General features: G+C 37.2%; 1 long non-coding RNA gene across 1 annotated transcript; it reads right to left on the bottom strand.

Annotated features, from left to right (window-relative positions):
- Positions 1 to 24391: 24391 nt before the first annotated feature.
- LOC115835110 lies at positions 24392 to 142119 on the bottom strand. Its single transcript, XR_004030030.1, has 6 exons — positions 142005 to 142119; positions 67320 to 67382; positions 55458 to 55576; positions 55109 to 55243; positions 54449 to 54514; positions 24392 to 25646 (listed from the first exon to the last, which is right to left on the bottom strand). It is a non-coding gene; the product is annotated as an uncharacterized LOC115835110 (long non-coding RNA).
- Between the last annotated feature and the right edge of the window lie 2060 nt (positions 142120 to 144179).

Below are 144179 nucleotides of genomic sequence, written 5' to 3'. Positions count from 1 at the left end.
TAACAAAACTCCAGTTTTATTCAGGATAGCACTGTGTCCAGTTAAAAGACTAGATTTCCCCGTTATTCTTTGCTGTTAGATGTGGCCATCTGACTAATTTCTGATCAATGGGAAAAGGAAGTGCTCTGTGGATTCTCTGGGATATTCCTTTAAAAGGCAAGTGCTTCATGCTCCACTCCTCTCTCTTTCTTTCCTTTATTTTACCCCAGTGACGTAGATGGAACCCCTGCCATGACCTTACATAGTGCAATTATCTTGCAGATGGAAGACAACTAATATGAGCAGAAAGAGAAAGCCCCTGGGTCTCTAACAATTTTATGCTTTTCTCCAGGCTCTCCTCTGAACTTTGCTGTTGTTGTTTACATGAAGAAATAAATCCTGAGTGTCTAAGTTACTTCAATAGTTCCTAGATGAGTACCCTAATTCTCACTGATACAGACAGGCTGCCCTCCAATTCGATATTTTTCACAAACTCTTCTTGACAAATGTATCAAGTGAATTGGAAATTTTCAGATTTTAAAAAAGAAAAAGAAATGGTGTGAGAGATAGAAGAAAAAAAATCTAGGCACTGAATTAGCAAACAGGATTAGGTTGTTTTCAAACAACAATTAAAAGGGATTCTGCATTATTCTGTACTATTGGGAAGCAATGGCTAAATATGTATAAAAAATTGTCTTTTCAATGCTTCCTTTCATTTCTACCCACATGAAAGGAACACTAAAGTGGCTTGAACTGAAGCCTGTCCCACCTTTTCTCAGCTGTGTGGTATGGGACAATTTCCTTCCCCTCTCGATGTTTCCATTTCTTCCTATGAAAACAGCCTTCTTCACAGGCTGTCGTGAAGATTACATGATTTAATACAGATACATGGCCATAGACAGTGACTGGCATATATTGTCACCTATAATTATTGTTGTTCATGTATCTTCTATACTTTTAAGTGTTTCTATAAAATTTAGCGGAGTGACGATCTCTGTTTTGTATCTAACAATGTGACTCTACTTTAGCAAAAAGAGAAAAATAGGGTGTTTTGTACATTGAAAGTGGGAGTGTGAAATTCAGAGGTAATCAGACTGTCAAGATCATAGAAAAACACTTTTCTCACTTTCTCTCCGAACATCTCCCTCATCTATCACCAACAGTGCCACAAAGTATGATAAAGCTGTTCAAGTATTGTAAGAAGTAGGCCTCCTTAAGATGCTCCTAAATTTTATCTCTCTCTCTCTTTTTTTTTTTTTTGCGTACAGATCTCAAAACAATAGAATTTGAGGTCCTACAGCAAGTGCAATCTCACTTATCTTCTGCTATTTTGCTTTGGTTTATGAGACACTCGAGATTTAAATCTGTCATCTAAATTCTTAAAGCTATATTCACATTATTCGATTTGTTTCAACATTTTCATTTTCTTTTAGAGAAAGTCTTATTCATTTCCAGTAGTCTGTAGTTCTATCACTTGTATCTTCAAAAAATGATTCATGTATTCATTATATTTTTGAATAATAAAAAAATTCTCCAGTATCTCTCAGTGTTCATGTTACCTTGGTTGCTGACCTTGTTCACATAGATTATACACAATAGGAACATATGACAGCTTTTGAGGGCTTTGTTTTTCTTCCCTTAGCTTCACCATCCCTCCCTCTCCCACGTTTATTATGTCACATTTCTAATTCTTTTCTATTAACTTTGATTCTTGATTACTTTGGTATTCCTTATTCATCTATATAGAGATGGTATGTTCTTAGAATTTATTACTGGAATTACCCACAGAAAGGAATGATCTCATGATCTTTTCTCATGATGCTCTTTTTTTATTAGTTCATAATTGAGTATTGCACAATAATTCCCCTGTGGTTCCCATTCTTACAATTAAGGAGCATGGCACTAATTATTTACTTTCCCTTATTTCTTAACAAGCTGGAAATATATTTTGTGTACTCTCAAAGAGCCATTTAGTGTATCAGTCAGAATCATATATTTTAATTAAATGACTTGTTATAAAAATGCTTTCTACATTCTCTATTTAATCTGCCTATCTGCAATGCATTCATAGTTTTCTTATTTCCAAACCATATCTATCAACACTTTTTGCCTCATCATGTCATTCTTTATCTTTAATCATGACTATTGATCGTATTGCTGGTGCATCCAAAGATTTCAACCCAAGTTTTTCAGTTTTAATAGACAACATTTTAGTAATGGGAAATGTTTTATCAGTCCTCAAAACCTAGGAAATTTAGAATCTAGCTCTTTATTCATTATTTCCCAAATTAAAGAAACTAGAATCACATTCACAAAGTAAAAATTAATCAGAGGATAAATTTTAAATGAATTTGAATAATAGCCATTTTTCAATATATTTGGTCACAACAGACTAAAACCTTTGAGTTTTAAAAATTCAAATGATTTTTAAACTTTTGGTTTCACTCAAATCCCTCCATAATACTCTTAACAGAATTTCTTATTAATGGAAGATCTGAATGTTTCAAGTTTTACTAAACTCTATTTTCCTTGCTTCTCTAACACTACATCTGCTACCCTAGTTCTTTTCATGACTTATTATAATTGCCTCTGTTTCTCTCTATAGAATCTTCTTGTATTCATTATTCTAACCACAGAATTGGCACATAATAATGTTTCAATAAATACTTGCTTAAGGAAAGAAATAAATGAATAAAGCAGAAACATAAAAGACTAGCAAATTTTCTACTAGATAGAAGAAGAGGAGGGGTTATGATCACAACAATGCTTGTGCATTTAAGGTTATTATATAGATACTGAATACTTTATTTTAAAATAAAAATTAAGCATTGGCATTTGTCTCTTGGTAACTTTAAAGACATTCTGCCATTCCCCGTTTTGAAATCTTTCTGTGTCTTTTCTTTTGCATTAACATGTTAATTTTTGTTCCTGCCAAAGAAGTCATTTGAGATAGGAACATTAGTTTATTGGAGCAGAATTATGTCAATATCACTGTAAAAGAGAAAAGGCTGCATTTCATACAGAACTCCACAAAAAGCCACAATTTACATCCTTTTGAAACTTCTTTTATTTGGAACATTTATTAGAATAACAGTAAGGCTGTCAAGATTTTTTAAGCCTTTTAGAAGTTCAGGAACATTCTAATATATATTATTAGATTTAATACTCACAACAACCAGGAAGCAGGAACTGGGGAGAAAGGTTAAGCATGACGTCAAAGCAAGCACAGCAATATCTCTATTAGAAAATATGCTTAATTAGGAATAGGTAGATCCGAGCTCTGGTTCCAGTTCTGCCACTAACTACCTTGAGGAATTAACTCAAGTGACTTGACTCCTCTGGGATTTTATTTTTTTTTTCATCTATAAAATAAAGGGCTTGGTTGTTAAGCTCTAGCTCTAAAATTCTGTGCATATTTTATCAAAGAAAATGCATTCCAACCCTTTATTTCAAAACCAGAATTCTTATTATCCAAGATAGAAATAACTTGGGAGGCTTAAGTGTCATTCCAAAGGATGAGCTAACTTCTTTGCACCCTTCGGAAGGGCATCCCACCTTTGCCCACCCCACATGCCCAAGAAAAAGTGTTGAGTTACCTGATCATATTTGGCATTGGAAATAGTCTCTTGCTGCCTTTCTTTGTCCTCTCTCCTGTTGTTAATGGTCAATGTGTGACTTCCAGAAAGACATTGGAAAGGGAACACCATGGGAAAAACCTACAAAATGTAAAATTCGGAGGAAAGTGGTAGGAAAATAAAACATCATTGGAAACTAGAAAGAATGCCATCTGTATACCAGAAAACTTGATATGTTTGGGACTGACTTAAAGGAAACTTTGTTAGCTGTCTAATATGCCTGGGAAATTAGCAGACCAGACGTGTCTTCACATCATCTAAATCAGTAGGATGAGGTCAGGTCATGGGCAGGTACAGAGGATATAGAAGCAGTAGAGGCTTCTTTTTGAGATGATGGCCAGACATGCTGATAGTATGGAAGGTTCCCTCCAGAAAGGAGTTCTACCCAGAGATAGAAGCACACCTAGCGTATTTAAAACTTGGAGCAGAGCACTTTTTAACACCCTCTTTTCTTTGCAACAAAATTATTTGCAGTAATAATCATGAAATAAAATAAATTACAATAATGTCCGGAAAAGAATCGCAGCTATTGAAAATTCCCTTTTATTAAACTTTGTCATATAATTATGCCAGTAAAAAAAAAATGTATTAATTAACAACAAATAAATACTGCAATGCCGAAAGAAAAAATAAGTAATGAAGTACTACATATAAATGCAAATAAAACATAGACCTACATATCAGTCTATTACAGTAACGAATGAAAACAAAGTTTTTGTTTTTAGGCCTTAACTTTTGCAAATTAGTAAATAACATCTTCAAAACTGTTTTTCTTTACATAATTTACATTCATAGGCAGTGCAGCCTTGTTAATCTGTCATTGTTCATAGTTGGCCACTATTAAACCTTATATTCATTTTAAGTTCAAAAAGGTATTTCAAATGAAGCAACAGACACACAACTCTTAAACATACAGGTAAGTGTTGCAGATATTTATAAAAATATCATTTTACAATACATTCCAAAGCTTGCAATACCACCCATGTCTTTGTTTCTTCAGGATTAATTCTGGTAAATCTCAAATCTCTCTTGCAGCCAAAACATTTCCTCGAAAATGGCTTCACCGGAAAATTCATCACGTTCTGTTTCTTCCAATGTACAAGCACTGTGCTGTCTTGTTCATTTTATATATACCATTTGAATGCAGGAATACCTAGTTCCTCTGGAGTTGGAAAACCACTCCCCAAGCGAGCTCAAATATAGTTAATCTTCATGTGTTAGAAACTGTATAATTTGGAGTTCTTTGAATTATCTTTCATAGAGAACATAACATTTATCCAGTGATAAGCAATTTTAAAATGTATGAATTTAAAGCCATGCATCTATTATTAGAACTCAATAGCTATGGCAGTTGTTTAGAATTAGACCAATAAAAGTTTTTTTAAGAGAGTATTGTATCATTAGCATTGTTTAAACTTCTTGGTACATGATGATAATGAAAAGCAAATCAATGTTTGCCAGGTTTTTCTGTTGCTGTTTGTAAATTTTCTACAGTCAATGCACACTCGTATTGCTTGCACCCAGGCTGACCAGAATGACCACCACGCCATGTGTGGTCTGGAAGTCACACACAGTCTCAACCTTTGTAGCTACTCACACAAGCTCAAAGGCAGCCCAGCATCAGGGCTTCTCTAGGGATAAGCAAACACCAACTCTCCGAGACAAGGAAGGAAAATACTGGAGAACTCAGCGTAAGAAGTAAATCTTTTTAATCAAGTTTGTTGTAGGAAACAGGAAATGATTTTTTTCCAAAGATCTTGCTTTCGAGAAAATTTAAAAAGGATACTACAGCTACATTAAGATGTAAAAATGATGACCACAAAGATGAGAGTCCTTGAAGATCACTTCATGAAAGGGAATGCAGAACCCAAAATCCAACTCTAGTAGATTGAGAATTTGGTATATGACAAAAATGGCATTTCAGATCACTGAGAGAAGGGTTATACAATATGCACTTTAGATATATTCTATCTGAAATCTTAATGTAAAAGAAATAAATGTAATCACATTTTTATTCCACACACAAAAATAAATTCTAGACAGCCTAAAAAGTTAAATGTGTAAGAATTAAAACACACACACACACACACACACTAAGAAAAATATATAAATAAATTTTTATCAGCTTTTAGGTTGAGATAACAATTTCAAGGCATAAAATCAAAGATAGAAACTATAAAAGAAAGAGCTGACAAAGCCAAGAGCATTAAGTTTCTATACTTTAAAACAAATCATAAATGGAATGAAAAAGTAAATGACATCCTGGAAAAAAAACATACATTGGGTTGTATACGAGTGATAAAGAGCTTTCAAAAGTCAGTAAGAAAAACATAATAATAAAAATGCTGAATGTAAAACAAACAGAACATGAAAGGCGATTCGCAAAAACAGAAATGTAAATTTTCAAAAAAAAGTTCAACATTATTATAAAAAGGAAAACAAGTAATTAGAACAACAACAAAATGTTTTACTCCTCAATTTGGAATTTATGTTTATCTAATCTTGACAAGGGATTGGGAAAATACATATTATTTGACAGAGTGCAACACATAAATCACTCTTTTGGGAAGTTATAATTGCAGTACAATTTAAAAGCTTTAGATATGAAACTTGCGACTTCACTTCTAGGAATGTACATATCAAAATAATTAGATATGTATACAAGATTTACGTACAAAAATCTTCATTGCTGTGTTATTTTTAATATAAATATAGAAATAATAATAAAATAAACTTAGAAATAATAATCTCAAGAAAAAAATCTTGAGAGAAGAAATAATTAAATAGATTACACTCTATTTCGTAATAAAATCCCATAGAGTCATTAGGAAAAGAAACAAAAAACACAGTATTGAAGCATATTATTATATTTTAAAATGTTTATAATAGTAGTAAGTGGATAAGGCAGGATACAAAACTTTATCCAAGATTATTTCAATTTTTAATAAACTACATGATTCCTTTTTAAATACTGGTCATTTTAGGTATTAGGATTATGCCTCTTTTTCCTCCTCTGCAATTACTTATATTTTGTTCATGCTCTCCAACAATTGTGTAGTATTTTCATAAACCAAAATAAAACAACCAGGTAATTAGAAGGAAAAATTATTAGTTAGGCATTATGGCACACACCTATAGTCCCAGCTACTTGGGAGGCTGAGGTGAGAGGATTGCTTGAGCCCAGGAGTTTGAGGGGGCAGTGAGCTATGATGGGTGCCACTGCACTCCAGCTTGAGCAACAGAGCCAAACCCTGTCTTAAAAAATAAAATAAAATGAAACTTGGGATAATTAAATTGCCTATGGCCCCCACTTCTCCCTCCTTCTTACACACAACTACTTCTTTACTGAAATCTTTACAGAGGGGACAGGAGGCAGTTTTCCCTATGGTCTCCTTCCCTCCCAGGTCAAGTACACTCAAGGTTTTGTTCCTAGTGGTTTGTTAGTCAAGTCATGATGTAAGATGACACGATGTACACTATCTCATCAACTAGGTACTCCAATGAGATAAGACCCTGTTACGGGTTAAGCATGTCCCTGCAAAATTCATGTGTTGAAGTCCTCATCCCTAGTACCTAAGAATGCGACCTTATTTGGAAACAGGATAGTTCCAGATGTAATTAGTTAAGATGAGGTCATTCTGGGGTAGCGCAGGCCTGTAATCCATTTTGACTGATGTCCTTATTAAAGGGAAAATTTGGACACAGAGACATGCACAGAGTGAAGACAATGTGAAGCCCTACAGAGAAAACACCATGTGAAGATGAAGGCAGAGATTAAGATGATGCCTCTAGAAGCCAAGGAATGCTGAAGATTGCCACAAGCCAACAAAACCCAGGGAAGAGACATGAGGCCATTTTCCTTCTAGCAGTCAAATTAATTAACCTCTCAGCCCTCAGAAAGAACCAACGCTGCTGACATCTTGATCTCAGACTTCTAGAATTGTGTGGATCATCTCCAGAACTGTGAGACAATACGTTTCTGTTGTTGAAGTTACCCATTTTGTGGTACTTTGTTATAGCAGCCCTAGGAAACTAATACAAACCCAAGAATTTTTGACACTTTGATCAGGAACCTGTTTCTCTAAAGGTTGAAATCGCATGGGAGGGCAATTATTGTCTTGTGCAGGGGTAATCACTTTAAGTCCTTTTTGCCTTGACAAATGTAAAGCACAAATCCCACTCCATGATGAAGAGACCCAGGATCAAGAGGCTAAAACCCTCTGCAAAATAACAGTAAGATGGTCTTCACTAGGGATCAAGTTGTACACTTTGGATCTTTTTCTCCAAAAGACATGCATTTTTTTTCTTTGGTGGCTAGGGTGGGCTCCTGATAGGAGAGAAACAATTAGAGGAGAGTAACTTTGGGAACCAGAAGTCCTCTTCTGTATCTTCAGGTATCCAGGCTGCAGACCACAGGCTGGGGAGAAAAGGTGGTACTTGTTGCTGGGGCTTTCATTATGAACTGAGAATGACTATAGTTTCCAGTTTTATTCTCTCTGAGTTTCAAATCTCTTCTGTTATCCCCAAGCCTTCAGAAAAATCTTCTTAAGGATTATAGATTCACTTATCAGCATGGGGAATCTGAGGCCAGGCAATGTAATCTGCACTGGGGAAATGAGAAAGAAGTTCCAGACTGTTGAGAGATTCCAGTCTCAAGACAGCACAGGGTGACACGCACAACAGCCATGCTGTGGTCTAGAGACCCTTCGTTGACTAAAGTGGCAGGTGGCAACCAGGACGGATTTGGGAAGCACGTCAGCTTTCTCTGGGGTTACTCAGAAAACTACTGGGGAATAAAATTGTTAAAAAAAAACCAAAAAGCTGGACTTTCTGACCTCTGGCAGGAGGTCACATTGTTTTTTAGGTACTTGATGTGCAGCTTCAAAACTGAGCAAGTCTAGGACTCCCTTCTTTGGAATACTGTGCCAAATGCCTGGATTTTTGAAAAGCTCATTGTTTCAGCATTTCAACTTCTTTCCATAGATTTGGTATCAGATCTGCAAAGCTACAGAAACAGTAGTATTTCTCTAATATTTTGGATTGTGAGTTTATTCTAAAATATTGTTTCTTATTAACAAAAAAATAAAGTTGGCCAAAATGATAATTAGTATTTGTCCAGGCAGCGCTCATTTTTTTGGTGACATAGCTATGACTTGAATAGGTTTGTGTCTCTATCTCCCCAGCCAAAGCTCTAGTAAAAGCCACCCTAATCTTTGATATAGACTGTCTGAATCTTCCTTTATTCTCCTTCAATCCATTTTCCATCTAGCAGTAAATTAACTGAAAATGCTAATTTAACCTTGTAATCGCTCACTTAAAATTCTTCAATATTTTCCCCAGGAAAAAGAATCAAATTTGTCAGCCTGGCCTGTAAGACTCAACAACTTGGTGCAGCCTCTATCTTCAGCTGCGTCTGTCACTCCATCAGGGGAATTCTTTCCCCACCTGGCCTAATTCCTAATTTTCCTTCAGGTCTGAAATTTAATGTCACTTTTTCACTGATCCTGAATCTAAATCAGTTGCCTTAATCATCAAGCTCTTTAATTTCTTCAATTACATGTATACTTTCTAATTATATATTAATGTGATCATTTATTTGTATAATGCTGATCCCCCATTTTTAAGAATAATAGGGTTTAGATTGTTTTCTATTAGGCTATGTCCCATCCCCAGATCTAACAGAATTTCTAGTATCTTGTAGGTGCTCAATAAATACTTGATGAATGAGAAGGTAGATGCCCTTAAAATAGTGCTTGAATTGTGTCTTAAAGAAAACATTCAAAGACAATTCTTTTTTCAATGAAAGGTTTTTTTTTTCAGCAGGAGTAAAATCTGTCTACCTGGTTAAAGACGACGAATAGAGCAGATTTTTCAGCCTAAATTTTTTCACCTTCTCAGAAGCTAACCTGGTAAAGCTTCTTAACACAGCTACAATTTTGATAAGAATGCCTGGGAATCTATGATAATGATACACTTGACTGAAAGATGTCCAGAATAATTGTTTCTTCCACTTCTAGACCTTGCTTGGACCTGATTTGATAATTCATTCTTCAGCTTTAAATAAGCACCAGTCTCTCTTTTTTCCATTTCTTTTTTCCCTGAAAGAAAGCATAATCCCTTGGCCTGGCTCTGATGCCAACTAGGTATTTTGACTCTGGCCTCCAGTTTCCTCATCTGTCAAATGTGGATAATACCCCACTCCCTAACTGATAGAGCTGTTTTGAGAATCAAGTGATCAGTTATTGAAAGTATGTTAAAAAAAAACTCTTATAACACAGCAAAATGTTAAGTATAGAACTGTTCAGTAAACATTTACAACTGCTAATATGCATAGCCAAATGGTGTATTTCCCAAGAGTTTATGTAATTAAGTGTTACTAGTGTTTGTATTTGCATATATACACCTGTCACTAAGTGTCAACCTGTGGCCAATAAGATAGGAAGTCTAGGAAGAAAAGAAGAAAGAAAAGAGCAAAACAACCCCATAAACTAAGTTAGATTAATAAAATAGAAACAATGAATTTGTTGAGGTAGAAATAAATTGCCAACTCCAGTTTTATGTATATTATTTCTAAAGTTTATGCAAGTTCCCTTATATATAGCCTTAGTTTTCAATTTTGACAATTTTATTTTGACAAGCAATAAGTAATACTGAAACATTTTAAACTATCGTTACATTTAATCTTCTTCCTAAAGCTCCTTGTTTCTTTGGCAGTAAAGACATAAATTGTCATTGCCTATTCCTATTGACTTTGAAGTACAACATTCTTTATGCTTAGCTAATCTAAATCAACCATGTATTGTAGCCCCTTTGGGTAATAATTATACCTGAAATATGTACCTGAGTAAAAGAAAGGAAAACATCTCAATTCCAGCTTCTTTTCATTTAGTTTTATGATAACTGATTTATGTATTTCTTGGATCTTCTATTCAACAGGAATAAACCTCTCTACCTCCCAGGATATTTGCAAATATATGCCTATGAATTATCTGGTTCCCACTCCACACACCCATAATTTTTATTTTAATAAATTAGTATAAAGTACATGTTACGTATCATTATTTGTCACTATATTACCATAATAAATGGATTATTAAATCAACTTACAAATAACCAGATTAAATTTTAGTAAACAGCACTCTAAATGTGCTGCCAAGTATTCTGTAAAAGCAATTTCACTTCAGCACCTATGTCAAAAAATGTCCTATGTCCTCACAATATTTTTACTCATTGTAATAAGAAATTTTTCACATAATCATCAATAACCTGGAAAATTAATATTGATAAAGGCATTTTATGCTTATTGGGAAAACAGTTCTCCATTGGGCCATAAAATGAAATTCTAGGTCAGTTTCAAGGTTTTGTTCATTCTTTAATAAGAGTATTAAAGGTATAAATCTTCTGCAAAATGTTAAAATGAGATTTCAGTTTTGTTCATAGTTGTTTCTGGCACTAAGAAGCCAAGCAGTAGGATGATTCATCAGGACAATTTACTTCGTGTATGAGAATGTCCTTTATGACAGCAATGGGGCTCGGGGCAGGGGGTAATCTTGTGTGTTTACCTATCAAAACCATTGTGTTCCCAGCCACCGTTCTCTCTCTCTCTCTCTCTGTCTCTCTCACTCACACACACACACACACATACTCTCTCTCTCTCTTTCTCTCTCATTAATCAGCTTGGATGACCTAACAACAGTAATAACAAACACCCCTTTGTTATACCACCGTTTCTCCCCCTTTCCCACTGTCCTGCTTGACTGAAAGAGACACCTTCGTGTGTGTGCAGTGAAAGAGAGACACTGTCCCTTTTCCAGAATACGGTCACAATTGAGAGTCATGTTCTAAGTATAAAGACATGACTAAAATTCTCCTAGTACAATCAGTACACATTTTTTTTGGCTTTAAAGCCAATTCAACACTTCTGGAACCTATCAGTGCTCATATTTATTAAAATAAGATATATACATTGTAAAAATGTGTTATGTATAACACAATATATACAAAAAAGTAAATGGCATAATCTTACAACCTAAAGGAAAACAACTGAAAATTTTCTTGATCTATAAATGGTAAGCACAAATATTCAGAGTACAAAATATATGCTATATATTTTTAAAATATTATTTCTTATGTCAAAATAATCATTTTGTCTATACACAAGAACTTAATCTTATTCAATTCAATGTAAACTCATTCTAATCACAATTTATAGAGTCCCTGCAGTATTTTCTCAGATAAATTAAAATTTTGCAGTCAATTAGGTTCTCCCCCTCTAGAATTGTACCCAGGTTTTGGTTCAGCTCAAGTGGCACCACATTGGGGAGGATGTGGGTCCTCTCCCAGATCATCTGTTCACACTGCACTTTGTTTGCATTTACTCTTGTTAGTCTTTAATGAGACATTCTATATGCCATCTGGTCTCCCTTAGATCATGGCTTCTACACCCACCTCTTTCCAACAACAAGATTTTTGATTCTCTAGATCTCTTTTAGCTACATCCATACCCTGTAATTGAAGAACAGGAAAGACAAATGGCTACTCTCCTGAAATTGTAGAGCTGCCTTGAAATCCACCTGCCCAGGTAACTTCTGTGGTCATTGCTACTCAATATCATAGAAATTATACAGAACACAGGCTGGGTGCCATGGCTCATGCCTGTAATCCCAGCACTTTGGGAGGCCAAGGCAGGCAGACTGCTAGCCCAGGAGTTTGAGACCAGCCTGAGCAACATGATGAAACCCCATCTCTACAAAAAATACAAAAACAGCCAGGCGTGATGGCACGTGCCTGTAGGCCCAGCTATGTGGGAGGCTGAGGTGGGAGGATCGCTTGAGCCCAGTAGGTAGAGGCTTCAGTGAGCCGAGATCATTCCACTGTACTCCAGCCTGGGTGACAGAGGGAAACCATGGGAAGGAAGGAAGGAAGAAGGAAGGAAGGAAGGAAGGAAGGAAGGAAAGAAGGAAGGAAGGAAGAGAGGAAGGGAGGGAGGGAGGAAGGGAGGGAGGGAGGAAGGGAGGGAAAAAAGGAAGGAAAGGAAAGGAAAGGAAAGGAAAGGAAAGGAAAGGAAAGGAAAGGAAAGGAAAAGAAAGGAAAGGAAAGGAAAGGAATCAGAATATAGGACTTCTCTACAAAGCTTCCCAAATCTCCACTCACCATCCGAAACACAAGACACAGGTCCCTTCAGTATCCTGCACTTTCCTCCTCCAAATATAGTTGGAGGTTCTAGAACTCTATTCACTTATATCTCACTTCCAGGTTACGGAACTGAGCTTTGAACTTTCTTTGTTTTAGAAAATTGTATTGATACAGTGTTACTCTCTTGTGATATTGTGTTGATATGACATTACTCTCTTAGGAGACAGTAATTTTCTAAAACAAAGTCATATTCTCTCAAGTTTTCCTCCCCTAACTTGGACAATCCCTACCTAATCTCCAGGGATAGACTCCTATCATATTTCCAAACTATTAATTATAGCAGAAACTAGATGTCTTTTGGGATTAGCCTTTTAAAAATAGAGTATTCCGACCCTTACAGGTCAAAAGCCCTGATTTTCAAGAATCTGTCTCTGCCATGAGTCTCAAGAGCCTATTTTGTAACTTAGAAGCCAAGGTATTTATCCTCTACATTTGATATAATCTCTCCCCTGAGACAGTGCATATTAATGAATTAATAGGGGAAAGGTCACAGCAAAGAAAGAAATAGATTGGATTGTGGAGAGAAAAATTTCGGTTAAATTACAGATTTCTATCTATCTATGTAACCCATATATCTATCCGTCTATCTTACCTATGTATCTATCTATCTAATCTATCTATCTAGCTACCTATCTACCTACCTACTTATCTATCTTTCCAGTTAGCGCTTTTTTTTTTTGCTCTAGAAAGTTCAAGTATATCTGTTTCTTTTATTTCTTAGAATTCCATAATTTTCCCCACTTTTTTTGAAGCTCTCCTTCAGTAAACATTTGGAACACGTCTTCTACCCTCATTATTAGAATTATTCCATTTACCAGTTGACTGGGTACTTTGTTTGTTTCCAAAATCATAGAGTTTCCAAATCATATGGAAGGTGTACAATGTTTCAAAGGCAAAAATTTATTGTTTTCTAACAGATTTGAACATCAGAATAGGTTCTTTGTTCTTGCCACTAGTTTGGGAGTGCCTGTAGCTCACACTGACAAAATTATTCCAAACATCAAATGTAATATCTGAAGTGGATTTGGACATAAAATCTCTTACGCATTTGTCAAAAAATTACAATAAAATTCTTCAGTGCCCCTCATTAATACTTTTTTCAATCTTATTGCTAACCTCTTCCTCGATAATCATCAGGCAGACTGACTGGGTTCTGCAAACTTTTTCTGTGCAGAGCCAGATAATAATTATTTGGGGGCTTTGCATACTATATGATCTCTGTCACAACTAGTCAACTCTTCTTGGTATCACAAAAGTTGCCATAGAAAATACATAAATGAATGAATGTGACTATGTCCCAATTAAACTTTATTTACAAAAAAAAAGTGGGCCAAATCTGACTTACAATTCACAGTTTGCTGTGAATTGTTTTAGACTATCTAGTCCCCATCTTAATACGTCCTCCTTTTTCAATTAATTCTATATTATCTTCTTAATAATCTTCAGGGGTCACAACCTCCCCTGCTGACATAACACAATTTAACTAAAAACCTATTTCTCAATCTGGCATTTAAGATTCTTCACCATGTGACTATTAGAGAGGGAAAGGAAGCTGGGACCAAACAGAAGGGAATGTTGAGAAATCTAATCTAACCATGCATTCTGGCTCTGGTGAGGACAAGCAAACAGTCTGAGGAACATTTTCAAAAGATACAGACACTTTGAGCATAAAATGGAGCAGTATCAGTGTCCACTCACCTTTCTACTAATAGCAGACACCAGAAGGGCAGATCCAGAGGGTTGGGAAACACTAGCTGGCCAAACGACATTATTCACAGTTTGTTTCTATTAAAGGCCCTCAGCCAAGAGTATAAGGGGATAGGACAGGCTATTGCAGAATCCATGAGGCAGGCACCTGGCAGGTCTATTACCAGATTTGGTCAAACCAAAGCTTTGTTTCTGGACATCCAGATATCATCCAAGTAGCTAGAGGGATGGCAGAGTAAGGGATGGGATATGAGCTTAATAAGCCAAGGAACTATATCAACTGGGGAGCTGGGAGCAAAGAGAATCGCAGTTCTATCATAGAGCAGACAATGTAAAAATCTATTCAAGAGAATGAAATTGGTCATTGTGCCATAAAGGGAAGGTTTCCTCCTGCTCAGAATAGCCTCCCCAGAAAATGCCTCAATTAGGTAAGTCATTTCAGAGGCTCTGTACTCTATAATCAATATGCAATGCCCCTTTCTTGATAGTGCTCAGAGAAAAAAGTGGTGAGAGGCTGAATGACCCTAACTAAAATGTGCCCAAGACTAGAGTATACTTGTAACTCCTGACTTGAAAAATTCAATGAGTGTAAGTGCCATGCTGAGCAGAACCGTTGCATCAGCAAATATTAAACTGTGGTTGGACTTTAAAAGAAATCAAATAATATTCCATACCACTTTATTAAGTCATCTTGAAAAATTACTGTCATAGAACCAATGACCAATCATATTTACCATCTACATGAGTAGTAAATATTTGCCTGTAGAGAGAACTAAATGGAAAATCAAATCATAATTAGATGGTAACTAGGTAAGTGTGGAATTAGTAAAAAGATGATTTGATGTATAAACTGTTTAAGGGCATTGTGCTAAGATAACATGAAACATACCCACTTGTCCATAGAAATATTATTGTTGTGAATGGATACAGCGCATGCTGTTTTCATTGCCTACAATTAATTGCATTTCTCATCACAAAAGGGACACCTTTCTTGGTAAGGGGAGCATTTGAGTTTCAAAGGAATATTTAGCAGTATTCATTCCCTTGGCTATTCCTGAGTTGGCATTGCCAACATTTATTTCCCTGAAACTCTCCATTTTCTATATTTCCATTACTGGCTAACCCTTATTTACATAGATAACAGTCTTTATTTAAGTGAATTAATATGGACAATTGAGTTGCAATCAAATCCTTTCAACATGGGAACCATTCTTTACCTTTCCCAATACTTTCCTTATCTCTGCTCTGGTTTTTTACCCAAAGTTTAACTCTCAAGGAATATTCTATTTAATTTCCAAGATAGTAAAAGTCCTTACATGCTGCCAATAGGAAATGTATAAAACAGAAACTACAGAAGCACACAGAGGCATACACATAGACACATTGGATTCCTCATCTGGTTAATGGAATGGAGATTTGAAAGCCCAGCTGTTGGATGCCGATCAGTGGATCTTGTTAAAGTAATTTAATTCCCAGACTCACTACACCAGGGTCTATTTCCTGCCTCAATTAGTATTGGCTTAGGAACAGATGTGAGACTAAACCTGTAGGGGTAATTGGTGGCAGGAGGCTAGATGAGGGTATGGAGGTTGTACATCAGAAGATTCAGCTCCTTGCAGATGGTGAAAGTAGTGATACTATAGCACAGAAGGGCGGCTATGAAGCAGAACAGGAGCTCCCAATGGGAAGAGGAGAAGTAATTGTCTAAGTGAGGATGAAGGGAAACTAGATAAGCTCTGTTGAACAGTTTGGATTAGTAGAAAGACAGGGTGGCAAACCAGAAAAGGAAACTGGGAGACTATGGCACTAAGTGCCTATGAACAGACTATTTAGTATTCTGAGGTCTTCACCTGTGGGTTGCTTAACCATGCGCAAGTCCTGATGCTGATCAGCTCATTTGAAAAATGGGGTCAATAAAACGACCTCACAGGGTTGTCCTAAGGAGTAAATGAGAGAGTATGTATAAAGTGCTTAGTATAATATCTAACACATGGACTACATGATTACAGATAATTTCTTCTCCTCTAGCATAGGAGGTTCTTATCTTGGAGTCCATGGCCCCAGGGAGAATCACAATTGGGTGGGAAGACACGTGCAAACCCCTTTCAATTGTTTACAAAAATGTGTATGTACATGTAAGTGCATGTGTACCTTTCTAAGATTTATGTCTTCTATCCAATTTTCAAGAATGCTCATGATTGGAATAAAGGTTGAGAAGCACTGTCCTGGTACACAATGGCAAGAGATGATTTCCAAATCTCACTTACCAGTCAGGGAAAATGTGATCCTACTATGTGAACAGGACAGTTTCCTATTGATTCAAACTAGGCAGGGCTATATCTCAGGAAACTGTCTTTTAATTCTGACAGCTGGACATGACAATGGTGCTGGGATTGAGTAGTAATCACAGAGCAAAGAATTTTTTGGTTGACTCAATTCCATGCTTAGATCTGGACATGCATTGAAACTTTCCTCTCCTTTTTGCTTTCCTGCCATTATTAACTAAGTGGTCCTCATGATTGGTGCCTGTCTTTCTATTCCAGGACAACAAATGCTACCATAGTTATTCTGAGTCTACCTGGTCAGAAACCAAGAAGATAGTCATTGCAACAAAAATACACAGCTTTCAGACATTCTCTTCCTGCTACTCAGATTGTCATGGGATCCTTGGGGTGTTGCTTCACCAGCTGGAAACCTCTGTGGCTGGTGGTACCTTCTGCCTGAGTATTGCTCATGCCTGGTGGGCTCGTTTTGCCCACTCATCTTGAAAGGCTGCACTTGGCTCATGCTATCAGCCTGGATTCCATACCTGCCAAGGGCAAGCCAGGCTCGGATCAGTGAGGGGTGTGTGGGCAAGTGAGCATGGGGTTCAGCCATAGCGCACAGCCAGGCACACTGGCTGCTGTGGCAGGGCAGGCAGCTTCAGGCACAGCAGCTGAACCAGATGTACTACATGCAGCTTCTGTTGTGGGCACCCATGCCTGGACAAGGGGAATGCAGTGGTGCCTGGAAACTTGGAGATGCCAGGGACCACAGAGCCTCAAAGAGAGTATCATCATAGCCCTATCTTGGGGAGCCCCTAGGTCTGGGCTCCCCTAAGGGCGGCAACTCTTTTCTCCTTCTTGTCGCTCACAACATGGTGAGTGGCGAGGCATGTTTCAGCCCTGTTTGTGTTATAGCCCTTTCAGTCCTGCCATTCAGCAGGTCCTGAGTTCTTGTCCCACGTCCAGGAAGAATGAGGTACATGGACAACTGGAGGGTAAACAAGGCAGAGAGGAGCTTCATTGAGTGACAGAACAGCTCTCAATAGACCCAAAGTGGGTAGCTCCTTTCCGCAGGCAGGTTGCAGCCCTCCCATGCGGAGAGACCAGGCATGGGTAGCTGCCATCTGCAGGCAAGTTTTCCCAACATCTCTGTGAGTGTGGCCGAGTGGTGGATGGGGCGGAATGCAGAGAGAGTCCTTTATGGGCAGCCATAGGCAGGCCTGGAAAAAGCAACATAAGTTCTTACTCCAAGCCATGGACTCCACCCGGAACTGACAGCCCGGACCCCATACTTCAGGTCATCCCTGGCTTGAAAGTGGGGCTTCACTGTGCACCCACCCTTTTCTGTGAGGAAGTCTGTCTTCCTCCTGCTGCTATCATACTGTCCATAGTGCCCATGCTGCTCATGCTGAGAAGTGCCTGCAGGCCCCTGACAAGCTGCCCTCAGCCCTGCCTCAGCCTCCCTCCCATGTTGATCGGTGCTCAAAGTCCAAGGGGGCCAAGGGCCAGGGTTTGGCATGTCAGTGTCACCCCAAACATGCGCACCTACAGGCAGGTCAGAAGAGCACCTGGGCTTGCCCTCAACTTTGCTCTGAAATCAGAGTGGGCACCAGGCGCAGGGAGAAGCCAGGCAGTGGGAGCAGGCACTTCTGAGCCTGTGAGGCTGAGGGGGCTCACAGGTCCCCAGGAGCACAGGGTGCCCAGGTCCGCAGCTGTGGCTGGGTGGCTGCAGCAGTGCCTTAGAGGGCAGGGTTCCCACCCTGCCAATTCAGAAGGGGGCAGGGCTCCCCCTGTTCCCAGCCCTAGCTGTACCTCCCCAACTTCAGCCCGTGTCTTCACAGCAGCCACTCCTGATGGGCTGCCACTGCCAACAAGATGACCTATTTTGCCAATATTCATCAACTAGAACATATTTCACACCACAGTGTTGATAAAGGAATATGCCAATAAGATGGATGCTTTCATTTATGATGAAAATAATTATTACAGAGAATAGTCTGTATAATGGCAGCTATAACAACTGGATCTACTTGACAAGGTGGATGTAACATTTCAAACTATTGAAAAGGTTGCTTTGAATTAATATAAAATAAAGAATGGGGCTGGAAATAACCCATCTACCACTTTACTGAATGAAAAAATCATTACTATTCTGTATATACTGTGAAGCTAGTAAATTGAGACATAAAATATTTTTTGTGAATTAAAAAAATAAGTGAAATCAACGTAAGTTCTTTCTTTGTCAAAGTTAATATTTCAAGATAAATAGGAAAACATAGAATTAATAAATATGCAAAGAATAACTCTAGTCCCCTTAACATATTCATGAGCCAATTAAGAAAATATGGTTGGCATTCCATTATTGGTGTTGGGAGGTTTGATTCAAAGAATAATTGGTCTGCTCGTGCATGAGACTGTATGCTGAATCTTTTTTTCATATATAACCTGCAGATAATTCATGTCTATTATATATTATTAAAAAATAATTTGGAGCCTATCTACAAGGTAATGACAAAACATTTCTAAGGACAAAATACTATTTTTTGTAGATTGTCCTCAATACATGAGTGTTTAGTTAGTACTGTATTTACAGAGCCATCAATTCCTTTCTAAAGGGGCTGTCCTATTGTGGATTCAGGCATTTGCATTTACATTGCCTTACTTGTGAATCAGTTTTACTCACTCAGCTTTAATGAAGCAAGCCCAGGAACATGGACCGGAGGAAGAAAAATCGTAAACTTTCAGTGCATCTGTTTCTGCCTCAGAATCATGCATATTTACGTTGAAATGTTTTACATGTAACCTATACCACTGCTAGTTCAAATTTTTCACCTTTAAAATATTTCTTTTCAGATTTGATGAAAACATCATCAGTTTAGAGATCAGTTAACAAAATAAGGCCTCATTAGGCTGGCAGATAATAGTAGTATAAGGCTGATATATGAACAACTGATAACAAAAGATAGAAGTTAGGGAGAGTTAGAATTCAGCATAATATGAAAAAATAGCCTATAAATTCCACATTGCCAGGAATTTGATTCAGTGTGGTGTCTCAGTTTCTTAGGACTGTGTCATACACTGAGCCCTCAATCAAAATTCTTTTAAGTGAGTGGATTAGTTTGTTCTCACACTGCTGTAAGGATGTACCCAAGACTGGATAATTTATTAAGAAAAAGAGGTTTAATGGACTCAGTTCCACATGGCTGGGGAGGCCTCACAATCACAGTGGAAGGTGAAGGAAGAGCAAAGACATATCTTACATGGCAGCAGGCAAGGGAGCATGTGTAGGGGAACTGTCTATTATAAAACCATCTAATCTCATGAGACTTATTCACTATCATGAGAACAGCATGGGAAAAACCCGGCCCCATGATTCAATTACCCCCCACCGAGTCCCTCCCACAACACATGGGGATTATGGTGGCTACAATTCAAGATGAGATTTGAGTGGAGACAAAGCCAAACCATATCAGGGAGTAAACTTTGAATGATACAACCCTCTGAAGATGGATCAGATTAACATGCCACTGGAATATCCAGCAAAGACAAAATAACAACACTTTAGGAATGTTGTCGAGGGGGCTCAAGTTTCACTGAAGCATTTGGATTTTGATGACCTTATTTATGGTTCTCCCCAATTAACTTCCAAATCTTAACATAGGAGAAACATGGTGAATAACAGTATCCCTTCTGTCTCATTATAAAAAGCAAAAGTGACATGTTTGACTACAGAAGATAAATTACCACATTTCTTATTGAGACCTTCTGCAGAAGAGCCAGAATAAACTAGAAACACTTCCAAGGCCAACGAAGAAATTAGATGTTAAACATTTTTATGTGTGAAATTTAATCACTAAAGTTAATTTGGTTGAGAATTTAAATTAGCAAGAATCAAATTAAGAATAATATTTTCATCTTCCAGGTATGTTGGAGTACTTACCACAATCTAATTAAAAGAAGTCTAATCTAGTTGTTCTGGGTCACTCATTACTAGTAATCAGAAGCTCTTGAATATATTGTTGAATTTTTCTACTTCAGTATTGTGTGGGTTTTTTTCCTTTTTCTTAGAACTAAAAATCTATTTGTTTTTTGTTTGTTTGTTTGCAAAGCAAAGTTTTTAACACCTTTCTAATGAAATTATTCTCTTTTAGGTACTCAAATAATTTGTAATTTGTTGTCAGTTTCAGAGACTGGCTTAGAGCAAGACCATAAATATTCAGCTTGACATCACAAGACATCTGCTCTTTGATTGCAATATGCTACTTTTATGATTTTCTTTCAAGAACTCTGAATTTTATTTACATGTACCAGATTACATCCTATAAAACTTGAAGTGACTGCTTAGCATTAAGACTTGCAAATAACAATAAGATATATGCACACACACGTTAATAAATTGGCCTTTATATTTTCCCCTCATGGTGCAATAGCTCATAGTCCCTCAGTAATTCCAAAGAACAGAGGCGAGGATGCAGAGACTTAGAGTTTATTTCAGACCTGGCACTAATTTTACACATACATAGAATAAGTTAATTATAATAAAGTTCATTGCTAATGCTAAAAAGCAGCATGTATGTGTGAGGGTCATGGGGGTGGAGGGAGATATATCTCTTATGGATACTAAATTATTGAACTTAAGAAAGAAATATGACTTTTTTTTAAACTGACTTGAGTCCTCTTTATATTAAGGATTCCCTTGTTTTCTATTTGTGTCTCTTTCATATAGAGCTTACATTTTGTTGTTTGTTCCCTTGCTACAAACTGAGGCCAAGGTTTGACTTCTAAAGTATTCTTTTCAAAGCTTTCAATCACTTAAAAATCCCTGGATTATCTAAAACTTCCCACAGACTACATTTATTTTAAAAGAATTGTGTGTGCATACTTTTGTTCATTAACCATAGATTTAGAAGTGCAAGAAAATATGAACTATGAGGAAGAAAAAAGATGCTTCAAGAACTTTATGACTAAGTGTGTTGAATAATATATCTGAATAAGCTGATCAAATAATGAAAGAGATTAAGCATGGTCATTATTTTATATCTATCAATGATATTGGCCATTCTGCTTAGAAAATATTTCTTAAAAATCTTATTTTTTATGTAGGCTATTTAATGATGTTTCTAATTTGCGAGTATAAGAAAGCAAAATGATCATGTTTGAAAGCCTGTTGCAGGGTTGAACTAAAAGCAGTCAGTGATGCCAGCATCACTGTCATAAATTTGTTTAATATAGTTGCTGCCTCAGCATTCAGTTTTAGACCTGACATAAGTTGTTTGAAACCTAGTCCAACCCCATCACTTTGGTTAAATTAAAACTTCCCCTCCCCATAGTGGTTGTTTACAATATAGCCTGCTTGTTCCTCCTCTCACTGGCCCAAAATCCAACACACCCCACGTCTGCTAACTACAATAAAACACATGGTTAACACCAGAATTATGTAAATAAGTTCTCCCTTTGCTGTGTTTTCTTTAAACTAGCCAATCCACAACAGCCACGGGAAAGCCTAAGGAATAATGCCCGTGTACCTTAATAAACACATAATCTCACCGGTTCCTCTCTTTCTCTGTCTCTCTTCCCCACCATCCACGTATTGAGCTCCCTGCTGCCTCTGGGCTTCTTGCAGTCCTCCCATCAGCATCCCTTGCCTCTCTGGTCCTGTGAGTAATAAATTTCTTCTGTTTCATACATTTTGGTTTTACTTCCTCATTGTGTCTCACCTGACACACACACCCAAATTTAACTTTCCACTGGTCAGGGCTCTCCTGGAGAGTGGCTATCTTGGCTTATGGCCAGTCTCATGACAGACTTCAAGACCAAATTAAATTAAAAGGAAACCATAACAATAGAAATCACAACCATCAGACTCAACAGGTCACCCTGCCCAACACCAATACCTCCTGAATTAGCCATCAAATGCTGAGCTAGAAACGTATTACAAATGAGACTCAAAGCAAGGAGAGTTCTACAGATTTGTGTTCAGTTATTAACATTTTCCAAAATTATTGTTTACTTTTGTGAGAATTTTCTTTTAATCCCCTGGAGTTGCTGGAAAAGAGAATTGCATACAAAGAATACATAGGAAGGGTTTAAATAATGCAGGCTGACCTTTCTAATTAAGGCCTTAAAAGCAGTTCCCATGGTCAAGCTATAACTGTCAGGGAGCATTTCCCACAAATGTTTTGACTAATGTTAGAATTATAAATTACTTATAACTGAACTAGACAGTGAATCTCCAAGAAATCATTGAAATGTACAGAACTTTATAATACATAGTTAAAGCAGAATTTTCAACAGATACCCAGGCAACTAACCATCTCTACTCATTTCTAACATCATAAACATGAGACACAGAGTAATAATGAATAGCTACTCTATACTTTAGTAAAGTGTTTATTGGCTTGAAAATGTTAAGCAGAATAAAAAATAACTCGTTCATTTCTATTGTCTAACACTGTTTAGGCAAATAAAATTTTTATTCACTACATTTTATACTTACTTAGAATCTAATAACTACAAAATATTGAAGTATTTAAAATGGCACAGTGCTACTAGTGATTATTATGGTTTACATTAGCTGCTTTGAAAATGAATGCTTCGAAGCTTTTCCAACAATATTAGGTAATGTTTAACCTCTATGCTCAACTTTCTTCTGTCAGTTACATGAGATAGCAGGTACCTTAACTGGATGTCTTATTTCAGGATATCTGGGTGAATAATCCCTGCATAAGCATAAGAAAGGCCCTGGAGAAAAAGTAGAACTTCCATTTACTGTTCTCTATGTGATCAAATGAGGTTTCCAATATTTGTTTATCTTTAAATTATATCCAAAAACATAATCCTAGAGATATTTTAATAGTCCATTCTCACACTCCTATAAAGAGCTATCTGAGACTGGGTAATTTATGAAGAAATGAGGTTTAATTGACTCACAGTTCTGCAGCTTGAACAAGAAGCCCATGGCTAGGAGACCTCAGGAAACACGAGCATGGCAGAAGGTGAAGGGGAAGGAAGCACTTATTCTGATGGCCAGCAGGAGAGAGAAAGAGTAAAGGGGGAAATGCCACGCACTTTTAAACCATCAGATCTTGTGAGAACTCACTCACTATCATGAGGACAGCAAGGGGGAAATATTTCCCCCAATGATCCAGTCACCTCCCACTAGGTACCTCCTCCAATATTGGAAATTATAATTCAACATGAGATTTGGGAGGGGACACAGAGCCAAACCATATCAGATATAGTCCCATATTATGCAATTCAACTAGTAATTATTGAGTACTGAAAATATACCCACACTAGTAAGTACTATAAGCTACTGTATTTTCACTCCTTTTATATAAATTAAAAACAAAAAAACTTATTATTCCCATCCTTAAACCTCTACTTTTTTAATGCACTGGTAATCAGTCCAAAATATGTTCAACTATTTTTTGCCTACTCAATAATTTTTGTATTAAAACTCATGTTTCCCATGGATTAAATTATTTGCCAAATGACTGCAAGTATCCTAGGCTTAGAGGAACTAAGGCCAGGGAATATTCATACTAAATTCTCTGTGAGCACGTAGATGTGAAATGAAACACTTCAAAACTGGAGATTTGTTATCAAATCTTTATTATGATATTGTTATTGGGTATCTTTATTATGAGAGAAAATGAGTGATGCTGAAAAGAACACCAAAATGTGGAAGTTTCAAAAAGAAGCATATTGAGAAATAAATTTAAGATAGTGTCTAATATAGTGATTTCAAAATAGTATTTGAGAAAAATCCTTTTGTTAAATATTGTTTGGGTCATCTATAAAGTAAGACAAAACATAGGTATAGTGTTAACTTTTCCTTACAGCCAGGAATATTATTAAGATATTACAGGAAAAAAAAGAATAACAAAGTACACTACGCATTGGCTAGTGAAAAAACAGCATTGAAGTTTCTGTTAGTTCAAACTTATAATCTTTCAAATACACTGAAAAGGTCTTAAAGTATCTGGACCAGATTCATCTTGATCAATAGTCTATTTTCCAGGCTCTTCCCATTGGTGTACCAGTTCTGGATCTTGATTCCCATGTAAGTTTGAAAAAGCCAATGGAAGCAACTGCCAAGAACACTTTTCTAAAAACCTACGTTTAGAATGAGTAGTAACTTTCTCTGCAGTCAACTTAGACAGTTAACCATTCATTTTGACCTCCAGAAGAAAAATAAAGCAAAAAAAATTGACTGAAGGCTGATCTTAAAAATCTTGTATGTATTGTATGATCAGGGTTTCTATATTTAAAATGAGATGCAGCTTTTAATGTATTGTATGGAAAGAGCCTGCATCTGCTACAGTGCACTAGGACAGAGACAGATAGCTTCATCCAGGGAAATAAACCTATAAGCACAGGCCAAAATAATTCACCTACCTTTGGCATATATCTTAAATGCCAGTTAAACTTGATATTGGAAAACACTCATTGGGGAATTTGCCTGTATACATGGCATCTACAGCACTAGCTCTGTACCACCCACTCAGTCCCTGGAAAGTCCTTCAAGCATCTTCTCTTCCCCTGAACTTCAGAAGAAACTATCTGCTAATGACACTGCCAGGAACTCAATCTCAGAAAGCCTTAAGCTGTTTTACTTCCATTTTTGTCTCAATCACTTTAAAGTCTCACTGCTCTTTTCCGTCTGCTTGTGATCCAGGAGGTCTGAACCCCAACTCCTCTGTTCTGCTCTTCCCAGAAAACCTTCTTCCATCTGACTCCTCAGGACATTTCCCCTTTTGTTCATTCAGCGGATTCAGGATGGGTCTCTTGTTTCTCTTCCATACATTTGCTTGTCTGTAAATACCAATCATTCACTCAAGGGTTTTTAAGGCTTTCTTCTCTACTGTAAGGAGAAAAAAGGAAAGTATAATACCATCTGCAGTTTGATTTGAAATACATAAAATCTATTTAGCATAGGGAGAAACTGAAAGAAAATATTAGAGATGTCAGCAGTTGTTCTGGTGACGTTTTCCCCACTTTCCTGTATTTTTTACATTTTCTATTAATCAATCTGTCCTATTTTCTTAACAAAATAATATCATTATCTTAAAATAAAAGATTTTTTTAAAAATTATATATTTGGGGGAGGTTGATACAAGTGATATTTTTAAACAGTAAAACCAAACAGATGACTACAAAATATGACAGTATTATATGAAAAACAGCTTTTGTCAGTATTACCATTAAAATACAAATTGGAGCTTAAACAAACAACAAAAAAAAAGAGGAAGAATACTTTTTTAAAAAATCTTAATCTAAAACCATATAATAAAATCAGTTCACTCTTCATGAAAAAAAGTTTCTGATTTTAAAAAACATAGATATACAATTTTGGGTATGTACAAATTGCATATTGTAACGCAATGTTATTTTGTAATGCATATATAACACATATGCTAACATATGTAATGCATATATTATTAACTTGATTTAGTCATTCCTAAATGTATACATATTTCAAAACATCATGTTGTACACAATTAAAATGCACAATTTTTATTTGTCAAGTAAATAAAAAGATGCATGTTGATTTTTTTTTAAGTATCATCCCTCAGCCACAACTCAGCAGAGAAGCATGGTGTTCTGACAGGTTAGAAGAGGATCCATCAGTTCAAATCTCTCGCTGCATCAATGGTGTGTCTATCTGCCCAAGCAAACAGAGCTCTGAAGATGCCTAAAATGAATCCCCAAAATGGAACTAAGTACACTTACTTGGGAGCTTCCATACATAGGCAGAAATGTCACCTTGTTATCCAACTATTCATTCTATGTGTGCCTTCTGTTCTGATGTTGCACACTTAAGCAAAAGAAATCCTAATCTGAAAACATTCACTAATAAATTCACACTACTTCCTAGATGACTCCAGTGTTTAGTGATACCTTTGGGCAACTGTCTCTTATTGATTTGGGACATCTGATAATGCCATGCAAACCCACTTGCACAGAGAAATTAAAATTGGAAGATTGCATGAAACATACACAGAAACTTTCACAAATTAATGCTTAGGAAAGTTAGACTAGTGAACAGTCTAGAGAAAATAGACGGAATGATAAAGAAACAAGAATGAGACTAACAAAGGATTAGAGATTGATCTTCAGGACAAATGACTTTATAATTACACTACACAGTCAAAGATGAAATGAAAATGATAATATCTTAATATATTAATTTGTCTGAAAATTTACACCAATCAAAATTAATCTTTGATTCATTTGAGTCATGTTACGAATTAACATATAGATGGAATTATAATACATTGCATAATATACAGTTTCATTTTCTAAAATTGATATCACAATCAAATCTTTTTTTCTTTGACTATTCACCATGATATTTTGCTTGTTTAAGTGGTCTCTTAAAAAGAGATATCAATTTTTTCATATACTACAAAGACCAAGAGTATTTTTTTTACAGTATAAGCCTTAAGAAAAGATTAAATTTTTCTTTTGAGGAATATATCATGTGCCAAAGGTTAAGAATTTTATTTGGAAGAAACTTTTTAATCACAGTCACCTACCAGCACCCTCCCTCCCAATTCTCACCTGTCCTGAAGATATAACGAGCTTAAGAACTTCTACAAAAGCAAAGCCATTAATGCACCTGAACAATGTCTATTGGAACCATAGATGGAAGCTAAAAAGTGAGAGAGAAAAAAAAAGATGAAAGTGAGATTCAAAGAGAAGGGAAATAACAGGGAGAAATACGTAAGAGTTGTAAGTTGCATGAAACATTAATTTTGTAGAGTGCCATCAAAATTATCTTAGCAATACCAAGACTACTGTCTTTGAATTGGAAGCCAGTGAAAGAGAAAATATAGTAGAGCACCCTCCCCTCGTTAAGCTTTGTGTCACTTCTTGTATATTTTCTTCCATGTCTTTAATCTTCCCACCTAGAATGACCTCTGCCTTCCCACCTGCACCTATGCAAAACCATCCCTTGCTGCAAAGTCCAAATGAAGCTGCACTTTCTTGGTGACTTCCATGATCACTCAGTTTACAATGGACTGGTAGCACTTAGTTCTTGAAGTATAAACTCAGTCTTTTACTGCTAGTTCCATGTTATGTTTGTATGATTGTGTCTGTAATTAACCTGTGAGCTCCTTGTGGGCAGAGGCTGAATTTCTTTCATCTTTGTAACCATATTGCCCAGCATGTTGTCTAACCTATAACAGTCACTGAAGAAATGTTTTCTTGTATGAGTGGATAGAATATATATCATTCAGAAACTAGAAGAGTGCTTGGCACTATTAGGTCAAAGGAATAGGTAATCAGTTGATGTAACCTGAGGCACATTCTTTGTTTCAAACCAGCTGGATGTGAGTTTAGTAAAGGTTCTCCTGGAGTTTGTATATATAAATATTAAGAATAATTCTCTCTCGACTTTCCTTACTATTTTCCTTCTATATCAGTCATCAGGTGATATGGTTTGGCTCTGTGTCCCCAGCCAATTCTCATCTTGAATTGTATTCCCATAATTCTCATGTGTTGTGGGAGGGACCCAATGGGAGATAATTTGAATCACAGGGACAGTTTCCCCCATACTGTTCTCATGGTAGTGAATAAGTCTCATGAGATCTGATGGGTTTATCAGGGGTTTCTGCTTTTGCATCTTTCTCATTTTCTCTGCTGCTATCATGTAAAAAGTGCCTTTAGCCTCCCACTATGATTCTGAGGCCTCCCCAGCCATGTGGAACTGTAAGTCCAATTAAACCTCTTTTTCTTCCCAGTCTCAGGTATGTCTTTATCAGCAGCATGAAAACAGACTAATACAGTAAATTGGTACCACCAAAGTGGGGTGCTGCAGAAAACTTACCTGAAAATGTGGAAGTGCCTTTGGAACTGGGTAACAGGCAGAGGTTGGAACAGTTTGGAGGGCTCAAAAGAAGACAGGAAAATGTGGGAATGTTTGGAACTTCCTAGAGACTTGTTGAATAGCTTTGCCCAAAATGCTGTTAGCGATATGGGCAATAAGGTCCAGGCTGAGGTGTTATCAGACAGAGATGAGGAACTTGTTGGGAACTGGAGCAAAGGTGACTCTTGTTATGTTTTAGCAAAGAGACTGGCAGCCTTTTGCCCCTGCCCTAGAGATTTGTGGAACTTTGAACTTGAGAAAGATGGTTTAGGGTACCTGGTGGAAGAAATTTCTAAGCCCCAAAGCATTCAAGAGGTTACTTGGGTGTTGTTAAGGGCATTCAGTTTTATAAGAGAAGCAGAGCATAAAAGTTTGGAAAATTTGCAGCCTGACAATGTGATAGAAAAGAAAATCCCATTTTCTGAGGAGAAATTCAAGCTGCCTATAGAAATTTGTGTAAGTAATGAGGAGCCAAATGTTAATCCTCAAGACAATGGGGAAAGTGTCTCCAGGGCATGTCAGAGGTCTTTGCTGCAGCCTTCACAGGCCTGGAGGCCTAGGAGAAAATGGTTCCTGGTTTCGTGGGCTGGGCCTAGGATCCCCTTGCTGTGTGAAGTCTAGGGACTTGGTGCCCTGTGTCCCACCCACTCCAGCCATGACTAAAAGGGGCCAAGGTACAGCTCAGGCTGTTGCTTCAAAGGGTGAAAGCCTCAAGCCTTGGCAGCTTCCATGTGGCCTTGAGCCTGTAGGTGCACAGAAGTTAAGAATTGAGGTTTGGGACCCTCCGCCTAGATTTCAGAGGATGTATGGAAACGCATGGATGCCCAGGGAAAAGTTTGTTTTAGGGGTGGGGCACTCATGGAGAACATCTGCTAGGGAAATGCAGAAGGGAAATGTGGGGTCAGAGCCCCCACACATAGTTCCTACTGGGGCACTGCCTAGTTGTGAGAGGAGGGCCACCATCCTCCAGACCCCAGAATGGTAGATCCACCAACAGCTTGCACCATGTGCCTGGAAAAGCCACAGACACTCAATGCCAGCCCGTGAAAGCAGCTGGGAGGGGGCTATACCCTGCAAAGCCACAGGGGCAGAGCTGCCTAAGACTATGGGAACCCACCTCTTGCATCAGCATGACCCGAATGTGAGACCCGGAGTCAAAGGAGATCATTTTGGAGCTTTAAAATTTGACCGTCCTGCTGGATTTTGGACTTGCATGGGCCCTGTAACCCTTTTGTTTTGGCCAGTTTCTCCCCTTTGGAATAGCTGCATTTACCCAATACCTGTACCTTCATTGTATCTAGGAAGTAACAAGCTTGCTTTTGATTTTTCAGGCTCATATGTTGAAGGGACTTGCCTTGTCTCAGATGAGACTTTGGACTGTGGACTTTTGGGTTAATGCTGAAATGAGTTAAGACTTTAGGGGACTGTTGGGAAGGCATGATTGGTTTTGAAATGTGAGGACATGAGATTTGGAGGGGCCACAGCAGAACAATGTGGTTTGGCTCTGTGTCCCCACCCAAATCTCATCTTGAATTGTACTCCCATAATTCCCATGTGTTGTGGGAGGGACCTGGTGGGAGATAATTTGAATCATGGGGGCAGTTTCCCCCATACTGTTCTAGTGGTAGTGAATAAGTCTCATGAGAACTGATGGGTTTATCAGGGGTTTCTGCTTTTGCATCCTTCTCATTTTCTCTTGCCACTGTCATGTAAGAAATGCCTTTAGTCTCCCACCATGATTCTGAGGCCTCCCCAGCCATGTGGAACTGTAAGACCAATTAAACCTCTTTTTCTTCCCAATCGCGGGTATGTCTTTATCAGCAGCATAAAAATGGACTAATACACCAGGCAAACAAAAGAAAAAGGAAAATCCCAGAAGCTGAATTTCTTCTACCCATTTTAAGTGTATGTGATTGGTACCCTTCACTGATTGCAGGTTTTTGCTAAGGAATTCAGCTGCTATCAAGGTAATATCAACTCTGAAGTAGCTTTCTTCTGTTCTCATTACAATCTCAAATTCATTTTAACATAATTTTTTGAAGTTGTAAAATATTCAGTATAGTACTTATTTAACTTAAATCTCTCATAAATTTTGAGAAAAGACCGTAAATCTTTTCTGAGACAAAACTTTACAATACTAAACACCACCTATCAAACCTTCAATAAAATAATTACAAAAGAATATTTTCTTTACTAAATGTATTAATTTCTACTTGTGTTTCTCTAATGATTAAATAAATTATTGCTGAAACCCATTAAGACAAGCAAAGTATGTGCATCAATAAGAAAGGAATAATATACTAAAGCCTTGTCATTATAAGGATTTAGATGTGTCACCAAAGTCCAGTTCCCTGGGCTGACATAGTGTTTTATAGAATTAAAGGTAGGAAGAACTTGTATAGAAAATCTGGCAGTTTCTTAGGCCAGTTGTCAAATGTTAGCATTATCAAAGTTCCATTATAATTGAAAGTAAGTTATTGAATAATCTTTAAAATATAATATGCCTTCTCTTAATTCTGAACTGTCATGTTTTCATAAGGAATGAGTTTGTACAAACTAAGGTCATCTCTGCCGCTGTGTCAAACAGACCTGGAAATAGAATGTGCTCCTGTGTAAACTATTGAGAGAGTCTCCAGGAAAACGAATGGGTAATTGTTTCCAGTCAATGTTCAGTTTTTCTCTGACTTGTTGATTCAGCATATTTTGAAGCATAAAAAATAATAAGATGTATTAATTAAATCATTTATTAATTTTTATTTATTAATTTTTTACTTTTTATTTTTTATTTATTAAAATAAGATTTATTTAGACAAAGCCAAACTTCAGCCTTAATAGATCAAACACAAAATATGATAATCTCACTGGTAAGTTAATTCCATGTAGAAATATGTCAGTAATATTTTTAGAGCTGGCCAGATCATACTTTAGATCACCAAAATAAGTAGCTGTGAGTCTTTTGGTGGGAATTATTTTAAGTACAATTGTTAGACATGTCTATTCTTAAAATAGACAAGAATTACTCGGGTTAACCGTTAGCTTGTTTTGAACTACATCTAATAATAATTAGCCAAGTTATCAGCACAGGAAGAATTTTTAAATTTGCTTAAATAAAAATACTTTAAATGATGTGTACAATTTCATGTATATCTACAGACTAAAAGTGCTTTTACTTACAAAAGTCATTCTGAGCAGTCAGTATTGTGACTCTAAACCGGCAGTTCCCAGACTTTTGGTCTTGGGATCCTTTCACACTCTTGAAAATGAAGGAAGACTGAAAAACTGTTGCAGGCAGCAGGAGACCAAGCCAAAGTAATAACAAAATGTGATATGGGATTCTGAATCAGTTCCTGGAGCCAAAAAAAAAAAAAAAGACATTAATGGAAAAGCAAGTAAAGCTTAAATAGGGTTTTTATTTGTTAATGGCATTGTACTAATGTTAATTCACTGATCAGATAAGTATATCTTGGTTATGTAAGATGTTCTCATTGTGAGAAGCTGCAAGGAGGATGTTTGAAAACTCTGTACTGTTTTTACAACTTTTTTGTACATCTAAAGAAACTCACAATAAAAAGATTTTGTAAATTATTAAGAGCAGCAAAAAGCTTTTGTTTATAGTGGTATCAATATCAACAATATCAATATTCAAAATTTTAAACTGAGAAATGTTAAGGTGTATACTTATTAATTCATTTTTAAATTAATAACTATCCAGTTAAATGTTAACATAAGTAGCAATTTTATGAAAAATAATTATATATTTTTAAATAAAAATATTTAATTAGAAGAGTAGCATTATTTTACATTTTTGCAAATCTCTTTAATGTCTGGCTTAAAAGAAAACACTTGGTCTCTTGTATCTGTTTCAACATTCAGTTTATTATAATATACAATATAGAGTGGTGTTGGGGTTTTTTGATTGAAGTAAATAAAAAATAAAATACAGCCTCACAGAAGTATATAGTTGAAAAAGGAAGAAGGATATCTTTTAGAATCTTTCTGATAACTGTGGCTATTCTCCTTTGATACTAAGCCAAAACTCACCAAGTGATGATTTCCTTAAGGTTAGCTGCAATATGGAATCTGATACCATAATAAAACTTTTTCACTCTGTTACATTAAAATCTTTTGGACTATTTTGCACTTTAAACTTTCACCCACATGTGACTTTGTACTATCACAAATCAGTCATTTGAAAAATATTTCTTGTGCAGATTTTCTAAATGTTAAATATCTAATTATAAGATACAGGTAAAAGCCCACAATTCTTAATATCATTACTAATCTCATCAGAACCATCTTTAAGTATTGATAATCTTTCAAGTTTATGGTGGCAAATACAAGTCTTACAAAATTCTAATTTTTCACTTGAGCAGTTGGGTTTCATTATGGACAACATATACTGTCAGTGTCTTCCCAACAAGCTCACTTCATTCATTTTTGAGGAAATACCCACCAAATAACAAGACTGAAAAAACATACCTAGTCAGTTATTCTTTCAAGTAAAAATAGTGTTCTGTGTAAACCCCAGCCAGTTCAACTCACAACCAAAACAATTGCACAAGTGCTTTATTTGAGGCAACTCTCATACTGCATTGTGCAGTAGAGTGGTTTATGCAGAATATACTTGAAAACATGTGTACTTGAAGCCAAAATGTAATAAAAGTGATTATTTATCCTGCCTTTTCAAGGGCATGCTCAGGGCAAACTGGCTTCATTTTTTTGTTCTGTAGTGATGAAGACTGCAATGACTTCTGCCAACAGCTGGGCCCACTGCCTATACCTGTGCTAAGGCACCACAGTTTAACCCACTATGGCTTTGCACCACCAGGGCAAATGTCAAAACAGTGCAAAGAGCAAATACATTCTTACTGTTATGAATAGTTTTGGCTTCACAGACTCCTAGGGACCCCCCAGGCTTCCACAAACCACACTTTGAGAGCCTCCACTCTAACAGAAAACGAAATCTCATCACAATAGCAAAATGTATTGTTCTACAAAATAATACTGGGCAATGGTTGCACAGAGATAGATGTGGAATATTTTCTAGAGAAGAGAAGCAGTTTTGAGAAGCTCTGTGAGTGAAAAGACACATCCTGCCTGAGTTTACATAACAGATAGATAGAACCCTGGGCTTTTGCAGAGCCATTCAGAATCAGTAGGCATAGGAAAAAGTAGAGTTCCATTTGCTTGAGTCATGCAGCAATAGGAAAGGAGAGTGTCACAGGGAAAGACAAACTAATGTATATAATCTTTACTTTTAACCAATAGAAAGATCACGGTCTCTGCTAAATTCTCTGGGTTGTTCACAATGTGACATGCTCCCTGAAAACAGGAATTGCTTTTTATTTTTTAATCCCTAGGCCAAATGCAATGATTAGTATCTAGACAGGATTCAATAAGTGCTGAACAAATGAATAGGCAGGCTGGATGCAGTGGCTCACACCTATAATCCCAGCAGGGATTTGGGAGGCCAAGGTGGGAGATTGCTTGAGATCTGGTGTTAAAGACTAGCCTGGGCAACATAGTGAGACTGTTTCTAAAAAAAAAAAAAAAAAATTAAAGAAAAAAATTAGTCAGGTATGGTGGTGCATGCTTGTAGTCCCAGCTACTCTGGAAGCTGAGGCAGGAGGATTGCTTTTGCAGAAGAGATTGAGGCTGCAGCAGCCTGGGTAACAGAGTGATACCCTGTCTAAATAAATAAATAAAAATGACTGGACAAACAATAAACTAAAATGCCTGTAGTTATTAAACATTATTTGACTGCAGGATAGGAAACAAGGGAATTGATTATTAAACTACAAAACAGGATGGAGAGCTAAAAAGAGACCAGAGAACAAAGTCCTAGTAGGAAAATTCAGGGTACTTGAGAATTCATATTTCTTGTGATTCTCTTTTGCATTTCTTTCAATCTATCTGGTACAACTTTTCTCCTTTACCTAAAGCAATTTTGCTAATAGATTTAGTAAAAAAACAATTAGAACAATACACACAGATGTATTTAATATACATTCAAGTACTGAGCGCTCCCAGAAGTTCAAACCTGAATCACCCACATAGGTGAATTTCAGGTAGCAAAGTAGGGACAGGGTAGCACTATTGAGTCACAGAAGAAATTGAAGTCTGCATCCTGGGTTTGAGTCTGGCTCTGCCATTTGCAGACTGTATAAACCTGATTAACTATCCTCTCAGTTCAGTCACCTCACAGGTAAAGTCAAATAACAGTCTGGGTTATGCTTACCCTAGAATTTTATGAAGAGCAAATTGCAGAGATGAAGATAATAAGATAAGTTATAAAGGCTTCAACAAACAGAGTCTTTTTATCTTCCACTCCACCACATTGTCAGTGGGGAAAGTTTTGTTCACTCCTAGAGTGCCTGGCAGGTCATATAAGATGAAATCACACAGACTACATCTCTCCTCCCACCTGGCCTGGGTAGGATAAAACTTCAACAAACTCAAGGCATGAAGTATTTTTTTCTTGTCTTTCTCGGTCCATCTTTTCCCTGTGCTGCTCTCATCCTCTTGGCCTGCCATGTTGTAGCAGAAGTGATGATAAAGAACTCAGATACAACCCTCCATGTGAGGAGGGTATTTAGTGAAAAGGGAGAGAGAAAAGGCAGTTTCTCACTCTGCATATCTCCTCTCACCCCTGCTACACACACGTAGGACTTTCCCTAAAGGCCAACATATTTTTGGCTGATGGCTACTCTCAATTTTTCTTTTTTTTTTTTTTTTTTTTTTGAGATGGAGTCTCGCTCTGTCGCCCAGGCTGGAGTGCAGTGGGGCAATCTCGGCTCACTGCAAGCTCCGCCTCCCGGGTTCACGCCATTCTCCTGCCTCAGCCTCTCCGAGTAGCTGGGACTACAGGCGCCCGCCACCACGCCCGGCTAAATTTTTTGTATTTTTTAGTAGACGGGGTTTCACCGTGGTCTCGATCTCCTGACCTTGTGATCCGCCCGCCTCGGCCTCCCAAAGTGCTGGGATTACAAGTGTGAGCCACTGCGCCCGGCCTGGCTACTCTCAATTTTTCTATGGGCAAGATAAGAACGTGGAAAATAAAAAGCAACTGTCTCCGCATATACTTCATCCCATCTCATTTGAAGCAATGGGCAGAAAAATAAACATGGAGAAAGTATGCCTTGGGCAAAGGGCACTCAGCTTACACAAATTCTGCCCAAACATAAAAATAATTGAAAGGGTTTTTAAACACCAAGAGAATGAAACATTCAGAGACTTTTCTAAACGAGCTATGAATAATCTTATGTTATTAAATCATCAATTGCTAAATAAAAACTAATACATTTAGATTATTCACCTTGGGAAAAATAATAGAAAGAACATTGATTTTGCAGCACACTAATATTTTCTGAAAAACTAAAATATCTCATTATGCCAAAATCAGTTGTGATGCAATTAAATGCAAAGGCAATTTATTTCTCTTCCTGATATCTGACATTATTCAAATGAAAAGTAGCATAATCAGTCTTGAATTCCTACTCTTTTGGAAAACAAAAGAAATGTTAGAAATGTTACTCTTTGAAATGAAATATTTTGGTCATTTATGCAAATGATTGCATCTTAAATTCAATACGATAAAATAATGTAAGTCAATATACCTTCTAATACAAATGAAAACTATGGCCTAAACTTTTCTTGACCATTAAAATCTTTTGCGGCAGTGACATGATCTTACTGGTGAAACTGATTAAATCTCTTCTTTAACATATACCATAAGAGAAGAGGAAGTAATACAAACTAGAAATCTGCATTCATTCGGCCAAATTTTATTTTTTCATCGTCTTGCATTTGAGCACTGCTGGATGTCTGTGCATGAAGTGTCAGCTCAACAGAGATTCAAAAGAAAAACAAAACTGCAATTTATCAGAAGTGATAAAGCATTAAAATCTGCTTTATTTTATGACTAAAGTGTTTCATTACTATTTAATGTCGTTGTTTTAAACATGATATTGTTGGAATCTCTTTAACAATGCTAAGCTTTTAAAACTCAAGTCAATCACCCTTTTGTTATCATAGGGGACTATAGATTCAATTATTTCCAGGTTTGACAATTAAACTTTACCTCTCCTTGCAAAAACTCACATTTCCTACAGCAAAACAAAGGGTAATCATATCTTAAGAGCGGAGCTCAATGAGTGAGTGTTGTCGAATAAGCACATATTGGCTGTGTGTACAAATGATCTAAACACAGTTACTACAAACATTCTCATTAAAGCCATGGACTTAGGTTCCATTAGATCCATATCATAAGAAACTATTGTTATCATCCTAACAACTGAACCAAGCTGGAGCAGTTACAAAACCATAGTCTTTTACTTTTAATTCATTGCAAAGTTGAGTACACAAAGAAACCTGAATGAACAAAATTCCAGAAAGTAACAAAATTTTCATACGGGAGAAAAGATCCGGGGCTGCTCTCATCTCTAGAAAAATAGTAGGATGATGAGGTGCCAGCCAAATCATTTATAAGCATTTAATTGCAAAGTGTGGGTAACTGTGACATTAAAAATTTGAAGGAGGTATAGAGAGAATACAGCACTATGCCAACCTGAAAACTCTTAGCCAGAGGTCCTTACTGACAGCCCAGGGGTGTATACCAAAGGCTGACATCAGCAGGAAAACAAATGTCTGCAAACTTCTTATCAGAAAAGGCATAAGCCAAAAGACAATGGAACAACATAAAGTACTGTAAGAAAATAACCAGCAGGCTAGATTCTCTATCTAGCAAAATATCATCAAAAAAATGAAGGCAAAGTAAACACATTTTTAGAAAAACTAAAGCTGAGAAAATGTGTTCGTAACACACCTACACTAAGAGAAATGTTACAGGAAGTTCTTCAAGCTAAAAGAAAATGACACCAGATGGAAATTAGAATCCATAGAAAACAGAATGCTAGAAATCATAAATGTGAATAAATATAAAAGATTGTTTTGTTATTTATCAACCTCTTTAAAAAATAATTAAGAGAACAGAAAATTCACTAAAAATATTCAAAAATGACATAAAAAATGTAAAAAGCCTTCAGTCTCACTAAAATTAGAGAAATTAAACAACAATAAGACACCATTTCTCACCTATCAGACTGGCAAACCTCTAAAGCAAGACAGTAAATTCTGTTGACAAGGCTATAGCAAACAAATTTTCTCATACACTGCTTATGTGAATGAAAATTGGTCTATGCCTTCTGGATGAAAATTTGACAATATTTAGCACAACCACATATATATCCTGAAAACACTCTTTTAATAATATGAATATTATGCATAGGCTTAAATAATATGCATAGTGTTATTTATTGCTGCATTGTTCATATTTGCAAAGTAGTGGTAATAAACCAAATATCCATGTGTTGGAGAGGGATTGAATAAATTATGATACATTTACACAATGGAATACTATGCAGCTATAAAAAGAATGAGGAAAATTCCTCTGAGATGACTTGTTTTTTGCAGGCTATATCAGTAAGTGGAAAAAGCAAATTATGAAGCATTATGTCATAATCTTACGACATAAGATTCTATATGTCATATGAGAAAGAAAGGAATACTAGAATAACTATAATTAAAAAGAGATAATAATAAGTTGATGAGAATATGGAGAAATTGGAACCCCCCACATATTGCTATTAATAGTAGGAATGTAAAATGGTGCATTCCTACTATTAATACCTCCAAAGCAGCTGCTTTGGAAAAACAGTCTGGCAATTCATCAAAAGTTAAACATAGAGTTATCAATGACCCAGCAATTCTATTCCTACTCATGTATGAATAGAAATGAAAGCATGTTTGCATAAAAGCTGTACACAAATGTTCGTAGCAGCCTTATTTATAGTAGCCTCAAAATGGAAACAACCAAAATGCCCATCAACTGATGAATGGATAAATAACATGGTATATACATACAGTGAAAAATTATTCAGCAATAAAAAGGAATAAAGTACTGATTGATGCAAAAACATGGATGAATCTTGAAAATATGTTGCATGCAGGAGACCAGTCACTAAAGATCATATAAATTAGTTGTTATCTAGGGCTGGGAGGAGGGGTATGGAGAATAACAAATTATGTCTACAGAGTTTCTTTTAGGGATGATGAAACTATTCCAAAATTGATTATGGTGATGATTACACAACCCTGTGAATACCCTAAAAGCATGTACACTTGAAATGGGTTAATGTTACAGTATGTGAATTATATCTCAGTAGAGCTATTGTATTAAAACAAGAAGGAAAGAAGATAGAAAATACACATCATTTATGCAAAAGAAATACAAGAGAGATAAATCGTAAACTTAAAAGATTCATTCCAACAGGGAGTGGGTAGGAAATGACAAAAAGAAGGGGAAAATGGATTACAGTAGTAGAGATTAAGAGGAAGCAATATTTCTTAATAAGTTTTTAATGTATATATTTATCTTTTTTATAATGATATGGTCTGGCTCTGTGTCCCCAGCCAAATCTCATCTTGAATCATAATCCCAATTGTAATCTCCACGTGCTGGGGGAGGGACCTTGTGGGAGGTGATTAGATCATGATTCCCCATGCTGTTCTCATGATACTGAGTGAGTTCTCATGAGATCTGATAGTTTTATAAAGGTCTTTTCCTCCCTTTGTTCTGCACTTCTCCTGCCACCATGTGAAGAAGGACGTGTTTGCTTCCCCTTCTGCCATGATTTTAACTTTCCTGAGGCTTCCCCAGCCACGCGGAGCTGTGAGTCAATTAAACCTCTTTCCTTTATAAATTACCCAGTCTCGGATATTTCTTCATAGTAACATGAGAACAGACTAATACAGGATACAAAAATGAGGTTTCCAGATCAAGGCAAATTATTATTACTTATAGTAATAACCACATCAGTTCCTCTTGCCCTAATATCCTAGGGACAAAGCACAGAAACCAAATGTTACCATATATATATACCATATATATATATATGTATATGAGGTGGGTCCTGAAGGAGAATACCTCCAAAATTATGAGCCTGACAGTTTGTGTAGGAGAAGAAAAGCTGCCCTCTATTCTTTTCTGCCAGAGGAAAGGCAATATCCACTCCCTAGTTGTCTACAATAACATGCAATGTAAATGACAGGCTTTAGGGCTCTAGGTCTCTTCCCCATTTGAAATAAAACAAAGTCTCTCAGGAAGATAAAGGAGAAAGTTCCTACCCTGCAATGCAAACAGTTGGCTCTAGAAAGATAAGTTTTACTACTCACAGTAGGAGCAAATGTCTCGTGGTCTAATACCCTTTAATTCCCAAGACTTATCTTTTAATCCAAGTCCTAATTTTCATTACTCAGGAAGCCCCAATTGTGCACAAACATGAAAATATTTTCCTTTCCTTCACAATATTTCTCTGGGTATACTTTCAGTATAGCTTTGATTTTTAGAACCATAATAAAGTCTCAAATACCCATAAAACTAAATAGTTATTAAAATCACTCAAGTTGTTGGGGGATCCCAAAACTGAATACAAGACAGTAAGAGATAAACCTAAATATATTACAAGTGAATAGGATAACCACACTGAATGGAATGAAGTAGAAAAGAACTAATCTAAGTAACTTAGAATTTGGCATGGACATTATAAAGCTAAACATATAAGTAACTATTCACAAATGTACTTAGTAAATCTGTTTCTGATAGGAGCATGTGTATACAACGATCTAACAAATAAGTAAATACATTGTAGATAAAGAGACTCTGTTTCCATTGTCAAAGAAAGAAGTTACGAATAAGAAAAAGGAGGACAGAATTAACCCTATAGTGTCAGACTATAATTGGAGGCATAACTATGAATTCATGAGCATTAATATATGTTAAGATATATATAGAAATATAAATGCAGAATTGTATGTATGCGTGAGTTGTATACTAGCATATATTTCCAAACCCTGTCATTTGAGAGATCCTAAAAACAATAACACTTCCATAACAAGTACTCTGTGCCTGGATCTTTGTTTCTAAATACCATTCGCCAATCAAAAGAACCATGGCTAGTCAGAGAAGCGGTTGATTCCAAGGCTGATGCAAAAATTAAAATAAAATAAAATGAACCTGAAATATATCATGGTGTCAGAAAACGCTAGAATAGCATGAGTCACAAAATTAAAAATGATAATATTAAATAATATTCAAAGGAGTAAACATTTATGACTTCACAATTTATTTTAAATAATTGAATACATAAATAAACATGGGAGAATAAATAGTTCTTCATTACAGAAAAATTTCAATTAACAAATATAAAAGAAATGAGGGAAATACAAAATCAACCTCAAACAAGTATCATAGTAATAATTGCTGCAGGCAAAACTCACTGATGACGGCTAAAATCAGTGAGCACAGTTTTCAGAAAAATGATATTTGAGTGGTTTCACAGTATTTTGCCCAAGATATTTATTAATTGCAAAAAGGAAAGTGATAACTTTATGGTGGAGCAACCTGGCAGACAATATCTTAGTGAAAATGATTAAAGTTAATATCATCTGTAATGATACATATTGACATCATGTACACCCTGATATGATGCACTGGGAAGAACACAACATCACTTCTACACTGTACTTGCCAAAGATGTATCAATTTAATCACAAGAATACTACAGTTAAAACCAAATTGAGAGACATTCTACAGCATAACTGACCATTATTCATTAAAAGTGTCAAATTCAGGAATTATCATTGATTAGAGGGGACTAAAGAGACATAAAAAGTAACTGCAATGTGGAATACTGGATTGGATCCTGAGATAGAAGCAATGAACTACTGGAAAACTAATGGAATTCAAGGAGAGTCTATTGTTTGCTTAAAAGTATTATGCCAAAGTCAATTTCTTTGTTTTGATAATTATCTTTGCTAATATAAGATGTTAGTATTAAGGGAAGCTGGATGAAAGAATACATGAATTCTTTGTATCATTTTTGCAACTTTTCTATATATAAAATTATTTCAAATGAAAAAAATTCTTGCACATATATGTTCATTGCAGCACTATTCACAACAGTAAAGACATGAAATCAACCCAAATGCCCATCAGTGATAGGCTGGATAAAGAAAATGTGGTACATATACACCATGGAATACTATGCAGCCATTAGAAGGAACAAGATCATGTCCATTTCAGGGACATGGATGGAGCTAGAAGCCATTATACTCAGCAAATTAACACAGGAACAGAAAACCAAACACCACATGTTCTGACTTGCAAGTGGGAGTTGAATGATGAGAACACATGGACACAGGGAAGGGAACAACACACACTGGAACCTGTCTAGGTGGAGGGCGAGGCATGGGAGGGAGAGAACAGGAAAAATAGCTAATGCATGCAGGCTTAATACTTAGGTGATGGGTTGATAGGTGCAGCAAACCACCATGACACACGTTTTCCTATGTAACAAACCTGCACATCCTGCACATGTATCCCACATGTGTAAAAATAAAAAATAAAAAAACTGAGAGGCTGAACACAAGGAGGAAACTGTTAATTTTTTTATAAAAAAGAAAAGAAAGAAAAAATTCAAGAGGTAATTTATTGTTTTAAAAACAGTAAGTTAGTGTGTAGTTTGTAATATATGTAGAAATAAGATGTATGAAAATAATAGTCCAAAGGGTATGGTAGGGAAGAAATGAAAAGGTGTTCTTACGAAGTTCTTATATTACACATACAGCAATATATTATTATTTAAAGATAGGCTGTGATAAGCTAAGGATACATTTTGTTAATACTTAAGCAACTACACAAATAATAATACAAATAATTATGATTAAATCAATAGCAGAAATAAAATAGAATACTAAAAAGTATGCAACTGAAACAAAATGGGTAAACAGGAAATAAAGTAACACAGAATGGATGAGGCAAATAGAAAACAAATAGAGAATGCTAGCTGTAAATGCAAACATTTCCATAATTATTTTTTAAAGTTGTCTGAACATTTCAAAGATAAACATTGTCAAAAAGTTTTTTAAAGCAACAACTGTATCTATAAAACATATTTGTTCCACAAATATACAGAACAATCCAATAAAAATCACACAAAAGATTTGAACATTTTACCAAAAAAGAGGTATAGTAAAAAAGAAAAGTAAAAAATAAAAAGGTATAGTAAAAATACAATATTATAATTTCATAGGACCACTATGATATACAATTGGGTCAACAATGGACAGTATATACCCTTAAGATCATTAATGAAACTGAAAATTTTCTACCACCTAGTGACATTGTAGTCATCATAATGTCATAGTGCAGCATATTACCTTTCCTATGTTTAAATACACAACTAGAAGAGAAGATGGTGGATAGGAGGCAGGACTAGCTTGCAGCTCCCACTCGCACAGACACAGTAGCATGTGGAGACTCACATTGTGAACTTCTGTGTATTACTCCTGGTATGTTACCACAGCAACATACAGGAAAGCTGAGAGAATCCACAGACACTTTGAAGGAACTGCATCACTGCTACAGGCTCCCTGAGACTCTGAAAAGCTGTGAGTCAGCTGGCTTTCTCAGCAGGGAGGCTGGTGGTCTGGGGCAAGTTCTCAGCCCTGGTCACCAGCTGCCTGGAAATAAACTCAGTGCTGTTGGGGGTGCACGCTGGTCAGAGTGAGAACTGGCCTTTAGGACGGCAGGCTGTGTGGAGTAGGGTGAGTCCTTGGCTGCCGGATTTCCACCCTTTCCCTGGCGACCTGTGTGACTCAGCAGAGGCAGCCATAATCCCCCTGGAAACATAACTCCATTGGCCTGAGAACCACACCACCATCCCCCACAGCAGCCACAGCAAGTCCTGCCAGAGAAGAGTCTGAGCTCAGACACACCCCCATCTGGTGGTCTTTCTCCACCCATCTGGTTGCAAAAACAAAGGACATAATCTCTTGGGTGCTCTATAGCCCCACCTACCACCTGATCCTCCCTATACAACTACAGATGATGCACTCTTGAAAGTACCACCCCCTGGTTGGAGGCCAGTGAAAAACCAGTGCACTAAACAAAAATACAACCAAGAAACCTCAGAGTCCTCTTCGCACCTCTGCTACCTCCCCTGGAGCAGGTGCTGGTATCCATCGCTGAAAGACCTGAAGAAAGATCACATCACAGGACTCTGCAGACACTCCCCAGTACCAGCCTGGAGCCCAGTAGCTCTGCTGGGTGGCTAGACCCAGAAGAGCAAAAACAATCACTGCAGTTCAGCTCTCATGAAGCCCCATCCCTAGGGGAAGGAGAAGAACAACACATCAAAGGAGCACACCATGGGACAAGAGAATCTGAACAGCAGCTCTTGAGTCCCAGATCTTCCCTCTGACATATCCTACCAAAATGAGAAGGAGCCAGAAAAACGATTCTGGTAATATGTCAAAACAAGGTTCTTTGACACCCCCAAAAGGTCACACCAGCTCACCAGCAATGGATCCAAACCAAGATGAAATCTTTGAATTGCTAGAAGAAGGAGTCCAAAGGTCAATTATTAAGCTAATTAAGGAGGCACCAGAGAAAGATGAACTCCAACTTGAAGAAATCAAAAACATAATACAGGATGTGAAAGGAAAAATCTTCAGTGAAACAGATAGTATAAATAAAAACCAATTACAACTTCTGGAATCAAGGACACACTTAGAGAAATGCAAAATGCATTGGAAAGTCTCAACAATACACTCAAACAAGCAGAAGAAAGAATTTCAGAGCTCGAAGACAAGGCTTTTGAATTAACCAAATCTGTCAAAGACAAAGAACAAAGAATAAGAAAAAATGAACAAAGCCTCCAAGAAGTTTGCGAATATGTTAAGCATCCAAACCTAAGAATAATTGGTGTTCCCAAGGAAGAAGAGAAATCTAAAAGTCTGGAAAAGATATTTGAGGGAATAAGCAGGGGAAAATTCCCTGGCCTTGCTAGAAATCTTGTCATCCAAATACAAGAAGCTCAAAGAACACCTGGGAAATTCATCACAAAAAGTCATCACCTAAGCATACAGTCATCGGGTTATTTAAAGTCAAGACAAAGGAAAGGATCTTAATAGCTGTGAGGCAAAAGCATCAGGTAACCTGTAAAGTAAAATCTATCAAAATAACGGCAGATTTCTCAGCAGAAACCCTTCCATCTAGAAGGGATTGAGGTCTTATTTTTAGCCTCCTTAAACAAAACAACTGTTAGCCAAGAATTTTGTATCCAGTGAAACTAAGCTTCATAAATGAAGGAAAGATACAGCCTTTTCCAGACAAACAAATGCTGAGAGAATTTGCAACTACCAAGCTGTCACTACAAGAACTCCTAAAAGGAGCTCTAAGTCTTAAAACAAATCCTTGAAATATGCCAAAATATAACTTCTTTAAAGCGTAAGTCTCACAGGACATATATAACAATAACACAATGAAAAAAAACACAAGGTATTCAGGCAACAAATAGCACAATGAATAGAATAGTACCTCCCATCTCAATACTAGCTTTGAATGTACATGGCTTAAATCCAATTAAAAGATACAGGAAGGCAATATGAATAAGAATTCACCAACCAATTTCCTGCTGTCTTCAGGAGACTCACCTAACACATAAGGACTCACATAAACTTAAGATAAAGGGGTGGAAAATATATTCCATGAAAATGGACATCAAAAGTGAGCAGGAGTAGCTATTCTTATATCAGGCAAAACAAACTTTAAAGCAACGGCAGTTAAAAAACACAACGAGGGACATTATATAATGATAAAAAGATTAGTCCAACAGGAAAATACCACACTCCTAAATATATATGCACCTAACACTGGAGCTCTCAAATTTATAAAACAATTACTAGTAGACCTAAAAAATGAGATAGATGGCAACACAATAATAGTGGGGGATTCAGTACTCCACTGACAGTACTAGACAGATCATCAAGACAGAAAGTCAATAAAGAAACAATGGACTTAAACTATACCCTACAACAAATGGACTCAACAGATATTTACAGAACATTCTACCCAACAACTTCAGAATATACATTCTACTCATCAGCACACGGAACATTCTCCAAGATAGACCATATGATAGGCCACAAAATAAGTCTCAGTAAATTTAAGAAAATTGAAATTATATCAAGTACTCCCTCAGACCGCAGTGGAATACAAGTGGAAATCAACTCCAAAAGGAACCTCCCAAACCATGCAAATACATGGAAATTAAATAACCTGCTCCTGAATGATTGTTGGGTTAACAATGAAATCAACATGGAAACTTAAAAATTCTTTGAACTGAACAAAAATAGTGACACAACCTATCAAAACCTGTGGGATATAGCAAAAGTGGTGCTAAGAGGAAAGTTCATAACATTAAATGCCTATATCAGAAAGTCTGAAGGAGCACAAATAGACAATCTTAGGTCACACCTCATGGAACAGGAGAAACTATAATCCAAACCCAAACCCAACAGAATAAAAGAAATAACAAAGATCAGAGCAGAATTAAATGAAATTGAACAAAAATATATAGAAGATAAATGAAACAAAAAGCTGGTTCTCTGAAAAGATAAATAAAATTGGTACCATTAGTGAGATTAACCAAGAAAAGAGAAGATCCAAATAAGCTCCATTAGAAATGAAACAAGAGATGATATGGTTTGGCTCTGTGTCCCCACCCAAACCTCATCTCAGAGCTCCCATAATTCCCATGTGTTGTGGGAGGGACCCAGTGGGAGATAACTGAATTATGGGGGCAGGTCTTTCCTGTGTTGTTCTCATGACAGTGAATGAGTCTCACAAGATCCAATGGTTTTAAAAATGGAAGCTCTCTTTTTGCCTCCTGCCATCCATGTAAGATGTGACTTGCTCCTCCTTACCTTCTGTCATGATTGTGAGATCTCCCCAGCCATGTGGAACTATAAGGCCAATAAACCTCTCTCTTTTGTAAATTGCTCAGTCTCAGGTATGTCTTTATCAGCAGTGTGAAAGTGGACTAATAACAACAAATTGGTACCAGGAGTGGGGGCTGCTGAAAAGAAACCTGAAAATGTGGAAGCAACTTTAGAATGGGCAACAGGCAGAGGTTGGAACAGTTTGGAAGGCTCAGAATAAGAGAGGAAAATGTGGGAAAGTTTGGAACTCCCTAGAGATTTGTTGAATGGCTTTGACCAAAATGCTGATAATGATATGGAAAACGAAATCCAGGCTGAGGTGGTCTCAGATAGAGATGAGGAATTTGTTGAGAACTGGAGCAAAGGTGACTTTTGTTATGTTTTAGCAAAAAGACTGGAGGCATTTTGCCCCTGCCCTGGAGATTTATGGAATTTTGAACTTAAGAGAGATGATTTAGAGTATCTGGTGGAAGAAATTTCTAACAGCAAAGCATCCAAGAGGTGACTTGGGCGCTGTTAAAGGCATTCAGTTTCAAAAGGGAAACAGCAAAAAAGTTTGGAAAATTTGTAGCCTAACAACACAATAGAAAAGAAAATCCCATTTTCTGAGGAGAAATTCAAGCCCACTGCAGAAATTTCCATAAGTAACAAGGAGCCAAATGTTAATCCCCAAGACAACGAAGAAAATGTCTCTAGGGCATGTCAGAGACTTTTGTGGAAGTTCCTCCCATTGCAGGCCTGGAATCCCAGGAGGAAAATGATTTTGTGAGCCAAGCCCAGGGTGCCTGTGCTGTGTGCAGCCTAGTGACTGCACCAGCCATGGCTGAAAGGCACCAATGTAGAGCTCAGGCTGTGGCTTCAGAGGGTGCAAGCCTCAAGCCTTGGCAGCTTCCACGTGATGTTGAGCCTGTGAGTACACAGAGGTCAAGAATTGAGATTTGGAAACCTCTGCCTAGATTTCAGAGGATATATGGAAATGCCCAGATGCCCAGGCAGAAGTTTGCTGCAGGGGCAGGGTCCCCATGGAGAACCTCTGCTAGGGCAGTGCAGAAAGAAAATGTGGGGTCAGAGCCCCCACACAAATTCCCTATTGGGGCACTGCCTAGTGAAACTGTGAGAAGAGGGCCACTGTCCTCCAGCTCCCAGAATGGTAGATCCTCTGACAGTTTGTACTGTGCACCTGGAAAAGCTGCAGACACTCAACACCAGCCCGTGAAGGCAGCCAGGAAGGAGGCTGCACCCTGCAAAGCCAGCTACATCTTGTATCAGCATGACGTGGATGTGAGATATGGAGTCAAAGGAGGTCATTTTGGACCTTTAAGATTTGACTGCCCCTGATGGATTTTGAACTTGCATGGAGCCTGTAGCCCCTTTGTTTTGGCCAATTTCTCCCATTTGTAATGGCTGTATTTACCCAATCCCTGTACACCCATTGTATCTAGCAAGTGACTAACTTGCTTTTGATTTTCCAGGCTCATAGACAGAAGGAACTTGCCTTATCTTGGATAAGACTTTGGACTGTGGACTTTTGAGTTAATGCTGAAATGAGTTGATACTTTGGCAGACTGTTGGAAGGCATGATTGGTTTTGAAATGTGAAGATATGAGATTTGAAAGTATCCAGGGGCAGAATGACATGGCTTGGCTCTGTGTCCCCACAGAAATCTCATCTTGTAGCTCCCATAATTCCCACATGTTGTGGGAGGGACTTGGTGGGAGATGAGTGAATTATGGGGTCGGGTCTTTCCCGTGCTATTCTCATGATAGTGAATTAGTCTCCCAAGATCTGATGGTTTTAAAAAGGAAGTTGCTCAGCACGAGCTCTCTTTTGGCCTCCTACCATCCACGTAAGATGTGACTTGATCCTCCTTGCCTTCTGCTATGATTGTCAGGCCTCCCAGCCATGTGCAACTGTAAGTCCAATAAACATCTTTCTTTTATAAATTACCCAGTCTCAGGTATGTCTTTATCAGCAGCATGAAAACAGACTAATACAGGAGACATTACAACTGATACCACAGAAATACAAAGATCATTCAAGGCTACTATGAACAGTTTTACGCACATAAACTAGAAAGCCTAGAAGAGATGTATACATTCCTGGAAATATACAGCCCTTCTAAATTAAACCAGGAAGAAATAGAAACTCTGAATCAACCAATAACAAGCAGTGAGATTGAAGTGATAATAAAAAATTGCCAACCAAAAAAAAAGTCCAAGACCAGACAGATTCACAGGGGAATTCTATTAGACATTCAAAGAAAAATCAGTACTAATCCTATTGACACTATTTCACAAGATAGAGAAAGAGATAATGCTCCTTAAATCATTCTATGAAGCCAGTATCACCCTAATACCACAACCAGGGAAGGACATAACAAAAGAAGAAAATTATAGACCAATATCCCTAATAAACACAGATGCAAAAATCCTCAGCAAAATACCAGGTAACTGAATCCAATAGCATATCAAAAAGATAATCCACCAAGATCAAGTGTGTTTCATACCAGGGATGCAGGGATGGTTTAATATTCACAAGTCAATAAATGTGATACACCACGTAAACAGAATTAAAAACAAAAATCACATGATCATCTCAATAGATGCAGAAAATGCATTTGACACAATTCAGCATTGTTTTATGATTAAAACCCTCAGTAAAATGGGCATACAAGGGATATACCTCAATGTAATAAAAGCCATCTAGGACAGACCTACAGCCAACATTATACTGAACACAGAAAAGTTGAGAGCATTCCCCCTGAGAACTGGAACAAGACAAAGATGGCCACATTCCCACTTCTATTCAACCTAACACTGGAAGTCCGAGCCAGAGCAGTTAGACAAGAGAAAGAAATAAAGGGCATCCAAATGGTAAAGAGGAAGCCAAACCGTCACTATTTGCTGATGATACAATTATATATTTATAAAACCCTTGAGACTCCTACAAAAAGCTGCTAGAACTGATAAATGAATTCAGCAAAGTTTCAGGATACAAAATTAATGTACACAAATCAGTAGCTCTGCTATATACTGACAGTGAACAAGCTGAGAATCAAATCAAGAACTCAACCCCTTTCACAATAGCTGAAAAATAAAACAAAATACTTAGGAATATACCTCACCAAGGACATGAAAGACCTCTACAAGGAAAACTACAAGACACTACTGAAGGAAATCATAGACAACACAAACAAATGGAAACACATCTCATTCTTATGGATGGGTAGAATGAGTATTGTGAAAATGACCAAACTGCCAAAAGCAATCTACAAATTCAATGCAATTCCCATCAAAATACCACCATCATTCTTCACAGAACTTGAGAAAAAAAATTCTAAAATTCATATGGAATGAAAAAAGAGCCCACATATCCAAAATAAGACTAAGCATAAAGAACAAATCTGGAGGCATCACATTACCCAACTTCAAGCTATATTATAAGGCCATAGTCACCAAAACATCATGGTACTGGTATAAAAATAGGCACATAGACCAATTGAACAGAATAGATGACCCAGAAATAAGTCAAATACAGACAACTGATCTTCAACAAAGCAAACAAAACATAAAGTGGGGAAAGGACACCCTATTCAACAAATGGTGCTGGGATAATTGGCAAATCACGTGTAAAAGAGTAAAACCGGATCCTCATCTCTCACCTTATACAAAAATTAACCCAAGATGGATCAAAGATGTGAATCTAAGACATGAAACCATAAAAATTCTAGAAGATAACGTCGGAAAAAAACCCTCCTATACATCTGCTTTGGCAAAGATTTCATGACCAAGAACCCAAAAGCAAATGCAACAAAAACAAAGATAAATAGATGGAATTTAATTAAACTAAAAAGTTTCTGCACAGCAAAAGAAATAATCAGCAGAGTTAACAGACAACCCACACGGTGGGAGAAAATCTTCACATTCCACACATCTGACAAAGGACTAATGTCCGGTATCTATAAAGAGCTCAAATAAATCTGCAAAATAATAATAATAATAATACTCCCATCAAAAAGTGGACTAAGGACATGAATAGACCATTATCAAAAGAAGATACACAAACGGTCAACAAGCATATGAAAAAATGCTCAGCATCACTAATTATCAGGGAAATGCAAATCAAAACCACAATGTGATATCACCTCACTCCTGCAAGAATGGCCATAATCAAAAACTAAAAAAATAAAATAATAGATGTTGGCCTGGCTGTGATGAAGGAGAACACTTTTACACTGTTGGTGGGAACGTAAACTAGTAAAACCACTGTGGAAAACAGTGTGGAGATTCCTTAAAGAACTAAAAGTAGAACTGCCATTTGATCCAGCAATCCCACTCCTGGTATCTACCCAGAGGAAAAGAGGTCATTATATGAAAAAGGTACTTGCACACGCATGTTTATAGCAGCACAATTTGCAAAAATATAGAATCAGCCCAAATGCCCATCAATCAATGAGTGGATAAAGAAAATGTGGTATATATACAACATGGAACACTACTCAGCCATAAAAAGGAACAAAATAATGGCATTTGCAGCAATCTGCATGGAATTGGAGACTATTATTTTAAGTGAAGTAACTCAGGAATGGAAAACCAAACATCGTATGCTCTCATAATTGAGAGCTAAGCTATGAGGACTCAAAGGCATAAGAATGATACAGTGGACTTTGGGGACTTGGGAAAAAGGGTGGGAGGGGATGAGGGATAAAAGACTACACAATGGGTACAGTGTACACTGCTTGAGTGATGATGCACCAAAATCTCAGAAATCACCACTAAAGAACTTATTCATGTAGCCAAACACCACCTGTTCCCACAAAACCTATTAAAATAAAAAATAAATTAAAAAAGAAAGATATACAAATGAACACGTACACAAAAGAGAATGATATTTTTTCTTTCTTTCTTTCTTTCTTTCTTTCTTTCTTTCTTTCTTTCTTTCTTTCTTTCTTTTACTGCTTTTGCAGAAAAGAAGAAAAGAAGAGAGTTTATTTTCATAAATTCCTCCAAAGCAAGCCCTGGACTGTAGCTGATTATAAGTCACTTTTTGAGAAAGATCAAAGCAAAACAACAATTGCGGATGACAAAAGTTTTAGGACAGCCATAGTCAAAGACACCCATGACAAGGAAATTTGCTTATTTCTGTGGCATACAACAATTTAACATAATCATAATTATTACTGAAAACATACATCAAGACATATCAGATTTTCAGGAATGTCATACAATACTAGAACATATATGAACAACATGTCTATATAAATATAACCCAAAGAAAGCTAAATACCGCCTTACATTTGACAAGGCTTATTGTGTACTAACACAACAAATAAGTCTAATAAGCCTACTATATCTCTCTTGGACTTTAGGGAACCTAATCTCCAAAAAAGTTAGTTTAAGGTCAAAAAGTTTGAAGCTAGAACTATTAATTTTAATATTGGAAAGTCAGTCAAATATCAAAGTTTTAAGACACTTGATATCACAAAACAGGATCATGAGTCACTATAGAATAGTCCTTCATTTAGCTACAGTGATAAAAACATTTACCATTTAATAGAGAGGAGATTCTGCTTCCCAAACGGTAAGACCGAGTAAAGACAGCATGAGGCCAACTAAATCTCTCTCCTGTTCCATTTTCTCCCTGCAGTTTACTCAAGAAGTAAACAAAATCTTTTGTCTTTTAATATTACACATTTTGTTCAGAAGAGAAAACCATATTTTACCTTTGTATGGTGTATTATTAATGCTAAAGCTAATTTTAGCAAAACCTTATAAACAACAAAACATAAATAAATATACAACTACTATTGTGCTATCATCGCCTACAGAATTTACTACAGTAACATGCTGTACCAGTTTGCAGCCTAGAAGCAATAGGCTATACCATATAGCCTAGTTGTGTAGTAGGCTATACCATCTAGGTTTGTGTAAGTAAACTATGATGTTTGCACAATGACGAAATTGTCTAATGACACATTTCTTAGAACATAACCCCATCATTAAGTGAACATGACTATATATCATATATATACACACACACGTACATATATGCTGAGTAAATTATATGCAACGTAAAGATTTAAAAAATGAGTAAAAAAGGAATCAGAGAAAGTTATTCTAAGGACAGAATGTACGTGAAAGAACAGTCATAAACGGGTCTGGTGTTTTGGTTAATTATTTAAAACTTAGCATAGCAATACATTTTAAGTGAATGGAAGATTAGAGGAAGAATAGAGAAAGATAAATCTGGAAAGATGTGGGGAGAAGGGCAGATTGTTAAGGGCATTTTAACCATGTAAGGAGTTAGATTTTGATCCTATAGTCTGGGCAAAGGAAACTAACAGAGGTTTCTAAAGAAAATGGTGTGATCAGTTTTGTATGAGACCAGTGCCAGGGACAACATTGGTTAGATCAAAGAAAGCCTAAAATAAGACCGTGATAGTGAGGGGGAGAGGAGGATTCAGATTCAATAGATACATTTTAGAGATAAGGAGAGCCAAGGATGACATGTTTACAGTTTAGCAGCTTGAGTGAATTGTGTTACAATTTAATGGGTTTTAGCATCCAAGACAGAACTGATTTCGGAGGGAAAAATAAAGAATTTCATTCTACAGATGTTGGTATCTCTACAACAGTTGTTAATAAACATTGTTATTAGGGCAGGATGTAACCTAAACTAAGAAAAATATCTGAGCTTGCTCATTCTAGGCCCAGCCAACAACTAGATGGGTCATGTTCCATCAAAAATGCCTAAGAAATTAGTACATATACCTCTTTCTAAATAAGCCTGGAAAGTTTCCTTAATTTACCCACAACAACTCAATTTCTCTTTTCCCTTGTATTTCTGAAGTTTTTTGTTTCAAGTATTTTAATGCCATATTATTTTTCATAAAGGATCACGACTGCTAGAAATGCGATGAGAATTATTCCCTTTAAAATGTAAAAAAAAGCACCCTTTGTCTTATTTAATGTCTGAAACAAAGATTGTATGCTTGTCTTTTCTATTTGCCTTTGTGTTAAAAAAAATGCTTGCTTGCCCTTTTATATTAAACTTTTCTGTATCATTTGGTTCTAGGTGTGTCTCTTATAAAACAGTATATAGTCAGATTTTAAATCTTTCTGAGAGTCTTTGCCTTTTTTTTTTTTTTTTTTTGAGATGGAGTCTGGCTCTGTCGCCCAGGCTGGAGTGCAGTGGCATGATCTCGGCTCACTGCAAGCTCTGCAGCCCGAGTCCATGCCATTCTCCTGCCTCAGCCTTCCAAGTAGCTGGGACTACAGGCGCCCACCACCACGCCCAGCTAATTTTTTTGCATTTTTAGTAGAGACGGGGTGTCAGCGTGTTAGCCAGGATGGTCTCAATCTCCTGACCTCGGCCTCCCAAAGTGCTGGGATTACAGGCATGAGCCACCACACCCGGCCGAGTCTTTGTCTTTTAATAGAGTATAAAGAGTATAAATTATTTGTATTTTCTTGCTGTTTATTGTTTTGATTTGGATTGATAGATACTGCATTTGCTATCTTCTGACCCAGGGATGTGAAACATATATATTTATTTTTACTTCCCCGTAGTAATAATATTTGAATTTTTCCAAAACATCTTTTAACTTAAATTCCTCTGTATATTAGTCACTAATAAATGAATCTTTCCATTTCTCCCACATGTAAGCAAAGGGCACATCTAGATTACATAACCTAGGTTTTAATTTGTCTGTTGGGCCAGTACAGTGCTTTTTACAACAGTATTTGGTAAAGTTATTTGATATATTGATAGTCACTGGCAAATTAATTAGCATTAACACAGGGAGAAAATGCTTATTTGATGTAAGGAGAACATATTCTGAAAAAGTAAAAACTTACTGCTTAAAACAATATCTGGTTAAGCCTTTTGGCCTGAACCTCCATTTTTAAGTAATTCACCAAAATGACAAACATAAAGAGAAAAACGCAAGGTACCTGCTATATGTTCTTCAGGCCTTTTGGAAAACATGGAGTTGCTCCTTTGGGTACATAAGTGGGAATCTACAAGAAAAGTGATATTGTAGACATCAAGGGAATAGATATTGTTCAAAACGGAATGCCCTGCAAGTGTTGCCATCCAAAACTGGAAGAGTCTGCAATGTTCCCCAGCATGCTGCTGGCAGTGTTGTCAGCAAACAAGGTAAGGGCAAGGTTCTTGCCAAGCGAATTAATATACATGTTCAGCATTTTAAGCACTTGAAGAGCCAAGATAGCATCCTGAAACACGTGAAAGAAAACAATCAGAAAAAGAAGGAAGCCAGGCCAGGCATGGTGGCTCATGCCTGTAATCCCAGCACTTTGAGAGACCAGAGCGGACGAATCACTTCAGCTCAGGAGTTCGAGACCAGCCTGGCCAACATGGTGAAACCCCGTCTCTACTAAAAATATGAAAATTAGTTGGGTGTGGTGGTGGATGCCTGTATTCCCAGCTACTCGGGAGGCTGAGACAGGAGAATCACTTAAACCTGGGAGGCAGAAGTTGCAGTGAGCCTACATCGTGCCACTGCACTCCAGCCTGGATGACAAAGCAAGACTCCGTCTCAAAAAAAAAAAAAAAAAAAAGAAGAAGAAGAACGAAGACAAAGAGAAAGTTACCTGGGTTCAAGGGAAGCCCCAGCCTGCTTCGAGAAGCCACTTTGTGAGACCCAGTGGAAAGTAGCTGGAGCTGTTGGAGTCCATTCCCTACAAATTCACAGCAGAACCGCTATAAGAAGAATAAAGGCCTCTGGGCTGTAAAAAAATAAATAAAATAAAGTCTATTTGAGTGATAATACTGTTTTCTGTTTGTTTGTTTTGTTTTTCTTCCCTTTAATTTAACTGAGGATATAGGGAGAGAATGCATTTTTATTTAAGCTAAATTGAGAGTACCAGTATAGTGACTGCAGTTCAATATTCAATAGTTGAATTTTCTTGACCAAACAAAAAAAGATTCAAATTGACTTACCAAATGTTATGTATTGAGGGTGCATTGTAAGCTTCATTTTCAGCTCAGACTCCAGAAACTGACTTCGTTAATTGGGACAATTAAGAATCACCAAGGGTATAATTGCCCCTTTCATTTTGCTTTGGGAAGAAAGAGAGTGATTTATCTCAGAAAACAAGGGCCAAAGAGAATGAGAAGATTTTGGTTAAAGAGGAGCACCAGCAAAACTGTTTTATAATCAACTCATCTTAACAGATAATAAAAAACCTTCAGTGCCTCCCCTAGACAGTAGAAATTATAGAATATCTGAAATCAGTTGTTTTAAAAATCTCTGGTCTACTCTGGCAAAGCAAAAGATCTTGTCAGCCATCTATGCCACCTGCTACCTTTGGCCAATGCTTAAAACACACACACACACACACACACACACACACACACACACACACGTGAGTACCAGAATCATCCAAAAAACTAGTGTTGATTTTAGGGGGATGACAATAATATTATCATTCAAATCCATAGTGTCAAAAACCTTATAGATTTTGGACTACCTGGGGGACCTAGAGTGAACCACTCTTAAACAGTTAACTTAGCGTTTATCATCTGTATAGATTATATCAATATAATTGCAGGGATCAAATTTTGTAAATATCACATTTGAATACTGTTGAGGCTTTGATAATTGTGAGTCTGATATAATGATATACTTGTGAGTCTGATATACTAATGGCACAAACCTGTGGAGATATCTGAAAACATGAACTTTAAAGCTTTTATGATTCTACCATTTGAACATATCATATGATATCTTATTATAAATTTGCTTATGAAAATTTAACAGACTATAACTATTAAAAAAACAAACTGACCATATGAATCCTAAAAAGACAAGGAATCCATTATGGAATGAGTCATCAATATTTGCTGTGTCTACCTGACACCAAAGTACAAAATTTAATCAGATGTGTTTTGTCTACACAAGGCCACCCATCTGGCTATGGAATCTCTTGGTTTCTCATTGTTCTTCCCATAAATAATATTTTACTTGGTAAGAATGAACAATTATTTTTATCGCTTATTTTCAAAACATTGGAATGCCTTCTAGTCTTCTGGGATCAACTTCAATTTTATTTTAGAAATCTACAAACCATAGAATAGGTTGCATTGCATTTGACTTTTGGTTTGTTAGACTAAATTAAAGAAATTTAAGTAAGAAAAAAATATTTTTTTCTATGACCTCTGCAAATGTTCCATGCAAGCTGTAAATTTTCAAAACTGGCATAAACATTTAGCTAAAACTTATTATACCTTGATCTGCCTAGCTCTGCCCTTGATCTGAGCAGAAATATGAGAGATGCCCTGTGTCAAGATATGAAAAATTATGCAAAAAAGGAGGGAAAATTAGATCTTTATAAGCTAAGACTGAGGAAAGAAAAGTGTGAAATTGGAAAAGACAACATTTCTGCAGCCCATCCTTCCTGCTAAATCATCTGTCCTAGTGAAAGGAGACCTTCAAGTGAACTCTTTGAAGGCCTACAGGCGAATTTCTTGGTCTGTTCATGAGAACTGCTCATCTCCAGAGAAGGCCAGATTTAAATTTCTAGGTCTGTATTCAGCAAATGCTTGATGCAGAAAATGAAAGTTTGCTATTAAACTTTGGTCAGTTTGTTATTACTTTGCTATAATTTCAGCATCACTTTGAATTTAACAAGCACTAAAAATGTGTTAGAGGTCCCTGGAGGCACATGGCACCGCACCACAATTTATTTTACAGACATTCCTTCAAAATATTAATAAAGAGCCACCAGACTAATCAATTTGGTCCAACCTTTTTTCTTGCCACAAAGGAACACAGGGTTGCTGATAACGATGGTCCACCCTATATTTAAGTGTCATTAAAATCAACTCTATGCAAGCCTAAAATGCCAGCCATTTATGTTTTAGAAAACAAGTGCAGAGTAAATTTGTCTAAATGTCTCAGCTAAAATGAATATATTACCAAAAATCATCTTTCTAGTCCTTGCTCATTAACACTTGGCCAAGATTCATTTATCAGAAAATATAGTCTGCATCTGGAACCCTGAATAAATGGAGGTGCAATAAAGACTGGTATGTGGCAGTTAGAAACTCATGGGAATTAAGGCCATCAAGAAAAGGGACACAGTGAGGGTCGTGGCCAAACAGGGAATATCTGAGAAGATAAGGCAGGTGGTTAAATATGAAAATAGAGGCAGAATTCTTCATGGGTTTGCCTGTATTTTCTTAGCTGCAAGTGGATTCTTCCCTTCCCAAAAGTTATTAAGCAACCAAACGTAACCTGGAATGAAGTAAGTCCTTTAATTTTGTTATAAATCCTTTAAGCAGAGAAATAATTTAATACCACTTGCAGACTTAAAAGAATGGGCTCTTGGCCAGGCATGGTAGCTTACACCTTAATCCCAGAACTTTAAGAGGCTGAGGTGGGAGGATTGCTTTGAGGTCAGCAGTTCGAGACCAGCCTGGGTGATATAGCAAAACCCCAATCTCTATTAAAAAATAAATAAAAATTAGAGGGGCATGGTGGGCCTCACCTGTAGTCCTAGCTACTAGGAGGCTGAGGTGGAAGGATTGCTTGAACCTAGGAGGTCAAGGTTGCAGTGAGCTAGGATTGTGCCACTGCACTCCAGCCTGGATGACAGAGCACCCTGTCTCTCTCTCTCTCTTTCTCTCTCTCTCTCTCTCTCTCTCTTTTTAAGTGGATTTTTATAGGCAAGACTTGGTAGTAACTACATTTTTGAAAATCGCTTAGATATGCACTCAGGTCATTCCACTCAAGGTCTCAGAAAACCAACATGTTCTTACTTTTCAGAAAAAAAAATTTTAAACTCTGTGACAGCCTGCTCTCATTTTAGTAGCTAGTATTAAATTCTATTAGGCTTTCAAATTCTTTTGAGACTGGTAAAAAGCAGCCTTAAAACTCAAGTAGACTGTATGTGTTACCAAAGCCCCAAAACAAAGATATTGCTGAAGAGCCTACTTAGACACGAAGATTGCTAGGATTATATTAAACCTCTAGCCTCCTGAAGAATCACCTAGTTTGTGACACACACCGATTGTTAGAGCATGAACTTGCGGTGATGTACTATCAGGTTCTGAGAGCTTCACCTTCTATTTCCACATCATTCTTCCCTAGTCTCAACTATCTTTTAAGGCACTGTTATTTCTGAAAAAAAAAAAATCTCTCCATTCCTTTGATAAAAAATTAAATTTATTATGGCATAAAAATTAGTTTGTGCCTTTCTGCACTCATAACATCTCAGAAATCTTTTGAACAATGAACTCAATGTGTGAAGTCATCATACAAAATTAAAGAGGTGGAGAGAATAAGATTTGTTACGCTGAATTATTTTTAAATTGTATTTGAAGAAGAGTAACTTTTGTAAACACTTCAGCAACTACAAAATGTCTGCACTTCAAGATTAAAATGAAGTCTTTCCAGTTGACATGCTTTATTAATTAGAGAGAGGGGACAGTTGTTTGGAGTAGCAATTATTTAATCCCACAGAAGTTAACTACTCTAGGAGAAAGGGATCAGTCTTATTGACCTTCTGTTATGGGGGAAGCATTAAACTTGGCATGTTAAGTATTCGTCTTAATTAATTCTCACAACCTTCTGAGATAGGCATTTGCCTCCATTTTACAGGACAGGAAACTGAGGCTTAAAAAGGTTAAGTAGCTTCTTCAAGATCCTTCATCGAATAAAGAGTAATCAGGATTGTGACTCAGGTCTTTCTGACTCGGAATCTCGTGCTCTTTATATTATATAGAGTTGTTGAAATAAAATGGGATTAGGCACATGGGTTCTGATAAAAATTAGATGTGACAGAATTTTTGAACAGTGTAATCTTTTAGGAGATAAATTCTGTCTTATATATTTTAACTGAATCTCTTTCAGGGCTAGTTTAGAAATATCAGAATAGCAATGTTCAAGAGATAAAATATAATATCAACCTACAGTTGTATTTCTTCTGGATCCAATTTTTTGCATGTTTCTGTAAACATACAAAGATTACTTAAAATGTTCTATTTTTAAGCTATGGAAAAATACTGGCTGGCTATTACTGAACCATTTTCCCTTTCCTCCTGGCTATTTAAATGGACTACAATTTGAAGCCATCATTGTATTTAGATGTGGCCAAATGACTGATTTCTTGCCAACAGAATGTGGGTGAATATGATTGCCTCATTTCCAGGCATGATTCATAAATCCTCCTCGAAGGCAACACCCAGTGTACCCTTAGAAGCCACATGTGAGAGATGAAAGTCTCTGGACCCACAAATAATTGTGTGGGTCAGAGTTCAAAATGTCTGCCAATGCAACAGCATCTCTTTATTTAAGTAAAAAATAGACATCGTATGAAATCAAGTGACTATATGTCCCACTATGCACAGAACAGTTTCAGTTTACACTGCTTGTCCCAATGTATTTATTAAGAGCTCTCACTTTCACTCTTACAATTGCTCCAGCTTGAATAATAAGTGTAGTCTCTGTAGTAATAGGTCACAGAGATTTACATGTTATGACAAATAGCATTACCTTTCCAAAAACATTGGTTTTTATTTGTTGTACATTTATTTTCTTTAGCATACAATGGCTAAGCCAGCTATTTTTATTTTAAAAGTTTAAAAGAAAAACAAAGGCATACACAATAAATTGCAGTGTATATGATTTATTCTCTATATTTAACACTCTTGACCCATTTTATTAATGTCTATTTCAATGTGCCCTTAGTAAATAATGAGTATATATATGAATGGAAAGCAAACATATGTATAATTTACTCCCTGGCAAAAGATAACCCTGGGTTTAGTGCCTGGTATATAATAGTACTTAATTAAATATTTCTTCCTAATGCTATGTTATCATTTCTATTATTTTTCTATTTTTGTTTTATTATTACTTTTGATAAACTGCTGATTAAAAATATAAATTAATACGTTTTTAAAAAGTAATCTGATAAAATTATTTAATCAGTGTTCATTACATATGTCTAAGTAATCTAATTTCTAAAAATCTGTCCCCTTCAGCTGAAAATGAGAGATCTACAATTCACAATAATCTACACACAAATGGGACTTATTAGTCTAAGTAATTGAGAATTCCAAGAATAAATTTTCTATAGGCAACAATGAATAAGGGATCAACAATGTTACAGGGAAGTCTGTATTTCTCTGCATCTCTTAACTTTTCCTTTCTCTGTATGTTCACCTCATTCCATGGAAACATTTTATCTTCAAGGCTAAGGAGCTGGCCACCAAGAATGTACATCACATCCTCACAGTTCAGCAATCCCAACATAATAAATTCGTCTTCCATGACGGTTTCATCGACAAAGTCTTAGGGAGCACTCCATGTCACTGGGTGTGGTACCCATGCCCATCATTGAACCATCCCTGAGAGATAAGAATGGGCTATTCTGATTGTCTAACTTGATCTGGTTACCACTCCTGTGGTGGTGTTGGTTGGGTGGGGGTGGTGCATTAGGTTAAATTGCCCCATCAGAGTCACACTAAGTGGAGGAGGGGGAGTTCCTGAAAGGAAGCAAAGATGAGCAGACAGACAATTCCACAACATATCACTATAGATATATATGGAAGCAAAGATATAAGATATGCATACAAAGATGTTTGTTACATTTTTCTGTTGGTAAAAATTTATAACAATTTTATATCAAGCAATGGGGGATTTTTAAATGATTAATAATATATAAAATTTAAGATTATACAAGGAATAAAATCATGGCTTTGATAAATACTTAATAATATGGAAAATGTTCACAATATATTAGTGTAATAATTGTATGTGTCAAATTGACTTGGCCATGGGGTGCCTAGATATTTGATTAAACATTATTCTGGATGTGTCTGTGAGGGTGTTTCTAAATATGATTAACATCTGAACCAGCAGACTAAAAAAAGCAGATTATCTTTCCCATGGGGAAAATTGGATGGCAGCCCTCATCCAATCCACTGGAGGCCTGAATCAAACAAAAATTTGGGTAAGGGAGATTTCACTTATCTCTGCATTATTGTCTTTAAGCTGGCATATTGTTCTCCTACCTTTCAGACTCAGAGTTGGACTGAAATTTATACCATCAGCTATCCTGGTTCTCAGGCCTTTAGAGTGGGACTGGAACTGTATCATTGACTCTCCTGGGTCTCCAGCTCACTGACTGCAGATGATGGGATTTCTCAGCCTTGACAACCTTATGAGCCAATTTCTTATTTTACATTAGTTAATTAGTTAATTTCTCATTTAACTTATCTTAATTTTTCAGATTTTCAAACACTAGCCAATTTGTTGTCTTTTAAAATGCTTTTAAACAATATTGTCTATGTATTAGGGTTCTCCAGAAAGATAGAACCAATAGGAGACATATAGAGACATAATTATAGATATAGAGATATAGATATACGTGTACACATACATCTATGAAAGGGGTTTATTAGGAGAATTATGAGAAACTCATGACAAGCTATCTACAAGCTGGAGAACCAGGGAAGACAGTAGCATGGCTCAGTCCATGTCTGAAAGTCTCAGAATTAAGGAAGCCAATGGTGTAATTCTCAGTCTGAGGCTGAAGGGCCGAGGAGCTGGGTGGGGTGCTGGTGCAAGTAAAGTTCAAAAGCCAAAGCACCTGGAGTTCTGGTGTCAAAGGGCAGGAGAAGAGGGGTGTCCCAGCTGCAGGAGAGAGAGAGGTTGAGAGAGAGAGGAACAAAGAGAAAGAATTTGCCTTTCTTCCTTTAGTCCTATCTGGGCCTTAGCCAATGGGATGGTGCCTACCCTCACTGGGTGAGGGCAGATCTTCCTTACTCAGTCTTCTGAATCAGTGCTGATGTCTTCCAGAAATACCCTTACAGACACACCCAGAAATAGTGCTTTACCAGCTATCTGGGAATCCCATGATCCAGTCAAGTTGACTCCTAAAATTTACCATCACAGTATATGCATCTGCTTTTGCGTCATAAATAGGAATATAATAAATAACCATTTTATTAACATAAAATAAGGTTCTTGAAACAATGGATGAAATAGTTTGTAAAATACTTCAAAAGAATGCTATTTAGTGGTTGATTTTTAATGGGAAGTGGGGCATAGGAAGGGAGAGAATTGTGAAAAACAAACAGTATTTTATGATGACTCCCAGATTTCTATATTGGTTGACTAAATATATGGTAACATTATTAACTAGTCAATGCAGAAGCAGGATTCCGTTTGAAGATGAGAGTGAGAAAAGAAGAGTTTAGTTTCAGACACAACAAATTCAAGGAGACTATTGGTTTTCCAGCAGATGTGTCCAGAAAAAAAATATTTAATGCAAAGTTTGAAGTTCCAGGGAGAAGTTGGCTGGAGATAGAAATTTGTGAGCAATCAGTATGCAGATTTTAGTTGAATCTATAAAAGCTTGTGTGGAGAGGGCAGAATAGGGTGGAAATCATAGAGTTCTGACGTGCAGTGAAGTGTGAGAGGAAGGAATAGAAAGAAGATGCTGCATTGTCAGAAAGGTAAAAAGAGAGACAGGAAAGAGTTCTGTAAAATGATGTAAAAGGGTAGACAGTTTCAAGAATAGAGAGCAGCCAACAGCCACTTCTTCATTGAAAATTTATGCTTCTCCTTCTTTAGTTAAAAAGTTGCCACTGACGCAGCAAGAAGTATATTCCCCATCCTCATGTATATTTTAGTGGTGCCATTTTACTAGTTTCAATCAATAGAATGTGAGTACCAAGGCAATTGAAAGAGAGGTATGCCACCTCTGTCCTCTTATTCCATTTCTAAGAGCTGGAAGCAGAGGACTCCAGGATCCTAACTCATGACAGAGCAACAATAAGGAAAGAGAGAGAGTCCCTGAGTCATCACACAGAGGAAAGCCATCCTCACCTAAAAAACACCCCTGTCAGACTATGATGTGAGCAAGAAATAAATTATTCTGTCAAGGTTCTAAAATTTGGGGGGGTTGTTATTATAACTACCATTGTCATAAGTAAAATACGAACTGAAAATTGTCTGTTGAATTTGACTGCTAGGAAATGATTGCTAACACAGGGATGGTTAGATAGTAGCTACACAGAGATGCAAAGTCAAGGAAGTTTTTTGTTCTAATATTAGGACCCAAGGAGATTTAATCTTTTTTTTTTTTTTAACAGGCTGAGCACAAGCCATGAGAGAGAGAATGAGTCTGTAGAACAGAGACGAAATTATCCATAGAGCAAAGGTCACGGAGGAGTCCTAAGGCCATGGGAGGTAATGACCTTGATCACAAGGATGGATACCTCTTCCAATGACTGTCAGAGGTTGGAGGAAGTGAGAAAAGATGAATAAATGCAGAAGATCAATCCAAGAGGGCACTTGAAGGTTCTAGTAAATATTATAGCCATAATCATTGTTGAGCATCAAAGTTGTATATATTTTGGCAATTAAATGCCTGTTGTAATACTCTAAATTTTTCAAAACCCACAAGAAAACACACTGGTATCTATACGCTGTCATTTTCTACTTAATGTTATTGAAAAAGAAACCTCTCACCTTGAGTTTTCTTCAACTTGCTCATTCTTATTTATTCTCCTTTGAAGGTGACATATAAGATAAAGATCCCTTCCCACAAAACAACTTTACCAAAGATTTAACATCAAATACTGTCCCTAGAAGAGAACTGTATATTAAGAGTAATTCTTTAGTTTTCAGACACTACTTTCTGACTAAGAGCAACATGACAAGGCAATGCGATTATTCGTCTTGGGGTTTGCGATATTTCTGACTTACAGATATATTTATCTCTATACAGCCTCACCGTGGGACTGAATGTAATCAAACTAAACTAAAAATGTCCCCAAGTGCTGGAAATGATAGAAATAAATGAGGCAATAGAGAACAGGAAGTGATGGGGTGGGGAAAAGAGAAAGAAAAGCCATGTTCAGTTTCTTCATTACATTCAGTTTCTTAAAGCAGTGGTCGGCATGTCTGGCCTAAGCCCCCATTTTTATGTATTATTACATTTTCACTATAATGCCTTTTGATCATTTATAATAGAAGTGTGTGTCTGTGTGACTAATGTGAGACAATCGTTGTTAAATGAACAAGATTTATGCTCATGAAGCAACTGTATTGTTTCACAGATAGTCGTTCTAAGCCTTCTCTCTGGGTAATTTTCCTCTTGGATCATGGGCAAGTCCCATAGCTTTTCTGGCCCCCTCACTAGAAAAGTCTCATTTCAGATTTGAAAATAGCTAGACCAATGAAATAAGTACAATTTGTAAGATCCTTCAAGTTAAAGCCGTCTGCAGCTCAGGTCTGATGCAGGCACGGAAGCCTTGAGTGCAGAGCTCAGCGTGTCCAGCTTGCTCCAGCATGTTCTAACTCAAGCTCCTGGACCCTCACCAGCCAGCATGAAAGAAGGGAAGAGAGTTTGTGGGCAAAGAGCACATGCTTCGGGTGCAGATGCAGTCATGATATGCTCTTGGTTCCTTCTGAACACAGAGCACGGTACAATCATCCCTTGCTTTCCGGATGCTTTCTTGTGGGTTTGGGGTTTGTTTGTTTGCTTGTTTGTTTGTTTGTTAGCAGGGAGGAAGAAGCGGAACTCTTCTCTGTGCCTTTCTAAGGTAGGTTGTGCCACTCCTCGCGCTGTCTTTAGGCTTTCCTCCCTCAGCCTGTGGGCATCCAGCAACCCACCTCACTCATGCCTTTTGGAGGTCCTTCTGCTCTTCCAGGCAGTGTGCTTGGGCTCTGTCGCCACTGGACCCACAAGGAAACTCTCTCTTATCCAGCGCCTTGGTTGCAAATCTTCTTCCAGGACCTCCATTTTTCTTTGATACCAGACGGGGGCACCCCTACCGCTAGTCTGTTGGCATGAGGCAACAGCAGTCGTCCACTTCCACAACACATTTGTCAAGCCCTCCAGTTGGCTCTCTTAAAGCTCCTGAAAACTTTTTCCTAGGGATTCTCATTCTCTCTTTCTCTTCATGTACACTCTCTCATTCTGGCTCTTGCTCTTGCTCTCTCTCAAATTTCCACTGTTTTATAGTCTGGAAGTGAGTGGTAGCTGACACTGGTTTACCCTTGGCATCTGCTACGTGTCCTTCCTTAGGGACATAGAGTTACTTGGCAGTTCTTATGTTCTTATCACCTTTGAGAGAAGACACAAGGACATAAAAGCCCCACTGCAGCATCCTAAAACATTCATTTACTTAACTTCCCTCCTCTAGACTAGAAGCTCCCTAAGGGCAGAGACTTTGTGCACTACCGTGTTCCTCAGCACCTGACATGGTGTCTGGTACATAGTAAGTGCTCAATAAATATTTGTTAGATGAATACATTCTGTTCTATTTATTCATTTCTAAAATAAAAGCTCTTTTCTTTTTCTTTTCTTTTCTTTTTTTTTTAGAGACAGATTCTTGCTTTATTGCCCAAGTTGGAACACATTAGCATGATCATAGCTCACTGCAGCCTCAAACTCCTGAGCTCAGGTGATCCTCCCACCTCAGCCTCCCAAGTGGCTGAGACTACATTATGATGGGCTCTTTTTTTTGCTATTTTTTTGTAGAGACAAGGTCTCACTATGCTCGCTATGTAGCCCAGGCTGGTCTCAAACTCCTGGCCTCAAGTAATCCTCCCGCCTTGACCACCCAAAGTGCTGGGATTGCAGGCATAAGCAGGCCTATTCTTAACATGACTGCTGAAAGCCCAAATTAGCCACAGGACGTTAAGAATGGGAGCATTTTATTTCTTTTTGTCACACAATGATTAGCTTTTATATAGGCTTGCACAAATTAGAGAACTCTTCACTATTTTTTTGTTAGCATGGGCTTAAATAAGGTGATATCAAATGAAATAATTTGACTGACAGAGGAGATTTTAAAGATCACCTAGCTACTTGGCTTAAAATAAGAGATTGAAGGACTTGTGCTAAGTCTCAAGAACAGCTAGTTCTTGGCAGGGTAGAAGGTGGAACACAAAATTGCTCTCAGTTCAACAAGACAGTATGTTCCTTTTATCGAACACCAGGCAGTATCCATACTACCTCAGAAAGTATTTGCAAACCAGATCAAGTTAAGGTTTTTGTTTTGAACATAATTAGATGCTTCTTATTGACAGACCTCATCATTTGTAATTTATCGGAATAGTGGAAATGTTTTAAAAATGTATGACTTTCTTATGCAATTCTAACCAAACTGGACATACTGATTATTTGACTGACTGACGCTGAAGTTTACAAAATGATTTTTTTCAAGAGATTTAAAGTAATTATTTGAGATGTAAGTCTGATCCTGGCAAAACTGTATTTCTATAACTTTGCCACCAGTTGCTGTCTTCAGTAAAAGTCTATTTATACCCTGTAACATAGAGAGTTTTCTCTCTCTCCATAGAATTCCTATGGAAATTGCAGCTGGAACTGAAACCCCTCTAAGGCCGTGATGAGTTATCACTAGCTCTTGTAACCTGCTGAGTATATTTCTTATCCCCTCTGTTAGATTATAAGCAATATGTAGACATTTGATCCCACTTTGTATCTTCTTACAGCACCCAATACAGAATGGATATTTATTAATATGTTTGCTGAATAAATGCACCAACATTTAAAGTCTGTGGAGTTTCTCTCTTGGGGCTACTACTCCATCTTCTTTAAGTATTATATTAACAGTATCTCAGAAAATGTAAATTTTAAAAGTAACAGGAAATCCCTCGGAAATTCAGAATATTTCTTTATAAACAAATTGTCTAACTTTTCTTCCAGGTTTGACTTTTTTAAATCATTTTATGGTATTCCTAGACTTGTCTTTAATATTCCCAATACAGGAATTATTGTCCTTAGCAAGAAAATGCACAAAATTTTGTTTTGGACTTACAGGTCTTGCAGGGGATGAAAAGTTACCTTCTCTGGCTCATCACCAAGTTCATAGTTGAAGTCCCTGTAACAAAAGACAGCTTAATAAGAGAAAAATTATACAAAATAATTTAATATAAGTTTTATGTACATGGGAACCATAAGAATCGAATACACAAATAAATAGGAAAACCTGTGTATTTTTAATGCCAGTTTTGGTGTTTTGTTTTGTTTGTTTTGTTTTTTGAGACAGAGTCTCACTCTGTCACCCAGGCTGGAGTGCAGTGGTGCGATCTCGGCTCACTGCAACCTCTGCCTCCTGGGGCCAAACGATTCTCCTGCGTGAGCCTCTCAAGTAGCTAGGACTATAGGCATGCCCCACCAAGCCCGGCTAATTTTTGTATTTTAGTTGAGATGGGGTTTGGTCATGTTGGCAAGGCTGGTCTCAAGCTCTTGGCCTCAAGTGATCTGCCTGCCTCAGCATCCCAAAGTGCTGGGATTACAGGTATGAGCCACCATGCCTAGCCGCTTAATGCCAGTTTTGATGAAGAAATGGATAGTCATGGAGAAGTGTGATTGAACAAAGGGGGTATGATCCAATGGTAATAAACTGGTGGGGACTTAGCAAGGCCTATTTGTTCACATTATTATCTGTGTCCCTGTGTTCTTGTGTGTTATTTGTGTCCCTGTGTCTTCCAGGTATAGGAAAGGCACCTCTAGAATGAGGGTCTTACGAACTTTTTCAGGGGAGAAGGGACAGGGAAGATCAGAATAATATTCCTGCTTCTACTGTTTTCTCAAATGCTGAGGTGCCATATTTTGGTGTACTATGTTCTGAACCCCATCAAACTCATACCAGGTTACTGACATTTAATGACTTTCTGAACTCACACTATGCACCAGTTCTTCCATTCAACAATGTTGGAGCAGGAAAGCATCTGATGTGTCTAAGGCACAGGTCTTTTTCAGCTGGGTTTGAATGCTACTTCTTCCTTTTACTGATTTATGTTGTTGGCAATTTAATTAGTGTCCCTAAATCTTAATTTCCCCTTTGATAAAGTGGACATGATAGCAGAAACTATCTCATAGGGTAGTCAGGATGAATAAGAAAATGAGATCTATAAAGCATTGGGCATGTTGCTTGATTCCTACTACGTACTCAATACAATGTGTTAAAATGTTTGGTCATAATTGTCAGAATTTAACCAATTTCATTATGTTGATTGTACCTTCTTGACCTAAAGGTAATGAATTACAAGAGATTGTATATAAATAATTCCAGATGATATTCTGAGCACCACCGTATATAAAGGATGATGATAGGTTTTTATGAATGTATAGTTTTGTAAGGGAGACCCACATATGCAATCAAGTACAAGAAGGACAATTATAGCCATAGTTGGCAAAGTCAAGGTTCTTATAAATGATTTGCAGTTCAGAGGAGAAAGGGGTCAATTTATGCTAAAAGCTGGTAAAAGACTGGTTCAAAGAGGGCTTCACTGGGGAGGGGATGTAAGAGCTGGGACTTGAAAGGTAAAGAGGACTTGTAGGGGAAATAATAGGAAGAATGGCACCGTCACCCAAGGAATCATGCAAGGAGAAGCTTGAAGGAAAACACAAGGAATGTTTGTTGAGCCTCCTGATGTTCATGGAGTATGGTGGCAGCTCAGAGTTGGAAGGTAGATTGATGGGCAGCCACAGAGTTCTGAATGTCTCACCACAGGACCATGGCCTGTATTCTGAAGACAATCAGAATCCATTACAGATTTTGGAAGCACCATTCTGGTAGTAAAAGATAAGTAGAGGGAGGGAAAAGATTAAGGAAGAGAAACCATTGAAGTTATGAAAATTAATAGTACAATTGAGGAGTGATGAAGGCCAGAGCCAAGGCTGTGTTAGAGGAAATAGATAGAAAAGTTAGACTCAGACCACAGATGAGACAGCACCTGAGGCACAGATGTCTGTGAGGTGTATGGATAAGATATAAGGAGTGCTCTTGTTTCAGTGACAAGGTAAAGCAGGTAATGAGGAAGGAAACCAAAAAGATAAGGTTTGTGTTTGGGGGAGTGGCCGGAGGAGAGGAGAGGGAGGAGATGATGTTGGTTTGAAAAATGCTGAGTTCAAAGTGTTTAAGAGGAAATCCAACTGGAAATGTTTAGCTAACAGTTGGATATATGAATCTGGAATTCTAGAAAGAGTTAGGTTAGAAACAGAGATGCAGATATGCAAGTTAACTTCATAGAGGTAACATTTGAAACCATGAGAGTAAATGAGAGCACCCCAAAAGAGTATAGAGCTAGAAAGAGACTTCAAATAAAATCTTAGGACGTGACTTCCTTAAAGGACAGTTGCTGGAAGAATAAGCAAAGAAATTTTTTAAAAAATGGAGAACTGGGAGAGGCTGGATTCCTAAAGTCACAGATGAAAGAGTCCAAAGAGTGAGCTGGGGATAATGTTTCCATGTCCACAGTCACTGCCGTAGTTTAGTTCCTCGTATTTCTTGCCTGAATTTCCTGCATGACAGGAAATGCTAGCATGAGTTTTGTAAAATAAAAATTTTGTCATGTCCTTTCTTGGCATAAAATCCTTTATTAATTCTCCATCACCTTCAGAATTAAGTATTTGAGTAGCAGAAAATATCCCTCCAGTATCAACCACTTGCTTACCTTTACATCATCAGTCACCATTCCTCTCCTTTAAAACCTAAGTTTTTCTTGAAGTTCTCAAAAATATCTGTTCTTTCTCCTGATCTGACCTTCCAATATGCTTCTTTTGCATGGAACGTCCTCCCCTGACCCAAAAAATCTGTTCACCTTCAAGCCTCAGCTGAGGTGTCATTTGTTTCTATCTAACCTTCCCCACTCCTACTCACACTATTGTGTCCAACACACACACACACACACACACACAGAGTTGGGATTAAACATCTCTCCGATGTGTTTCCACAATACCCTAAAACAGGAATTGTAGCACTTTAAACTTAATAATAATTATATTTGCAGCTGCAATGACCATGTGCCAGATATTACACCAAACATACTATACACCACATCACATTTTATGCTGTAAACAAATCTACAAAGTACTTTTGTTATCCCTACTTTACAAAAGAGAAAAAAACCACACTAGCAATGATAGAGTGACAAATGCATGAGATTATGCATCAAGACATTATTTGTGATGGTAAAAGATTGGGGAAAATCCAAACACCTATAGATAGAGGATTGGTTGAATAAATTATGGCATAGACACAACACACAAGGAAATATTATACACTGTATAAAAGGAATAAGGAGATTTCTTATTACCATGGAGTAATTGCTGAGATATATTTTTAAGTTAAAAAAAAAGCAAGGTGCAGAAAATTTGATAAAGAAAACGTTGGAAGGAAAATCAAAAACAAACAAATACAAATGGTTACCTACATCATGAGAGAAGAAACAACGTGAAGGGTACAGGAATACAAAGATTTCTTTGGATATACCTTGCTACACAGTTTCAGCTTGGGAATCATGTAAATAATGTGCATACTTTTTAAATTTAAAAGAGCTTTCTCTAAAAAATAAGTGAAAATAAATCAATGTAGTTGTATACAAAATTAATAAAATAATATAACAAAGAAAACAATCATGTGACATTAGAATACAATATTTGATTACATCTCCACATTGGAATATTTTCTGAAGACAAATAGAGCTGTAAAAATATGTGAAACTTTGTTCATTAATTTTATTGTTAGTATTAGGTTGGTGCAAAAGTAATTTCAGTTTCTTTGTAATAGTACCAATAATAATTTTGGTACTAATACCCTAAGATTATATATAAAAATATATACACACATATGTATAGACACACTATATATATATACTTTTTTAATATATACTAACTATACCCAATACACATATATTTCTCTTACACTGAAAACGAAGAATCGCATTGTGTTAGAAAAGAAATAAAAGTATGAAATTAAATAAATTAGAAAAATCAGTATTAACATGTGTTTTTTTTCAAAAATATATATTTCTTAAATATGTTCACTATAAGAAGCAATAAGAACCTAGTAAAATAAATTATGGCCCAATTTCTTTTACTGGCCCCTAGATTTTGGTGCCTAAATATCATTTCCCACAATAGGACCAATAGCTAATTCTAGATCTGAAAAAATATACCAACTGAGCCTGGGAGCCTTTTTTTGGGCCAGGAAAAGAAGGAAGCAATTAAAGTCCTGTGGAATTATTTAAGAATAACCTAAAGCCAACTTAAAGAGGCTTTCTTTGGACAGAGATAGAAAAATTGGAGAATCAAAATGAATTAAGAGCTTAAGAGCAATAATTCCAGTAGCAATGAACACATCTAGCACCTAGATCTTGGTTTCTAATACCATTTTCTAAAAAAAAAGGAACCAGAGCTCCTTAGAGAAAGAGCTTATTCAGAACTGAAGAAGGAACTTTATAAGATGAGACTGGAGCATCTAGTAGTGCCAGAAGGTAAGGCAATGTTCACAAACAAACAAACAAACAAACAAAAAAATTCACAGCAATAGAAGTATGTCAAATGGACACAGGAACTCACTGAAAGAGTTCCCAAAAGTCAAAGCTGGAACTATTTAAGCAATAAGATAAACAAAGTAGTGATTGATTATAACCTAAAATATGAAATAAATACATTAGCCTTTACTGAAATAAATGATCAAAAAATAGAGACAAATCTCCCATGTAAAAGAATTCTAGATAATTTTGTAATACTCTACCATTAAATGTGGATGGCATATGGTGAATTCCTTCCACAGAATACAATATGGAAAGGCAGAAAAAAAGAGTGACTTTACACTGCAGAAATCTAAAAAACACTGCATCATCCAGGTGATCAAGGACATCAACAGTGATCAGTTATGTTGATTGCATGTATCCTTGATATGATGTGATGAAATGGAATTTTCCACTTTGGTCTTCCTCTCAGAAATCCATAATCTCAGTATAATCATGAAAAGGATATTAGACAAATTCCACTGGGGAACATTTACAAAATATCTGACCAGTACTCTGTTAAGATTATCAAAAACAAGTCTAAAAAACTCTTACAGCCCAGGGGAGCTTAAAGAGAGACGTCACAACCAAATGTTATGTGGTATCCTGGATGGGATCCTAGAACAGAAAAAGGATATCAGGTAAAAACTAAGGAAATATGAATAAAATATGCATTTTAATTAATAATAATGAATCAATATTGTTTCATTAATTGTGGTAAATGATCCACATTAATGTAAGGTGTTAATAATAGGGAGAATTGTTTATGGAGTATATGGGAATTCTCTGCAAGTTTTTTGTGTAAACATAAAGTTATGGCTACATTTGATTTACATATGTGAATATATCAAAATCTTTGACTTAATGACAAGAGAGAATGAAAAAATACCTGAGACTGGGTAATTTATAAGGAAAAGAGGTTTAATTGGCTCACAGTTCTGCAGGCTATAGGAAGCATTATGCCGCCAGCTGCTTAGCTTCAGAGAAGGCCCCAGAAACTTACAATCACGGTGGTAGGTAAAGGGGGAGCAGGCACATCACATGGCCAGAGCAGGAGGAGCAAGAGAGCAAGGGGGAAGGTGTTATACATTTATAAATGGCCAGATCTCACAAGCACTCACTCACTATCATGAGGACAATACCAAGAGGAAAATACTAAACCATTTATGAAAAATCTGCCCATATGATCCAATCACTTACCACCAGGCCCCACCTCCAACACTGGAAATTATAATTGAACATGAGATTTGGATGGGAGATCACAGATCCAAACCATATTAGCCCCACTCATCACTAGTAGAGATAACTAGGGCATTAGTTACTACGAAAACTGACAATTTGAAGAAAAAGAAATAGTCATTTATCTTGCTTGTCTGTATAAATTGTATTTCAGGGCAACCAAATAGTCCTAAATGGTGTGAGGAAGTTATTTTTTTAGATAAATTGTAGCTAACACATGTAATAGGAAAAATATAATTAGAAACCACCATCATGCTACCCTCAATGAGGTAATGGATTCAAGCAATAATCATCAGTGGATACAATCACTATATAAAAGTAGATTGAAACATTCCAATAAACAATTCTGGCTCTTCCATTAAAAGTGAAAATCAAAAATCTGGTTCCTCCTTATCTGGTATAACGTGAATCTCACAGAATCTTCTATTAAGTACTCCAGCCAAGAAAAAAAAAATACCTAGACTCTTTAAGAGTCTAGAGCTGGCTTCTATTTATAGAAATCATGGGAGATAAAAGAGCAAACTAAGTGACACAAAAGGAAGCAATCAAACAAATCCAAACTGTGGAAAATTCTACAACAAAACAACTAATCCAGTTTCAGTGGTAAATCAATTGCATGAAAAAAAAAGAAGAGACAAAGCTCAAGGTTGGTAAAGAGCTAAAACAATCAAATGTGATTTGTGAACATTGAATTCTGATTCAAACATATCAAATGTAAAAAGACATTTTTAGAAAGTCTGGGAAATTTAGTATGAACTTATTACTAAATCATAACAAAAATATTACCTTTACATTTATTGTATGTGACAATGGCAATAAGGTTATATAGAAAAAGGTTTGCATGTTGTATAGATGCATACTGAAGTATGTAGGAGTGAAATGGAATGAGATCTGAGATTTGCTTTGAAATTCTTCTGTAAAGTAAAGGAAGGAAGAGAGGTCAGAGAGGAGGAGGGGAGAGAATAAAAGAATGACAGAGGAAGCCCAAATGGCAAAATCTTGCTAATTCGGGAATCTGGGTTATGGCTATAATGAAGTTCATATTGTACTTTTGTCTTTCGTGTATGCTTGAAATTGTCTATTAAAAAATATTTTTTGCTATAGAAACTAATGCTTTAAGCCTCATATCCAGAAATGCAGATGCTGATATTTTTCTGGATTTTTCCCTATCTCAGTAGTATATGACACTCTGCACTGAAATAAATTTTTTTTCCTCCACTTTTATTTTAGGTTTAGGTGGTACATGTCCAGGTTTGTTACATGGGTAAGTTGTGTTTCACTGGGGCTTAGTGTATGAATGATCCTGTCATTCAGGTAGTGAACAAAGTACCCAATAACTAGCCTTCCAATCCATGGCCCCCTCTAATATCTTTCTTCAAGCAATCCCCGGTGTCTATTGTTCCCATCCTTGTGTCCATGTGCTCTCAATGTTTAGCTCCCACTTATAAGTGAGAACGTGCATTATTATTTGGTTTTCTGTTCCTACATTAGTAGGAACAGCTGTACCCTTATTGTACCCATGTTGTACCTCCAGCTGTACCCATGTTGCTGCAAAGGACATGATTTCATTCTTTTTTATGGCTGCATCATATTCCATGGTGTATATGAACCACATTTTCTTTATCCAGTCCACTGTTGATGGGCATCTTGGTTAATTCCATGGCTTTGCTATTGTGAATAGGGCTTCAATGAACATAAGAGCACATGTGTCTTTTGGTAGAATGATTTATTTTCCTTTGGGTATATACCCAGTAGTAGGATTGCTGGGTCAAATCGTAGTTCTGTTTTAAATTCTTTGAGAAATCTCCACGCTGCTTTTCACAGTGGCTGAACTAATTTATGTTCTTACCAGTAGTGTATAATTGTTCTTTTTTCCCCACAGCCTCACCAGCATCTGTTCCTTTTTGACTTTTTAATCATGCTGCCTGGCATGAGATGGTATCTCACTGTGATTTTGATTTGCATTTCTCTAATGATTAGCGATAACGAGCATTTTCTCATATATTTGTGGGCCACATATATGTCCTCTTTTCGGAAGTGTCTGTTCGTGCCCTTTGCCCATTTTTTAATAGGGTTATAGAACGAAGCTGGAGGCATCACATTATCCAACTTCAAACTATACTACAAGGCTACAGTAAGCAAACAGCATGCTACTGGCACAAAAACAGACACACGGACCAATGGAACGAAAAGAGAACGCAGAAATAAAACCACTCACCTACAACCACCTGATCTTCAACAAAGTCAACAATAACAAACAGTGGGAAAAGGACTCCCTATTCAAGAAATGATTCAGGGATAACTGGCTAGCCATATGCAGAAGATTGAAAGAGGACCACTTCCATTCAGTTTATACAAAGATTAACACAAGATGGATTAAAGACTTAAATGTAAGCCCTTAAGCAATAAAATCCCTAGAAGAAAACCTAAGATATACCATTCTGGACATCAGCCTTGGTGAAGAATTTATGACTCAGTTCCCAAATGCAATTACAATAAAAACAAAATTTGACAATTGGGACCTAGTTAAACTAAGGAGCTTCTGTGCAGCAAAAGAAACTATCAACAGACAATATATAGAAAGGGAGAAAATTTTCACAAACTTTGCATCCAACAAAGGTCCAATATCCAGAATCTGTAAGGAACTTAAACAATTAAACAAACAAAAAACAAATAAACCCATTGAAATAATGTTTTAAGAAAATGTATTTTACTGTTAGACAAGTCATTCAGTATATACGAACTGTCACTGAAAATAGAGAACTAGAGTAGGAATTTAATAATTAAGGTAACACACAGGACACAAAAGAATGCAGGCCTTAAAAATCCATTAACAGTTACCTCTCTATTTTTTTCAATCAACAATGTCTTGATTCTCATTTTGTTAAAGCAAAGGATTTGGTCATTATTAATGGATTTAGATGCTAGAGAAAAATTACCAGTTTTACTGTGTATATAATAATCTTTAAAATCTCTGAATAAAAAAAAAGTATTTAATTATATCTTATTCCTCTACCCCTATCACTTGAAGTACTCACTCTGAAATGACATTAGAGCATCTTTGAGATGGTTTCAGGTAAAGTAACCATCACATTTTTCTTTATCGATCTTGGTCATTACGTCTTCTTGATAAAGGATCAAAAAGCATTTTTTGGTATGTCTCAAACATCCGAATAGTAAATATTCTCTCACACTCTTCAAGTAGGAGTTATACGTAAACCACAAAATAGTTATTTTTCCTTAATGTTAACATGAAATAAGCAGCAATTCCAAAAATGATGAATAACCACAAAATGAAATCTAAGTGTGAGATTTAACATAACAGAACATAAGGTATCTTCAGGATAGTTTTCCCAAATCAGTCATGTTTTTTAATGTATTCTAATTCAGGTACTTGCAATTGTGAATACACAACACAAATGTAACTTTCTAAATGGCTTAGACATTGATGAAATTAGCCACTCATTCTGCATCAATAAATCATTGTTGATTTATTAGTCATATATTGTGCTGCACTTGACAGCTTCCAAAGCTCTTATTCATGCATTAACCCATTTTGAGCTCACAATAAGCTGTTGAGCACACTCAGATGATTATGCTCATTTTACACCTAAGAAAATGGCTTTACAGAGGATTCGAAACCAGTCTGTGGGTCTGTTGCTAATGGCAATGGGGAAACTGGGACACAAATTTAGAACTTGCAGCCTATAGTTGAATCAGACATACTTTTATAATACCATGATGCTCAACATAAGGAATAGTCCCTGACACAGCTGGGACTATAACACAATCAGAGAAACAGTCTCTTACAGACTCCTAACCTAATTTGTTACAAGCCAAACAAGTGAAATTCTTCAGAATAATACAAGACAATAATTCAGAAGTGGCCCCAAAACAGAGCATAATGCATTTCCAAATGAATGAAGAAGAAAGGCTTACTGACTTACCCATTTTATTGTCAATGTCCTTATCTTTATAAAATATAATAGGAAGAAGGAGATATGTCATATGTTAAGGTTGTTAAATTTCTGTACCTCTTATAAGACACCACTATGGATTCCTGAGTGATTATAATAATTTCTAGAATTGGCAAAATAATGTGCAAGTAACATGTTGTACATTTCTCACTTAGTCCTCAAGACAATTCTGAGAGGTAGCTGTTGTTATTCCCACTTTACAGAAAAAGAAGCTAAATCTTAGATTAAATTAACTTTTCCATGCAAACATAGCTAGTTACTAGAAGTGAAGTCCAGCACTGTCATATGATAAAGTCCAGGGTCCTCACCATAAAACTACGCTTTTCGTCCCCTCTCCATCCCTCTCTGCAAATAGTAGTAACAGTACCATTCCAAAAACAACATAATTATTTTTTGTTTTCTTTAGGTAGAAATCTTCAAATTGAATTATTTATTTATTTATTCAATATATTTGTATTGTGTCTCTTCCTTGTGCATAGAAATATATTACATGGTTTCTGCTGTAAAAGATTTGCTCTCTATTTGAGAGGATGACACAAAGAAAGAGAAAGACAGAGAGAGATCATAGTATAGAACTACTACTACTACTATTTGTACCACTAATAATAATAATTGCTACTCAACAGTGGAATCTTATTATGTACCCAGCTGGGTTTTTTTGTGGTTTTTTGTTTGTTTTTCTGGGTTTTTTTGTTGTTTTGTTTTGTTTTTTTGAGATGGAGTCTCGCTCTGTCACCCAGGCTGGAGTGCAGTGGGGCAATCTTGGCGCACTGAAACTTCCGCCTCCCGGGTTCAAGCAATTCTCTGCCTCAGCCTCCTAAGTAGCTGGGATTACAGGTGCCCACCACCATGCCCGGCTAATTTTTGTATTTTTAATAGAGACAGAGTTTCACCATCTTGGCCAGGCTGGTCTTGAACTCCTGACCTCGTGATCCGCCCGCCTCAGCCTCCCAAAGTGCTGGGATTACAAGCTTGAGCCACTGCATCCAGCCCCGTACCCAGATGTTTTAAATGCATATCATGTGTAAATTCATTTAATTCTCACAGTCTTACGATAGTTAGATAAATCAATCATTTATCTGATTGAATATTATGTTGGCTTATGTTTCAAGTTAGCACTAAGATTTCCTAATTTTTGAAGCGGTATAATCATAGTTCACTTTCTTATAAATCTGAACCTAAATAGTAATTTTAATAAAGTCATTATAGATATTCTTATTTTAAGTAATTCTCAACTATGTAGTTTTATAAGGTCAATATCAAGTTATTCATTAATTTAATAAAAGTCATTGAATATCAATATATGGACAACTTTAGGCAAGTTGCTATTAAGCTTCCTTAAGTGTGACCCAAGCACCTTAAAGGGGCTTATCATCTAGCAATGTAAAGATCCAACCTGTGTGTATACCATCCCAGATGATGCAATATGCCATTCCCTACTTGTTTCTCGTGCCTCTGCCTCCCTCAGCTACTCAGACGTGTCCATTAATAGCTCCACCAAGTACACTCCAGCCTATTATGTTTCCTAAGATAAACAGATGAAACGACAGACAGCTGGGCTCGCCACTTGGTAGGTCTTGGTAAATAGTTGCATCCTAGATCTAAATGTTGAGTCATGCAATATATTCATTCACTATGTATTGAGCACCTATTATGAGCACAGATATAGGCCCTGAGAACACAGCAGTAAATAAAACAAAGCCCCTGCCCTCATGAAGCAGCATCTTGAACAAAATAAGAGAACAAATTGTGTGGACGTATTCACATATGCACACAAGATAAATAGTAAGTGCAAAGGCCTTAATGGGAACGTTTGGCCTGTTTATCAGCTGGAGTCAAAGCAGGAGGGCAAGTGTTTGGAAGTGAGGCTGGAGTTAAGCAGGAGCATGATCATGCATATTCAGCTCATGTTGCCTCAAAAGGCCATCTAAAACCAAAGGGGGCATGGACATATGCCAATAATAAGTGCCAGTGTGCAGAGAGGTTCCCAAATAACACCCCAGAGTTTAGTTTTCCCTTAATTTTAATTCTGTGGTCCACTCAATTTCCCCACTCAGAATCCAATCTCAAAACAGTAAATTGGGTATGGAAGCGAGATAGATATATTCTAAAGGCACACCGTGAAGGGAGGAAGGAAGAAATAAGTCATCAATCTGGTACTGTTTATTTAAAATCAGGGATCCATCCTTCAAGTCTGCATAGCCTAAATGGGGTTCAAATATCCTGCTTATCTTTTATTTCTTTTTTCCTGAACTATATTCTAATATTATTCAGTATAAATCTCTAATATTTATCTTTCTTCCCTACCCTAAACCACTGTGTTTTATTCATTTTACTCTGGGTTAGTTCCTGATATATGAAAGGTACTCAATGAATGCTTATTGGATTCCTGACTTAATTAACCAATTAAGACACAAATCAGATGTAGGCTGTGAGGTGCAGAGCTGAAGTGATCTCACAATTACAGCACTCTTTATTCATATTTTTCTCATCCTTGTACCTGGGACTAGACGTCTACCTTGTTTCTTCCTCTGTCATTTGTGTAGTTACTTTAGCTTGTAGTTCAGTTCCTTTACAGTCCTGGAATTGCGCCTTAAAACCCAGCTGTTAATTATGAACTGAAAGCCAGTGAATTTTTTGTATACTTATGTGTTTATTTATTTTACTTTAAGTTCTGGGATACATGTGCAGAACATGCAGGTTTGTTACATAGGTATACAGGTGCCATGGTGGTTTGCTGCACCCATCAACCCTTCATCTAGGTTTTAAGCCCCACATGCGTTAGGTATTTGTCCTAATGCTCTCCCTCCCTTTGTCCCCTACCCCTTGACAGGCCCCCTGTGTGATGTTCCCCTCCTTGTGTCCATCTGTTCTCACTGTTCAACTCCCACTTATGAGTGAGAACATGCAGTGTTTGGTTTTCTATTCCTGTGTTAGTTTGCTGAGGATGATGGCTTCCAGGTTTATCCATGTACCTGCAAAGGACATGATCTCATTTCTTTTTATGACTGCATAGTAGTCCATGGTGTATATGTACCACATTTTCTTTATCCAGTCTGTCACTGATGGGCATTTGGGTTGGTTCCATGACTTTGCTATGGTAAATACTGCTGCAATAAACATATATGTGCATGTGTCTTTATAGTAGAATAATTTATAATCCTTTGGGTATATACCCAGTAATGGGATTATTGGGTCAAATGGTATTTCTGGTTCTGGATCATTGAGGAATAGCCATACTGTCATCCACAATGGTTGAACTAATTTACATTCCCAGCAACAGTGTAAAAGCATTCCAATTTCTCCACAGCCTCATGAGCATTGGTTGTTTCTTGACTTTTTAATAATCGCCATTCTGACTAGTGTGAAATGGTATCTCATTGTGGTTTTGACTTGAATTTTTCTAATAATCAGTGATGTTGAGCTTTTTTTCCATATGTTTGTTGGCTGTGTAAATATATTTGTTGGCCACATAAATCTTCTTTTGAGAAGTGTCTGTTCATATTCTTTGCCCACTTTTCGATGGGGTTGCTTGTTTTTTTCTTGTAAATTTGTTTAAGTTCGTTGTAAATTCTGGATATTAGCCCTTTGCCAGATGGGTAGATTGCAGAAATTTTCTCCCATTCTGTAGGTTGCCTGTTCACTCTGATGATACTTTCTTTTGCTGTGTGGTAGCTCTTTCGTTTAATTAGATCCCATTTTTCAATTTTGGCTTTTGTTGCAATTGCTTTTGGTGTTTTAGTCATGAAGTCTTTGCCCATTCTTATGTCCTGAATGGTATTATCTAGGTTTTCTTCTTTACATTTAAGGCTTTAATCTATCTTGAGTTAATTTTTGTATAAGGTGTAAGGAAGGGGTCCAATTTCAGTTTTCTGCATATGGCTAGCTGGTTTTCCCAGCACCATTTATTCAATAGGAGATCATTTCCCCATTGCTCGTTTTTGTCAGGTTTTTCAAGGATCAGATGGTTGTAGACATGTGGTGTTATTTCTGAGGCCTCTGTTCCGTTCCATTGGTCTATGTGTCTGTTTTGGTACCAGTACCATGTTGTTTGGTTACTGTAGCCTTGTAGTATAGTTTGAAGGCAGGTAGCGTGATGCCTCCAGCTTTGTTCTTTTTGCTTAGGATTGTCTTGGCTATACAGGGTCTTACTTGATTCCATATGAGATTTAAAGTAGTTTTTTCTAATTCTGTGAAGAATGTCAATGGTAATTTGATAGGAATAGTATTGAATCTATAAATTACTTTGGGCAGTATGGCCATTTTCACAATATTGATTCTCCCTATTCATGGGCATGGAATGTTTTTCCATTTGTTTGTATCCTCTCTTATTTCCTTGAGCAGTGATTTGTAGCTCTCCTTGAAGAGGTCCTTCACATCCCTTGTTAGCTCTATTCCTAGGTATTTTATCCACTTTGTAGCAATTGTGAATGAGAGTTCATTCATAATTTGGCTCTCTGTTTGTCTATTGTTGGTGTAAAAGAATGCTTGTGATTTTTGCACATTGATTTTGTATCCTGAGACTTTGCTGAAGTTGCTTGTCAGCTTAAGTAGCTTTGGGGCTGAGAGGATGGGATTTTCTAAATATAGAATCATGTAGTCTGCAGAGACAATTTGACTTCCTCACTTCCTATTTGAATACGCTTTATTTCTTTCTCTTGCCTGATTGCCCTGGCCAGAACTTCCAAACTATGTTGAATAGGAGTGGTGAGAGAGGGCATCCTTGTCTTGTGCCAGTTTTCAAAGGGAATGTGTCCAGCTTTTGCCTATTCAATATGATATTGGCTATGGGTTTGTCATAATATAGCTCTTATTATTTTGAGATATGGTCCATCAATACCTAATTTATTGAGAGTTTTTAACATGAAGGGATGTTGAATTTTATCAAAGGCCTTTTCTGCATCTATTGAGATAATTGTGTGGTTTTTGTCTTTGGTTCTGTTTATGTGATGGGTTATGTTAATTGATTTGCATATGTTGAACCAGCCTTGCGTGCTAGGGCTGAAGCTGACTTCATTGTGGTGGATAAGTTTTTTGATGTGCTGCTGGATGCAGTTTGCCAGTATTTTATTGAGGATTTTCACTTCAGTGTTCATCAAGGATATTGGCCTGAAATTTTCTTTTTTTGTTGTGTTTCTGCCAGGTTTTGGTATCAGGATGCTGCTGGCTTCATAAAATGAGTAAGGGAGGAGTCCCTCCTTTTCAATTGTTTGGAAGAGTTTCAGAAGGAATGGTACCAGCTCCTCTTTGTACTTCTGATAGAATTTGGCTATGACTCCATCTGGTCCTGGACTTTATTTGGTTGGTACACTATTAATTACTGCCTCAATTTCAGAAATTATTGATCTATTCAGGGATTCAACTTCTTCCTGGTTTAGTCTTGTAGTATATACGTGTCCAGGAATTTATTCATTTCTTCTAGACTTTCTAGTTTATTTGTGGAGAGGTATTTATAGTATTTTCTGATGGTAGTTTGTACTTCTGTGGGGTCCGTGGTGATATCCCATTTATCATTTTTTATTGTGTCTATTTGATTCTTCTCTCTTTTTTTCTTTATTAGTCTAGCTTGTGGTCTATCTATTTGTTAATTTTTTCAAAAAATCAGCTCCTGGATTCATTGCATTTTTGGACAGTTCTTCATGCCTCTGCCTCCTTCAGTTCTGCTCTGATCTTAGTTACTTCTTGTCTTCTGCTAGTTTTTGGATTTGTTTGCTCTTGCTTCTCTAGTTATTTTAATTGTGATGTTAGGGTGTCAAATTGAAATCTTTGTAGCTTTCTGATGTGGGCATTTAGTGCTATAAATTTCCCTCTTAACACTCCTTTAACTGTGTCCCAGAGATTCTAGTATGTTGTCTCTTTGTTCTCATTGGTTTCAGAGAACTTCTTGATTTCTGCCTTAATTTCATTGTTTACCCAGGAGTCATTCAGTAGCAGATTGTGCAATTTCTATGTAGTTGTGTAGTTTTGAGTGAGTTTCTTAATCCTGAGTTCTAATTTGAATGCACTGTGGTCTGAGAGACTGTTTGTTATGATTTCAGTTCTTTTGCTTTTACTGAGGAGTGTTTTACTTCCAATTATGTGGTTGATTTTAGAATAAGTGTGATGTGGAGCTGAAAAGAATGTATATTCTCTTGATTTTGGGTGAAGAGTTCTGTAGATGGCTATTAAATCCACTTGATCCAGAGCTGAATTCAAGTCCTGAATATCCTTGTTAATTTTCTGTCTCGTTGATCTAATATTGACGGTGAGGTGTTAAAGTCTCCCATTACTACTGTGTGGGAGTCTAAGTCTCTTCGTAGGTCTCTAAGAACTTGTTTTATGAATCTGGGTGCTCCTGTATTGGGTGCATATATATATTTAAGATAGTTAGCTCTTCTTGTTGAATTGATCCCTGCACCATTATGTAATGGCCTTCTTTGTCTTTTTTTATCTTTGTTGGTTTAAAGTCTGTTTCATCAGAGACTAGGATTGCAACCTCTGCTTTTTTATTCCCCCTCAATTTGCTTGGTAAATTTTCCTCCATTTCTTTATTTTGAGACTATGTGTGTCTTTGCATGTGAGATGGGTCTCCTGAATACAACACAGCAACAGGTCTTGATTCTTTATCCAATTTGCTAGTCTGTGTCTTTTAATTGGGGCATTTAGCCCATTTACATTTAAGGCTAAAATTGTTATGTATCAATTTGATCCTGTCATCATAATGCTAGCTGGTTATTTTGCACACTAGTTGATGCAGCTTCTTCATAGTGTCATTGTGTTTTTGCAATGGCTGGTGCCAGTTTTTCCTTTCCATATTTAGTGCTTCCTTCAGGACCTTTCACAAGGCAGGCCTGGTGGTGACAAAAATCCCTCAGCATTTGCTTGTCTGGGAATGATTTTATTTCTCCTTCACTTATGAAGCTTAATTTGGCCGGATATGAAATTCTGGGTTGAAAATTCTTCTCTTTAAGAATGTTGAATATTGGCCCCCACTCTCTTCTGGCTTGTAGGGCTTCTGCAGAGAGATCCACTGTTAGTCTGGTGGGTTTCCCGTAAGTGACCTGGCCTTTCTCTCTGGCTGCCCTTAACATTGTTTCTTTCATTTCATCCTTGGAGAATCTGCTGATTATGTGTCTTGGGGTTGATCTTCTCATGGAGTATCTTTGTGGTGTTCTCTGTATTTCTTGAATCCGAATGTTGGCCTGTCTTGCTACATTGGGGAAGTTCTCCTGGATAGTATCCTGAAGTGTGTTTTCCACCTTGGTTCCCGTCTACCATCTCTAAGTTCAGTCTTTGTACATAGTCCCATATTTCTCAGAGGTTTTGTTCATTCCTTTTCACTCTTTTTTCTCTAATCTCGTCTAATGCCTTATTTCAGTAATTTGTCTTCAATCTCTGATATCCCTTCTTCTACTTGATCGATTTGGCTATTGATACTTATGTATGGTTCACGAAGTTCTTGTGCTATGTTTTTCAGCTCCATCAGGTCACTTAAGTTCCTCTCTAAACTGGTGATTCTAGTTGGCAACTCCTGTAACCTTTTATCAAGGTTCTTAGCTTCTTTGCATTGGGTTAGAACATGCTCCTTTAGCTTAGTGGAGTTTTTTATTACCCACCTTCTGAAGCCTACTCCTGTCAATTCGTCCATCTCAACCTCCATCCAGTTCTACGCCCTTGCTGGAGAGGTGTTGAGATCATTTGGAGGAGATGAGGCATTCTGGCTTTTGGAATTTTCAACATTTTTGCCCTGGTTTTTCCTCATCTTCCTGGATTTATCTACCTTTGATCTTTGAGGCTGATGAACTTTGGATGGGTTTTTTTTTTTTTAGGGTGGGAAGGGGTCTTTGTTGTTGTTGTTGTTGCTTTCTGTTTTGTTGGTTTTTCTTCTAACAGTCAGGCCCCTTTTCTCCAAGTCTGCTTCAGTTTGCTGAGGTTTCACTCCAGACCCTTTTTGCCTGGGTATCACCAGTGGAGGCTGCAGAACAGCAAATATTGCCGCCTGCTCCTTTCTCCAGAAGCTTCATCCCAGAGGGGCACCAGCCTGATGCCACCCGCAGGTCTCCTGTATGAGCTGTCTGTCGACCCCTGTTGGGAAGCCTCTCCCAGTCAGGAGGCACAGGGTCAGGGACCCGCTTGAGGAGGCAGTCTGTCCCTTAGGAAAGCTGGTGCGCTGCCTTGGGAAAATATCTCCCTTGTCAGGATCAGCCGCTCTCTTCAAAACTGGCAGGCAGGAAAGATTAAGTCCCCTGAGCCTGAGACCTCAGCTGCCCCTCCCTCCAGGTGCTCTGTCCCAGGGAGGTGACAGTTCTGTCTGTAAGCCCCTGACTAGAGCTGCTGGATTTCCTGCAGATGCCTTGCCCAGTGAGGAGAAATCGTAGAGAAGCAGTCTGGCCACAGCCACTTTGCTGTGCTGTGGTGAAATCCACCCAGTCCAAATCTCCCAGTCTCCTTAGCACTGTCAGGAGAAAAAAGCCTATTCAAGCCTCAGTAATGGTGGTTGCCCCTCCCCCCACAAAACTCAGTGGTCCCGGGTGGACTCCAGACTGCTGTGCTGGCAGTGGGAATTTCAAGCCAGTGGTTCTTAGCTTGCTGGGCTCTGGGGGAGTGGGAATCGCTGAGCGAGATCACTTGGCTCCCTGGCGTCAGCTGTCTTTCCAGGGGAGTGTACAGTTCTCCTGTCTCACTGGAGTTCCAGGCACCACTGGAGTATGAAAAAACTCAGGCAGCCCAGTGCTTGCCCCAACAGCTGCCCAGTTTTGTGCTTGAAACCCGGGGCCCTGGTGGTGTAGGCTCAAGAGGGAATCTCCTGATCCGCAGACTGAAAAAATCCGTGGGAAAAGTATAGTACCCCTGGCAGGTAGCACAGTCCCTCACAGCTTCCCTTGGCGGGGGAGGGAGGTTCCCTGGGTCTGTGCACTTCCCACGTGAAGTGACTCCCTGCCCTGCCTCTGCTCACTCTCCGTGGGTTGCGCCCACTGCCTAACCAGTCCCAATGAGAAGAACTGGGTACCTCAACTGGAAATGCCGAAATCACCTGCCTTCTGCATTCGTCTCACTGGGAGTGGCCAACCAAAGCTGTTTCTATTCAGCCATCTTGGCCCCTCCCGCCAAGCCAGCTAATTCTTAGCAACCATTCTTACAGAGCGCCAAGGCATATATTTTTATTTCCAATCCTTTGGCAAGTGGGCTTGCGCTATTCAAAAATGTCTCAAATCCGTTGCAATACCACTAGACTTCAAGGATGGAAGTTAACCAAAAGTCTGAGTGGGACTTCTTACACCATCTAAAACATACTTGATCTTCACATGTTCTTTGGACACCAAGCTTCAGACCATCACTGCTGTTTGCCATGTCAATATGTCTTTCTCTCCTATAACTTAAAAATTGAGATCCCTAGCAAGCCTCAGCATCTTCTTTTCCAATGTTTACTCAATGCAGAGGAATGCGTACATGCAGGCAGGTCCTTGAAGGATGGATAGTATTTTGAAAATGGACAGATAGATCAGGATTTAAAGGTATTAGAGAAAAAAAAAGTGAGCAAAGATATAGAGACAAAAATGCAAATTAATTCCTGCAGGAAACAGAAAGTATTCCTGTTTAGAGCATAAGTTTAATTTCAAAGGTTAGACTGAAATGATCAATAACATATGAAAATAGATGACTATACATAAGCTAAATCCTCATATGTAGGAAAATCATGCATATTAATACAGATTACTTTCAAGATGGAATGTTCAAACATAAGCATATTAATACAGTTTATTAAATAAGGCAACAATATGGCAGGGAAACAAGCCCCCAAACTTGCCACTTGCCCCATGAAAGGGATGCAAATTCCCCACCCACTGGCCAAACCTGTGACTGTTGGGACTGGACTCACCCTCCCCATGGCAGGGTTTCAGTGTAGCAGCAGCTGCCTCTCATCCAAGCATTCTGCCAGAGGCCTGAAGATCATCCTAACCTGACCTATTATGGCTGGTGCATGCACGCATATTTGGAGGGCCTAAATGCAAGCTTGCCCAGTCCAACTCTGCCCAGTTTCATCCACCTCAAAACATAGTATTGGATCCAGAATCGTGGGGGTTCCACAACCCAATCTACCACATGGGACATCTGAGCACTCCTCCTAGGTAACTGAGATTGGACAAAAACACCTTACCACTACCTCCTCAGCTGGCTCCTACCTGCAAGCACCACCAACTGGCCTGGAGGTTGGCCAACACAGCCCATTCCAACCACTACCAACATAAGGGTACACAATGCTTGGGACCTAGAAGAGAATCTCACCATGACTGCTACTGCCATCAGTCATGCCACACCGACTTTCCATAGGCTTGAGAGCCTGCTCACTTCCCCCGTACACCACTGCTATAATTGCCGCCTGAGAAGGCCACCCAGAGGCCCAAGAACTAGCTTGACTGGAACTGCCAAGTGTCAGCATATGCCACCCCAGGGAAGGATAGATGAGCTTAGTCCACCACCACTACCACTGAAACCTAAAGATAGGCCCATCTGGCATTCCAGTCCCCAGCACAACTATACCACAGCCTCCACCAATAACCCTAGTCTAGTACACCAAGGAAACCACAGACACAACTCTAGTCAAGAAAATCATACTTAGATTTCACTATAGCACACACCCAGAAGCAAAAGCAAAGGGTCCTAGCCAACCAACATCAAGGTCACAACTTCAGGAAAAAGTTTCTCTTCCAATGTAAGTAAATTCAAAAATAAGATGTGACTTTTACATCATATGAACAGAAATCAATGGAAAGACATGGGAAACATGAAAATAACAAGGTTATATTACACCCTCAAAAGAATACAATAATACTCAAAGAAATTCTTGAAATTCCTGACAAAGAATTCAAAGTACTGATTTTTAAAAAAATTGATGAGATGCAAGAGAAATCTGAAAGTCAACGCAACTCAGAAAACCAATTCAGGATAAGCATAAAAAATTTATTAAAAAAATATATCTAAAAAAACATAAATTCAACAATAGACTAGTCCAAGCAGAAGAAAGAATTTCAGAACTTGAAGGCAGGTCTTTTGAAATAATCCAATCAGACAAAAAATAAATTAATTAAAAGGAATGTAGAAAGCTGTCAAATGGTGACATTGGGACACTGCAAGGTGACCAAATTTATGAGTTACCAGTATTCCCAAGGGTAAAGAGAGATCAGAAGGTTTAGAAAACCTATTTAATGAAGTAATAGATGAAAACTTCCCAAGTATAGCAAGAGAATTAGATACTCAGATACAAGAGATTCAGCAATCCTACAGAAAATACAATGCAAAAGACTTCATCACAGCACATTTTAATCAGACTGTCTAAAAGTCAAAGTGAAAGTGCTAATTCTAAAAACAGCAAGAGAAAACTTCCAGTCATCTCTAAAAGAAACACCAGCAGACTAGCAGCAGACTTCTCAGCAGAAACTTTACAGGTCAGAAGAAAATGGGATGACATATTCACAGTGTCAAAGAAATAAAACTGTTAGTCAAGAATTCTATGTACAGCACTATTAACCTCAATAAATGAAGGAGAAATGAAGTCTTTTCCAGACAAACAAATGCTGATGGAATTCATTACCACTAGACCGAAATTACAAAAAGTATTCAAGAGAGTCATAAACTTAGAAACAAAAAAGATGACATTCACCATCATGAAAACACTTGAAAGTATAAAATTCACTGGTAACGCAATTACACAAAGAAGGAAGAGAAAGAAATCAAGTGGCAAAAGTACAGAATTCCAACAAACCACAATGACAAACAGAGAGAAAGAAAGAAACAAAGGATGCATAAACAACTAGAAAACAATTAACAACATGACAGGAACAAAACTTCACAAATCAATATTAACCTTGTACATAAATGAATTAAATATTCCACTTAAAATATAGATTGGCTGAATGGATTTTTAAAAACATGATTCAACTATATGCTGCTTTTAGAAACTGACCTTACCTGTAAAGATACATGTAGATGAAAGTAAAGGATGAAAAAAGATGCTCCATGCAAATGGAAACCAAAAGTGAGATAGAATAGTTCTACTTATACAGATAAAACAGACTTTAAATAAAAAACAATAAAGTAAGACACAGAGGTTATTATATAATGATAGAGAGATTAATTCAGCAAGAGGATATAACAATTCTAAATATATATCCACCTAACACTGGAGCACCCAGATTCATAAAACAAATATTACTAGACCTAAGGAGAGAGATAGATAGGAAAACAATAATAGTTGAGTACTTTAACATTCCACTTACAGCATTAGACAGATCATTCAGACAAAAAAAAAAGTCAACAAAACAAATCCTTAAGTTAGACTTTTTTTTTTTTTGAGACAGAGTCTTGCTCTGTCACCCAGACTGGAGTGCAGTGGCGCGATCTCGGCTCACTGCAAGCTCCGCCTCCCAGGTTCACACCATTCTCCTGCCTCAGCCTCCCGATTAGCTGGGACTACAGGCACCCACCACCAGCCCGGCTAATTTTTTGTATTTTTAGTAGAGACAGGGTTTCACCATGTTAGCCAGGATGGTCTCAATCTCCTGACTTCATGATCCGCCTGCCTTAGCCTCCCAAAGTGCTGGGATTACAGGTGTGAGCCACCTCCCCCAGCCCTTAAATTAGACTTTAGACCAGGTGGACCTAAAAGACATTGAGAGAACATTCTACCCAACAATTGTAGAATATACCTTTTTTTCACCCACACAGAGAATATTCTCCAGTATAGATCATATATTAGGACACAAAACAAGTCTCAACGAATTTTTAAAAATTAAAATTATATCAAGCATCCTCTTAGACCATAGTAGAATAAACCTAAAATCAATACCAAGAGGAACTTCAGAAAGTATACAAATACATGGAAATTAAACAACATATCCCTGAATGACTATGTTCAAGTCAAAGAAGAAATTAACACAGAAATTTAACTTTTTTAAACAAATGAAAATGGAAACACAGCATACAAAAACCAGTGGGATGCAACAAAAGCAGTGCTAAGAGAGAAGTTTATAGCATTAAATGTCTACATCAAAATAGTAGAAAGATTACAAATTAACAAGCTAATGATGTACCTCAAGGAACTAGGAAAGCAAAAACAAATGAAACCAAATTTAGCAGAAGAAAAGAAATAACAAAGATAAGCAAAGAACCAAACAAAATAGAAACTAACAAAACAATACCAAGGATAATGAAATGAAACGTTGATTTTTAAGAGATAAACAAAATTGATGAACCACTAGCTAGACTAACCAAGAAAAGAAGAGAGAAGACCCAAATAAACAAAATTGGCAATGAGAAAGGAAACATTACAATTTATACTACAGAAATACAAAAGATTATTGAAGAATACTGTGAATAATTATATGCTCACAAACTAGAAAACCTACAGGAAATGGATAAATTCCTGGAAACATTCAACTTCCCAAGATTGAACCAGGAAGAAATGGAAAACTTGACCAGACCAATAACAAGTAGTGAAATTGAATCAACAATTTTTAAAAATCCTACAACGAAGAAAAGCCCAGGACCAGATGGATTCACAGCTGAATTCTACCAAACATACAGAGAAGAACTAATACCAATTCTTCTGAAACTTTCCAAAAAATCAAGGAGGAGGGATTTCTCCCTAATTCATTCAATAAGGCCAATATCACCCTGATAGACGACACACGCAAGTAAAAATACAGACCAATATCCCTTATGAACATAGATGCAAAAATCCTCAACAAAATACTAACAAACTGAATCCAACAGCACATTGAAAAGTCAATACACCATAACCAAATGGGTTTTATACTAGAGACACAAGGATGGCTCAAAATACACAAATCAATAAATGTCATATATCACATAAACAAAATCAAGGACAAAAAGTATATAATCATCTCACTAGATGCAAAAAAAGCGTTGGATAAAATTGAGCATTTCTTCATGATAAAACTCCTCAACAAACTAATCATAGAAGGAACACACCTCAAAATAATAAAAGCCATATATGAAACCCACAGCTAACATCTTATTGAACAGGGAAGACTTGAAAGCATTTCCCCCAAGAACTGGAACAAGCCAAGGATGCCCACTTTCACCCCTCCTATTCAACATAATAGTGGAGGTTCTAGCCAGAGCCTCAGATAAGAGAAAAAAATAAAACAGGAAAACAGCAAGTTAAATAATCTGTGTTTTCTGATGATATAATATTATATATAGAAAATCTTTAAGCTTTTACCAAAACAATTTTAGATTCGATAAATGATTTTAGTCAAGTTTAAGGATAGAAAATCAATGGACAAAAATCAATAGTGTTTCTGTACACCAATGATGATCTAGCTGAGAATGACAGCCAAGAAGGTAATTTCATTTACAATAGCTTAAAAAAATATACTTAGGAATACATTTAACCAAACAGGTGAAAGATCTCTACAAGGAAAACCATAATACAACAATGGAAGAAATTGTAGATGAAAAAAGCAAACAGAAAAACATTCTATGCTCGTGAATAGAAAGGATGAATATCATTAAAATGACCATACTTCCCAAAGCAATGACTTAATGCAATCCTTATCAAAATAAAGCCATCATTTTTCACAGAATTAGAAATAAAAATCCTAAAATTTGTATGTAGCCAAAAAAGAGACCAAATAGACAAAGCAATCCTGAGCAAAGAAAGCGAAGCTGGAGGTGTCACATTATCTAACTTCCAATTATATTACAAGACTATAGAAGCCAAAACAGCATGGTACTGGTATAATAGAAGAAACATCAATCAATGAACAGAATGGAGAACCCAGAAATAAAACCACATCCCTACAACCAACTGATCTTTGACAAACACAATAGTAACATACTTTGGGGAAAGGACATCTTTTTTAATAAATGTTGCTGGGAAAATGGGATTGTCATATGCAGAAGAATGAAACTGGACCTTTATCTCTTACCATATACAAAAATCAACTCAAGATAAATTAAAAACTTAAATGTAATACCTGAAGCTATAAAAATACTAGAAGAAAACCTGGGGGAAATTCTTCTAAACATTGATTCAGACAAAGAATTTATGACTAAGACCTCAAAAGCATAGAGAACAAAAACAAAAATTGACAGATTTAAATTAATTAAAATTAAAAGCTCATGCACAGCAACAGAAATAATCAACAAAGTGAACAAACAACCTGTAGAATGGAGAAAACATCTGCAAACTATTCATTCGACAGAAGACTAATATCCAGAATCTAAAAGGAACTCAAACAAGTCAACAACGAAAAAAACGCCCCTGTAAAAAGTGGATGAAGGATATGAACATACGTTTTTCTTCAAAGAAGACATACGAGTGGCCAATAAACATATGAAAAGATGCTCAAAATTACGAATCATCAGAGAAATGTAAATTAAAATCATATTGAGACACCATTTTTGTTAGAATGCCTAATAATAAAAAGTCAAAACACAATAGATGTTGGCAAGGATATGGAGAAAAGGAAATTCTTACACACTGTTGGGGGGAATATAAATTAGTACAACCTCTATAGAAATTAGTAGAGCTAAAAATAGAACTACCATTTAATCCAGCTACTATTTAATATATTAGTGAGTATATTTAATATCCACTACTGAGTATCTACGTAAGGGAAAAAACATCAATATATCAAAAAGATACATGCACTCATATGTTTATCACAGCACTATTTACAATAGCAAAGATGCAAAATCAACCTAAGTGTCCATCAGTGAGGACTGGATATAGAAAATGTAGTACATATACTCAATGAAATATTCTGCCATAAGAAGGAATGAAATCACATCTTATGCAGCAACATGAAGGGAACTGGAGGTCATTATCTTAAGTGAAACAAGCCAGGCACAGAAAGGCAAATATTGTATGTTCACACTCATAAATGGGTGCCAAAAAATGTGTATACATGGACATAGAGTATGGAATGATAGACATGGATACTTGAAAGGGTGAGGGGGAAGGACGAGAGTGGATGATGAGAAATTAATGAATGTAACGTAAGTTTTTTGGGTAATGGATCCTCAAAAAGCCCTGACTTGACCACTACAAAATCTATGCATGTAACAAAATTCCACTTGTGACCCCATAAATTTTTCCATATCAAAATTTAAGACAATAACATTCTGAGAGTAGAAATGGGGTAACTTTAGATATGGAAGACATTCATTGGCCAAGGACTTGAGGATTATCCTTGGGTGTAGAGTGATAGCTGGTATGAAAATGATAAGGTGTTAAAATATTCAAAGTATCACAAAACAAAATACATGAGTCAGACAAGATCCTCCCCACAGCAGGTTTAGCCTTTCTGATATGTTAAAATATAAGGGTGGCTCCATAAAGGCCACTCTACCGCTTAAAATAAATTCGGTTCAGGCTACTGAGAGTGCAAGGCACAAGAATTTGGTAGGACAGTTCTGTATTTAAATTTTTGCTCCTTTTTTCCAGCAGCTGCAGGGCATTAGGCCATTTCTAAAACCTCTCTAATATTGCTTTCTCCTGGTGGAATATAACTACCTCAGCAGTTGCTAAATGGATCACACAAAATAATCTAAGTACATGTTTCTAGCACAGTGCCTGGGATATAACAGATGCGCAGCAAATGTCAGTTTTCACTGCTCTCTTAAGAGGAATTATTCTTTCTTATATCTATGTCCATATTAGGATAGGGCACATCTACTTTTACTATTGAATAGAGGACTAAAGCAGAGAATTATTATTGTACTTATACTTTAAACAATTCTATCAACATTAAGAAGAATATTAATAACCATATCATCATAAGGGAAGCAAGACATGAATGCTATGTCATCAATTTTAAAACCTTAAATTCAGTACGGTAAGATGAGAAGTAAATGAGAGTAATGGGAAAAAAAAGAATGGGATTAAAAAGAGCCATGGCAACAAATTCTAAATGAATAAGATGTCCAAAGACATTATCAAGATTTATAATATTACCCCATACACCCTTTCTTCTTTCTTATTCACATTTTTTTTCACTTTCTTCTCTTTCCTGCACTTTCCAGTTGCAATTTCCTCCATATCTCAAGAACCAGTTCCATACCACATACTGTGCTAGGGACCCAAGATACCACAGGCAGACAAGGTAAATCCATACCCTCATGAGGCTTAGGCTACCCAGCAGTGAAAGACAACTCTAAAATGTCATGATACATGTTGAAGAGGTTTTACAGGGTGCTATGAGAGCAGAAAATCAAGTGGAGCCTGGTTTTGCTTGAGAAAGGACAGGTACTTCATAGGGGAGGTGATAACCAAACAGAGCCTTGAAGATTGAGTACAAATTACACAACTACACAAGGATATTTTGGCTACAGCATGTAACTGTTATTTCTCTTACTGTCATGCAGCCAACCATCAATGCTTGTATACATACACACAAACACACACACGCGCATACACACACACACACACACACACAATCCTTCCTTCACATTCTCATACTTCTCCTATTTTCCAGAGATTTAAAGTTATTGGTGGAGGAAACGATCTAGTCAGGAAACTAATTTGTATCAATTATTGAGAATTCTTGGAACTTAAAGCAGCAAATTTTACTTAAAAGATGATGACAAGTAACTAGTTCTTGTGATTACAGCATTACCAGAAATCTTAGGTTCTCACAGCAGACCCGCTAAGCTGAGATTAAATAAACCAGTAGACCTCAAACTAGAGAGTATATCCGATTCTGTGGGGAGACAATAAACATTCAGATGCACAGGCATTTCACTTCCTTTTGTTCTCATTTCTGAAACTGTGAGGACTTGTTAAATCAAAATTCTGGTGATAGAAATTGAATTTGAGGAACTAAAGAGTAAAACCCTCCATGTAAGTTAATAGCTTTCTTCTTAGGAAATGTACACCTATGTATATTTCCATTTGCACTTTTACTAAAACAAAATTTTGCTTGCAGAAAAAAAATGTTATGCAGACATGCCCTTAGAGAATAATGAGTTTTGATATTTACCAAGGAATGCAAAAATTTTCTTAATGCTAATAAATTAATAATGTTCTAAGCCTCCAAACCACAGGTTGTTAATTTAATGGGATGTTTTCAAAGTAATTCTAATTTTATCTAATTATAAATATTTTGTGTCTACAGTTTCTTAAGAAGAATGTCTTTTTGCATAATTTCTAAGCATAAGGAACATGAGCAATTTCCAAAAATTGTTAGAATAGAATTTTCTTAGACTACAAATGTTTTTCTCTCTGTCTCCATTATTACAATATGCTGCATCAAATGCCAACAGCTAATTTTTAAAAGCAAGCAAAAAAAAGGTCAAATAATTTTGTTGTAAAGATGACTATTTTCTAAAAAAAAAAAAAATGGAAGAAAGAAAGAAAAAGAGCAGATTAGAAAAAAAAATCATCTATTAGAAGTAGCTATCCAGATAGAGATGTAACATGAGATGAGCTGTTTTGTTATTAATGTTGCTGTATAATCCAATTATTTTAGTGAGTGATTCTATTGTCTTATATCCTGAAGCTTTAGGAAAATAACTTAAGAGGAGTGAGAATTTCATCCATAGAGATCCAAATCGAGTTAGGCAATATTTTGGATTGCTGTCAATGTGTTTTTGTTTTATCTGTTTAAAAATGCATTGCTGCCAAAGGATGAGTTTTCTACTGCTGCATAAAATTCTACCACAATCTTAGTGGCTTAAAATGACACACATTAATTGTCTCACAGTTTCAGTGGATCAGGAGCCCAGGCTTAGCTTAGTTCAGATTCTAACAAGACTGCAGTCAAGACATTGGCCTGGATGTGTTCTCATGTGGATGCTTGACTGGGGAAGAATTAACTTTCACATTCATCCTGGTTCTTGGCAGAATTTATTAATACTTTCTTTCAGCTGTGTGACTGAGAGCCTCACTTCTTAATAGCTGCTGGCTGGCGACCACACTTAAATCCTAGAAGTCATTCTGAAGCTCCATGTCACATGCTCTTTTCCAGGGACATCTTATAACATCATTATTTGCTTCTTCAAAGCCAACAAGAGAAACTCTACACAGTCTTCTGATACAGAGTCTAATATAATGTAACATAATCATGAAAGTGGCATTCCATCATCTTTGCCATATTCAATGGCTTAACATGAATCTGTTCCCACTTAAGGGGAGGAGTTTATATAACGGCATGACTCAAGAGGGGTCACCTCAAGGTGTGTTTCCCAAAATCAGAAATTTTACTGAACATTTAAAAATTTACCTATTTATTATCTTCTCTGTGCCCTGTAATATATTTCTTATGAGACCAGGAAAATTCTGTTAAAATTGTTCTTTTTAAAAAAACTATTTTTTATTAATAAAATCTAAGCAGAGAAACTAATCAAATATTTGTTTTAAAAGTTACAGATGAATTAACTACAAACACGTAAACTACACACAAAAGAGGCCATTCATGATTTTTGAATTTTATAATTTTATGTATTTTTTAATAGTGACTTCAATAACTTACTCTTAGTTGTCTGACTTTGTCAGTTGTCTTGACTTTCTAATAATCAGTCCTAACTAAATATATTTAGTAATTATATTAATTATGATATAACCTGAATAGATATAACAAGGAAGCCAGTAACACATTGACTGAAATAAGGCAGAAGTATTTTCTCACACAGCAGACTGGCCAGTATGAATTGGCAGGGCAGCTCACTTGTATAAAGTCATTCGGTGACGTAGGTTTTTTCCTATCTTCTAACCATGTCATATTTTCTTTGCTTGCTTGGCCAAAACAAAGGCATTTTCCATTTTCCAGAAAACAGGAAGGAGGAAAGAGCCAAAGACCAGGGCAGTAAGATCTGTTCACATCCCATTGACTCAAAAGTAGTCGCAGGTTGCACGTAGCTGCAAGGAAGCAGCAATAATCACTGGCTGTATAGTTTTGAACCCAGGACAAAGGGAGAAATGGATTATAAAAAATAACTAGTAGCCTGCAGTAATAGTAAAACAGCTTATCAGAGTTCCTGATTACAAACAAATCAAATTACAGGTGCTCCCTGATGACTTGGATCATTGCATCACACCTGGAATGTACAACCATTGTATCACATCTAGAATACAAATGTAGGCCTCCTTTGAAAGGCACACATTTGCTCACTTACAAAATAAAATTAGTATAGGTTTTCCTGTATTTGCCTTACAATGTTGTTGTGACGAATAATCAGAAGATGACGTTTCTTCAGTATTGCTCTCTTGAGGTTGGTTAATAGGCTGCCTCTAGTATGATAGTTGCACCAAGTCATCATATGAGTAACACAATTTTCTCTTTTGACAAATACAAGATTATTTTTCTCTAGAAAATGAAATAAAAATGTTAACACTCTTCTTTTTTTATAAAATTGTAAGGAATTCTCTTTTTGAATATTCATGGCTTTTAATTTTCAAATTCTTAATTTTCCAAATTGTACCTAATTGTGATTTACCAAAGTATTATGCTCTTGTTTTTACAAGACTTCTTTGGCTTGCTATAGGCAGTATAAGCAAAATTCTTTCTCTATGTGCAAAATGTTGTGTTGAACAAGTTGTCTCCTTTATAATACAAGTTTCTAGAAGAACTAAGCAAGAGATCTTCCCCCTAGACATAGCAAAATATTATTATGATTATTATTTTCAATCTAAATATTTAACCTCCCTTAATCATCTCTACATGTCTTAAGTGATAATTATAATAGTAAAATATTGTTTTCTCATGTAGTGATTATATACTCCAAAGAGTCCTGGCCCCATTAAAAGAGTATATTAAGATATATAAAAGAGCAAAGGCACAAGTTTATGATTGTAGATGAAACATGGGTTACTATATCTATACATTAGCTACAAAGAAAGCACAAGCATAAGAAGGGGGAGATGAGGCCAGGCACCGTGGCTTACACCTGAAATCCCAGTACTTTGGGAGGCCAAGGCTGGCGGATCACCTGAGGTCGGGAGTTTGAGACCAGCCTGACCAACATGGAGAAGCTCCGTCTCTATTAAAAATACAAAATTAGCCGGGCGTGGTGGTGCATGCCTGCAATCCCAGCTACTCGGGAGGCTGAGTCAGGAGAATCGCTTGAACCCAGGAGGCAGAGGTTGCAAAGAGCCAAGATCACGCCATTGTACTCCAGCCTGGGCAACAAGAGTGAAACTCTGTCAAAAAAAATTAAAAAGGTTCGGGGGAGATGATGAAAATAGACATCCAGCCACATGACACTTTAATCCATTGATGTTTAATCTGATCCTGATGCCTCTCCACTCATCATACACACAAAAAACGTACCAAGCTGTTTCTCACCTGGTTCTTTGCTCAAACAATCTTCCCTGTCCGGCTTGCTTTTGTATCCTCTCTTCTTCAAACCAGCTCATACTCATTTTTAACACTCAGTTCAGCTGTTATCTCCTTTGGAGGTCTTTCTGGGCCTCACAGAATGGGTTGGGTCTTCCCACCACCTAGGTCTCTGATTACATTTACTCTGATGTGTTGATCCCTTTTTGTATCTGCCTCTCCACTAGGCTGGAAACTCCTTGAAGACAGCCATGCATTTTATTCATTTTTGTATATAGATGCTTGATACATAATACACATTGACTAAATGTGTGTTGAAAAATAAATTAATGAATTAAAGAATATTATAATATCTATGACGGAATATAATGCTACATTATGAAATTGTAGGGGTGCTAGATTAGGGGTCTAACTTATCCAAAATTATTTTCAACATTCATTAAAATAATTATTTCAATGACCTGCATAAAAGGGGAGAGAGTAAATTAATTTGTTTGCATCCATTGAAGTAAGTAAAAAGAAAAAAAATTTAGAGAGTAAGTTAATTTGATTAAGCATCTATTGTGTACAGGTACTTTGCTGGCACAAATACATTTTCTCATCCATTCATTCATTCAACAAATATTCAGAGTGCCTGCTATGTTCTAGCAACTGTTTTAGAGATACATAGTAAACAGTGGAAAAAAAAGATAAACCCTGCATTCATGGAGCTTATATGGGAGACAGGAAGAAGTAGGCAGGGAGAGAATGAGACAGAAAGTAAACAAGAAATGTAAGTAAAATATATGAAATAGTGCTAAGAAGTATACCAGGAAACATGAATATGAAATGTCATAAGGGCTGAAATTTTAGATTACAGAGGCATGAAGCACCTTACTGAGAAAATGAATTTCAGTAAAGACCTAAATTAAGTGAAGGTGATGGCTGTGCATCTATCTGAAGGAAAACAAAAGATAGGGCAGGTAAAGGAAGAACTGAGAAAGTTATTTTAGATTTATCAACATGGAGGTCATCATGATTTTTCGGTAGAGAGGTAGAGGTGAAAATCTGAAGTGGGTTCAAGAGAGGATGGGAGGAGAGAATTTGACAAAGGCAAGTCTAGTTTAATCTTCTCCACAACTCTGTGAGGTAAGTAGTTGGAGTTCATTTATTGATGAAATTGAAGCTCGAACATGTTAAATAATTTGCAAGAGGCAGAGCCAGGGTTCTAATTCAAGCCAAATCTATTTTCCCAAAAGCTCTCCAATTTATCAAATTGTTCTTGGCAATTGTGATAATCAATGTCAGCTCCACTGCATGATAAACAACTGTTTAATAGTTGATACATAACTGATCATTATTTCAGAAAAAACTATGGTTAACTAGAAAGCCATTAAATGAATGACTGCATGAAGACATGGACATTGGTTCCAACACTTGGTAAGGCACACAATTCAACAAAGAATAAGTGTCCTACACAAATACTAGCTCAACAAACTAATCAGATTACAAGATATTCATGCATCCTCCATGTAAAACATTAAAGTCGATTCTACCCATAACATTAAGAGTCAGTCAGGCTTAGGACCTACTCTCTTTCAAACTAAGAGGAATTACAAATTAGAGTATTATAATTAAATAGTTGTTTAGGTGCTTTTCTATGTTTTCATTCTTCAAGAGTGTGTGTGTGTGTGTGTGTGTGTGTGTATTTACTTTCCTGTAGATTAGATTGTTTTCCTGGTTTTACATACTTGTAATACTTAGAAAATGTAGCAAGGGAGATCCAATTTTACAAGGATGATATATATCGCAGAGATAAAGTAGAAGAATGTTTTTATTATTAAAGATTTCAAACATAAAAAATATGTAGACGGAATTGTATAACAAATTCCATATGCAGCAACAGTTACTGGTTCATGACTAATTTTGTTTCTATCCTCACCTACCTCCCTCTCTCACTGTCAGATTATTTTGAAGCAAATAACAGACATCAGATTACATCATCTGTGTATGTGTTGGTGTGAGGAGATTTAAACATAAGTCACATGGCTTACTTACATGGTAAGAAGGTAAAAAACATTTAAGTTCATCATCTTCATTTGGCAGTACCCAAGTTCAAGTTCTATAAGAATAACAGTATCTATGTTAGATGACCACATGACTGAACAAATTCAATCTTGGAACATGCATGTTTTTAACTGCATTTTGATTTTTACTTCTAGGCTACCCCATATTCTGGTTCTATATTCAGTTCTTTCCTATTGTGCCCCCTGTTCTGGCCAGTTCTCTCTTTTCATTCTCTTGCATTAATACCACATTCAAACTCCTTTTTGTCTCTCTCAGGTCTAGAATACCACTGCCCTTCATTCAAAACCAACACCTCTCTTAAGGTTCAGCTCAAGTACAACATCCTTCAAGAAGTCTTCCTGGAGTAGTTCAACCTCTCTGTTTCTAAAATCCTATTGCTATTATAGTTTAAACTTCACTATTCAAGACTTTACTATATATAATCTCCTATGTTTGCTTTTCCAACTTGATAAGAAGCTCCTATATGCCAAGAATTATAATTTATAGCTGATTTATAGTTTAAACATCATACCACCTGCCACAGAACTAGTTATGTAGCAAGTGTTTGATAAATATGTATTAATTTATTAATGGATTTAGTGGATCCAGGTATTTACCTGGGACTGGAAATGTTCGGTTGAGTGAGTGTCTTAGCATGTAATATATTCATTTAAATGTTCTAATTGCTAAACTTCTCCTAAAGATAAATTTACTAATAGCCTAGAGTTTGCTCACACATTTTAAAAAATCAAGACTCTAATTTAAACTCTTCAAGATGTGAGATTTACCTAACCATGATAATACTCCTGACTTAGATTTCTTTGGTATTTATTTTTTGTGAAGTCTTTGAAAGTCATTTTTTTAAGAAGTACCAGGAGCACTTGAATGGAAAACTGAATGTTCTCTCTTGTTTCAAGAGAGTTCATCACAAATGCTAAGCTGGGGACAGCCCCTAAAATAGCACTACTCAATCTATTTCATTTATCTTGCAAGGCATTTGAAGATGGAATATTTTTATGTACTGAACCAATTTGATTTCTCTATATGATTTGCCATTCATATTTTTTCTTTTTCCATTCCAGACTGTGATTTTAATAGTGATGATACATAATGACAAACATGTGAATAAAAGTGATTTGAAATATATGTCATTATTATTCTTGACAGAAACAATAGGCTGCTATGAAATTTTGGTATCAAAATTTACTCCATGATAACATTACGAAGAAAATAAACTCTCTATCTTGACTATTTATTAAAATATCTGGAGTAGGTTTTGACAACCTTTAGTGATGATCATTTCCTAGACTAGATACTTCTACATTGCAAATTCCTTTTTGGGCATTTCAACTTTTGTTTAGCCTTTTATCCCCTGATAAAAGGGGATATCTGGATATTAATACTACCTAATATGTATGTGCTTCTTAAGTGCTTGATGGGATAAATTATTGGAGTTATGATGCTAATTGATGCTAATTTCATGAAGGGGCAGAAAAGAAGATACCCCTTTATAATAATATATGGAGGAAAATACTATTCAAATGAGCTGATCACCTGCCAACTTAAATTTTAATACCCAGTAAAAGAAAGTAAGTAGGGTAAAGAGGAGGTTGTAACCTCCCAGTGCACTTTTCTCAGATTCTAGAGGGCCTGGATACCAACACTGAACAAACCCACATCTCAGCCTCTAGAGGAAGTAGAGAAATAGCTCTGTGGCTCAGAATCATTAAAAGAAACAGTAACACTTAAAGTAGACTGAGTGCTTACTACACGCCAATCACTGCCCTAAGCGTTTCATAGTAATTACCTCATTTTCACTTCATCGCAAAACTATGAGATGGATATCATTTTATGTCCACATTGCTGGGGAGGAGTTGACAGCCTAGGGGCATTCACCCAGAGCCTTCACACTTGGCTTTCCTTCACACTGCCTCTCTGTTATTTTAAGCCTCTCTCCACAAAATAATTTCTCTCCTTAAGACCTTGTCTTAGCACTTATTCTCCAACATATGTCATGGCTGATATGCTAATCTCCGGTGACCAAGTTTCCAAAAACTGCTCCTCTAACTAGTTAAAGTAAGACCATTTCTTTGCAGACAATCTTAATGCAATGGTAGCCTTCTGTGTTACCCTTCCAAATTGTCTTTCTAGGTGAAATTTTTTATCTTCTGATAATATAGGTATTACTATCAAACATGGGTCTTAGTCCTAGAACAGGAGTGTCCAATCTTTTGGCTTCCCTGGGCCACGTTGGAAGAAGAAGAATTGTCCTGGGCCACACATAAAATATACTAACACTAACGATAGCTGATGAGCTAAAAAAAAATTAAAAATTGCAAAAAATATTATAGTATTTTAAGAAAGTTTACGTATTTGTGTTGAGCTGCATTCAAAGCCATCCTGAGCTACATGCTGCCCACAGGCCACGGGTATGACAAGCTTGTCCTAGAACTTTAGCTCCATCTTCTCTTCCCTATCTGAAATGAAAGTCTAATGTCTGACTTTAACTTTGTTCCTTGTCAGGATGTAAGCAACCTGCCTGTTCCCCCATGCGTAGCTCCCCTCATAGACACTTGTGGTATTACCTAATTCGTGGTGCCGCGGGGCCCAGGACCAAGCCAAGTTGGTTCTGCTCCTCTCTTCACTCAGCTTCCATGCTCATAGACAGGAAAACCCCTCCCTGAGTCTGGCGTGGTTTCTTTCTCCCGCAAGAAATAAATAAGCTTTCAGAAATCTGGCTCCAAATCCAATATGGATGACACTTTCAAATTTGATATTCCTACAGCAGAAGTATTATTCTTGAATGAAACTAAGGGTTTGTGTCCAACTGTAATACAATTAAAGTTATCACTCAGCACCCTCCAGCATTCCCCAAACAGATGACCTCGAATGAATCAAGCCAGCAGGGCCATCCTTAGATACCTATGAGCAGTGGGGAAATGTGAGTGCAAATCCCTCTGGTATTCCCCCTTTATCACTTTCTTCCTCTATTATGTTCCCTCTCTACAAAAGAAAAGTCCAAACACTGCCAGATTTAGCACCTCACTCAGATCTGACCTTTTTGGGAGTTGTACTACAACAGAAACTTATTTTCTCCTCTCCATGTCACTCAAAACAAAACAAACAAAACAATGACCCATGCCTTTTACTCCATCAACCTGCCTCTGACAAGCAAATCCACATTACAGTGGCAATTACTTATAACAGCTTCATGTTTTATCCTTCTTGATAACAGCTATATATTTAATGAGGACACTTGGAAAGTAAGTAACATAAGCCAAAATAATATATTTTTAGTTTTGACATTTCAGGAAATGTGATAAAACATAAGTGAGAATCAGGACAATTTTTCTTAGGCCTCTAAATGATCCCAACTGGAAACACCTCTATCATTTGGCCTTGGAGCTATGTATCCAAATTTCATAAAAAGATACACCTCATTAAGTGAAGAGAAATGATATTTTTGAGCACTTACTCTATGCCTATGCACTATGAGTTTTGCACATGCAATTTCATTCAGTTCCTAATAACAGTCCTGTGCTGTGCAATGGGTATTATTATCCCCATTTTACAGTGAAAGAAACCAGGGCTTACCAAGAGTACATAGATCCAATTTCTCTCCACTAAGTAGTAAAACAAGAATTGCACGTTAGGTGGGCCTCCCTCCAAACCATGGTCTTTATTCACATTATTCCTAAGGTCTGACTCCCATTTTTTGTAATCTTTTGGCAGCTACCACTCTCTGTAAATATCACCCCTTATCAAATTGTCTGTAATAATACTGGCTCCATTGAGGGGTGCTTTCCATCTTTAGTACCCGAAGTGCCGATGGCAAATGAGCAAAATAGAATTATTTAGGTCATTGAGGATCCTCCTGATGGGTACTAAAAGGTTATACTAAATGAAAGTAAAGCTTATGTTTCAAGTACAAAGTGTTATGCAGGGAACAGTTCCAAAGGAAAAGGGAGTTTGCTTTCCTATGACCAGGGCATGGGGAGAGCAAGAGAGTAGCTGTGGTTCCATAAATGGCAAAAACTCGCCAAAAAGATAAGAGTCTCTGAGGCAAGGGTATGGCCCCTGTGTGCTGATGGGCTGATCACAACAAGCTGGAGCCTTGGGAAGGATGACAAAAAAAAACTCCCAAGTGCTTGAGGAAGCAGCAACCATGTTGAATCCTAATGGCTACTGCTACCAGAGCTGCAACTCTGCTGTGCCCAAAGGCAGTGCCACAACTCCACCTCAGGGGTCTATGTCTCATTTACTCTCCATTAGTCATGAGACCTTTTTCCAAAATGTCACAGTGATTAGTGATATCCCTTGTTCCTTCCCCTCCATTGCCAAATAAGCCAGGCTCTGCAATCTCAGGTTTGAGAGCTCGTGGACGTGGTACTCCAAGGGCAAACTCCACTCTCATTTCCAGTACTGTCAACATAGGTGCGAATGAGATTCAATGCTAGTGAACTGGAATGTCATTACCTCTGTGCCATTGCAAAACTTTTATAACATCAGTCACTTCTGTCACCACATGTTAAAGGCTTTAACATAAACACACACACACACACACACACACACACACATCTCTTTTTCTCACGATGCACGCGTAAATCATGGTGGCTGGATTGGAATGAACTTTCCAATCAGTTGCATTGCGATACCAAGCCATCTGTCCTCTCCAGCTCTCCAGCTTTGTTGTTCAGTCTAGCTCACTTCATTTCATGCCTTCTTCACTTTATTCTTGGGGCTTCCTCCATTTCTTTTCTCCCTACACTTGGATTTCCTCCAGGTTCACCTCCATCCAGCAGCCAAGATTACATCAGAGTTCAACAGTGGAGTGCGGTTGTTTCCAGATGGATCCTCAGCCTTCATGCAAATCAGTGGATATGTCAGGTATAGGGTAGGTAAGGAAGAGTCCTAAGGCAGAACTGTGCCCAACATGTTCATGGAGGAAAATAAGGGGGTCTTTGTGGCTCCAGGAAAGTGACTATAAAGAAAAATAACAGGATTAAAGTGGGTGACCAAGAGAATGAGCAGGGACCAATTGAAGGAAGTATAACTAATTCATAAGAAGGTTTGATGCAAACTGAGAAAACGTTTCTGATGTTCCCTTTGCCCACTGGACAGCTTTACACTGTGCCATGGTGCTTTATATACTGGATTTGCTTTATATACTGGATTTGCTTTACCAGTTTTTACTACTTAGGGGGACTGAAGGGTATTAATTAGTACTGCTCACCAAATGTTTCTGCTTCTCCATCAGAATACATGGTAGGATTGAGCTTGCTTTCTCCCCATGTAACCTCCTGTAGGAGTGATGTATGTCACTCCAGGTGGAAGCTTTATGAACTAGGGCAAAATTCACTATGGTCGCTTTCCACCTGTGTGGGCAAACAAGAACCTTCAAGATGAGGTCTGCTCCATCAGCCTGCATCCTGGAGTAAGGGCACATGAATGAGGGTCTCTGGTCAACTCACGATGGGCAAGTCATACGAATAACAAATAAATCTTTGTGGCTGAAAGTCAGTAAGATTTCAAGATTGCTTGTTATCACAGCATAACTTATTCCAACCTGACTGATAGAAGAATGCATAGAGTTTATTTGTGTTTTTAATAATATGTAGACATGGAAGAAAATCTGAGGAGCCAATCTGCATTCGAGTTATCTTAGTAAATTACCTAAAATAAGATTAACACTGTATTCATCCTACCAATTGTAATAAGCTACAAAATTACATTCAAATGTTATGTCCTAGAGCTATGTTATGTTTTATGTATGTTGTATTTCATTAACGAAATTGATTGTAACTTCCATACAATTAAAAGTTTTAGGCAAAAAAAGTAATATTCATCTCAAATTATATAATTTCAAGTGAGATCAGTAAAAACACCACAAAACAGGTATATTGCTAGCTCCTTTGTGAACCCCAGGATCACTTGAAGGCCTCTTCTGCCTAAAAAGACAAGTGGAGTTTCATGCCATGTTTATAAGCAGTCACTGAATCAATCACATTGGGATAATTTTGGATCTTTCAACTCTAAATTGGAACAGATTCAGAATACTACAATACAAAGTTTCCCTGAACCCAGCTAAAAAAATATGATAGTGACCATTTTTAGGTGATCTGTTAAGCAGATAGACACAGCCACAATCATTCACATTGAATAAGGGAAAAATTCTGTCTTTCATGTTACAAATGAATTCTTCCTTAATTATGTTAAAGCAGACATACACACACATACACACACACACATGCACACACACACATTCTTACAAACATTTAGATGGATTTTCCATTCCCAGCAATTAGATTATGGTGTTCATTTGTGTCATGTCGATTGATTCTGCCTAGAGCTTTTTTTCATCATTCCTTGGCTGGTGTGAAAGCATGTCCTTTAACCATTTTTTTCATCAAGGGTAAAGACAAGCAGTATTGATGTTTAGTCATTACAATCCCTTTAGATTTTAAAAACAATTTCCATTTATAGTATGAAACTGGCAGATTCACACCGTAGGAGTCTGCTTCTTTTTATAGTCCCCTTGGCCTTTGGCAGGGGATGGTGTCCACTTGCAAATGGTCTGCTTTGTGCTATCTCTCTGCTTAGTCTATAGAAATTTTCCACTAGAAGAAATGAAAGACCACAAAGAGCTCCTTTTCTCTCTGGGCGGGCAGCAATGTGGACAGCAGACAGAGTATGGAAGCTGAGTGTGTTTTGGCAGGAAGCCATGTTAGGAGATGGTTCTTGGCTACATCGAGAGCTGCTCTGTATTTATCTGTGATGGAGAAATGTGTAAATCATAGATTCAGCAGAAGTGCTTACACATAGTAGTCACCTTGTAAAAATGAGTGACTCTATAGCTGTTATTTGATATTGTTCTTACATAGACATATGACCAAACTCCAGTGAAAATGCTAACTTAAAACACAGCTGTGACACTCGTTTTTATGCCTTTGGAAAAATCATCTCATTGCTTATCTGACAACTCACTTCCAGGATATTTGATTTTTCTTCTTCTTCTTTCAAATTCCTCCTTCCTTTGCTTTCGTCTTTTACCTTTAACACTAGTTTAGTGGACAGGAATAATCTTCATTTCTCTAATGCATGAGATTATGTTTCTAAATGTTTGAATAGTGTTTATTATTATAATTATTGTACTATTATCATAGAACAGATAGGAGCTTGAACTCTAGACCAAGATTGTCTGGGATCCCTTATTCTCCCCTACTCTATGGTTGCTATGGTTGTGCATTTTACCAAGTATCTTTCCTAATATCTTCATGTGTTCCTGTAAAGATAAAATTATTTAACAGATATAAAGATTTTAGGACAGAGTCTGGAACATAAGAACTTCTATTATGTGTTTTTCATTGTTACTCTCAGAAAAAGTAACACCTTATTGCAGAGCATCTGCATCTAATACAATCCAGTGCAAGAAAAAATAATTATAGTGGTAAGTTTATACTGAGAATCCCCAAATTGTTCACCATAAAAGACTCAATTACAGACCCCACGCTGAGAGAGCCACTACTTCAATAGAGAAGTTAAACAGCACTTTGCCCATAAAAATCTTGCCTTATCTAACTAATAAACCCTGAACTTTAATGTCCAGATCAGCTTTCACCATAGTCCTCTGGCCATGGCAACATGGAAGGTTATTGAAAGAAAGCCTTCACCTCTGCAGCCCCATCTTGGCATAATTCTAAGAGTATATTAAATTAACACCACGACCAACTCTAAGGACCTATACACCCTTGGCAATGCAACAATCCACAGAATAAAATCAACAAAGAGTCCCCACCAAAGTAAATGTCATGCCTATTAGTGAATATTCTCCCTCAATTCTATACGATTCCTTCAGATACTATCTTGTAATGTAGTAGACTCTGAAACCAGACTGCCTGGCTTAGAATTCTGGCTCTAACACTTACTACTATATGATGATGGGCAAGCTAGCTACACTCTCTGCACCTTAGTTTTCTCCAGTATAAAATGAAGATGACTACAACACCTAACTTTTAAGGTTGTTGTAAATGCATATGAGTAAACATATGTAAAGCGCTTAAAACAATGCTTGGCACATAGTAAACATTCAACTATTGTTATTAATTTTGGCTATTATGATTAAATTAAGAAATTGACAGTTTTTAGCAATAGAATATGTAATGGCAATTTCATATTATATGACCATTCCATAGGCTGTCTGCAGGCACCTGGCCAAACTGGAGCTGATGAATCTCTTCCTGGGGATTTTTCAAGTTAGGACCAAAAGAATGGTAGTTGATCATGAAAGAGGTAAAATTCCAGTCATTAGCAACGATATTTCCCATCATGTAGAGCAGCAGTCCACAACCTTTTTGGCACCAGGGACCAGCTTTGTGGAAGGTGATTTTCCCACAGACAGTGTGGGGGTGGGGATGGTTTCAGGATGAAACTATCCCACCTCACATCACAAGGCATTAGATTCTCATAAGGAGCACGCAACCTAGACTATGCGCAATTCATGATAGGGTTTGCTTGCACTCCTATGAGAATCTAATGCCTCCGCTGATCTGACAGGAGGCGGAGCTCAGGTGGTGATACTTGCCGGACTGCTGCTCACCTCCTGCTGTGTGGCCCAATTCCTAACCTGCCAGAGACAAGTACTGGTCCACAGCCTGAGGGTTGGTGACCCCTGAGGTAGAGAGAGCCAATGGGAAAACACTAAAAAGAAGGAGAGAGGGTGGGGGTAGAGAAAGACAGACAAAGAAATTAACATCACAAGCAGAGCAGAGATGAGAGACAATACCTTGGTGACTTTTGAGACCTAATTCTTTTTTATTTTTTGGTAATTTATTCCTTTTCATTGCTGAGTAGGTTTTCATTTTGTGGCTATAACGTTATTTATTTATCTATATACTTATTGATAAACATTTGGATTAACTCCAGTTTGTAGATACCACGAATACATTTGCTATGATCATTTCTGTACATGTTTTTGTGTAGACACGTGATACTTAATTCTAACTAGTTGTCTGCATGGGTCAACTGCAGTTTCACACCTGGATTATTTTGAGATAACTCAGTAAACAAGTGCTTCCAAAAAAATAAGCTTTTTGTTTAAACTCTTTCAAAGAAGATTTCTCTTTCTTGGAACCAAGGATCTCCTACAAATACATTGTGTTTACAAGATTAAAATAATCGCATCTACCTTGAAGGCTTTTTGAGTGTATTAAAGGAATAGACACATGTTTATGAAGATTGATTCCAAATATCTGACACAAGAGAAAACATAATAAAACTGGCCTCCATTAATTCTATTACTGTAATCTAAGTAATGTGACATACGTGTTGTCAAAGACATAGGTTATATGGAGATCAGGTTATACCATATGAGATGTAATGTGATTCAAGATAGTTGGAATAACCCTTTCTGCTTGGCTATTGTTCTGTCTGACTTCTAAGAAAGTACATATTTAAGCTCTAGCTCTGTCAAAGCTTTTCAACTACAATATTTTTTTACATAAATTGATCGGGTCTTAATTTATGAAATGAAATTCATCCAACCCCAAAACGTGCCCACTTTAAGACTTTGTTCCAACCCATCTAAACTTTCTTTTTTAGATTTCTGACTAGTTTCTTACTTCTGATCTCTCCTTTCATGTTTTATGTTGGGTAGCCAAGTTTTCTACCCCTAGAATCCTCAGGCAATTCCATCCTCACATGTATTTTGCCTTTCTCATTGTCCTGGCTTCTAACCACTAGCATTCTATTGGAATTAACAATGGCATTTAGCAAGGTCACTAGATATAAGATCAATATTATGTTTCAAATCAATTTTATGTTTAATATGAGGTGGTTAATTTAATGTGTCAACTTGAGTAAGTCATAGGATGCCCAGATATCTGTTTCAACATTATTTCTGAATGTGTGTGGGGGGTGTTTTGGGATGAGATTAGCCTTTGAATCAGAGAACTCAGTAAAGTAGAATCCCCTCCCCAGTGTGACTGGGCATCACCCAATCCATGGGGAGCCTGAAGAGGACAAAAGGCAGAGGACAGAGGAATTCTCCTCCTCTCCTTTCTTCCCCCCTGCCTCACTGCTTGAGGTGGGACATCTCCCCTAATCTTCCCCTGAGCATGGCCTGGGACTTACACCATCAGCTGCATCTCCAGCCTTCAGACTCAGACTGAGTTACACCCTTGGCTTTCACCAGCATGCAGAGGGCAGATCATGACTTCTCAGCCCCCACAAGCACATAAGCCAATTCCTCATAACAGATTTCTCTCTCTCTCCCTCTGTGTGTGTGTGTATGAATATATAGAGAGAACAGAAACAATAGAATCTATATACACATATATATATGCATATATATACATACCTATGTATATATTCATATACACACCTATATCTGGGTATATATGTGTGTATATCCATGTATATATGGACCCTTTTTATATATAACATGGGGTACTATACAAAATTCAAAAAAGCACAGACATGATCTCTTCCTAGGGAATTTGAATTCAAAATTGGAAAAACAAACTGTACTCACGTACTCAAAAAATATATATATTATCAATCCAGTGTATTAAATGATGATACTAAACTAATAGTACAGATTGCAAAGAAGAAGAAAGCATCGTACATAGGGTCTGGTCAAGGAACACTTTCTGAAGGAAGTAATTTAAGCAATATTTTAAAGAATATATTTAGGAGACATTAAGCCCCAAAGGCTAATATTTAGGTATGATTGAAATGTTTGAAATGAAATTCTAATTGAATAAATGAGTGTTGGATACAGGTTGTGTAAGACTAAGGAGAATGGGAACCACTAAAGGTTTTGAACCAAGAAATGATAGGATTTCTTCATTTGATGAAAAGTGAATCACTCATTTCTCCCATAACACATAGCTTAATCTAATTCCGATTTGTTCTTCCTATGCTTAAGTTGCCCATTGCATAGTAACTAGTCTTTTTGAAGGAAAGCATCAGTTAACAGTCATATTTATTTCTTCTAGAACATCCAGATTAGAGCTTTACACAAAACTACCACTCAATAGTTGTGTGCTAAATAAGTGAATCAATCAATATCAATAAAGACAGCTAAAAAAGAGATACTTATTGATGAATATACAATGAAATACAATAAATTTAGGTTTGAGGCAACAGAAAGAGGCTTACACATCAATGAAATCATATTCATAATTTAGAAAATCATAATATCTAGAATCATATGTTGTATTAGCTCTAATAAGTTAATTGTGAAATTATGCAACTAAAAAGGGATAACTGGAAATAAAAGATTTTTAAAAAGCAAAACAGGTTCCTAGTGACCATGGGAAAAAAAAAAAGATCCTGAGTTGTCTGAGTGATCTAATAGAGAGCTTAAAAAAAATCAAGAGAATCAGAGATTGAAGAATTTCCAGTGCCTGAGATGGTAGTGGATATTAAATGCTTATATATTTGGGACCAGCTCCTTTAGGGCTAAGGAAGTTGAAATTTATAGATGCCCACCATAATTGTAATTACTTTTGTTGGAAATTAATAGATAAATCTAGTATTGCAATTAGTTTGGGAAGTCATGAGATGAAACATGCTCCGTAAGAAGCAGCAAATTGTATGTGTTCAACCAGTTAGCTGTATTCAGCCTCTAATCATTACCACTGAAAATATTCTAAGATAAGCAATGAAAAAGGAAGCATTCATTTTTCTTATAGCTTTTAACTAACTTAATGATCTTTAAAGTGGCTTCTGGTATATTTAAATCAAGTGGCATTACCATGTAGCTTTCACAAAACAGACCTGAGTAAATCCTGTCTCCTTGACCAGGATCGAGTTGCATAGACTTTTAGCCTACCAATGTTGAAGAGGGCATTAACTGCACTAATGCATATACAGCACTCAGTATAATATCTAGCTCATAGTAGGTATTCAGTAAATGTTCATTTTTTTCCATTTATACTAAATCAGGTAAAAAATAAGTTAACATATCACAGACCGTGTAAAGATTTGTATTTTCTAAATAGATATTTTGCTTTCACATCACTCTGTGACCCCTCTAAGCAAATATTCTTGTGCATAATAAGATTAAATTATCTTTGATAATTAAATTATTATCATGAAAACTGTCTTCCATAACTTGACATACAGTCTTTCTCTCATCTTGAACTTTTTAGAATCGCACATATTCCAAACAGATGTACTCTTTTGGGGGAGTCAAACCCATAATCCCACATCACCAACATCAAAGCAACTAAAGCAACTACCACAGAACCTTAGTCACTTTATAGAATTACATCAGGAAGGAGAAATTACAGCTTGGTACCATGTTTAATGTTATGTAGGATATAATAAAAAATTTCTGATGAAAGTCAAGTGTCTGTATTACCACACATGTATACATAGATAGAATAGTAAATCAAATATCAAATTAGTCTTGATATCATAAAATGGAGTATGGCAATTACCAAAAGGGGAACCATGGGATATATTTCTAGCAGGAAAACAAACTCTACAACTTGGTGTTTTGGCTTTTATAGGATTCAGTGTGCTACCCATAGTCAGTAATTACAAAGCCATAATTGTGCAGGTGTCTAAATGTCATAAGCCTAATTTGTACCTCATCTAATTAGCCATTATATTGTAGATTACTTTTTCCACTGATGTTTTGGAATAAATAAATAAATAAATAGTGATTAGGAAATGAGCTAACATACCACCTGGTAAATTCTGAGATTGTTTATACGCTGTGTTTTCTTCCAGGTCAAGCATTTTTAATGTAATTACTCTTAATATGTATAGCAAGAGCTCCACTTATTATGTTCAATAAACAAGCTGAGCCATAATCTATTAAAACATCAAACTTTAAATTATAGCTTATTCATATTTATTAATGGAACAGTGTAAGCACTCCCCTTCCTGCTTGTGTTTATAATAGTCCATTCTAATACAACTGTCTAATGCAGCATGAGCTTTGTCTAAGCAGACTGTCAGTTATGTGGGAGGTTTCTTTTTTCCCTTCCTCTCTCTCTTTCCTTGACTGCTGTTGTTTGATAGATGCTGTATGAGGGAGGATGTGTTGTTTGGTTGATATGTGGTTAGTAAAGAAAGTACTGCCTTCTCAAATAAATGACAGAAATTCCTTCCTGGCAAAAGAAGTGAACATTAGAAATGAACTCTCCGAATATACTTGCAGTAGATAAACAGACCACAACCCTGTAAAAAATACCTTGATTTCTCTATGATGAAAAGTGCCCATTAGTCACCAATGAGAGATAATCCCTAGGTAAGAACCAGTCTCAATTTTATGTGCCTCCCTGCTGCCACTGAAAGTCAAACCTCTGAAGATGTTCACTTTGCTCACTTTGCTCGTGGATGTTTGCTCTGCAAGTGAAAAATAAAATACATGTATAGCTACTTATATGTGAAACACACAACTGAAATATTGTGTGGCACAGTTGGAGAGGCAGGCAAACCTTCCTAAGAAAAATTGTGGATTTGGTACTTAAAGAATCCTGGGCAGCATAGTGAGACCCCTACCTCTACAAAATATTTTAAAAATTAGCCAGGAGTGGTGGTGTGTCCCTGTGGTTCTGGCTATTTGGGAGGCTGAAGTGGGAGGATTCCTTGAGCTCAAGAGTTTGAGGCTGCAGTGAGCCAGGATCATACCATTGCACTCCAGCCTGGGTGCCACAACAAGACAAAATCAAACAAAAAAAATAAGTCTGCCTCTAGAAATTATGAACACCAAGTCAAACTCAGAGCAAGTTTTTAATGACAGCATTATTAAGACATAATTCACATGTTATACAATTTACCCATTTAAAGTATTCAAATCAGTGGTTTTTAGTATTTTTTTATTTCAATAGCTTTTGGGGTACAAGTGATTTTGGTTGGTACCTAAATGAATTGTACAGTGGTGAAGTCTGAGATTTCCATGCACCTGTCACCTGAGAAGTGTACATTGTACCCAGTATGCAGTTTTTTTATCACTCACCTCTCCTCCCAACAACCCCCCCTTCTGAGTCTCCAATGCCCATTATACCCCTCTGTATGCCTTTGTTTACCCATAGTTCAGTTCCCACTAACAAGTGAGAACATATATTTGGTTTTCCATTCCTGAGTTACTTCACTTAGAATAATGGCCTCCAGCTCCAACCAAGTTGCTGCAAAAGGCATTATTTTGTTCCTTTTTATGGCTGGGTAGTATTCCATGTTGTGTACATACCACATTTTCTTTATCTGCTCGTTGGTTGATAGGGACTTAGGTTAGTTCAACTTCTTTGCAATTGTGAATTGTGCTGTGATAAACTTATGCATGCAAGGTGTCTTTTTTATATAATCACTTATTTTCCTTTGGTAGATACCCAGTAGTTGGATTGCTGGATCGAATGGTAGACTTACTTTTAGTTCTTTGAGAAATCTCCATACGGTTTTCCATAGAGGTTGTACTAATTTACATTCCCATCAACAGAGTATAAGCATTCCCTTTTTACCACATCCACACCAACATTTATTGTTTTTTGACTTTTTAATAATGGCCATTCTCCACAGCCAGCAGTATAGTAAATGGACAAAAGCTGGAAGCATTTCCCTTGAAAACTGGCACAAGAAAAGATGCCATCTCTCACTTCTATTCAACATAGTATTGGAAGTCCTGGACCGATCAATCAAGGAAGAGAAAGAAATAAAGGCATCCAAATAGGAAGAGAGTGAGTCAAAGTATCCCTGTTTGCAGATGACATGATTCTACATCTAAAAAACTTCATAGTCTCATCCCAAGAGCCCCTTAAAGTGATAAATGACTTCAGCAAAGTTTCAGGATACAAAATCAATGTACAAAAATTATTAGCATTCCTGCACACCAACAACAGCCAAGCCAGGAGCCAAATCAGGAATGCAATTCCATTCACAATTGCCACAGAAAATAATAAAATACCTAGGAATACAGCTAAGCAGGGAGGTGAAAGATCTCTACAACGATAATTACAAAACTCTGCTCAATGAAATCAGAGATGACACAAACAAATGGAAAAACACTCCATGCACATAAATAGGAAGAATCAATATCAATAAAATGGCCAGACTGTTTTTCCCAGAAGTTTTGCCTGCCTCTCCAACTGTACCACACAATATTTCAGTTGTGCCTTTCAGATATGGTTTGCTATACATGTATCACTATCATTAAAATGGCCTAATGCAATTTATAGATTAAATGCTATTCCTATCAAACCACTAATGACATTCTTCACAAAACCAGTAGAAACTATCTTAAAATTCACGTGAAACCAAAAAAGAGCCCGAATAGCTAAGGCAATCCTAAGCAGAAAGAACGAAGCAGGCAGCATCACACTACCTGACTTCAAACTATACTACAGAGCTATAGTAACCAAAACAGCATGATACTGGCACAAAAACAGACACATAGACTAATGGAACAGAATTGAGAGCCCAGAAATAAGACTGCACACCTACAACCATCTGATCTTTGACAAAGCTCACAAAAACAAGCAATAGGGAAAGGACTCCCTATTCAATAAACGGTCTGGGACAACTGGCTAGCCATATGCAGAAGATTAAAACTGGACCCCTTCTTTATACCATATGCACAAATCAACTCTAGATAGATTAAAAATTTAAACATAAAACCTAAAATTATAAAAATCCCAGAAGAGAATCTAAACAATACCATTCTGGACGTGGGAACTGGCAAAGATTTCATGAAGAAGATACCAAAATCAACTGGAACAAAACCAAAAATTGACAAATGGGATCTAATTAAACTAAAGAGCTTCTGTACAGCAAAATAAACTCACAGTAGAGTACACAGACAATCTACAGAATGGGAGAAAATATTTGCAAACTGTGCATCTGAAAAAGGTCTAATATCCACATCTATAAAAAAATTACAAGAAGAAAACAACCCCGTTAAAAAGTGGGCAAAGGACATAGACACTTTTCCAAAGAAAACACATATGCAGCCAACAAGCATATAACAAAAAGCTCAGTATCACTGATCATTAGAGAAATTCAAATCAAAATCACAGTGAGATACCATTTCACACCAGTCAGAATGGCTATTACTAAAAAGCCAAAAAATAACAAATGCTAGTGAGGTTGCAGAGTAAAGGGAACATTTATACAGTGTTGGCAGGAGTGTAAATTGGTTCAGCCATTGTGGAAAGCAGTTTGGTGATTTCTCAAAGAGCTAAAAATAGAAATACCATTCGACATTGCTGGGTATATGCAAAGGAAGATAAATTATTCTGTCATAAAGACACATGCACATGTATGTTCACTGCAGCACTATTCACAAGAGCAAAAACATGAAATCAACTTAAATACCCATAAACAATAGACCAGATAAAGAAAACGTGGCCATATACACCATGGAATACTATGCAGCCATTAAAAAGAATTAGATCATGTCTTTTGCAGGAACATGGATGAAGTCGGGGGTCATTATTCTTAGCAAACTAATACGGAAACAGAAAACTGAATACCCTATATTCTCACTTATAAGTGGGAGCTAAATGATGAGAACACATAGACACAAAGAGGGGACCAACAGACACTGTGGTCCTACCTGAGTGTGGAGGGTAGGAGTAGGGAGAGGAGCAGAAAAAATAACTATTGGGTACTAGACCTAGTACTGGGGTGACAAAATAATCTGTACAGCAAACCCCTAGACACAAGTTTATCTATATAACAAACATTCACACATAGCCCTGAACCTAAAGTAAAAGTTTTAAAAAATAAAAAATAAATAGTAGCCATTCTAGCTGGGGTGAGGTAGTATCTCGTTGTTTTAACTTGCATTTCCCTGATGATTAGTGGTGTTGAGCATTTTTTCATGTTTCTTGGCATTTGTATGGCTTTTTTTGAGAAGTGTCTATTGATGTCATTTGCCCACTTTTTGATGGGATTATTTTTTTCTTTCTGATTTGTTTGTATTCTCAAAGAGAAAATTTAAATTGCAATGTTTTAGAGTCTGAAACCTCTTGTGTAATTTTGCATAATGTCTGGTGTGAAATTAATAACATTATATATTACATGATTCTGAAAAGATTCAACAATTATAAATCTAATTACAAGGTGAGAGGAGGTTGCTGGAGAAATTGCAGAAGATGTGAAGCCATTTGAAAAAATAACTGTGAAGGGTCTCAAAATCCAACTTTCCTTAAGTTTAATAAGAAAGCTTCTTTCCTCCCACCCCCAAATACTTTCCCAATTCATTCCAAATACCAAAAGCCTTCTAAAAATTAAGTTATAGCTAATTTACTAAAAAGTAATAATAATATTTTTTAAACTTTCAAAAAACCATGTTTTCTGTAGGACAGGCAGTAATAAAGAGGACTAGAAGAGGCAGATAAACATTCACACATCCACACATGCAGACACATGTATAAAAGAAATGGAAGCGATTATCAACTGTTATCATTGTTCTTTGCTACCTAGGATTCTTATTTAGATAATAAAATGGAAAGTGAGGTTGGCATATCAATATCTAGAAAGAAGAATGAAGTCAATGATGTTTAAAAAATGGTTTTGCTTTTCAATAAAAATAAATTTTGCAGCAATGGGTAAAATATTTACGCTGCGTGTTTTTTAAAAACGAATTCATCAGTCCTGGGGTTGTTTCCTTACTTATATTCCAGATTCAGAATATTAACTGAAATTGTAGGGAACTCCTAATTCTCTGTCATTGATTTAAAATCTGTCTTGTTTCATTTTTCCATTTAACAGAACCTTGGTGTATTAGTCAGGGTTCTCTAGAGAAACAGAATAGAATTTGTTTATAGTGTATAGAAAATGATTTATTTCAAGAAATTGGCTCACATAATTACAGAGGCTGGCAAGTCTAAGATCTACAGGGTGGGCCAGCAGGCTGGAGACCCAGGAAGGAGGCAATGTAGCCATTCAAGTTCAAAGGCCGTCTGCTGGAAGAGTTCCCCCTTCTTCCAGGAAAGGAACTGATTCTACTATCTATATTCTGGACGGTAATCTGCTTCCCTCAAAGACTAGTAATTTAAATGTTAATCTCATTAAAACGTACATTCACAGAAACATCTAGAATAATATTTGACCAAATGTCCGGGTACCACCGTTGCCTACCGAAATGGATACATAAAATTGACCATCACATTTGGTAATCCAGATACCTGCTGGAAGTGATATTACACTTTTTATTTTATTCTGCTCTCCAATCTCTCTTTCAAAGCTCTTAAATTATTAACATTATTGGCCTAGAGGAAAAGTTTGTGCTTAGAAATTGCCATAAATGGCATGCCTCAGAAATCATCTTTGAATTGTGCAATTTCAGTTACAGTTGGCACCAAGAAACACTAGTTTTTAATGTCTTGTGAGTGTTTTAGAATTTTCTTAACCAAGTTGCCTAGAATCTAGTTAAAGAATTTTTGGAGACTCTTGTTTTTACATCACATCCTCTATCTCTGAGGCATCTCTGAAATGGTGATGCAGTCTTCAGTTTTTTTGTTTATTTCTGTAAGGATCCTTTAGCATTTGCTAAATTTCAAACTTCTTTTTATTTTTATGTAAGTAAATTGTATTATTTCATTTTTATACAGGTGATGCTTCTAAAACCTCAATTTTTTCTCACTTAAAAAAATAGATTATTTTGGTCTATTTGTAATAACTCTTATTCCAATGGTTTCTAATCATCTTAGAATTTTGACAATAATTACATGTGATTAACGAATGCATTCCATTGTTTTTTCATTTATGAAATGCATGAATTAAGTCCAGTATAATTAATCTTTCTTTGAGAGCTTTCACAATAGCTTTTATTAGGTTGGTGCAAAAGTAATCATGGTTTTTGCAATTCAAATTAATGGCAAAAACTGAGATTACTTTTACACCAACCCAGTATACCCAGACACACTCATATACCAAAGCAGTCCTCAGAATTTACTGTGTTGAGTGCTAGCCATGCTGTAGCCTTGGTAATATCCTCTGTATTCAAGGATTACAACTCTATAAGAGTTGGCTCCCTGGAAATCCCTAGAATTCTTAGAAAGCAAAGGTTATGGGCATATAGAAGTTTAAAGTGAGAAGATATTATCCATACCAAACCTCTCATTTTCAAAAGAGCAGACTGAACCCCGATGATACGGTTTGACTGTGTCCTCACCCAAATCTCATCTTCAGTTGTAATCCCCAGGTGCTGAGGGAGAGACCTGGTGGAAGGTGGTTAGATCATGAGGGGTGGTTCCCCTTATGCTGTTCTCTTGATAGTGAATCCATTCTCACGAGATCTGATGGTTTTATAAGTGTTTGGTAGTTCTTCTCTTGCATGCTTGCTTGCTCCTTCCCCCTCCCGACACCACGTGAAGGAGGCCCATGCTTCTCCTTCGCTTTCCACCATGACTGTAAGTTTCCTGAGGCCTCCCCAGCCATGCAGAACTGTGAGTCAATTAAACCTCTTTCCTTTATAAATTATCCAGTCTCAGGCAGTGTGAGAATGGACTGATACACCTGAGAAGTAAAACATGGCCAAGGTATAGGTTCATAAGACCAGGAGCCAGTGATTTGGGTAGCCTTCCTTGCTCTGTTTCTGAGTTGAAGACTGGCAAGTTAGTTAATTAGGTGGTACTACAGCCTTTTTACTTTAAAATGACAGTTTTGTACCTCTTAGGGAAGATGTGTCTAATGAGTCAACTTTAAAACAATTTCACTTACCTAGAAAATAAAAATAATTGAATATGTGCCAGTGTGAAAAGTAGTAAAATGGTAGCTAAACTCTTTCCTGCCAGTGTTTTGCTAATCTTTTGCTAATTACGTATTATTCTTGAGCCTCAGTTTCCTCTTTAGAGAAATCAAAATTGGTAAGTAATACCTGATTAGTTTTTTCTGGCATTTACCCACTAAGAATGTAATGGCAATATAAATACATAAAAACACAAGCTGAGTATCTGGTAACCATTTTCAGAATTTGATCATCCCATATAGAAAGTTAGAAGATACTATGTGAGAAAATAGACTATCTTGTGTGAATTTCTGTACAATTTTTATTTTAGACTATTTCATGTCAATTTCTATACCAATTATATTTACTTTCAAACAAGCTTCTCCAGTGACAAAGAAAATATGTGATCATGATATATATATATATATATGGATATATTATATATAATGTGGATACATACACACATGCATTACATATACAGGAAGACTCTTCAACTTGATCTATAAATATGACAATATTTTCAATGTAAAATGTTTTAGTTGATCTCCAAGTTATATAGATAAATATTTTGCATGTTTTATAGGTACATATGATAACTATACTACTAGTAGTGGTCATCATTATTCTACTGGGCTCATTTGGCAAAAGTAGTAGAAACCTCACTGGAACATTATGATTTAAAAAATTCAATTTTAAGTGTGGGGTCAATTATTGTGAGAGTAGCAGTTGTTAGCCTCAGCTCCAGTGAGCTTCACCTGCTCTTTATTTCAGTAACTCACTCCCCTATCTACACTCTGCCTAGGTGTTATGTATTGAATTGTGTCCTCTCAAAATATCTACGTTGAAGTCAATGGTAACCACTGGTTTACCCAATGTGACTGTATTTGGAGATAGGGCCTTTAAAGAGGTACTTAAAGTTAAATGAGATTATAAGACTAAGGCCCTTATCCAATATGACTGATGTCCTTGTTTGAGGATGAAGAGATGCCAAGGATGTGCACACACAGAAGAAAGGCCATGTGAGGGCACAGTGAGAGGGTAGCCATTTGCAAGCCAAGGAAGGAGGCTTTGGGAGAAATCAACTCTGCTAGCATCTGGATCTTGGACTTGCAGCCTCCAGAGCTGTGAGAAAATAAATTTCTGTTCTGGAAGCCACCAGTCTGTGGTGTTTTGTTATGACAGCCCTGGCAGACTAATACACTGGATATGATCTTTAATATCATGAGTTCAAACTCTTCTTTTACCTTGACAGCTTGTCCTTCCAGCTTACCACTTTTAACTCCCAACACGCTACTCGTTAATAACATACCTTCTCGGTTTTCTTTTAGAGGCCCCTCTACTCCAGCTGCTCCTTCAATGTTAGTGTTTCCAGGCTTGCACCTCAACCTCATTCTCTTCACGTTATATACTCTCTCATTGGGTGATCTCATCCACATTCATGGCCCCAAAAACAATGCATCTGCTAATGTCTACCAAATGTACTGCCCCATCTCTGATCCTTGATTTCTTTTCTGAGCTCTAGGCACTAATATAATTGACATTTTTATCTAGATACTCCAATAGCATAAAAATGAAACTTTACGAATTAGCATGCATCCATGAAGCTTTTTTCTTCAATGAATGAACAACCCTCCATCTGTTTGTTAGGACTAAAAAACAATTTACAAATTATCCTACCTAGATACTTCCATTTTATTTCCCTCTCTTGTTTTCTTTCTCTTTCTCTCTCTCTCTCTCTCTCTCTCACACACACACACACACACACACACACACACAGTTGAGTCTATAGTCTGTTTCATTCCATCTCCAGTTACTTTCTCTAAATATTGCTACTCTTCTCCATGCCCCAAGAGGCTAACTTCTATTTACTGCAACACCCAGATTTTCTTCTCAGTGCCTACCCATTGGATTCAGTGTCTGATAACAGACCTTGCCCAGTAACAACTTTCTACTGATGTGGCTCTTTGGGTGCTTCACCTTCCATTGTTGATTCCCTTAACCCCGTCCACACCTGTGAAAATGGTTTTTTCGGTAAACTCTCTACCATTACGCTTTTTGAAAGTGCCGTCTGTTTCCTGCCAAGGTTCAACTGAAATACATATAAGCTAATGGGGATCTCTGGTTCCAGTCCATTCCTATGCATTCCAGGCTACTGCTAGACTAATACAGCTTAGCTACAAATCTGATTATAGTCCCTCAATGGCCTACAATAGTTTCAAGTTAAAGTCCATATCGCTTAGCTTAGCTCACAATGGCCTCCATGATGTGATCATATCTATTGATCTACCTTTATCTTCCATACCACTCTTTCTTTCCATAAACAGAACACTATTTTCTCTTTCTCAAACAAACCATGCCTTTCATTCCTCCTTGCCTTTACATTCTGTTTTCCTTTTACAGAATTCTTTACTCCCTCTCTTCAGCTAGTTAACCCTATGTCTTCAAAATTCAGCTCAAATGCCCCTCTTCTTGGCTCTTCCAGTCTCAGTTAGAGGCCCATCAATGTATATATACCTGTCATATTTTTATCAGACTTTAATAGTCATTGTGGAATATTATTTTTCTCCCTCCTTGTATGAAACATCTCAAGGGCAAGGGATAGATCTTATTTTACTCTGTAAATCCTAGCTACAAAACAGAGAGATTGTGACTGGTTTATCCCTTCCTTCCTCTCAGTGGAGAAAAAATAAGAAAGAGTTCTCTCTTCTTTTTCTCTCCCTTTTTCCTCATCACTATTAGAAATGTTCCTAAATATCTCAAGACCGTAATCTAGGCCCTTGAATCCTCAGTATTACTCTACACAGTAAAAAAAGATGACTAGCTATTCTTGGAGACCAGAGGTCTAAGGAACAATAGTAGAAAGATGTTCCCAACAACAGAAGAAAGGTAACAGGCTCAGCAGCCACTCCTTCTCTTGCAATAAGTAGATTAGCCTCCTCCAAGGCACGGGGCTGAGAACTCATGGCTGAGAAAGGTCTGAGGGGAATAAGAGAGTATTCACAGCAGAGCTGAGTAGCCCAGACACGCACTAGAAACATAGCTCTCAGTTCCCAGCCTTGAGGATTTTTTAGGGTATTTGTGTGTGTATTTGCTTATCTTTTAGAGACTAGAAAGTCAAGTTCTTAGGAGAGAGAGGGCATGAGATACTTTAAAAAGCCACTAATTCAGTCACTCTTGTCATCATTCTGCTCCTCTGTACTCCTAAATTTGAGAGAGACAGAACCAGAGATAAAAAAAAGTCACACAGATAGTGAGCGAGAGAGAAATTAACATTCGATAATAATGTGATATTGTTGTCATTTCTTGAATGATGAATCTAATTGTCCAAATGTTCTACTTTTATAACAAGAGCACTTTCCCTACATCAAATGCTTCCCCCTCAGGCAGGAGAGACTGGTGCAGCAGTGGTGCAGGATCTAGCCATTGTCCTATCACTTTCACTCAGTCACTTAAAGCTCCTCACACTGTCAAATTACACACATGGTTTTGGTTTGTAAATCACCATGGTAATAAGCACGACATAAATAACTCATAGAGTTCAATAGAAAATAAAACTAACAATGACAGTGAATAATTAGGAAGTAAGGACTTTGTGCACTAGTTCCAATTAAATTGCTCAAAATAAATAAACGCACTTCTGCTTTCTCAAATCTGTGGGTGCTAGTCCTCTTTGTCTAGAGAGAATAAAGACAAAATAAATAATAGAAAAACAGATGTATTGATTCAAATATAGTTTTAAAAATAAGAAAGATGGTCTGAAGAGTAAGAAGGGAAATAGCCATTCACAGAGTGATACTCTGCACCCTCAAGAAAAACAAGCTAAACGAAAAACAAGGCTTTTGAAACAAATAGTTTTAAGACAATAATTTCCCAACAGGTTAGAGTTAAATACAAAACTAGTGACTAAAGTGGAGATAAACATGCATAAGAAATGGTTAACAATGTTTTGTTAGCTCAGCCATGACAACATGAATGTAGGAAAAGTCTTTCTTTCAATATTTTGGCCATAGCCTGATAAAGAACCAACAGGGGTTTTCACACAGCACCTTAAAAGCCTGTCTTATCCTTGGGGTTTCTGCAGCCAATGAAAGTTTGTCACGATGATGTAATGCTCCTGAGTTGTGTTTCAGCACCGACTATGTGGTCACCGGGTATCATGCCTGAGAGCTAGGTAAGTTTTTGGATCAAATCTTTCTTTCCAGCCTGTTCCCCTGCTTAAACTAATTTCAGCAGAGAGATCATTTGTTTCTAGTCTATTTTACTATCTCTGAACAATTTTTTAATGTGGGCTGGGTTATTATAGAATTGTAAAGACAGCTGGTAAACAAAATGATGGGATCTTAGAGTCAATTTTCCTGTTATTAGTGTGAAGGCTTTTACTCCCCAGCAATTTATCATCACTTCAGAGGAAAAGAGCAGCAAATAGTGTTATGTTTTATTTGTTAAGGGAGCTCTAGTCATTTGACAAACAAGTTTTACTAGAGAGATATTTTCGGGGAGACGAAAAATATTTCTTTTTAAAGATTGACACTGAATTTTACTGATATCATTAAGTGACCCCCACTGAACTGTAAGCAGTGGAATAAGTTTCAATGTTTTTATAAATAGAGAATATGTAATTCCTGCCCTCACAGATTTTAAACCTAAAAAAAAGAGAGAACAAGACAGCACACTAATTTTTTTTCCAATTTTTATTTACGTTAAAAACAATTTTAAAAGGAAAAATACAACTAAATATGTAGTGACCCTCTGTGGCCTGACAGTTATATGAAGTTAAATGAAGAAAAGTTAGATATCAGTAAATAAGCCAGTTTCAGTGCCTGGCTGTACAGATGTTTTCCTAAACAACTTTTTTAAATGTAGAGCATTTAAAAATTTTGGATTAAGTAACCAGCAAAAGCAATGGAAATGTAGCACTTTACTTTTTCTCTATGGTACCCTCTGCAGATGTGGAGGTTTTAAAGAACTGTTATTGATATCAGTCAAGCTGTGGGTTTCTAGCAACATGAAGTACAGAAAACAATTATCCAGATAATTCAAGATTTATGGGGGAAAATACCCTCAAAATTGTTACTGGGGAAAAGAGAATGAGTGGGGAGAAGGGAGGAGGTTAATTACGCATTACCAATTACACTGATTGAACTACCCAGATGGTTACCATCTTTCACCTTAACTCTGACTGTATAGACACAGATTCTGAGAAAGCCATCTTAAATAAGAGTGTGGAAGAGTTATCCTCGGCAATGCAGAATGACAGAAAATGTCTTGTAGAGTTTCTAATAAGAAAAGTATTTTTTCTTGTCTTGTAGAACTTGATGTCTGATAGGTCCTAATGCATGTATTCTTTTATCAAAAACTTCGCAACTCTCTAACCTGCAAGCTCCTTTTCTCTACCCTCAGCTGAGTTTATCAATTACACTTCACTTTCTCCTACATCTTCTTTCATTTTACCCTCCAACGAACTGGGCCGTCTCTCTACCACACCATCTAAGTAATAAATACATACTTCACCCCTTACATGAAATTATCATCCTCTCTTTGTTCCACAGTTAATTCACTTTTCTCTCAAATTAATAACTGCAATGCCAAATAGCTTACATTTTTTAAATTTTAAGTTAAAAACATATTAGTCAGCATAATATAAACATAACTCATTTTCCATTTTTATCCACAAATTTTCATGTCATTGCTTTGGTGCTGTAATTGATACTGACATGAGATTTAAGAGATAAAACTCCACATTTCAATAGCATCCTGTGCTTTGCTTTCTGCATCATAAATTCTGAACAGGGAGGCAACACGGTTACAAGAAGGGCCACAAAGTACTGCTCTAGAATTGAGTGAATGAGTGAGCAACGCTTCAGAGTGACTGATGAAGAGAAAAAAAATTTCCACAAAAAGAGAAACAGTAGGGATAAGGTGGAGTAGAGTGCAAACGATGTGAAATTATCTGGTTTCTGATACAGAATTTTTGGATGTGGGTCCTTGGTCAAGGCTGAAAGCCTGTGCCTTTATCACAGAGCTGCAGGCAGTGTACTCACTAGGCTTGGGTTCTGAAAAACCACAGCATCCACCTAGAGGCGGAAAGGGATCAGCATGGAGTTACACACCTTCATTAGTCTACAGAGTGGGCCCTCGGAAAGGCCTAGGAGGAATCTGCTTGGGGTTCTGCTTGACCTAGGAAACCTCTTTGATTCTCACTCTGAGATGCAACTGTGCCGCACAAGTCAGGATTTTTTAAAACAATATTTTAAAGGGAACATATTGCTTAAGAAAAGTCCTTAGGGCATGATCTGAGCACTGACATGGACAAATAATGCACCCTTCTGATAAATCCTGATGACAGAGCGGGCCTCGGAAAAGACAATTCAAGGTAGAGCTCCAATTCCAGCATTTCTGAAACCAGGAGGATATATCTGAAAGAATACCTAGAGGATTTGTGCGTTGACAAAGTCTGGTAACGCAGAGAATAAGTTATTGGTTGGTGAAAATCTGTTATAGTACTCTACTGTATACCACAAAAGAGGTGTTCAGTAAAAGTCATTCCATTTTAAGGACAATCTCTTTTTAAATATTTCACTTTTCATTTCATCAAAAAAAGTATATTTTAATCAATAGCATCTTTTATAAACAGAAATGGTCTCATTTAATTCTTTACCCTACCCATTTGTATGATGGAGAGGAAGGCCCACTGGGGTCACTATTAGAAAGAAAGAATGACAGGTATCCAAAGAAAACAGAAGTTAGCTATGCCCTCCACGGTGAATACTGGGAATAGTGTACTCCCAAGATACATAGAAAATGTGGATGTGAAAGCATATAGGAGTAGGAAAGACAGGAATTCAACAGTCACACTCGATTATAACTCCACAGTGAAGGTTCTTGGGGCAACTGCCATGTGCCAAGCATAAGATAAGATGCAGACGACACAAGAAGAAAAAGGCACCATTTCTATACTCAAAGAGCTTTCAGTTCTCCTTAAATCAAGTCTTGAAGAATAGGCTAGTTATTGGTCAAGTGTAGGAAGAAAGTATGGTTAAAGGAAGAATGACCATACATCCAGTTTGCCAAAGATGGTCCCAGTTTATGCCTCTTGTCCTGGTATAACAATCAATAACACTTGGGTTCATTTTCAAAAGTGTCCTGGCTTGGCCTTTACAAATAGGGAACGATTGAAAGGTTTAAAAATGAGTTTAAAAAATTAAGTTAAAGGAGGAGGACTGTTAATTCAGGCAAGAAAATTAGGAGGCCCTGACCAAGGCATTGATCATGGTGACAGAGAAGAGCACACAGCACTCATTTCGCCTTTTCTTTTAGAAGCAGCACCCCCACCTCCTTTGGCAGAATTTCTCCTCTCCTTTTAGAAGGTGTCCCTGTGAATCAGAAGGCAGAGGGCTCCCTGGTTTCTCCAAGCCAAGCAGTCACATTGGACATGTGAGCAATTGGACACTCTCTCCTGGAATTTTGTCCCTTGAGCAGAATGATGAGAAAAGTGGGAGGGAAACTTGGAGATGATTCAGTCTAGCAGTGGGGACTGACAGTCCCAACAAGCAGTTTCTCCAATGGAAAATGCCATAATACCACGGCCCCTGTCATCTCCGAGTCAGTTTCTTCAGTCTTCCTTTTATTCTGTAAGTTTCCTCATGGCCCTCCAATAAATATTCCTTTAGTTTAGTTTGGTTACAGCTGCTCACAACCAGAGAACCTACACTGATAACTGTAATTGCCGATATGCAGTATTTACATATGGAGGAGATAAACTAAGAACAAGTGAGGTGACATGCTAACCAACACTATCTTTTTCACTCTGCATCTTATCCATTATTTTTGTAAGTGAAGTTCACACCATCATCTCCCTCTATCACTTTAATATAGTTTTTAAAATGCTGTTTCTGCTACATTACTTATTTTCCAATCATCACATATGACTATATACATAGAAATGGGATTTGCTTTGTGAAAAGATAATTGTTGGTATAGAACTTGGAGGTCCTGCTTCTGCCCCTGAAAGTTCAATAGCCTAGGATTTCTGTTTTCTTGCTTCTTACGATGGCCCCAATGCTACCTAGGGGCTGCAAAAACAAAAGGCTAAGATTTCATTTAAACCAAACCAAACCAAACCAAAAACACCCTTCACAGATAGATCTATTCCTGGAGGTTATTTGCCATTGAAATGAATATCCCTGGGTGATCAGAAGTAAGTTTTTATTGTGGTATTATTCTCCTTTAAACCCTTCAAGGCATGGAGCTATGCCTCCGCAGTTGTAACACGGGAGAGGGTGCTGGGCGGTCATTTAACACGGGCAGCTCAGGTAGGGGGAACAAATGAAAATTGGGGCGGGCAAGAATACTGCGATTGGTCGGATTCCGATGCAGCATACACTCTAACTCCCTGAAATATGGGATGCAGGAGTCTCCACAGATGCTCCCTGCTGCAGTTCTTGAAAGGCAGGAACAAATTTAAACTGGGTTTTGTGAAAACAAATGACATCATTGCTGCATACTCTGAAAAGCTGCAGCCCCAATGGAACATTTTCTCGTTTTCCCTTTTGCTCTTCTGTGTCTGACTGCAGGGCTTCAGGATTTTATGCTGCACGTTTAACTGGCTAGATCTTGCAGGGAATAACCTTTCATCACTTGCCTCTAAAAATAATAAAACCCGTGAAGAAAATATAGAGGCCTGTAAAAGTTCATTTAAAATCACATTTAATCTCCATGTGGCTCTTATCTGAAGATATGACAGCACATGGGAAGAATTCTAGTGATTTGAAAGAAACAATAACAAAACGCTGTATTGGGGACTGTCATCATGGAAATTATGGCCCTGACTTATTTCGGGTGGACTTTATTGTACAGTGTTCAGTGCTGGTGATTAGGAGAACTAGGATTTCCATTTAGGGATTTTTCTGGGTTCACATTGTTAACTGCAAAAGTAATCAGGGATCTGGTACATTTAAGACAGACAGCTAAGGGCCATATTGAAATACTGTTCTAGATGTACTGTTCCTCATTGCAGATGTCTACAAAAATAAAATAAAATAAAAGGTAGGTGAGTCAGAAAGTTTTTTAAAACACAGCAGAGTTAGCTGATTTTCAGAACATGGTTTAAGAAGCTAAGGCACTTAGAAATATAATAGTGAATCTTCAACATACCAAAACCTGATGGAAATTTTCTCATGAAGATAATATTTGCTTAATCATTGTCCTAAGCCAAAGGATGTCCCAGGAAGTTCTCTATTTGTCAATGTCAGTCTGTAAGAGCAACTGCTTGAATAAGTACTGTGAGAGTCCTCCAAGACTCAAAGCCTACCTTGTTTTCTCAATCCCATCCCAGGAACCCAGGCCTAACTGTTGACTTCCCTTAAATCAGCTTCCAGAGATAATTCTGAAAACTACTTATCTTTATTGCAAATGATTATTAAACTCTTTACAATTCAAATTTCCTCATCATTACTATCAGACGGCAAACAGAAAATTAATCTCAAACTGCAAGGATGAATTTTATATAAAAAGCTGTACGCAATGACTTCTAGACTAAGCCATGGGCATGGCATCTTTTACTCCTCAAACTTGCAGTGATCTATTTAGGAAGCAGGGGCAAGGTGATGGCTGTCTTTCTCATTGAAGTGAAGACAGCCCAGAGACAGACTTAAAGAGAAGTGAAGAAACAAGTCCAACCACCCACCCCTACCACACCTTCCTTGAACATGAATTTTACAGCTTTGTCCTTGATTCTTGCTTCTATATAATCTCTTTGACCTTCAAGCCTTAGAGGTCATCTTTAACAACCCCATTCTTGTTCATGTTATCATGAATTAAACAATGGCTACTGTGTAGAACCAAAGAAAGTAATATGCCAGCAATCAAGAACAATCTCTAAAACAAATAGAGATAGATGTACGAGTCAGGAAGCCAACAGATTATTTGATTAAATAAACACTTTTTTTATTATCAAGGATGATAGCATTTTTTATTGCCCTCTTCTTGAAATTCCCCTCTCATTCTAAAAGAAAATTTTAAAATATTTTTTCTGCATAAGTTCCTCTATTCAATTATCTGAAATTTTTTAAAGATACCCAATTAGCTCATCTCATGGGATAAAAGGTGATTTCTCCTTTATACAATGATTTTTTTTTCCATTAGGGATACTTTTTACATGCAGGGAGTCTGCTTTCTACGTCCCAGGCTGGGAAAAAGAGAAGTGAAAGCTTTTCGGCATTTCTCTACTTCTTTCTGAACTTCTAGAAGCCTCTCCTCTTCCTCTTTCTTATTTTGTCTTTCTTTCTCCTTTCCTGAACTGCTGGCACTGAAGAAACAGAGCTAGAGGCTTGGGGATGCAGTGGCTGCTCGGGCCCTCCATTGGCCCAAATAATACTTGAGCCTTAAAAAAGGAGAAGAAGAAATAGAAAATAGGAACACTACTTGAAAATTCTTTAGTTCTGCTTCCTCTGCTCTAAATTCACTCCCTGGCATGCCCATGCTGCAAGTTTTTCATCAAAACTCTCTATGGCAATTCCTCAAAAAATATGTCTTACTAGCCCTTAACACTGGGAGAGTTTATAAAAAGGGGGCAAGTATTAAGAGATGTAAAGAAACCTGAATTCCATTTGCTTCTGTTGATCATTGCTGTGTAACCTAAGTCAGGTTGATATTAGTTGAAAAACAGTGGAAAATCTATAATTAATGAAATCTGCCCCAAATTTGATAGAAAATACTGCCACAAAACTGACAAAATTGTGTATCTCCACTCCAATTTATGAAGTAAGCAAATAAAAAGATATTGTGAAAGCATATATAGGGTGAAAGGACAGAAAGTCACCAGCAAAGCCTGAGCCAGGTCACATTGCTCTTCCACTCAGAATTTCCCAGTGGCTTCCCATCTCTCAGAGAATGTCCAGTGCTCTTGCAAAGGTCTGCATTTCTTTCTGTACTCTACTCCACCTTCCTGTCAGACCTCCACTTCTCCCCCCTCCTTCTCATTCACTCAATTCCAGACACACTAAACATCCTGCTATTTATTGAACCATCCAAAACATGTGTCAGCCTCAGGGCCTTTGCATAAACCAATTCCCATACCTGGAACAGTGTTCCTGCAGATGGGCCTATGTGGGCACCCGCATTTCCTTCAGATCTTGAATTTCTGTCTGCCATGGTCCTACTTACCCATTGCATTGGTTTTTCTTTCCTTGCTGAGAATTCTGCTCTTTGAGGTTGCTCCAACTGTAATCTTTGGACAAATATAGTAGACTGAGGGCCCTCATGGAATTGAATTCTCACAATGCTGTTTGAGCACAGGAGTCCCTGGTTTCAATTAGTCATGTAAAATGTGTGCTTCAAAACAAGCCAACTTCTTCCCTTCCTTAAGAGTAATATATTAAGAAGCAGGAATATGCCAAATACGGAGCTAAATGTTAATCTATTTTTCCCATGTTTCCATATTTTTAATGGTTCTTTATTCTTAGGCATAAAACTCTTTTTATAGTGCTCTAAATTTCTAAAGAATTTAAGACATTATACTTCTCCAGCCTCTATAACTTCAAAATCTACCACTTGCTGATAAAACCCTGCCATTTTAGCCTCTCTTCTTTTTCCTACTCCTAACTCCCATACAGGTCTGAAATCTGTATATTAATATAAACACTATTGCTCAATAGAACTTTCTGCAGCGATGGAGGCATTCTGCATCTGCCCTGTTCAATACAGAAACCACTAGCCACATGTGACTATGGAGCATTTGAAATGTAGAACAACTTTTTAATTTCTAGAAGGGCATCTTTAATGAAGGTAAAGTTCACCTACCAAACATGGGAACAGCAGATGACACCTGCCCAATTTCACAATCTACTTCTATATCCATCTGCAACCCCATGTTCCTTTCTTCTCCTTGACACACAATTTATTGCTTACCCAATGTCTTTCAGGCAAATTCCTCTGAAAAGTATTTAAATGCCATAAAACTACTTTGACAGCCAACTCTCAGGCATCTGTAGTGACAGAGTATGTATGTTTATCAACAATACAATAAAACCAGGACTTCACATTAACTTTGGGTTTAGAATCTCCTACATTGACTCTGCTACGAGAATAGCAGAATATATTTCATTTCATTTCTCTTGACCACACTGTACAGGAGATTGTAGACCTTGATTTCCAGTTGGAACGATTCAGAAGAGAAAGAGACAATGACACAGAGACATTCATAACCTGATTTCTGAAACATGACAAATGTTTGATTACATAAAATACAAATTCTCCCATTTTCCTCAATGAATTCTTATTACCTGTGATAATTTGACATTACATAAAAACTAACAGTGTTCTTAGAAATACTGTGGAGAAAATATAAGATTTCAAGTTTGTCCAAAGGAATTCACTCAACATATGTTTAAGATGCTATACAGAATGTATTCGATTTAAAATTTTTCTTTCTTTATAATTATAGAAATCTCTGTATAACATGGGCCATACCAGTGTTTTATTTATCTTTGCCTCTTTGTATTTTTAGGTAGGATTTTGTTTATTACTCTCTTGACATTGTATCTGCACAAAGTTGCTACAATGGTGCTACATCAGTGAGTAAGATATTAGCTCCCAGCTAGACAAAATCTATCAAAAGCCTAGGGGGCAAAACACAGCTGCCCACAGTTCCACAGTACCTATAGAGACACTTCAAGCTTGTGCTTCCTATTTTGCAGATTACTGTTTTTGAGATACTTCCTGAACAAAGCAAATTGAACAAACAGTAACTACTATTCCAGGAGAGTCAGAACACACAGTGACATATTAAAGGTTCAGAGAAGTCCAGTAGAAAAGAAATCTGATGGAATTTTTTAAACACAGTGTTTCTCTGTATATTTGGCCTTAAAACACTATTTTCTCACCTGACATCTCTTAATAGGCCCTGCAATAGTGCTCCAGGGAATACACTTTGAGAAATCCTGTCTAGGCATTAAGCTATTCCAGGGATCAATTTCCTGTTTCTGAATAGTCTGGCATATTCCAGATCTCAAAAGGTTCAATAAATACAGAAACCCTATAGGCCTAACTGAATGTCTATGTCTAAGTTTGAGAGGTTTCCAAGAGGTTGATAAGATGAATGAATGAATGAATGAATGACTTTCACTGTGTATTCCAAGAGTCTCCCCATGAGAACTTTTCTGGCAGTTTATAGTTGCTATGTTACCAAGAGGTTTCAAACATATTTGGGATCACAACTGCTCATCAAGCTACAAATTTGTCATTAATTGCAGATGCAATTAGCTGTACAATTACTCTCCAGATCTGTAGGCTCTTGTAGACAAGAGTTCCCTACTGAAAATACCTGGACAGTCTGTTACAAATAGCAGTTCCCAGGATAGGATAACACACAGCAATTTGCATGATTTGCTTGGGGTTTAGCTTGATTTCTTTGAGACTAGAGGAATAAGCTCTCTTATGTGATTTGGTCAAGAAAATTATCTGTGTAAGGATCTCCTGTGCAAGTATTGTATGGTGAAAATGAAAAGTACCTTTGAAAGTCAAAAAGGCATCATTAAAATAGTTTTCTTTCAGGAATAAGATTGCTTCATGACTTTTTCAAAACAAATAATGAGTGAAAATGAAAGGATTTATGAGGTGTCCAGATTTTAGAATTTTACAGTTCATTAGTTATGTTTTATCTACCTAATAACTATCTCCAACCACTCAAAGATGTGACTATTGCAGACAGTTCTCTTACCTGCTCCACAAATTTTTCTCTAATAAAGACACTAACCCACACTTTTCATCTACGTTTAAGATGAAACCAGGCTATGGCAGTAGATTGCATGAGATAGTACCATATAGAAAATAAACTTTGGAGTCAGAAAACATAGGTTCAAATCCCCACTCTAACAGTTAAAATTATGTAACTATGCAAGGCTACTTAACTTTTCTGAATGTCAGTTTCTGAATCTGTGAAATAAGTATTATAGCACCTACGACAAAGAATAATCAAGGAATTGGGAAAGATGGTGGACACAAAGCATTTAAAACCAGCCCTGAACATTTAAAAGAAAAAAAATGTGCTGTAAAATGGGGATTAGGTCAGGCACAGTTTATGCCTGTAATCCCAGCACTTTGGGAGGCTGAGGTGGGTGGATCACCTGAGCTCAGAAGTTCCAGACCTGGACAAAATGGTGAAACCCCATCTCTGCTAAAAAATACAAAAAAAAAAAAAAATTAGGTTGGTCAGGGAGGTGCATGTCTAGCGTCCCTGCTACTCAGGAGGCTGAGGTGGGAGGATCGTTTGAGCCTGGGAGGTGGAGGTTGCAGTGAACTGAGTTCACGCCACTGTACTCCAGCCTGGGCGACAGAGTGAGACCCTGTCTCAAAATAAATAAGTAAATAAATTTTAAAAAGAAAAGAAAATGGAGATCAGTACTCTAAACCACTATTTTTAGTCCAGGAAAAGCTTTCAGAATTATTTTTCTCTATATATCATTTCTAGAATATAATATTTGAGCATCCATTTCTTTAAACTACATATATTGATTCTATTATTTTATTAAACAAATGCTTGAATCATTAAGAATCGAAAAATAAGGGAAAGTCCGTGCCACTGAGAGGTCACAATCACTTTGGGGCAACGGCCATGAGCACGAATCATAACAACACACCACAACAGCACATCACAGCAAGTATATTTTGAAAGAGGCATAATCACAGTGGTTTGGGAGGACAAAAAGGAGTGGCAAATTCTGCCCAAGTACAAAGGCTCAGGCTCCTTAGGGAAAAGAGCAAATCAAAGGGGATTTTCTGGGTTGGAGGAGAGAAGGAAGAGTCTTTCCACAGATATATTGGGAAATGAGATGTCCAGTGGGGCTGGAGAATTCGTATGTGTGGCTTATAGGGAGTGGAGGCAGGACAAGAAGAAAGAGGTTCAAAAGAAAGACGTTAGAAAAGTAAAAATTGGTCAGGCTGGAAAGGAAAGGAGGAGGGAGGAGTAATTAAGTTATTAAACATCCACTATGGCCATCATACACTAGATGCTTTTACCTACACTCCTCCATCTAAATCATGACAACACTACCAGATAAGCAGTAGTATCTCTATTTTGCAGATGAGGAAAGTGTGCCTCTCTGAAGTTAAGCAATTTGCCCAACGTTACATAAAAGGAAATTGAAGGAGCTTGTATTCCAGCCCAATTTTGTCAGGGGACAGAGCCTATGCCAACCTCTATTTTAAGCAAGGGGAGCCAGCAGGGGCCTTTAATCAGGAAAGGAGCTCATCAAAACAATTTTTGAAAGAAAAATAAGGAGATAAAATATGAGATGATGGATTGGAGGGAGGTGCAGCTGGGGCTTGGGAGATAAATCGGAGGTTATTACTGCTTTGCAGGGGAAAAATGAGGAAGGCCTCAGCTGAGGCAGCGCCTATGGGGATGAAGAAGAGAGAAACATTTCTTAAACTCAAAATGGCTTGGTTACCAATGGGATGTGAATATACCTCAAAACAAAAACACAGTTACAATAGAATGTATGTGGAAGAGGCCAGGCACAGTGGTTCACACCTGTAATCTCATCACTTTGGGAGGCCGAGGCAGGTGGATCACGAGGTCAGCAGATCGAGACCATGGTGGCCAACGTGGTGAAACCCTGTCTCTACTAAAAATACAAAAATTAGCCGGGCATGGTGGCGCGTGTCTGTAATCCCAGCTACTCAGGAGACTGAGGCAGGAGAATCACTTGAACCTGGGGGGCAGAGGTTGCAGTGAGCCGAGATCACACCGCTGCACTCCAGCCTGGTGACAGACCAAGACTCTGTCTAAAAAAAAAAGAATAGTAAATGACATCCTTAAAAATTATCTTATTAATTTGAGGGATTAGAAAGCCAAACATGTGACATTATGTCATCTAAACCAGTGCTTCACTTAATGGGTCCGATGTACACGATTTGGGTACCTAAAAGCCCTGACTTCCCTACTACACAATCGATGCATGTAACAAAATTGCACTTGTACCCAATAAAGTCATACAAATAAAAATAAAAATAAACTCCTGCTACTCAAAGTGTGGTTCACAGACCAGCCCGTGGTTTCACCTAGAAGTTTTTGGCAATGCCAAATCTCATGCCCTGCTCCCGGCATTCTGGAAAAATGTGTATTATTTTAATAAGGTCCCTTTGATGGTTGAGTGATCGTAGATGCTTTAAAGTTTAAGAAGCACTAATCTAAAAGAACTAACATTGAGGGTAGTGCAGGAGTAAGAGGTGAGAGGAGATAGCCAATTTTCTTTAAAAATGGGCTCTACCTTCAGAATTTCAATCATGACTCTATACACTTTTAAGAGCATTCTGGTTAGCACTAATTTTATTTCATATGACTTTTACCATGTTCAGAAGTTTCTAGAAGAAGAAGCAGCCACAGGTGCTGACATGGCCAATATATAAAAGGCAGATGCTCCTTCAAATGCAGTGTTTTATAAAAGACTGCCAAAATCCAAGCTATAAGTGGATGATTAGGTGGCATTTGAAATGCTCGTTTGGAATGTCAGCAGGGATAATGCTTATGTAAGCTGGATGCTGTCTTATATTGTCCTTCAGTTACTGGGGAAAATAGAAATCCAGAAGAGAGTCTATTTTATCACTACGATGGACTGAGAAAGAGAACAGAAAGATCTTAAAATATTCTGTGACACTTCCATCAGTTCATTTCATACATATGCATATTAATATGTGTGTAGGTGTGTGTAATGTTGACAATGTCTGGAATTCTTGAATTTACTATTATTTCCTGCATTTACTAATCTGATCTCCAATTCTCATTTTTTCGAAGTCCCTCGATTGTACCCAACAATTCATGAGAATCACAGCCAACATGAACAGGTTTTGAGAGAATTTGAAGAGGGAAAAAATAGTAGACCTCAGAAAGGATACACCAGCTAAAAATCTTCACCCCGGATTTTCCCTGGAATCTCTTCTGGCCCAGCTTCCCACACCTCATCTACCCTAATGAGCACTGGCACCCTTTGGGTAAAGAATACTAAAACTGTATATTCTCATTGTCTTAACATCTCATTCATATAATGTGATGGGTAAATTGAAATATTTCCTCTTGGCTCAATAAGAAAAGCTCATACACATTCTCAGCTTTGGTATGAGGCAGGGGTGTTCAGATCCCCTTTCTGGCCATTGCACCTATGTGCCTGTTGTACCCCTGTCCTGAAGAACTTCAGAGTTCCTATTGCTGTCTTCATCAATGCTCATTAACAATGATTTTTAGGAATCTGCTATGTCCAAGCACTTTTCTAGGCTCCGGGTTCAGGAGCGAACAAAGATGCTACTCACGTGGACCTGACATTCAAGAGAGCAAAACAGATGATAAACAAATTAAAAATACAACATAAAATCATCTCTAGTGGCAATGGAAAAGCATAACATGGTGTTATGGGAAAGAGAGTCATAGGAAAGCCATTTCAGGCAGGGTGTTAAGTCAGATTTCTCTTGTTAATATTTGAACTGAGACCTGAAGAAAGTGACGAAGGTACACTTGGGAGGGGAAGCATTCCAGGTAAGGGGAGCTGCAAAGTCAAGTTCTCTAGCCAAAACACACTAGGCTTGTTTGGGAAGTCGCAAGAAGGTCAGTATGGCTGGGATAGAGTATAGGAGAAAAAGTGTGACAAGAAATGATCAGTAAGGAGACAGGTCATGTAGATTCTTGAAGGACCTTAAGGACATAACAAAGTTAAAACCACAAACATACCAAAAAAAGAAAAAAGAAAGAAAGAAAAAGAAATCCTTTCATTTACTGAGATAGGCACTATGCTAACAAAACATATATACTTTATTCAGTCTAATTCTCACAATCTTCCCATCCCATGCCTGGGTATCATCATTATCCTTCAAGAGAACTGAAGCTTAGATAGATTAATTATAATGATCAAGGTTGCAAAGCTACTGATTGTTGGAGTTGGGACTTGAACTCAGGTCTCTCTGACACCAAAGGCCCTTGTACTCAACACCACGCTGTTACTACAGAGAGACCTCTTGAATCAAAATTCACATGCCCTTTGTTGGTGGAAATACCAGTAAGTTGAAGTACAGTGGATACGGCTCTAGGTCCTTCTAACTTTAATAGAATAGTAGTCTATTCTCTACTTTTTACTGCAATTAAACTTAACTTTGGTCACATTTCCCATGATCTTAACACAGTGAGCATCTCGTTGAATGTCCAATGTCTACAATAATATTGTAAAGCATTTATTTAAAGTATAAAATAATCAAATTGTATAACATCCAGCTAACCTGTGATCAGACTCTGCAGACAATAAGTTCTGATACACAGCTGAGAAGACATTTTGATTTCAAAAATAGTTGATATTAGCAACTGAATTTGAGGTATGGATGCCCAAAATATCTGGTGCTTTCTACCTCTTCCTAATTTACATCATCTTTGCTGATTTGTGTGCCTGCTTTTCCAGATTTCTCTCACTAAGGTGTATATACATATATACGTATCCAGTCAGGGAGGTCTATTCCATATATAAGTCATCCTTTCTCATCTCATTCTCCTACACACTAACACTTTCTAGTCTTTCTCTGCCGGTAAAAATCAAGTTGCTCCTTTAATGCCCTGCCCTTCTCACTGGAGCATTTAATATACAGCCCTGCCTGTGGACTGGATTAACCTTCGCCATATATGTTCTGCTTCGCCAACTGACAATGAACAGCCTGACCTTGTCGTCTATATCTCTGAGGATGTGACTTTGCCCAGAGAGCCATGCTTGGGGCCTCACTTGCCACCATAGATGATGAGACTTTTGAGCTTCAGCTTAAGATCACTACCAACATTTCTTCCTGGCCTCCCAATCACACTTGCATCTCATGCTGACCAGAATATTTATTTGAATGTTTCAGTTAGTTGAATAATTCCTAACTCATGCACAACTGATTTATCTGTCAGCTTCATTATAAGGTAGTGTAGTTTTCAAACCTATTTATAGGAGTTTCCTCAGAAAAGCCCAGGAATCTGAGTGACCTGAAGCACACATTTAATGGCACGAAAACCTAACTGATTTAAAAATAAAACCTACTTAGGACAAAAATAAACCAGGTAGGTTTTCCTTCCTCCAATGCCCCGTGTCCTACAAACTGGTAAATTTTAGATCAAGTTCTTTTTAAGAAAGCTCTGCTCGCTGGGGCAAAAAATTGTTGCTGTAAAATAAATGGAATAAGTTTGTTTTCAGTTAGGCCAGTGGGACAAGATTAAGCTAAGCATACTCTTTCTAGAAACACTTCAGTGAAAGTTCTGTCCAAGTGTTTGTTTGTTCATTTATTTTAACAAAGAACAGACTTTTCCTATGTTGCATTTTACTGTGCAAATGGACCTAGCACCTGATGGCATGTAAATCAGATATAAATTATAAAGGTTTTTATATTTGTTTTCAGGACAACAATGTTTAAAACACTCTGCCGTCTCCAACAGTTTGTTGAAGTGCAGACGCTGAAAAAAATCTGGGCTTGTAAAGAAACTGCAGTGCCTAAAACTCTCCAGAAGTACTCAGAATGACAGGGCTCTTAACCAATAATACGTGAGATTCATGGAACACATTGTCACCACTCAGCAAATAATAAGAGGCAGGTATAAGTATGACATCATTGAAATACAGTCTCATTGGCGGTTCCTGTGTGTGCTGGTTACTGCTCTATTTGTGGAAGCAGCAGCCTTATTCAAATTAACCTTTTCACGCAGAGAGGTGGAGGGAGGTAGTGAGTAATATGCTGCAGTCTTTTCCCTGAAGGTGATGTGCTCTCAAATTCGCTTTACATTGCCTTTGAGCAGACAAAATAAAAATAAATTCAGCTGTGGCAGTGTTTCACAGGGATAATAGCTGCTGGAATTAGACTAGGTCAGTGGAAAGGAATGAAAAAGAATCTGTGGCTGAGTTAAAGCAAATTTCTGAATTTTATTCTTGCTTTTATTCTTTCCCCCTTATTATTTCTCCATGTCTCATTCGTGGTCTCAACGGCTGCAGAGACTAAACTTGGTATCCCTCCAATCGGCCATTTGAGAGGGAAATTTCTTTGAATATTAATACCTCTAGCCCATGCTGTCTGGGGGTCTAGCAGACAGGTCAGATTAATGGATGGTTTTCTGGCATTGTAGAAATACTCAGGAGTATGAAGCTGATAAGATAATTTAATCACATTTACTGTAGTCTGTGAGGAACTGTCATCCTGTATCCTGTTACTGTTATATAATATAGGGCCTCCAGCTACATCAATGATACACGAGAGAGCCCACTCAAGTTTTTAACTCTTAGGATTTTGTTTTAACTTACGAGGGCTCCAATGTAAGGTGGCTGTCCTTTAATGATATATCTCTTCCTTTCCTAGTTTAGTTTCTGGGACTTCACACAACTTTGCCTGAATAAAATGCTTTAGGTCTTTGGCCTTATTTTATTTTCTCTCTTTAAACTTCTGTTTCACTGTCTGTTGTCATCTATGAAAATCATTCTATATAGAAGCCATGTAAAATTTTCAATCCTGCTGTAGAGTATGTTTGCCTTGGTCATTTCCTGTTTGGGGAATTTATTTACATTTTTTCCCTTCCCTTATTACCTATTTCTACCTCAAAATTTCTCTACTTGTCAAAGACAAATAAAATGATGGAAATGACAAAAGAATACAGAATGTTGACTATAAACCTCTCATCTCTGCCATAATATGGAGTTGGGCCAAAATGGCTGTATTTCAGGTAAGAAACAAGTTGCTGCATGCATGTAGCTAAGCTCTCTCTGCTCCAAACTCAAGATTCCTTGTTCCACTATTGCATGTCCTTAAAGAGGTGTTAACCTCTGAGAGCTTAGAGCTTCTCTTACTATTCCACTGAGAGTATTAATAACCATGTCACCACACATTAATGACAATGTCACCAGAACGACATGACATTCTCATTTAGTTACCATCCCATTCCATCTCTCTGTACTTGTATGGCTTCTCTGACTTAAAATTCCTTTTAACTGGCTGGACCAAAGGTAGTGAGTTATCTCAATTGGTTGTTTGCAGTCAATTACAGATCGAACTCTTTGTTCTACCCTTTCACCCTTCCTCACTACTGCACTTGACTAGTCTTAAAAAAATATTAGAAAAAATATATAAAAATTCCTTTAAGTTTATCTGGGTGTTGTAGCTGTTGTTAGGTTCTAAATAAAGCTATTAATATTCGGAAAATAGTAGCTTAGATGAGGATGGTTCGGGTACTACGTTTTCATCACTGCTATTCCTTAAAGTGAATAAATAATGCAAGAGAAGTTTGAATGCAGAGGAGCGCCAGGAAGCTTGTTGTCCAGTGAGGAGCAGGTGCTGACTGGGGAGACTGGCAGAACAGAGACAGGAAGGATGAGGCTCTACTCCCCTAGTGCTGCATGACCAGCCCTGCCGCCACCCTGCCAGTTTTCAGCTCTTTTCTGGGTAGCAGCCAAAATCCCACCAACAAGGTGTCTAGAGCGGCTTTTAGCACAGCTCTCTGTATGCTGCTGAAACCCACCAGTCTAGGCTGCGGAGGCTTCCATATCTTGACTCTGCATGGTTCTCTGCCTAATCCTAGCCCTTCCTTTGAAATCAGACTGTTTCCTGCCCTACCTTGGCAAACCACTCCCCACTCTATTGAGAGGAGTGCAGAGGTTGCTGATTTGACCTGGAGCATCACACATTTTCAGCTCATTCTGCCTGAATGCCGCATTGTTCCTGTGCTGAATGAAGTTTTGGAAAATGACTTTCAGATGTTAGAGAGTCCCACTCTGCTGCTGTTTTACCCCATTACCTCTCTTCTCTGCCGTTTATAATCCCATAAAACTCATCGTCTGTGTTTGGCTCTGGACAAAAATGAAAAGACTCATAAATTAGCATCTTAGATGAGCTGGACTGATATAAACTTGAAATGCTTCAGCTTAAGACCACTACCAAATAATTTAATTATTTGCCTTCCACTAGACTTACCTCTTTAGTTTGTCTGTTTGCTTCTTTTGCAGTAACTCTCAAATCCATTGGGTTATTTTAGTCAGTGCCCACAAATTACTGTGACCCTCTTTATCTGAACTCTGATCAGAAAGCCGCCTAGTTCTCCCCAGTTTTTTTTTTCTTCCCCCCTTCAAACCAGAAAAGTAGCTGCTGAAAGCAGAACAGTTGCCATGGCAACCCCTTGGCAGCTTCCTCAGCGAGTAACAGTGTTGATTTCCCTGGGCCGGGTGGGAGGGGGGTGGAGCTCTAAGGAGGTAAAGGAAGGTTACTGTGCACTTACTTAATATGCAAAACCACTTACGCAGTGCTGGATGAGCAGTGAATAAGTGCAAACAAAGCCATGCTTGATCAGCTAACATGGACTTTGCACACAAGTTGCTCTGTCCAAGGATGCAGATGTTGGCTCAGAAAGAAATTGTGCAATTGGACAGTAGAGGACACAAGAGGTCATACGACAAGAGGTTAAACACTATTTTTATAATGGTTGCTGAATATGGAGGAAATAAACCGAAGCAGGGGTGTAATTGCCTTGCTCCTCTTTGCTTTGTTCAAAGAAAAACATAGCAATCTAAATCACAGGGATGGTGTTTTCCCTGAAAATCTAACATACTGAAGTTCAAGTTTGCATCAATTAAACTCTATGTAAGATAAACCAATATGTTCAGATATAAGCAAGTATAGCATAATTTGGTTTGTGCTTGAACAAAACATACGGCTCAAGTAGCATCTTTCACCTCCCAGTTTTCAGACAAAGAAGCAGCTTAGTAACTTGGGGCTGGGGTTGGGGGTGGATAGAGGTGGATTCTCTCTCTCTCTCTCTCTCTCTCAACTTTGATAGATCCCTGTTTGTTTCTTGGGGCCTGGACAGGTTGGAAATCATTTCTCCGAGAGAGCGCTGGGGAGACTCTGGCACACGATTCTGCCGACAGAGGTCACCTGCATGAGCAATGAGCAGACGGGCTGCAAGCTGTGGAAGCGGCAGCCAGCCCCTTACCTAGTGGCCTGCAGCTTTGCATGCTAAAGAAGAGGTAGGCTGATGGAAAGCCTGCAGCAGTGAGCCGAGGTCTGCCCAGCAGGTGTCACTAGGGATTTAAAGCTTACCAGACCTTTGGGACCAGGGCTAGGAAAGAGCCATGTAATGATTTATAAAGCTTACTTTAAAATATTTTTGAGAGGCTATATGTGAAATAATTCTGAGGCTGTCTCCTTCAAAGGGACATTAAAATGATAGCTACAGCTTGGTTTAAATGATTTCTGGACTATTCTCTCCAAGGCTCTACCTCCATTTACTGAGTCCCCATTCCAAAAACCAGACAGAGACATAAAACTCATGGAAGGCACACTGAATCCAACCACGATGGGAAAATACATGTGCAAAGCCAAAGCAAGTGCATAAAATTATTATCATGATGAAGATCTCTGCTTACAAAATCAGCCTCCATGTCCTAACACCACAGATGCTGATTTTGTAAGTAATCTCAGGATTAAGATCAGAGTTCACTTTAAAAATGCAAATTCCCCAGGAGTCCCTGTAAACATGATGTCAGCTTGTATTTTATCAGTGCTAAAAATTTTTTTAACAAACCCATATGAAGGCTATCCCTACTTTTAAAAAAAGACTGCATGGATGGTATTACCTGCCTTCTAATTTATGCACCGAGAATGTGCATATGATAATTTTTTCTAAGAATTACGTTAGAGAAAATTTGTCTCTCCTGAATATGCTTTTTACTGTTTCCCTTTTCATCTTGTCTTCCTGGAAGCTCAATATTTTGAAATGTCATGAATTTCGGTTGCTTCCCTAGCTTAGATTGTCTTGTATAATTTCTCCATCCATCCTATGTTATTTGAATAGTGACATCCTACCTTGTTTTAATCATATTACAGTTTTAACACATTTGTACTTTTATCGGTACTTTTCGTTGTATACATTACCTCACATCCATTTCAGTGTGGCACACCCTCTTAGAAAGAAGAGAAGAAAGGAAAGGAGAGAGAGAAGAGAAAGAGAGAGAAAAAAAGGAGGTAAAATGACCCTGTTATCAACATTCAGCATTTTATGATGAATTTGTTCATCATGTTTATCTTCACTTATCCTTTGGAAGACAGAAAGAGTGAGCTAAGAGTAGTGGTTGGGGAGAAGGTAGTCCTAAC

The sequence above is a fragment of the Nomascus leucogenys genome, chromosome 5, assembly GCF_006542625.1.
Source record: "Nomascus leucogenys isolate Asia chromosome 5, Asia_NLE_v1, whole genome shotgun sequence".
Classification (NCBI taxonomy): Eukaryota; Metazoa; Chordata; class Mammalia; order Primates; family Hylobatidae; genus Nomascus; species Nomascus leucogenys.
The sequence above is the reverse complement of the archived record's forward strand: the minus strand, read 5'-3'. Positions and strand labels throughout refer to the sequence as shown.